Consider the following 119,593-nt stretch of genomic DNA (forward strand, 5'->3'; position numbering starts at 1 on the left):
AAGATTGATTTGAGATGAGTTTTTACTGTGTTGGTTTGGTGTAAATCATATGAAAATATGTGTGAAATTTGATTGGAAGTTGAATAATGATTTATTAGTTTGATTTGATTTTTTTTTTATTGAGTAGAAATGGAAGGGAATTTAGCTCACGGAGGTATTATTCAAGGTGGTGTGGTTCTTTTGGTAGTTCTGATTTGGCAGTAGGATGGATGCGAGTTAATCATCAAGCGCAGCATACAATGAACCAACATCAAGCTCATCCATGTCAAGCTTAATCGGTGCATTCATCAATTCATGATGGTTTTCCTCTTCCGGAACTCTTTCTTAAAGTATTCCGGTAACATCTCTACGACTGTGCATTCCAGATCTCTTTTCTGAAGTATTCCGGTAAAAACTTTTATGTAGAGGAAAAAATATATAGGGGTGAAGTCAGGGAGGGGTAAAATTGGAGAAAAAAATAATTTGTAGGGGTAAAGGTATAATTGTTGGGGTGGAAAAAAAAATCCGGATGTTTAATTCATGTATTTGTTTGGTAGAAACATTTTAATGTATGCGGCAGAGAAATGATTTTGGTAACATTCTATAAACGTGAGTTAATTTTGTTTATAGTTCATCCAAGATGAAGTATGTGTAAACAAAGTACCGATCATTTAGAAGAAGTTGAGTTCGATTTTTGGGTAGAACAAATTTTTTGTCAAATTTTATTTACCTCGTGGTTGAACTTCGAATTACTAGGACCCCTTTCCTTAGGAACGGTAGGGCTAACTAAAAAAAAAATGTGCAGAGGACAACAAAGTAGGTGTCTGAAATGAGTTGAAATATTCTCCGTGTTTTAAGAGAAATTGTGACTTTAATTTAAAAGATAGAAATAGAAATAAAAAGTTGATGTCCCCGTGAGCATAACTCAGTTGGTTGGGACATTGCATGTAAAATGTAGGGATCGGGGTTCGAACCCCGGTACTCCTACTATTTCACTTTAAAAAGTGATATTCTAGCCACTAGGCTACTTGACAAAAATAATAAATAAATAAAAAAGTTTATATATAGTGGTCTTACAATAATTAATTTTTTTTCATTATTAAATTTTTAAAAATGTTTTTATACTTTCTTATGTTTTCAAACTTTTTTAAAAGGAAGATTATTACTTTAATTTTTTTTTTTTTGGGAAAATTTGAAGTGTTGTATATTTGTTGATTTATTTATATTCCTTTTTCCTTTGTTATTAGTATTGTTGTCAAATTAACATCATGATACATTGAATAAAGAAAAAGACCAACAAACAAGTTCCAACACAACTTTGAAAGCGAAATCCTATATCTAAAATTTAACGGTAAATAATGGAAACAGCTTCTCTCAATAATGTTATGAATTCAATGCTAAATTCATATGATAACAATTTTTTTTTCCGGCTTTTCACCACCAGTTGAATCTGGTTCGGGGGTCAGTTCTGGCATCAAGTTGTTCCAGCCCCCTCCCGATCGCAGTTGTGGGGGATCGAACCGCGGTCCTCCCTACCAAGTTCAGCATCAATCACCACTGAACCAACTAACGATTGGTTCATATGATAACAATTTGTAGTACAAAAAACAATGATAGAATTGTCCTTTAAATAAAATAAATAGAATCACCCTATATTTTCCTTAAAAAAAAGAATCATCCTATTTATCTACTATGATTTTAGCTTAGAATTCACAAACCCCTTCAAAATTCAAATCTTCCCTACACACGGCTTTAACTAATATGTTAATTATCTATTAACAAAAATTATTAAAAAGTTGATATTTTAAATATTTATTAAAATAAATCAAACAACATCTTATATATTAATATTCATATTTATGTATTAGTAAAAATATATAGTTAAAGTAGGTTATATATTATAAAAATAAGGTCATATATGCTAACAAGTGTTAAAAAAATTAGGAGAAAAACAAAAAGGAAGTAAAAGTAAAATTTTATGAGAAAAATAGATCACTTTTTTAAAATTTGAATGTATTAAATATTAAATATACTGTAGTACTTTCAATTCTTTTTTGTTTTCTTTCACTTGTTGGCATTTAAAAAAATATAAAGACATGACATGATCCGTTTTTGAGTAAACCTACAACGAAAAAGAACTCATAAATGCACATGGAAGAGGGACAATCCTCACATGTTAGAAACATGGTCCTTCATTGCTTTGCTTCCCCTAGTCAAAGCATTCTTTCTTTGGTTTCTTATGATGCAGCCAATCACATCTCTTCCCCTTATCCTCTTTGCCAAATTATTACTCACTCTCCCTATGTTAAATACTTCTATGTTCACAATTATTCTTAGAATCGAGAATCGAACCTGACTCAACCGTATAAAATCGGTTTATAAAGTTATGATTACCTCTATTTTATAAATATATATTTAGACTATCTCGCAATCGATGTAGAAGTTCTTAACACAATGGCGTCCAACAATATTGGGTTTGGTGCGCGAATATAATGGTGGATGGTCCGATCAGAAACTTGATAGTCGATGGTCCAGCGGATCGTGGGAGGCTCTTATACCTTCTTAGAATTAAGAGTTGAATCTAACTCTACATGTTCAAAACTGGTTTGTAAGGTAAAAATTGTCTCTATTTTATAAACATATATATTCAGACTATATCGCAATCTTCTAAACAATTATAAGTGAAAATCACATTTCTAATCATTGAATAACTTTTTATGAGCCATACTCAACCGTTTTTATAGGCTAATTCATTTGGTCTTTGTCAAACTATTAGTACACTACTTGCAAACATTAATTTAGATATATACATAGAAAAAATTTAGGCAAAAATTTATAGAAAGGTACCCCAAAAAAATTATAGACAAGTTGTTCGATTTGAATATACCCAGAAGAAAATAAAAAAAAAATTAAATTTTTTTTTAGTTGAGAGCAGAAAAACAATGTTCAAGTACTATTTAGCCATATTCGTATCGGATGGGTTGAGTAGTTCAACTAATTTGAATTTAGAGAAGTTCAATGTTTAAAATCTGACAAAAGAAAAAACTAATAAATACTTTCGACCGATAATACATTAATAAAAAAAATGCCTTCGATGGTATATTTTAATATGGATCATGTCCTAGGGGCATTGTTTAGCATTTTCCTTTTAATATATAAGCAGTCGAATTGAGAACCTGTCAACTATTTCTCTAGAAAGTTTCTTTTGCCGTCCTATGAGTTTCTCACACACTCTATTTTTACTCATCCGCTACTTAAATAGCGAAGGATGTTATAAAATGAAAAAATTGAGAAAAGAATATCATCTGTTAGTTAAACAATAGATGTTATAAAATGAAAAAATTGAGAAAAAAATATCGTCTATTACTTAAATCGCGAATGATGTTTGAAAAACTCATAGGCGAGAAAAGAAACCCTCATTTCTATATGCTTTCTTCATCCCCTTACAATAATTTCATGGCTACAAAATGGGCCATGAATTGTAGAACTAAATTGTCTGTTCTGATAAAAGCAAGAAGGGCAATTCAATTCCCTTGCAATCAAGGGACCCTCTTTTAATGGGCAAATAAATCATTATTCACCAAACTAACAATTAACATGAGTGACATTGTAGCTATCCATAGAATGAGTAGGCTTAGTGTGTATTGGAAAGTGCCAAACTAATGACCTACATGTCACATTGTTGTATGATGTATCTCGTTTTTTTTTTTCTCTCAATAATACAAGAAATGTCATAATTGGTTACTCCCAATAATATAGCTTTAATTGCTTATGAACTTGAACAACCTCATTGCTTTGCTTGCCCTCAAAGCTGGGGTACAAATACAATCCATAAGGATAGACTTTTAGTGAAATTTTCATTTTTTTTTTAACCATGTGACAACTTAATTTATTTTTTTATATAAACTTAATTTTACGTATGAAAAATAAAAGTTAAAAATGTATGTCTTTCCCTCTGCTGCTTTTGAATAACTTAACATAAATAACTGCATACTAGTTGTAGTATATATGTGCCAAATAATTTTTATTTAAAAATAATATGTCATTTGTTTATTCAACTCTAGCTTGTAATGTTTACACAAGAATTTCTCATCTACAAGATACAAATAAGTTGGCAACATTTTCTTATAATACATATAGCTAGGTACAATATAGATGCATATTCACACTTCAGAATGAAATATAAGCAAAATTAACTCATAAATAAATTTTAAATAGATTTATTAGTTATAGGGATAATTACATATACATATGTTTCTTTATATATACTCCTATGTAATTTGATGAATTTTTACTTAGAATTCATTGAGGGTGGAGTATAAAGTCAATATCCACATAGGTATAAAAAATACGTAGTAGTTTACTTTATCCCTAGAGAGAGGAGGATTAATTATGTTGATTTCATTTGGGGATTAACATATATCTTAGCCCAAGTAGGAATGTGTTACACGTTTATACCCAAATTTAACATTGATGATATGTGGTTACATTATTTTCTTCAATTATACTCAAAGTGAAGAGCATATATTACAAAAGTTTCAAGATTGCATATTCGATCATAACCACTATTATGATATCTTAGTAAATAATTTAATCATAATTGTACACTCTCAAAAACAATAATGCATATATATATAACCATTATTCAAGTGGTAACTTGTTTGTACGATATTCCTTGCTTAAAAATTACTACAAAAAAAAAATGAAAAGGTTCAAGGAACTTGAGTTGTTAATAATATTAATGAGTAATTCAATTTGTTCCCCAACCATTCCTACCTAAGAAAATGCATGTCCTCAAACTATTAACTAAAACACACCTTCATTTCTTTGCTTTAGTGTTCTTGTTAGTGTAGACACAAACTATATTATTCCCACACGAGTTGTTCTATTGATTTTGACACATTAACTACCTCTTTTGTATTTAATCAATTATTTTCTCCTATTATTTTAAGTCTCCAAAAATACAAAATGAAAATACCACATTGTCATTAAAGCTAATTAATAACAGAATTTTAATTCCATTTTTTAAAGATGTTTAGATGAATTGTGTTCCCAGCTTAGGGAAAATTAGGAGTGGCACAATTGGTCAATGCGTCCCGTTTAGGGAAAATGGATGGTGCGGACCAACTTAGGTAGATTTTAAACTCCGGTTTCTTTTTTACTTCTTGTTGAAATGGTGGGTTAATCAGTAAAAAATATATTAATTTTTATGCGAGTTGGCTTATAAAATAAAAAAATCTTTAAAATTAATCTTCTAAAATAATTCACTGATGATTACACAATAAACATTAAAATCTAAATTTAGTAATTTTTTTATACAAAATTTAAGTTTACTTAGTTTGTAGCGTGAAAGTGGGTCAATAGACTACCAAAAAAAAACTAAAAAAGAAAAAATATATTTTTAAATTGACCCATTTTTTAGCTTATTAAAGGGGCACACCAATTTGAGTATAGTAGGGTATAAAACCTCAAGTCATCTCTCCTAAAATAACGTGTTAAACGGATTAAAGAACCTTTAGAAAGACGCTCTAATATTACACAACAACAAAGTTTTCATACTATGAAGCATCAACACCTTTATGATTAGGCGTGTTACACGGTGTCTGACACTTGTATGATATATTTCGGATAGTTCATATCAGTGTAAAAAAAACACAATTTTTTCTTTACTTTGACACTTCTTTGATCGGTGTCCGACACCTGTAAAACACTCGTACAACACATGTCGGACAAGTGTCCAAAAAAAATATTTTTTCTTTACTTATACTCTCATTAGACACATATCAAACATATCTACAAGTGTTAAAGATGTGTCGAAACAACAATATTGATCGATGAGAGATTGAAGAGATTACATTTTAATTATAATATTTTTAGTTTTTCTTATAGTAGATGGATAAATAAAGGTAAAATATTTTCATATTTTGTTTTAAAACTTTTTTTAAGAAATAACTTGTTAAGCTTATATTTAATGTATATATTTTTTACATTAGCAATGTCGCTGTGTTCGTATTGTGTCGCCGTAACTGCTTCATAGACTAAATGTAAACATACGCCCTTGTACAATGTAAGTTTACATTGTAGAAATAGTGTCATAAGATAAGTATTATGAAATTTCTGGCATGTTCCTAAAGTCTCCTACAAGAAAAACTTCTGGATAAGGTACAAAGGGAAAACTTCGTATTTTAAAACAAACTATAATGACATTGGTTTAACCACTTCACCTAAATAAGACAATAATTTAGAACTATTATATATGGTTTAGTAGTTAGAAACAAATTCACAACCACCAAATAATCATATAAATAATGAAAACCTAAATCACTAATTATATAATCTTATATTCGAGATTCCACTAGTCCAATTGGTGTAGTTAAGATATATGACAATCATATTCATGATTTCTTTCATATTTTTTTCCACGTTTTGTCAATACTAAGATGTTTGTTATTTATTTATGTTTAATTTGATGAATATGCTCAAAAACAACTCCATGCTTGCAAGAAACTTGTGTGACATGACGATACCACTAGGGTCAGTATTTGACTGTGTCAAAGAAGCTTCCAAATAAAACGTAACAAATAGGTTAAGACTAAAAAGAGAGATAATAATTAGTTGTAGAAAAACCTAAAAAAATATAATATTCAAATTGTAATTTAACAACAGAAATAGTGTTATAAAATCCGTTTATAAATTAAGCTTTAGTTATAGAAAATGAAATAAAACTTTTTTTTTGTACACTATGCACCACCTATATGTCCCTTTATACTTACTATAGAATTCACCATTTTTTTTTTAAATATATAAAATAATTATTATAGAAATTAAAAATTATTATAGTATTCACCATTTTTAAAAAGCAAAAAATCATTATAGTATTTATAAAATAAGGAGAGTCATACTAATTAACGAGTGTCCTAAAACTTTGATAAAGTAATAAATTAATTATCTTTTATGTGCAAAATTTATTTCTTTTAATTTTAAATAAACTTTTTAAGAATCTTCTAAAATATATTGATTTTAAGAAAGTTAAGAAAGAAAGCTAAGTACTGATTTCAAAGGGAAAAAAAAAATCGAAAATAAATTTGAAATGAGAATTGACAAAAATAAACACATTTTATGGGATTGACTTTGTGGCTAATTCCCCGTTTTCAAAAGAAATAAATGGAATTTAATCCAAAAAGTTCATCCACTATACTTCACGTTCTTAGATCCTCTCTGACATTAAAATTCAACACGAACAAAACTATGTTGATAATTTTACTATTAGAATTTATTAAGTTCATAACTTCATTATTGAATTTTAATATGAGATGTACCGGTAATTCATTTCAAATATCCTCTCTATATGGTCATAATTATCAACAAAAATTATATTTTTATTCATTAAATAACTGATATATCTAGTCGATAATATAAATTAAATACATAAATTATGAGATTCACCCACTGTTTCGTCTAATTATAAGAAGTTTGAGTAGTATAGTATGCTAGAAGTCCTGAATTCGATACTCAGTTTCATTGGAAACCAAAAAATATAAAATAAGCTAAATAATAAATTATTTAATAAAAATTTATAAAAATGGAGGAATGCTATCTTCTTCACAAACCAAAAACTAAATATCTGTGTGCACTGTAGAATAATCCTATACACACAAAAAAGATGCGAAGTTGTACAACTGGATTATAGTGTTTGACTGTAGCTTATGATTATTGGATAGAGAAGAAGCAGAGACAAATACAAACTACAACTAAAAAAGTGTCATTCTCAATTCTCATCCTTTACTATAAGGTGTCATTCTCAATTATCAACCTTATTATAAGTTATATAATTGTCATTCCACTTAATTCATTATCAACCTTATTATAAGTTATATAATAATTTGGCATTCCACTTATTAACTCATGAGATAGTTGGCGATTATTAATTTTTTTGGTTAGTAGGGATGATATTAATTTATTATGACTTTATATACATATAATTTTTTTGGTACACATGACTTGGTATTTTTTTTAACTCACTTGAATTGGTCTGGTGGTATTAGTTTGGAAATAATTGTAATACGACAAAATAAAAAAATATTAAAATATACTAATATTTTGATAAGGGTAGAATGAGTATTTTGAAAAATATGTTGGGGTAGAGTGAAAATTGTTGGGGTAAAAAAAAAATTCTCAGATTTGATTATCTCTGGTGCCAATTTGGGTGGGCTAAATTAATTTCTTCAAAAAAAAAAGAGAAAAAGAAAGGCCAAGCAAACAAGAAAAAACAAACTATTTCCGGATAAAAACAAACAAGATGTAGTAATTTTCACTAACGACAAGTGAGAGACTTGACCAACACATTATCGCATACATTACTCTCTCGGAGCATATGATCCACTACCACTTTCCAATCTCTACCGAGAAGTTGGTAGATAATAAAAATTTCATTCGCAAACCAGTGATGAGTTGAAATTCCTTCACGAATTAATTAAACTAACTGTCTGAAGTGAGTCTGAGAAACAAATGATTCTTCTGAGCCCATTCTCCCAACAAATTTGTAAGTCATGTAACACAGCCATAAGCTCGGCTAATAAAATGTTTTGAACTGCTGCAACCCTGTAAAAAGCCAAAATATAACTCAAATATTTAGTATGAGAGGACCTAAATGGATAAGTAGCTTATTTACAACTTATAACACAAATATTTATTATGATGAATGTTTATGTATAAACTATTTTTATAACAAAAAATAAAATAAAGATAAATGATTTTTATATGTACTATGAGCTGTTTTCATATAGTTATATTGAATAATTTATAGAAATAAGTTAAAAAAAATGATAAAAATTGTTATAAGTTCTGCTAAATATTGTCACAAAATTTATGTCAGTAGATAAATTCAAATAAGTCAATCTAAACAAATTATATATTTAATAAAAATAAAATTTAATAATTAATAATTTTTATTTTTGTAAAATATCAACCCACTCTCTAAAATTGTAGGATTTGAACATTTACTCATGAAATTTGCAATTAAACTAGCTAAAACGAGCCATAATATTCATTGGAATTTACTATTAGTACTATTTGTTTAGAAAAAACAAAGTAAATCTAAAAAATAGGTAAGTTGGTAAAATATAACTAAATTATTAATTAATTAATATCGATATTATTAAAATTAACATATTATCAAAATCAACATCTTCATCAAAATTTAAACTCAAAATACATCAAAATTGTATGTAAAATTTTTTAAAACTCAAAAAAATTACCTATAAAAAAATAAAAAAATAGAGGAAGTATTACTATTTTCAAAAAAGAAAAGAGAGGGAGTACAGGAAAAAACAAATAAAAAACCGTTCCTAAGGATTAACGCCCTCGGAAGAAGGGAAAGCCATGGCACCAGTTGATGTGTCACAATCGTTTGCGTGGCATGAAGAGGGTCCAGCTGGCATATCACCGCCGGAGCAGAGAGAATAGTACATACTGATTACTTTTGAATCCGATACTCCAAAAATGACGAAGTATCGTGTCCGATACGTACTCGATACCGATACTCGTTCGATACTCTCCGATACACGTATTAGATAAGTATCGGAAATCAATATTTTTTTATATAAAAAAAATATAACTGATACGTGTCAGATATTTCTCCGATACGCGTATCAGAAAAGTATTGGGCAATTAATGTTCTTTGATTATGGAAACGTAGAAATGAGACTGATACAATTCGTGTTTCCTCTTAAGTGTTGATGTTAGAGTATGATGTTATCAAATATGTCTTTTTTGGATAGTACTTTTTTTTTTATAAGCAAATTGTTAGTATATTATATCGTTATGTTAGTCTTTCTCTTTGTCAGGACTTGAACCATGAATCTCGAACTTCTTAACCCTTAGCTCAACTAGTTAATCAGTTGAGTTATCATCTCACTTATCTTTTTGGGTAGTACTTAACTTAAAGATATTTAATTGTCACTTTTTTACTCAATTTGAGTAATTTGAATGTTAATTTTTTATCATTATCGATTTCAGGTATTACTAATAACTAAAAAATATCTCGATCAAGCACAAGATGTATCTCAAGGTCAAGGATAGAACAAATTTCACTAGACGCCTCTTGTTCTTTTTGCGAGTGGAGGTGCAACCTCTCTTGTGCTAGTCTCATAAAGCTAGGTGAGAATGCAATGTCTGGATGCTACTGGTTCCTGTTGAGTGGTATCTCGTGAAGTGTCCGCTCTTTGTTGGTTTTTCTCCTTACCCTTTTTGGTGGCTGCTTTAAGTGGTTTTGATAGTTTGTTGTTTTCCAGGAGTCCTTTCTGATGTTTCTTTTATAAATCTTTATTTTGTTTTTGAGTATTTCTAGTACTCATGCTCTGTATTTTGACTGTTTTATCTGTTATATATATTTATTTATTTGTCATTCAAAAACAAAAATGCCACTAGAAGCTAAACAACTCGCCCTCTAAAAAATTACATTAAAAAATACAAAAAAAATAAAATTAAATACATTTTCGAGTCTCTTTATTGAATAGATAGTTACTACCAAATTGCAAAGTATGATATTGCATATCGATTAAAAATCATCACCAACTCCCAACTAATTTGCACTCGCCCGCCAAAGAGAAGAAAAAATACCACATTAAAAAAAAAATCTATTATAAGAGTTCAAAAATAAAAATAAAATCAAATTAAATAGAAGACAATATATGTCTCATAAGAGTGGTTCAGTTGGTAGTGACTACAAACATTATTAGCGGGATCGATATTCGAAGTCTGAATTCTCTATTTTTTCACATGTATAAGTCTAATCATTAGATTACTGGACAATAAAAATAGACAATGTAAAAATATAAATTTGAATCTCGTCAAAAATATTGTTCATATTTAATATCTTTATCCGAATCTCGAATAATTTTTTAGTTTTACGATAACAAATTTAATTCAATAAAATAGTCTCAAAATTGTACTTAAAACAATGACGCTCGTGCTAACTTACGAACACATTGTTGGCTTTTCGTCATAAAAAAATTATCTTAAAATTTAATAGAATCTTTACGAATATAAATAATAATAGCTCCTTAGTCTAATTGAGAATTGGACTCTCCGATAATTCTACCAACTAGCATTTGGGTACTTCGTGTGTGTTTTGTGGGATCTTGATGGAACCTATTAACCATCTTTTTGTTATTTGTGATTTTGCTTCTAGAATATGGTATACAGGTAGGTTGTTAGGTTGGGAGCTAGTTATACCTCCAGACCGATATGACCGGTTTATTTTCGATCTTTGTAGATTTAGGGGGTTAGAGTTATGATTAGGTTAAGTTTGGTTTTGGTTTGGCATGTTGTTGTCTGGTCCATTTGGAAGACTCAAAATGATCTTATTTTTTCCAGTAAGATAGTGGATATGGAGCAATTGATGAATATGATTCAATTCTCTTCTTGGAAATGATTTTATGCTAAGAGTTTTGGCAATCCTTTGTTGATGATGGAGCCCGTCCTTTGTTGGTGTCCCTAGAGTTTTGTATGGTTGGCATGCCTTATTAGAATTTGTGAGGCTTATACTCAACCACAAAAGCTAGCTTGGGAGTTGAGGTTTGCACTACACTTATAAATGCTATCTTTACCATATCTCTAGCCAATGTGGGACTTCTAACACACCCTCTCACGTCCAGAACTGAACAAGCTGGAACGTGAAATCAACAACAACGGGTGGCCCAAATATGGGAGGTCTCCACAACAAACAACAAATGGATCTAGGATAGGCTTTAATACCATATTAGAATTTGTGAGGCCTATACTCAACCACAAAAGCTAGCTTGTAAGGTGAAGATTGCCTCTAGTTTATAAACACTTAGTCAGGTCATCTCTCAACCGACGTTGGACTCTTAACACACACCCTCACGCCCAGCACTATTGAGCTTGGTGTGTGGATATAAACGGTAGGTGGTCTAATAGCGGAAACCTCATAACAGGTGGCCCAACGGATCGTGGAGAGGCTCGGATACCATCTTAGAAATGAGTATTGGACCTAACTCATCCTTACAAAACCGGCTTGTAAGGTGAGGATTGCCTCTAGTATATAAACACTTAGTCAGGCCATCTCTCAACCGATGTGGGACTCTTAACACACCCCCTCACGCCCAGCACTATTGGGCTTGGTGCGTGGATATAAACGGTAGGTGGCCCGATAGCGGAAACCTCATAACAGGTGGTTCAATGGATCGTGGAGAGGCTCTGATACCATCTTAGAAATGGGTATTGAGCCTAACTCATCCTTACAAAACCGGCTTGTAAGGTGAGGATTGCCTCTAGTTTATAAACACTTAGTCAGGCCATCTCTCAACCGATGTGGGACTCTTAACACACCCTCTCACGCCAGCACTATTGAGCTTGGTGCGTGGATATAAACGGTAGGTGACCCGATAGCCGAAACCTCATAACAGGTGGCCCAACGAATCGTGGAGAGGCTCTGATACCATCTTAGAAATGAGTATTGGACCTAACTCATCCTTACAAAACCGGCTTGTAAGATGAGGATTGCCTCTAGTATATAAACACTTAGTCAGGTCATCTCTCAACCGATGTGGGACTCTTAACATGTCTTGATGTCTCTCTATATATGGTCTTGGTGGTGGCCTGTCCTTTGCAACCCCTTGCTTGTGGAGGGGTGCCCCTACAATCTCAGTTTGGAGTTGGTTGTTTTGTATTGTACTGATAGCTTTGTGTTGCTTTCTAGCTCTGCTCATTATTTTCTATTTGTTGCTTTGTTTTTTTCTTCCTAAAGACTATTTTTTTATTTGTTCTGAGTATCTTTAGTACACATTGTTTTTTTGGTTTTTGTAGAGGATATCTGAAAAAATACTACAAAAATTAGATACAAGTAAAAAATGCACAATTAACTTACAATATGCCCTTTTAGCTCCAAAATGTTTTTTGGTCAAGCCATTTTTTTTTTAAGCAGCTCCAAATAAAGATTGGATTGATGACTAATCAATCTCTATCTCTCACATTTTTGTTTCGGATATATATATATGTGGCCTCTTAGCCAGCCCTATAATATGTTTTCCTCTCACTAAAAACCTAGGATAATAATATAAGGTTTACATGGATATCGATATCGATATCGATTAAAATGATATCGATTAAAAGATAAGATTATCTTGATGAAAATAGATGTAGCACCTACTAATCATAATAATATGGTTATCTTTTAAAAATTCGAATTCCACACAAAAATAATCCACATTATCTTAATGAAATAGATGTAACACCTACTAATGACAATATCAATTTAAACTTTATTATTCTATTGATCATTTTAAAATTAAAAGGATTAGCATTCTTTATAAATGATACTAGTCCTTTAAATTATAAGTCACTTTAAGAATTTTACATAAATTAAAAATATAGTTAATTTTGTATGGAATAGAGAAAATGCGAGTGACCAACAATATATTAGTCCAAGTGGTAAGAGTTTTGATCTCCTTAAACATGTGGTCAGATATTTGATTTCTGTTGGAGGAGGAGAACCCACCTTTTGTGCCCACAGGTTCCCCAACTGAAACTAGTCATCACTAATGACGGTGAAAACTTCGTACCAATATCATCGTAACCCAAAAAAATGCAAGTGTATTTACAAATATCTTTCATTTATGACATATATAGGAAATAATAATTAAAATAAGTGAAAAGAAGAAAATAATAAATGGTATAATAGAAAAAGAAACTTTAATGTTTTATTTATATTGTAAAGTATTTTTTTTTTTATAAAATAAGTGAACGTACAACTCAAATAATAAAATATTAAAGAAATATTTGATAAGCCGAAACGTGAATTCGAATCACAATACTCATATTCACAATTCATGCATGTGAGTTTCTCTTTCAGACTACTTAAAATTGAAAAATAAATATTTTATTTTGTGGCGAGCTTATGGTGGATCACTTTTATTTTATGGCAAGGCAATACAGTAGACCAATACTTCAAATTATAAAAAATTATAAACTGTCAATAATATACCCTTTAAAAATTAAAAAGAAAATCACAACTCTCGTTATCTTATAGCTAAAACAATGATATGATTGACGTCATGACTCAAATTCAATACGAGTTACATCTTTATTTTTTCATTGTTTTAATAAAAACGGTATTTATGAAATTATTATTTTAATCGTAAAATATAAAAATGATTAACGTATATCCTCCAAATAATTAATAATACATGATGTCGTTGTCAAATTTTAAATATTTGTCAAATAATAGTCCATGATGAATTTTTTTTAGAGATGGTCGTATCCTTTATTTATTTTTTATTTTTTTATGAATGTACGTATCCTTTATTTGTTGTAAGAAAATTTAAGGAAGCCAAATAGTTTATTTTATTTTTTCAAAGGAGAAAAGAAAAAAAAAAATTATGACAGAAGCCTTGAAATTGAATGCTACCTTTCTTAGTTTCTTTATTGGTTTATTCATAATTGGCAGCTGGCCTTTACCATAAAACAATACACTTATCTGTTTTTATGCGTTTATTATAAAATATATAATATAAATATAAATGAAAATAATACAATTATTACATGTATATAAAAAAGACTGTTGCCTAACAAGATTCCATATTGCCATACCATCCAATATCCATCCCTTTCGTTACCTTTTTTCACACTCCAAGAACAAGAATATGCTACGTAGTACTATTTTAACATGTGTTTTAAAATTCAAATTCTATTGTTTTTTTCTCTCTATGTTTACCATTTTATCTTAACTATGAGCTGTACAAAGCTTGCTGCTCGGGAATGTTTCATAGGAATTGATATCCCTTATTGTAAAAATAAAAAATTATTGTCGGTAAAATTTAACTCAAGAAAAAATAAGAAGCGCAATTTGGTTAGTTAATATAGTTTTTTTTTGTCAAGTAGCTTAGTGGCTAGAAAATTCACCTTAAAGATAAATAAATTTAGTGTTCCCGATTCGAACTCGAGCTACTACACATATAGTACTATGTCCTACCAACTGAGCTAAGCTCATGGAGACGGTTAATCATAGTTTTACTCATAACTCTTTTGATGTAATGATACTCAAGACTCCTCCTAAAGAGCTCCAAAACATCATCTTTGATGACATTTCTGAATCTTATATGCTTAATACTGTGAGCATAGTATCGTAGTTAGTTTTTTTTTTTTTTTTTTTTTTTTCGATTTGCCTTCCCTAAAAACATATTTATATTGACGGTTAATGGTATGTATGAATTAAATTCTTAGATTTATCTATCAATTTTGCCTGGTACAATTGATGATTACTAAGAATAGTATGGCCTAATTTAGGTATAAAGTTCTACCTAAATACGTGGTTATTTATTGAAGATATACAAGGAAAGAAAAGAAAAAGGAACTGAGATATATAATTATGTTTACTATACTTTTCTTTTATGGTAATAATTTAACTACAAAATTTAAGAGTGAAACTATGCTCTATTTAAATAAAAATATCAAAATGAAAAAAAAGAAAAAGAATTATTTTTCTTATCTCAAATAGAAAATAATAGTTCAATTAACACTGATATCACATTATATATGCGGGAGCTGAGGTTCGAACCCTACACACCGTATTTATTCACCTTTAAGATACACAAATAGTCCATCCAATTTATAAAAAGCGTCTCGTTTTATTATAATTTTTTTTGTCTCATTTTCAATATTTTTCCATGTCAAAATAATGATCATTTTAAAATACCATTGATTAATTACTTTTTTCCATTAATATATTATTATTTATTATATTTCAACTCATCTAACAATACCATAAATTACAGTTAAGAGTATTTTAAAAAAAGTTCTTTTTTTTTTTGGTAGAAAAGAAAAAGTTCATTTTATTATTAAAATGACACAAATAATTATATTTTAAAAAACTGTGCACAACTTTAATAGGACATATTTTATGAAACAAGTAGTACTAAATATATGAAAAAATTGACAAGAGATTAATCCTCCATTGATTAATTAATTAATTAATCAACAAGAGAGTAAACATTTTCAAATGGCACTTAAAAAAATTCTTGTCTCCAAGCTCTCTTTGTTCATCATAGAGGGGTGATTTTGGGTCACTTTTGGCCTAGAATCACCCCCTCTACACCTTTTTTTCTTTTCTTTTAATTTAAATAAGTGATTTTCACATAGATTAAGTTTTTCTTTTGTGTTTTTTTGTGATTTCGTAGTCTAAGTGCGGCGTTGTGCTGATCGTCGTCTTGTGCGGCGTTATTTAATTTCCCGTTTTGTTGCGGTGTTCTTTGATTCTTCTCGAAAGATTATCTTCGGTCAATTACAGATTCAATCAATCATTTGGGCATCAACGTTGCAGATCCGGAAGCATGGATATTCCGGTGATTTTAATTTTATCATATTATTTGTTGTAGGCATTATGCCGTTGTATGCTATTAACTCGGATGCTGTGAGTTTGTTCGCAGATTCATCCTTTACGTTTTTAGCGAAGTTGAATATGTGGTTGTATTTGATGTATCTGTCGATTTGAATGAATGAATATCATTTTGTTTGTGTCAAAAAAAAAAAAAAAACAGTGTCAAACCGCAGTTCCATTTTTCGATTGACGCGTATATGTCTTACTTTGTTTTCCCGCCGCCCCTTCTCTCTCTCTTTTTTTATTCCTTTTTTCCATTTTTCTATTTTCTTTTATTAAAAAAATAAAAAAAAATTTAACAACTCAGACTCAGACACAACACATCAAGGCATTGATGTAAAGAAAGACACTTTCTTTCTCATTCTACATATAAAACACCAAAAACCAAACCATTCTTTCTTGTTCTTTGAGAACAAAATTCAATACTCTCTCTCTCTCTCTCTCTCTCTCTCTCTCTCTCTCTCTCTCTCTCATTTCAATGGCTAAGTCAAAAAACAATGCAAAAAAACTCTCATACATCTCAGTTCCTTCTCATATAATCAATTCCATTTCATCTTCTTCTATTCAATCACTACTTGATGAAACACCAAAGAAATCATCATATAGAACTTCCTCACAGTTCTTCATCACCACCTTATCAAAATGGAAAAATCCAAGATTGTTTTTCTATTTCACTCTCTTTTTTATTGGTTTATTTGCCTTGTTTAAGTTTGGTTTCAATCTTGAAACACCATTTCCTTCCTACCCATGTGCTACAAAGCTTCAAAAACCCTTAATCTCAAATGGGTTTGACTCAAAATCTAAACTTGGTGTTGTTTCAATGAATAAAGATAAGATTTTTAGTAGTGCTGTTTTGTCAAAATCTGAACTTGGGGTTGATTCAATGAAGAAAGATGAGATTTTGAAGGATGAAACTTTGTCAAAGTCACTTCCTTTGATTTCTAATGTGATGTTGCAAGCAAAGGGTCCTAGTGGAGTTGACTTGGTGGATCAGGAAAAGAGTGTGGAAGTTGATAAGGGTGAGTTTTGGAAGCAACCAGATGGGTTAGGGTATAAGCCTTGTTTGGATTTCAGTAGAGATTATAGAAGAGATAGTGATGGGGTTGTTAAGAATAGGAAAAGGTATCTTATGGTGGTTGTTTCTGGTGGGTTGAATCAGCAGAGGAATCAAATTGTTGATGCTGTGGTCATTGCTAGGATTCTTGGTGCTGCTTTGGTTGTTCCTATTTTGCAGGTTAATGTTATTTGGGGAGATGAAAGGTAAACTATACTGTTCTTGTTTCATGGTTTGTGAAGTAATGATTTTAATTTTGTGAAATAATGATTTTAATAAATGAAGAGTTATCTAAGGTTTAGTTGTTTTAGATTTGGACTTAAATCTTCTTAAAAACCATTATTGGAACCTAATCTAAGCCTAAGCATAAATTTAACTTGTTTTAATATTGTTCTTGATAAAGACCAAATTTGGAGCTCAAGCTTAAGCATAGTTCTAGCTATAGTTTCCATCTTTTTGTTATTGATACTGGTTATGTTTCTCTGTTAATGTTGATTAGATTTTGTTCCTTATATGTGAATGCTACAAGAGAATTTTCTGTTATTTATAATGTTTTTGCTTATTGGATACTGGTTTTGTTTTGCAGTGAATTTGCTGATATATTTGATTTTGAGCACTTTAAGAATGTCCTTGCCAATGATGTGAGGGTGGTTTCATCTTTGCCATCAACACACTTGATGACAAAGCCAGTGGAGGGAAGCCCTCCCCTTCATGTCACTCCAAGTTGGATCCGCGGGCGCTATCTCAGAAAAGTAAGAATTTGTCAATTATTCTTTGTATGGTTTAGCTTCTTTAAGTTTGAGTCCTAAGTTGTTGCTAAGATTTTGTCTACTTCTGTGTTGATTAATTTCACAATATGTTAGTTTCATTGGATGGAAAATGTATCAACTTGTGTAGAAATAAGAAATTGGTGAATGTTGTTCTTGTTGAACAAGAGTTTAACATGATTCTTGTTGTCCTTTGCAGTTCAGCAGAGAAGGCGTTTTGCTTTTACGCGGCTTGGATTCAAGACTAACCAAGGATCTTCCTTCAGATCTTCAGAAGCTTCGATGCAAGGTATTGCACAGTCTCTATAGTCTATTCTTACAGGAAATAGGGAATTCAAAATAATAAAAGAAATACATAACATTCACCTAATGTAACTTCATTTATATGACAATTGATAGCATATCCTAAATTGTTTCATTTCACCTATTTTCAGGTTGCGTTTAGTGCATTGAGGTTTGCAAAACCAGTTCAAGAACTTGGAAACAAGATTGCCGAGAGAATGAAAACCAAGGGACCCTACCTTGCCCTTCATCTAAGAATGGAAAAGGATGTGTGGGTGAGGACTGGTTGTCTACCTGGTTTGAGTGCCGAGTTTGACGAGATTGTAAAGAACGAGAGGATACAACGGCCAGAGCTCTTGACAGGAAGATCAAACATGACTTACCATGAAAGAAAGATGGCTGGCCTTTGCCCCTTGAGTGCTATGGATGTTACCAGGTAAATATTAAATCCTTCTACTTTTCAGTGGTTTTCAAAGTATAAGAGTCTGTTTGGATAAACAACTTAATTCAACGCTTATCACATAAGTGTTTGTTTATAAACTTAATTCAACTCTTATGGGCATATCATAAACTGTTTTGATAAACTCTTCCAAACAGTCACAAGTACTTATGTTAGTAGATAAGCTCAAATGAGGCAATCCAAACAAGTCCGACTATTCTGATTGTGTTTTTTTAATTTTCATTTATAGGTTGCTTAAAGCTTTAGGAGCTCAAAAAGATGCAAGAATTTATTGGGCTGGTGGACAACCATTTGGTGGAAAAGAAGCATTGAATCCATTAATGCAGGAGTTTCCACATCTTTACAATAAGGAAGATCTTGCATTGCCCGGAGAACTAGAACCATTTGAAAAGAAAGCTTCTCTAATGGCTGCCATAGATTACATAGTTTCTGAGAAGAGTGATGTTTTCATGCCATCTCATGGAGGAAATATGGGCCATGCACTTCAGGTATGACTATATAAGTTTAATAATTGTCAAAACTGAAAGAGTACTTTGCAATTAAGATACTCACATAAACATTGATGATTGTTGCATAAATATTTTGTAAATGTAAACATAAGATACACATTTAATGCAGATTCTTCATTTGACAATTTCTAATATCTGAACCTAAATGTTATTCCAGGGTCACAGGGCCTATGCAGGACACAAGAAATATATAACACCAAACAAAAGACAGATGCTTCCCTATTTTCTGAATCCTTCGCTCCCTGAAGCAGAGTTTAACAGCATTGTCAGGGAATTGCATCAGAATTCATTAGGACAGCCGGAACTCAGGACAAGCAAGATCGGGAGGGATGTAACCAAGTATCCTGTCCCGGAGTGCATGTGCAATGACTCACATTATGATTCGTAATTGAAGATTTCATGCCAAAGCTTTTGGTATAAAACAGATTACCTGGAAACCGATTCTCAAACATGGAAGCAAGTGGTAATTATGGCAACCTGTACAATTTTGAAAACTACTCGAGGCAACTTTTACGGAAACCACAGTTCTCAAGAGCAACATTTTGAAGAATTATTATGTCAAGCATTCCACTCGGCACAGATGGTGTGTTCACATTATTCATTTATATTCTTAATATGTATGCAATGTAGGTTTCCATGATACGTTAAAGTGATGATACATACACCATAGATAATTCTTTGATTCTTTATATAGAGTTTGTATAGGATACATGTTACTTTTGTTTGTTATGTAATTCTTTGTAGTTCATAAAAGCCTTGTACATATATCTGAATAAATAATCAGTTTTGTATTCAATTTATTTGATCTTGAATATCATGTTATGCCACCACTAGCAGTAGGAATTTTATTTAACACAAGTTGCAAAGAAGAAACTGAACATGTAACTGGAATAAGTTTAAAAAATTCATAATGTAGAACAATATTGTAAACATTGAGTGCAAGTATGCAGTAAGTGCACCACATGGGATTGCAATACCAGTGGCCAAACCAGATGATGAAGACCACCAACATTTGGATGCAGAGAAGCATGCTGCCATTTAGGACTCCCAACTAATTTGACATAAAATTACTATATGGTTAACACAATTTGAATATGTGGTTAATTAAGCACATTCCATGTCTAATTTGTGTATCAAAGACATGATTTATCTTATGTTATGGATTCTTTCAATTTTAATATACAACAATAGCACTGCCATCACAACTTTTCAAAGGCACGCACATTTAGATTTTGTAGAATCCTCAATGCTACATGCAGAAACAAAAGCAAATACTTCTATCCACCATGTCTTCACAATCCAGTCATGTATATTCAGTTACCTTTGTCATACCTGTGCAATAATCAGGAAAAGAGGATTTTACATGCAACCAAAATCAACATTAACTTGTACCTGTGCAACAAAAGATATATTAAAATTGTTTCTGTGCAACGTTACCAAATTAATTTGACAGCAGGATGCAAGAAATGAGAATGAGAGTGTTTTCAAGTTAAAGGATCAAGATCATACCTGAATGCAATACAACACAAATCCTCTCCCTGTGCCAACTATTGCAGTTTGTAGACAAAGATGCAAACCCTTATGGACAAAGCTATGAACCTTCTACCAACTTAACTTTTATGGACAAATTTACAAACCTTCTGTCACTATTGCACTATAATTCCTTCTCTTTTACTCTCTTACTGATCGTGCCAAATCCTCTGCATAATTTTTTACAAGACAAAAACATTTGCTTGACAAGCCACCAACCCCACACTAATAACTTCCTTATTATTGGTATCCTATCAAAATAAGGACACACACACAAAATGAAATAAAATAACCATATAATTAGAGCAATAAGAGCATAGCACAAACCCCAGAAACATTTGCTCGGTATGCGAAAAGGTTCATCCTCCGCCCTCATTTTCCCATAAGGCGTGATCTTGAACTTCGTAGCTGATCCAAACATTGTCAAATTTCCCGAGGTCATTAGTCTCATGCAGATTAATGTTTCCAATAGATAACTTTCAGAGATTGGCTCAACAGTTTTAACAATAGATGCCTTCATTTTCCCACAAGATTTATTGAATCTCATAGCATCTTGCTCTATCATCGTCAGTAACTCTTCCAATTCAGGATCGTAGTTTACATCCTCCAAGGATTCTTCAAGGGAAGAGCTTGGAGCTTCCTCTTCACCTGCAGTCTGGCATTTCAATTCAACAATGATTACCCTCAGGTCAGAGATCCCAAGTTCAAAAGAAAGTTGGTTTTGCCTCTTGAACACTGGTTTGTAAAAGCGTCGATGTGTAGCTCCCGGTGCATATGTATACTCTAGAATAATAGGCATACCGATGTCCAAGCTATTTTCCTCCATTAATTCTACCTGTGCCCTCAATATTCTTTCGGCAGCCAAGCTTGCAATTTGAAGATCTTCAGGAGATAAATCAATAAAATGTTCTAAAAAATTCTCTTTTATCATCTCTACTACTTGAATCACATCCTCTGCAGAATCTTCATGGTCTTGCTTTAGACTAGCCCCACAACAAATTTATAAAAATAGCCTCTCTCTTTTACTTCCCCGAACACTAATGCTAAAGCAAAAACGGGAAACTTCCGGCGAGCCCATAAAACCGGAATCTCTTGAGTACTAGCACAGTCAAACCATTCTAGAATTTCCCTTTTCGGCATCGGCATAACTACTTTTGTTCGTTGGATCTCTTGTGATACCTGTGATAGTAAAAGTCATTATTGCGTGTGCATACGACTTTTAGATTCACAGTATCTTGTATTATGTAAATAATGGAGAAAGAAGTTAAACCTTGGACCAGAGCACCCTTGATGCCTCTAAAGTTAAGGATGGACAGTGTGTTGCATCTATTTTATGAATACTAAATGGAAGTTCTGGAATTCCAGTAAGATTCATGCAAAAGCTCACATCAAGGCTTTTCAAGTGCACAGATCCTTTGATGCACTCTGGGAGGGCTACAAACCCATTGTGCGAAACTTTCAAGTCTTTCAATTTTGGGAATTTTTCAATAATGGCATTAACATCTTCATACGATAGATTAGCCTCACTAAATTGAAGTGTTTCTAAATTTGAATAGCTGTTTGCAACTGAATGGCACTCTTTCAACCGTTGAAATGATTCTCCAATTTGAGAGCATCCATCAATTTTCATAGTGATCAGTTTTGGAAGCAATAAGAAGTTATTTGATAGATCTTTCAGCCCTTTGCAAAATGACATGTCTATAAACTCAAGCCCTGTAAGGTTGCCAATAGAATTTGGAAACTTCTTAATGGCGGTATTTATCATGTGAATCTTTAATGGTGTATCCATCTTTTTCATTACATGGGGGAAGTGTTCAAACTTTTTGCAGTAATTAAATGAAAGCACTTGAAGGGAGGAAAGATACATTTTTGGCACAAAACCTTTGAGCTCATTGCATCCAGAAGCACTTAAATAAACCAGATTAGGCATAAATCCAATGGATATATCAAACCTTACCAGTTTATGGCATTTATCAACTGCTAACACTCTTAAGTTTTTAGCTCCAGACAAATCAGGAATTTGAGTTATGGATTGACTATGAGAGAGATTGATAAATGTTAAATCCATGAAAATCTGCAAAGCATAATATAATTGGACTGATCAGAGCATAGTCAATTACATTATTTTTTAAATCTTTCGTGTTATTGTGACCTAAAAGGGAAAGTTGATGAATGTTACAACCTTAAAAAAAGATAAATTCGAAGCAAATGTGTGTATCTGAAAGGGATTTTTTAATATCATAGAGCTATGAGGTAACTTGAAGTCAACAATTCTGTATGGATAAAAAGTTAGCGGAAAATCCTTTGACGGGTAACACTTCCAATCAAGTAGCCGTAAAGTATTCGGCAAATAACTAGGTCCTAATGAAAATAATGTATTCCTAACAATCAAAATTCTGAGGTTTTTCATCTTCGCAAAGGAAGTATAATCCCAATGATCTACTTTTTCTTGTTTTGGCGGTTGAAGCATTATTCCTTCAACTGCAGTACTTCCCTATCGAAATACATGAAAAACCGAGATAATTGAGAACTAGATAGTAGAAATATTTGCCAAGTTCAAAACAGAAAGGTATCTTATGGAAATAAAGAGGACATGAACCTTACCAAGTTTCCTTTCAGTACATTAAGAACATCTTTATGAGACCATAATCTGCTACGTTCACCAGGGTTTGATGCTGATTCCTTTCGAACAATCTCTCTACCCATATCTTGTATTAGATCATGCATTTCTAAACAGTCATTTTCATCAACAGTTATGAGACATTTACTATCAACAGTTATGACAAGCATCTAGTATCCTTTTAACATAATCCCATCTTTCCCCTTTGAGAAAACAAGCAATGTCCAGAAAAATCTTTTGGTCCAAGTCAGATAGACATTTGTAGCTTATTTCTAGTACACCTTGAATTTCAGCATCGGGAACCATTCTATATCTTTGAATTTCAATATCCCATTCCTCGATGCTCTTACCTTTCAAATTGGATCCTATTACTCTTAAAGCCAATGGAATACCCTTTGCATAACTTATTACCTGGATAGAGATTTTTGCAAAGTGTTCTACAGGTTCTCTCATATTAAAGGCATGCCAACAAAAGAGTTCAATGGATTCATGATGATTTAGCTCTTCGAGTTTATATGTTTTAATTTTAACATCATGTGTTTCTGTAAAACATCTATATCTCTTGTTGTTACAATGATTCTGCTACCAGAACCAAACCAATCATGTCCCCCAGCTAGTCACTCCAACTGTTTTACCAAATCAACATCGTCGAGTATGAGAAGAACTCTTTTTTGGGCAAGCCTATGTTTTATTTCAGAACTTCCTCTAAATGTGCTTCCGAACATAGTCTGTGTTTCCTCACCCATCTCACATATAGAAGTGTTTTCTGGAGATCTTCCAGGCCCCTCGTTCTTTCCTTTGATTTTTCTCTAACATTAGCTAGAAAACTAGCAGCTTCAAATCGATGTCTGATCTTGTTATATATGTCCAAGGCAAATGTTGTTTTGCCTATTCCGCCAGCTCCATAAATTCCAAAAAAGTAAACAGTGTCATCAGAATCAATATCAATTAGAGATTTCACCTGTTCAAAACGAGAATCGAGTCCGACTAAGTGTTTGATTCGTAAAGGCATGGGAGGTAGTTTAGCTGAGGTGTCTCTGACAATCTTTTCAATAAACTCAGATTCATAACTGTACAAAAGTACAATGTAATGAGAAATCAAAAGAAATCAACATATAAGTGACGATCCTATATGTATAGTAATTAAACTTAAGAGAATAACTACCTCTAAATATCATCAAACCAGTAATATGATAGAAGTGATAATTACAAGTATTAATCCTATGTATAGAAATTCTTCTATTCTTGTAGACTTTGGTGACAAAACTAATACCTGGTTCCTATTCAAGTCCTACCTTCCTTACTGCTCAAATTCTTTGTCACATTACAATATCAATACTATATTTGTTAAGTTTATTCTAGTAATACTCTCATTTAATCAAACAATTCCCTTACTACTTCAGTACTACTACTTCTAACAACTTCAAATATAGAAATCAAAATATGTGACGATTTTTTCAATAAGTATGCTTGCTGATTAGACGTGGAAGTTTAATTTTAGAAAAACGTTGAACATCTAATCATTAGTCATTTTTGGTAAAACATAGCTGATAAACTAACGGATTGAATCTAGTGTTTGAATGGATGAAATAAAAGGTTAAACCCATATGCAATCTACTAGTTGCATTTATTGTTACTTTTCCACACATACCTCTTATTAATACTACTAATTTATCTTGGAAGATACACTAATATACAAAACATATTTTAGGAAAATCTACGTACAACAAGGTGTTGGGTTTCAAGTGTGAGTGTTTAAGTCCCACATCGACTATGTGCGGCAAGAATGTTGGATTTATAAGAGAGGTGACCCATTAACTTAACACCTTAAGGTTTTGGATTGGGATGTGGCGTCTTCCTCTATTGTGTGGTCTGGAGCATTGACCCATTGTCTCTCCTGAGCTTCTTAATATGAGTGAAAAAAAAAGTAAGAGTGCTTATAATCAAGGTTTTAAATTGCGGCCGCGGTCAAAATCACGGTTGCATTAAGCATTTTGCGTTACGAGATGTTGTAGTTGCAGTGTGAACTGATCACTACATCACACAAATTTAATTAAAAATTATTTATACTATCATATATGTATAATAACTTAAATGAGCTCCCCTAGAATGTTTGGAAGATCCTGAGTTCGATTCCTGGTGGGAACAACTCTTATACGCTAGTTATCTCCCAACCGAACTCTGAATTACTAGACCCTTTTTCCGGAAATGGGTTAATACCAAAAAAAAAAAAAAACTTTGCTTATAAGGTATGGGAACTTACACATCGTCCTTGCAATGAAGTCCACATCTCTTTCCATGTTTAATCATAGCTTCTTCATAACTATTTCTGTGATACCTAACATCACAAGGTTCAATTTTATAAAAAATAACAAAAACTGAGTTTTCGATCGTCTCGGAAAACATTGATTCCGTGACGGAGAAGTGAATGGTAGAGATGATCGGTAAAGGAGTAGCGTGTTCCGCATCTGAAACTTAGAAAAACGTCGTGTGTGAAATCATTGTTATTCGCCATTGATGAATTTGTGTGAGTTGAGATTGAGGTATAAATGATGGGTTAGAGTTAGAGGTAGTTACAAAGAAAACGCGGGGATTACAAAGAAACTAACTGACTACATGCTGCTTGTTTCTAGTTGTAGCTTCAAACTTCCAATGTCATGGATTTTGACCTTCACATTATTTATACAAGCACAAAGTATAGTGTAGCTAACAAATCTTTTGATGCGTGTTCAAGACGTGTCTATATGTCCGAACTAAAAAAAGTATATTTTAAATTTTGACATCGTTAAGAGTTGTGTGACACGTACCAGGTGCATTTGAGAAGTGACCGCATTTGAAGCGTGTTTGTATCCCAAACGTGTCTGACACAACACTTAGGAGATGTGATTGTGCATCATAGGGAGCAATTGACAATTTCTGTGAAGAATCAGATGTAACCCTCAAAAGATGAGGATAAACTTACCTTTGAATCTCTTTGAGAAGATGCTAGGCCATAGACAAGTTCATTCTCGGCGGTTTAACCTTGATAAATATGGTTTGGTTTGTGCCAGAAGATGAGGATACCATGTTTTAGATGCATACTGTGTTGCGAAATATGGTAAAAAATGGATCAGAACAAACTTTTAATTCCAAATGGAAATGGGCAATAGTGCAATACACATGGGAGGTTTATGATCCTGGCACTGTCATAACATTAGGTGTTTTGAAAATTGCCATTTAGGTGCATTATTTACAACTTCACAGTTAATCAAATCGACAACTAAGGTGCCAAGCAATGAATATTGTAGCAATGAGTTTGGTAGAGTGAACCGTCTCTTAAGAAGTAGTACTGGTACATGCTCGATTATGGAGCATAAGAATAAGTAAAGCTAACTTCTTACTCGGGAATCATGATGCCGCTTTTCTCCGGTTTGATCACAATAGGGAGATGGTTCAGTTATGTTTGTCATTGGAAGAATCATGCACATTATATCAACCCTAGTTCACATCCTGTTTTTGATACTTTTATGGTATCCAAAATTGACATAGTAGCAAAATGAACGAGAAACCTCCTTTATATTATGAATCCTTCGATTTTTAATATACAACATGGCACTTATTTGAAAACCATCATAAATTCACAAGGACTTATATTTAATAAACAAGGGTACTTTACAAGGACTTTATCGGTATGTCAGACTTACAAAGCCATCAAAATATTGAAATTGTTAGTTTAGCCATCAATGGTACATACAGAAACAAAAGCAAATACTTCTATCCATAATGTCCAGTCAAACAAAATACACACCAGCAGTCATCTTCATCCATTATCATGTATAGTCATACCTGTGCATGATCCAAATATGCATTCAGGTAAAGGGGATTGCATTCAAGTAAAGAACCAAAATCAACATTAGTTTGACCAAATTAATTTGATCGTAGGATACAGATAATAAGAATGAAAATGCAATGATGTTAAAGGATCAAGATCATACCTGAATGCAATTCAAGATAAATCCTCTCCAGGTGAAACTATTGAAGTTTGTAGACAAAGATGCAAACCCTTATGGACAAAGCTATGGACCTTCTTTCAACATAACTTTTATAGACAAATTTACAAACCTTCTGCCATTATTGCACTACAATTCCTTCACTTTTATTCTCTTAATAATCTTGTCAATTCCCCTGTATAATTTTTTACAAGACAAAAAAATTTGCTTTGGAAGCCCCCAACCCCACACTAATAACTTCCTTATTATTGGTAACCTATAAAAATAAAGGCACACACGTACAAAGCGATCAAATGACCATATAATTAAGAGAAGAAGAACAAGGAACACACATACAAAGAAATAAAATGACCATTTAATTAAGACAACAAGAACAAGACTTAAACCCCAGAAACATGTCCTCAGAATGCGGAAAGGGTCGTCTTCGACCCTCATCTTGCCATAAGGTGTGATCATGAACTTGATTACTGATCCAAACATTGTCAATTTTCCTAAACTAAATAGTCTTTTGAGGAGTAATGCTTCCCAAAGATAATTATCCGAAAATGACTCATCAGCTTGAACAATAGATGCCTTCATTTTCCCATAAGATTTATTGAATCTCATAGCATCTTGCTCTATCATCTTCATCAACTCTTCCAATTCAGGATTGTAGTTTCCTTCCTCCAAGGATTCTTCAAGGCGAGAACTTGAAATTTCCTCTTCATCTGCAGGCTGGCATTTCAATTCAACAATGATTATCCTCAGGTCCGACGTCCCAAGTCCCCAAGAAAGTTGGCTTTGCCACTTCAACAACGGTTTATAAAATGGATCTCCCAATTTTATCTCCACAGTTCCCCAAAAGCGTCTATTTGTAGCGCCCGATGTATCAGTATACTCAAGAATAATAGGCATACCAGTGGTCATGCTATTTTCCTTTATTAATTCTACCCGTGCCCTCAATATCCTTTCCACGACTCCGATTGCAATTTGAAGATCTTCGGGAGATGATTCAGCAAAATGTTCTGAAAGATTCTCTTTTATAATATCTAATACCTGAACCACATCCTCTACAGAATCTTCATTGTCTTGCTTCAGACTTGCCCCATATGTAGAGGAGGAAGTCTCCCCTATAATTTCAGCCTTGGCATTCCTAAAAGACCTCAATAGCACTTTTAAAGACCTGACTTCAACTTCTTCTGATTCTAGTAAAGGCAACCACTCATTAAACATATCTCTTGGATTGAAACTTTCAAGGATATGTTTCATTTTTTGCTCTGGAGATCCCTTTGGAACCAAACATGACGATGACATGTAGGAAAAGGAGTTGCATTTGGGAGGTATGAATTGGATATCATCCATGCTTGTCTCTTGCTTGTACACATGAACTCCCCACTTATTCAGAATCAAGTCTGAATTATACTGAACCTGAATGGCCTTCCAGTCATCTCCAAGACTTGCATCGATGTCCTGCCACTCTTCATCGCTGAACAAAACACGTAGATCGCACAATAGCACATGATTTCCCCCAACATTAAAATAATGGCAATTCTTGCTACAAATTTCTTGACCATCAATAAACAAATGGAGGCTAACAGTGTGCCAGCCCTTGACTCCATTCAATAATTTTATAGCATCAACAAATTTAGAAACATCATCTGTATTTTTTACTTCCTCGAACACTAATGCTAAAGCAACAACGGGAAACTTCCGGCGAGCCCATAAAAGCGGAACCTCTTGAGTGCAGACGCAGTCAAACCATTCTGGAATATCCCTTTTCGGCATTGGCATGATTACTTGTATTCTTTGGACCTCTCGTGAAACCTGGATTGCCAAAAGACATTAGTGAGTTTGCATTAACATACTACTTACAAATTCATAGTATGTTCTATTATGTAAATAATGGAGAAATAAGTAAAACCTTGGACCAGAGCACACTTGATGCCTCTAAAGATAAGGATTGACAGTGTCTTGCATCTATCTTCTGAATACTTAATGGAAGTTCTGGAACTTCTATAAGATTCGTGCAAAAGCTCACATCAAGACTTTTTAAGTGCATAGATCTTCTAATGCAATTTGGGAGGACTACAAACCCATTGTGCGATACTTTGAAGTCTTTCAGTTTTGGAAATGTTTCAATAATGGCATTAACATCTTCATTTGATAGATTAGCCTCGCTAAAATGAAGTGCTTCTAAATTTGGATAGTTGTTTGCCACTGAATGGCTCTCTTTGAACCGTTGAAATGATTCTCCAAGTCGAGAGCAACCATCAATTTTCAAAGTTACCAGTTTTGGAAGCAATAAGAAGCTACTTGATAAATCTTTAAGCCCTTTACAAATCGACATGTCTATATAATCAAGGCCTGTAAGATTTCCAATAGACTTTGGAAATTCCTTAATGGCGGTGTTTATCATGTAAATCTTTAAAGGCTTATCCATCTTTTTCATTACATGTGGGAAGTGTTCAAACCTTTCGCAGTGATTAAATGAAAGCACTTGAAGGGAGGGCAAATACATTTTTGGCACAAAACTTTGGAGCTCAGTGCACCCTGAAGCACTTAAATACACCAGATTAGGCATAAATCCAATGGATATATCAAACCTTACCAGTTTACGACATCTATCAAGTGTAAACACTCTTAAGTTATTAGCTCCAGATAGATCAGGAATCTGAGTTATGGATTGACTATGGGAGAGGTTGATGAATGTTAAATCCTCAAAATTCTGCAAAACAACATCTCCCATTAGTTAATTACATTAATTTTTAAATCTAGCTAGTTATTGTCACAAGTGCACAACATGTTAAAATGAAATAGGAAATTTAAAGCTTGTGTGTACCTGAAAGGGATTTTTCAATATGATAGAGCTATGAGGTAACTTGAAGTCAACAATTTTATGTGGATAAAAATTAGCCGGGAAATTCTTCGATGGGAAGAACTTCCAATCTAGTAGCCGTAAACTATTCGGCAAATAACTAGGCCCTGATGAAAACAATGTATTCCTAACAATCAAAATTCTGAGGTTTTTCATCTTCTGAAAGGCATTATATGCCCAATGATCTACTTTCTCCTGTTTTGGGGGATCAAGCATTATTCCTTCAACTTTAGTACTTCCCTATTGAAATACAAGAAAATTGAAGAGAGTTTAGACTGGATAGACGATATATGTGGTAATAAAAAACATAAATGTATCTTTTGAAAGTAAAAAGGACATGATTCTTACCAAGTTTCCTTTCAATACATTAAGAACATCTTTATGAGAGCATAATCTGCTGCGTTCACCAGGGTTTGATGTCGATTCCTTGCGAACAATCTCTCTACCCATGTCTTGTATTAAATCATGCATTTCTAAACAGCCATTTTCATCAACAGTTATGAGACATTTACTAACAAATACTCGAATAACTGGGAAGAAATCACAAGCATCTAGTATTCTTTTAACATAATCCCATCTTTCCCCTTTGAAAAAACAAGCAATGTCTAGAAAAATTTTCCGGTCCAAGTCAGATAGACATTTGTAGCTTATTTCTAGTACACCTTGAATCTCAGCATCTGGAACCTTTTTGTATTTCTGCAGTTCAATTTCCCATTCCTCTAGGGTCTTACCTTTCAAATTGGATCCTATTACTCTTAAAACCAATGGAATACCCTTTGCATGACTGATTGCATGGGAAGAGATTTTTGCAAAGTTTTCTTTAGGTCTGCTCATATTAAAAGCGTACCAACAAAAGAGTTCAATGGATTCTTGATGATTTAGCTCTTCGAGTTTATATGTTTTAATTTTATCATCATGCTTCTGTAGAACATCTTTATCTCTTGTTGTTACAATGATTCTACTACCTGGACCAAACCAATCATGTCCTCCAGCTAGTGATTCCAATTGTTTTACCGAATCAACATCATCGAGTATGAGAAGAACTTTTCTTTGGGCAAGCCTATGTTTTATTTCAGAGCTTCCTCTAAATGTGCTTCCGAACATAGTCTGGGTTTCCTCACCCATCTCATATAGAAGAGTTTTTTGGAGATCTTCCAGGCCCCTCGTTCTTTCCTTTGATTTTTCTCTAACATTTGCAAGAAAACTTGCAGCTTCAAATTGATGTCTGATCTTGTTATATATATCCATGGCAAATGTTGTTTTGCCTATTCCACCACCTCCAAAAATTCCCAACATGCAAACAGAATCATTAGAATCAATATCAATAAGAGACTTCACTTGTTCGAAACGAGAATCGAGTCCAACTAGGTGTTTGATTTGTAAAGGCATGGGAGGTAGTTTAGCTGAGATGTCTCTGACAATCTTATCAATAAACTCAGATTCATAGCTGCATAGAAATAGAATTTGAAGAATAAGAAATCAAAAGAGAGTGGGCAGAAAATTACTCAAAATACGAGATAAATGGTAATTTACAAGTCATTCGTTCTATAGATATGTACAACATTTTAACTTAACATGAAATATACTTCTAACTTTACAAGTATTGATCGTATAATTTACAAGGAAACATCATTATTCTCTTGAAATTGCATGTACCTTTTTGATACATGTTAATGCACCTATGAGGTTTTGGGATAAAGCTGTTCCTACTGTTGGTTACTTGATTAATAGCATGTCGTCTTCATCTTTGGACAATAAAGTACCACATTTTTTGCTATTTCGTAAGGAACCTCACCTCAAACTTCTCTCCATGTCTTTGGTTCTACTTATTTTATTCGCGATCTCAGTCAAGGTATTGATAAGTTGAATTCTAGTGCAATCAAGGGCATCTTCATTGGTTATCCTCGAATTCAAAACATATATCGATGTTACTTCCCTTCAACTCATCATTCATACACATCCACTAATGTCACTTTCTTTAAGGATACCCCATTTTTCACTTCATGAATAACAGACGAGTCTGTTCCTCAAGTATTACCAGTTTGTCCTTCTATTCCATTTGTTTACCATATTCATCTAGTTAATTCCAAAGCTACTCAAAGATTTGAACTCATTCATTTCAATATATGGGGCCCCACTAGTTCTATACACATGGACACACTCACACACATATTTTCTAACTGTTTTAGATTATACTACTATAATGGATATGTTATAGTTTACCCAATGGCCTTGAATTCTTTCTTACCCCCTCTTATGCCTCTAAGGGCATCATCCATCTACGATCATGAGTAGAATCACCCCAACAAAATAAGAGAGTTGAGAGAAAACATCAACACCTCTTAAACCTTATGGTGATATATATATTTTCCTACGTAAGACTTATTGGTCATCTAGTGAGAGAAAAACTCATTCGAGTTATAAAGCTTCTCCCAATATCATCCCAAAATCAGTCGGCTGATTTCTTCAACAAAGCTTTATTATCGAAGCTCTTTTCATTCCTAATGTTCAAGTTCCACATGTTTGTTATGAAACATGGCATCCATGGGAGAAGGAGAGAAAATAACTCAAAAGTGTATAATATTGATGAAGGAAAAATATTACAAATGAGAAAAGTTGGATACAAATGACTATAGCAAAACCTATTTATAGGCTAACTAACTAGACTAACTAACTAGTAACTAGAGTAACTAACTATATCTCAATAGCCTCCCGCAAGCTGGAACGTGTTCACAACACTTCCGGCTTGGGATAACTAATATACAAAGGTACATCAAAATAAAGGAAAATACAATGAGATTTGCCGGAATACATCGGCTAGAAAGACAACTCAAATACAACTAGTTGTGCTTATCCATCATAAGGAAGAAACACAACCCATCAAAGCCAATTAAGGGCAAATGCTTAACCATCAAGTAGAAACCACAACTCAAGGATAAACTACTCGGAGGAATCAACAAATCAAAGCTTAACCACCATAGGTAGAAGCAAATCAACAAAGAAAACTTATGGAGGGATATTGCACAAGTCAGAACAAGATGAAGTTAACTCATCTAAATCCGCTGAAGAGATTAAGGTAATGGTTACAGTTGTCGACAAGTAGTTAAAGTTAGTCAGGATCAGTTACCATTGCATGGAAAGTTAGTCAAAATTCGTTACTTGCATTGTAAGCAGTTATACACTAAGGGTCTGTTTGAATTGCCTTGTTTGAGCTTATCTCTGAGATAAAGTTATGTCATACTGGTCTGGGAAACTAATGAAAACAACTTATGACTTTTTTTCTTTTTGTTCTACTTACTTACATTAGTTCTCCAATATAGCTTACGAAAATAATAACTCCTAATAACATATGTAAAAATAATTTATCTTTTCTTTTTTTGCGAAAGAGGCCCAAATAGTCTAGAGTTCGACCGCGAGGTAAGTAAAGTCTGGCCAATAATTTATCTTTATTTCATCTTATGAATAATAATACTATCTCCGTCCCTAATTATAAGGATCTTTTCTGTTTGACCATCGCACCTACGCCAATGTACAATTTTAATCACTAATATTTTTAATTGTTTACTAGTAAAAATTATAAATATTTAATATTTTGAAAACACTCATCAAAACAAATTTAACAAGATGTTATATATTAATATTTATATTTATATAATATTAAAAAAATACCGTCAAAGTAAATGAATAATTAGGATTTAAATTAAATTAAATGAAGAGAAACCTTTGAGAAACTTACATATCGTCTTTGTAATGTAATCCACTGAGAGCACAAACTCTGTTCAAAGCTGCCCTCCATGCTTTAACCTTCTCAGATTCACTTCCAAATCTGTTCTGATGTTCAATCATAGCAATTTCATAACTATTTCTCTGATGCCTAACATCAGAAGGTTCCACCTTATAAAATATAACAAAAACCGATTTTCCATTATTTTCATAACAGTCAACGATTTTAACAAGTTCGTCAAGACACCAACTGGAAGAAGCATAGTCTTTACAGAGAACAACAATTGAGATTCTAGAAGCTTCGATTGCTTGTAGAAGAGAAGGACCGATTTCTTCGCCGATTTTGAGTTTTCGATCGTCTCTGAAAACATTGATTCCACGACGGAGAAGTGAATGATAGAGATGATCGGTGAAGGAGTAGCGTGTTCCGCCTCTGAAACTGAGAAAAACGTCGTGAGTGAAATCATTGTGATTCGCCATTGATGAATTTGTGAGTGGGAATGGTTTGAGTGATGAATGAAACGTTTGAGGTACAAAGTCAGAACGCGGGGAATAAGAAGAAACCGTCGTCTACTACATTGCTTGCTGCTGGTTAGTTTGAAAGTCATGGTTTTTGACTTCCACGCACTTTATACAATATTAAAAACAAATTACATTTTTTTAAGAGAAAAAGGAATGTGTTGCGACGGTGTAATATAATTTTACACCGTCAACCAATGACAACCGTGTATTCCGTCACATCACCCCACTTCACAAGATTGGTGGTTTCTTATTGGATGACCGTGTAAAAAAATTACACTGTCCGGGCATTACCATTAAACTCTTTTTTTAAATACAGTAGTTTTCATAGTTTTTTTTTTGTGTGTGTTGGTTCTTAGGGAAGGATCCTGGTTATTCAGAGTTTGGCCGCGATGTAAATAAAACCTGGCTAAGAAATTGTTCCATCAGGAATCGAACTCGGTTCTCCGGAACAATTCGTCCTTTTCATTGAACTTATTTAATGGAAATAAAAAGTTGATGAAGTTGTCATGTAAGCTAGCAACATTATTGGAGGGGCCCGAGTTTGCATATTCCATTTGTTTCTACTTATAGTGTGTGTGAGTCTAACCCATATGTTACTAGACTACAAGAAAAAAATTTTGATAAAGTCTTAACTTTAAATTACCCTCCTTATTTAAATATAGGCAAATAAGTTGATTTAGTTAGTTATATATAAGGTAGAATGTAGACTCGTTTGTAAACAACTGTAGATTCAATATTTTTGTTCTTGATACCGGTTATGTTTCTTTGTTAATGTTGATTAGATGCATTTCCTTACTAGCTAATGTCAGAAGAGAGTTTTCTGTAATTTTATCATGTTGATGTTGATTTTGGTTTTGTTTTGTAGTGAATTTGCTGATATATTTGATTTTGAGCACTTCAAGAATGTTCTTGCCAATGATGTGAGCGTCGTTTCATTATTGCCACTTACACACCTGATGACAAGGCCAGTGGAGGGAAGCCCTTCCCTTCATGTCACTCCAAGTTGGATCCATTCGCGCTATCTCAGAGGAGTAAGATTTTTTGTTAATCACTCTTATATTTTACTCCTATGTGCATTATCAAATTTAGCAGTAGGCTTTAGCTTCTTTAAGATTGAGTCCTAAGCTTGACACATCATCAAAAGTAAAGATTCTAAGGTCTAGGTGTCCATTGGGGGGGTAAATGATGGAATATTGATATTACAAGGGGGTAATCACAATTTTTTTTTGCAGGGGGTAAAACCCTATTTACCCTTATTTAAATATCACTCTCACACGTATTTGTATGCAATATTTAAATTTAAATATAAACTTTCTTTTGAAAAGGTCTATAAACATATTAAGAATTGGCCATCAAATTGTTAATTCTTTTAAGCATTGTCCATCAAGTTGTTGTTGCTGATGTTATATACTTGATATACTAAAATCATAGTGTCATAAAAATACTACAACTAGTAGTTAAAAAAAGTGAAATCCATTGACCTTCCAATAAAATCGGCATCATGCTGAGTCATTTCTGACCATTTCATTGTAATCTCATGTTCTTCTGACTTTGAAGCTCTCCAAGCTTCATTTCAAACTCAAACAACGAATGCTTTTACAATTCCACTCACACAAACCTCAAACACCAAATCAAAACTCTCCATAATTATCATCAATGATGAATCACGTTGAGTTCACACACGACGTTTTTCTAAGTTTCAGAGGCAGAACACGCTACTCCTTCACCGATCATCTCTTCCGTTCTCTTCTCCGTCACGGAATCGATGTTTTCAGAGATGATAAAAACATCAAGATCGGCGACGAAATTGGTCCTTCACTTCTACAAGCAATCGAAGCTTCTAGAATCTCGATTGTTGTTCTTTGTAAAGACTACGCTTCTTCCAGTTGGTGCCTTGACGAGCTTGTTAAGATCGTTGACTGTTATGAAAATAATGGAAAATTGGTTTTTGTTATATTTTATAAGGTTGAACCTTCTGATGTTAGACATCAGAGAAATAGTTATGAAATTGCTATGATTGAACATGAGAACAGATTTGGAAGGGAATCGGAGAAGGTTAAAGCATGGAGGGCAGCTTTGAATAGAGTTTGTGCTCTTAGTGGACTTCATTACAGAGATGATATGTAAGTTTTCCAAATGTTTCATTATATTTAATTTTAATATTATTATTTAACATGAATAGAGATAGAGTCTCGTAAGTCTAGCTGAATTGGTGGTTTGTGACTAGGGAGATTATTGGAGAGCCGAGGTTCGAATTCTGGATTCTTGACTTCTTCACACATAAAGTGTGAGTTTACCACTAGACTACTTCACCAAAAAAAAGAGATCAGAGGGGGTTGGGAAACTCAACTAGTTTGAGTTAAAAGTTAAATGAGTTAAAGAGTAAAATAACCCGATTTAAGTCCTTACAAAGAAGAAAAATACTAATATTAACAATTAATTACTAAATTTGACCGTTAAATTAACATGAATAGAGATCCAATAGATTAGTTTTGTCATCTAAATCTACAAGAATATATGATCAATGACTTGTGAACTGTCATCTCTGGCATTTTAGTTAAGCAATCTATTCTCATTCGATGCAGCTATGAATCTGAGTTTATTGATAAGATTGTCAGAGACATCTCAGCTAAACTACCTCCCATGCCTTTACAAATCAAACACTTAGTTGGACTTGATTCTCGTTTTGAACAATTGAAGTCTCTCATTGATATCGATTCTGATGATTCTGTTTGCATGTTGGGAATTTGTGGAGGTGGTGGATTAGGCAAAACCACATTTGCCATGGATATATATAACAAGATCAGACATCGATTTGAAGCTGGAAGTTTTCTTTCTAATGTCAGAGAAAAATCAAATGGAAGCACTAGTGGCCTGGGAGATCTGCAAAGGACACTTCTGTCTGAAATGGGTGTGGAGACACAAACCATGATGGGAAGCACATTTAGAGGAAGTTCAGAAATAAAACGCAGGCTATCCCACAAAAGAGTTCTTTTGGTACTAGATGATGTTGATTCAGTAAAACAATTGGAAACATTAGCTGGAGGACATGATTGGTTTGGTTTTGGTAGCAGAATCATCATAACAACAAGAGATGCAGATGTTCTACATAAGCATGATGTGAAAACATATAAACTGGAAGAGTTAAATTATCATGAATCCATTGAACTCTTTTGTTGGTATGCCTTTAATATGAGCAAACCTGCAGAAAACTTTGGAAATATCTCGTCTCGTGCAATAAATTATGCAAAGGGTATTCCATTGGTTTTAAAAGTAATAGGATCGAATTTAAAAGGTAAGAGCATAGAGGACTGGGATATTGAACTGCAGAAATATAAAAAGGTTCCAGATGTTGAGATTCAAGGTGTACTGGAAATAAGCTACAAAAGCCTATCTGACTTGGACCAAAAAGTTTTTCTTGACATTGCTTGCTTTTTCAAAGGGGAAAGATGGGATTATGTTAAAAGGGTACTAGATGCTTGTGATTTCTACCCAATTATACGAGTATTTGTTAGTAAATGTCTCATAACTGTTGATGAAAATGGTTGTTTAGAAATGCATGATCTAATACAAGACATGGGTAGAGAGATTGTTCGGAAGGAATCTGTATCAAACCCTGGTGAACGCAGCAGATTATGGTCTCATAAAGATGTTCTTGATGTACTAAAAGGAAACATGGTATGAATCATTTTTTTTTCCATACGATTACCGGTTTTGAACTTTGGCAAATATATTTAGTCTCAATTCTCTATTTTTCATCTTCTATAGGGAAGTTCTACAGTTGAAGGAATAAAGCTTCATCCCCCAAAACAAGAAAAAGTAGATCAGTGGGCTCATACTGCCTTCGAGAAGATGAAAAACCTCAGAATTTTGATTCTTAGGAATACATTATTTTTATCAGGTCCTAATTATCTGCCAAATAGTTTACGTCTACTCGATTGGAAGAGCTTCCCATCAAAGAATTTCCCGCCAGATTTTTATCCATATAGAATTGTTGACTTCAAGTTACCTCATTGCTCTATGATATTGAAAAAGCCCTTCCAGGTATATGCAGTTGCTTCAAATTTATGCATTTATTTTAATATGTGGTAACAATCAAATTTGACTATGCTCTAGTCATTTAAACTATAGTTTGTTTTGCAGATTTTTGAGGATTTAACATTCATCAATCTCTCGCATAGTCAATCCATAACTCAAATTCCTGATCTGTCTGGAGCTAAAAACTTAAGAATGTTTACACTTGATAAATGTCGTAAACTGGTAAGGTTTGATATATCAATTGGGTTTTTGCCTAATCTGGTGTATTTAAGTGCTTCTGGGTGCACTGAGCTCAAATGTTTTGTGCCAAAAATGTATTTGCCATCCCTTCAAGAGCTTTCATTTAATTTCTGCGAAAAGTTGGAATACTTCCCACATGTAATACAAAAGATGGATAAGCCGTTAAAGATTTACATGATAAATACTGCCGTTAAGGAGTTTCCAAAGTCTATTGGTAACCTTACGGGGCTTCAATATATAGACATGTCACAATGTAAAGGGGTCAAAGATCTATCGAGTAGCTTCTTACTGCTTCCAAAACTGCTCACTTTGAAAATTGATGGATGCTCTCAACTTGGGGCATCATTTCAAAAGTTCAAAGATCGCCATTCAGGGGCAAATGGTTATCCAAATTTAGAAACACTTCATTTTAGCGAGGCTAATCTATCATATGAAGATGTTGATGCCATTATTGAATGTTTTCCAAAACTCACAGACTTGAAAGTATCACACAGTGAGTTTATAGCCCTTCCAAAATGCATCAGAGGTTCTTTGCACTTGAAAAGTCTTGATGTGAGCTTTTGCAATAATCTCACAGAAATTCCAGAACTTCCATTAAGTATTCAGAAAATAGATGCAGGACATTGTCAATCCTTAACATCAGAGGCATCAAGTTTGCTGTGGTCTAAGGTTTTACTTCTTTCTCCATTATTTACATAATACGGGATACTGTCAATCCGTAAGTAGTATGTCGATGCAAACACACTAATGTCTTTTGTTTTGGCAACACAGGTTCCCCAAGAGATCCAAAGAATACAAGTTGTGATGCCGATGCTGAAAAGGGAGATTCCAGAATGGTTTGACTGTATTTACTCTCAAGGGATTCCGATTTTTCGGGCTCGCAGGAAGTTTCCCATTGTTGCTTTAGCATTAGTTTTCCAGGAAGTAAAAAAAACAACAGACAATCTTCCTTCATTTATGGATAATATAAGATTGTTGTCTGGAATTAAGAAATTTTACATTATTAGCCTCCATTTGTTTATTGATGGCCAAGAAATTTGTGGCAGGGATTTCCATTTTTTCAATGTTGGGGAAGATCATGTGATATTGTGTGATCTACGAGTTTTGTTTAGTGATGAAGAGTGTCAGAACCTTAATGCAAGTCTTGGAGATGACTGGAAGACAATTCAGGTTCAAATTCAATGTGTTCCTAACTTGAAGCAAGACTTGATTCTGACTAATTGGGGAGTTTATGTGTACAAGCAAGAAACAAGCATGAATAATATACAATTCATACCTCCCAATCTGATCAACTCTTTTTCCTATATGCTATTATCATGGTTGGATCTACATAGATCTTATGAGCAGTACAAGAAACATATTTTGAACAGTTTCAAATTTACTGACATATTGAATACGGATTCCATTTGGCGACAATCAGATGTTGCAGACATTTTTTCCAAAGTGATTTTCCGCTGGTTGAGAAATACCAAGGCTGAAATTGCAGACGAGGCTTCCTCCTCACTGTGTGGGGCAAGTTTAAAGCAAGGCCATGAAGATTCTGTAGCAGATGTGGTTCAGGTATTAGAGATGCTAAAAGAGAATGTACCAAAACATATTGCTGAACATGAATGTTATCAATTGGAAGACAGATTTGTGGAAAGCTTATTGACGGCATATGTAGAATTGGAAAACACCTTGAACATAAGAATGCCTATTGTTCTAGTGTACATTGATATACAGGGAACGAACCAACGCTATTGGGGAAACATGGAGATAAAATTGGGAGATCCAGTTTTCAAATCAGTGTTGAGTAGGTTTAACGATTTTCCATTTCGAGTTGGGACAACCACTGAAACCTCAGCCACTATCCTTGAGTTGAAATGCCAGCCTGACTTTGAGGAGGAAGCTTCGAGCTCTAGCATTGAAGAATCCTTTGAGGAAGATGCTGTATATGAGGAGTTAATGAGGAGGATAGGGCAAGATGCTATGAGCTTGAATAAACATTATGGCAAGATAAAGGCATCTATTGTTCAAATTGATGGGCCATTTTCTGAAATGTATGAAACAGAAGCTTCCCTCTTCCAAATGCTTATGAGAAATCGTTTTACGAGATTGTATATGTTTGGATCACCATACAAGATTACGATCACATCTTATGGGATGATTAGGTCAGAGGACGAATATATACCCATTGTCAGGACATGTTTCTGGTTATTGTACGCGGTTCTTCTTGTTCTAATCTTGCTGTCATTTTGTTTTACTCATATGATATTAGTGTGGGGTTGGTTGCTTGTCAAGAAATTTTTTGTTGTGTCTTGTAAAAAAGTATACAGGATAATTGACAAGAGTATTATGAGAGTAAAGAAGAAGGAATTGTAGTGGAATAGTGGCAGAAGTTTTGTAAATTTGTTCATAAAAGTTATGTTTGTAGAATGTCTATAGCTTTGTTCATAAGGTTTGCATCTTTGTCTACAATATTCAAGATCAAATAACTGATCTTTGCAACTTGTGTTACATGATATTCAAGATCAAATAACTGATTATTTATTCAGATTATGTACAAGGCTTTTTAATTTGCTACAATGAATTACATTACAAAAGTAAAATGAATCTTATGCAAGCTCTATATAAAGATTCAAAGAATTATATATTGTGTATGGATCAATTTAACGTATCATGTAAACCTAATCAATACCTTTCTGATTCTTGAATCTTGGATTGAACTTCCACTAGGAGCTTTTTCAACTAAATTGCAATTGTCAAAAACACCTAATGTTATTAGTGCAAGGATCATAAACCTCCAATGTGTATTGTTCCTGTTCTGATCCTTTTTTTTTTTAACCATAATTAGTAACAATATGCATAGCTGTCTTGCTGTTGGTCTTGATCATGAAATTCATTAATTAACTACTATTTGTGTTCAAATATAAACTTAAAAATCACAGTAATGACGTTCAAAAGTGTGTGGTTACTTGTGTTCAATGGATTGTTAATAAGTTGCAATTCAAGACAGATGTTTTACACTAAAATTCCTTGTCTTTTACTCTGTTAATAATCTTGCCAAGTCCCCTGTATAATTTTTTACAAGACAGGAATATTGTGTTTACAAGCCACCAACCACACACTAGTAACTTCCTTATTATTGGTATCCTATAAAAATTAAGGCACACACCTACAACGAAATAAAATGACAGAATAACTAGGCTAATAAGAACCAAAATCAAACCCCATAAACATATCCTCAGAAAGCGGAAAGGTCCATCCTCAGTTCTCATCTTTCCGTAAGGTGTGATCTTGAACTTGGTCACTGATCCAAACATTGTCAATTTTCCTAACATCATAAATCTTCCTAAGATTAATGATTCCAATTGATAATTTTCAGAAAAGGGATCATCAGTTTGAATAATAGATGCCTTCATTTTCCCATAAGATTTATTAAAGCTCATAGCATTTTGCTCTATCATTCTCATTAACTCTTCCAATTCAGGATTGTAGTTTCCTTCCAAGGATTCTTCTATGAGAGAGCTTGAAGCTTCCTCTTCACCTGCAGGTTGGCATTTCAATTCAAGAAAGGTTTCCCTCAAGTCAACCATCGAACGGTCCAAGGAAAGTTGGATTAGCCTCTTCATCACTGGTTTGTAAAATGGATCTCCCAATTTTACCTCCATGGTTCCCCAAAAGCGTCGGTTAGTAGCTCCCAATGTATCAGTATACTCTAGAATAATAGGCATACCAATGTCCATGCAATTTTCTTCGAATAACTCTACCCGTGCCCTCAGCATTCTTTCTACAACTCCGCATGCAATTTGAAGATCATCAGGAGATGAATCAGCAAAATGTTCTGAATAACTCTCTTTTAGCATCTCTAATACTTGAATAACATCCTCTACAGAATCTTCATGGTCTTGCTTTACACTCTCGCCATACACAGAGGAAGAAGTCATTTCTATAACTTCATCCTTGGCATTCCTCAAAGACCGCAAAAGCACTTTTAAGGACCAGAATGAACCTTCTTCTGATTCTATTTGAGGCATAAGTTCATTAAACATGTCTCTTGGATTGAAACTTTCGAGGAAATGTTTGATTTGCATGTCTGGATATCTCTTTGGAACCAAATGAGATGATGGAATGTAGGAAAAGAAATTGTGATTAGGAGGTATGAATTGAATATCATCCGTGCTTTTTTCTTGCTTGTACACATAAACTCCCCAATTAGTGAGAATCAAGTCTGAATCATATTGAACCTGAACGGCCTTCCATTCATTTCCAAGACTTGCATCAAGGTTCTTCCACTCTTCATCATTGAACAAAACTCGTAGATCACAAATTAGCACATGATCTTCCCCAACGTTGAAATAATGGCAATCCTTGCTACAAATCTCTTGGCCATCAATAAACAAATGGAGACTAACAGTGCTCCAGTCATTGGCTCCACTAAACAACTTTATAGCATCAACAAATTCAGAAATAACGTCAGCCCTTTTTACTTCCCCGAACACTAACGCTATAGCAATAATGGGAAATTTCCGACGAGCCCATAAAAGTGGAATCTCATGAGTGCTGCGGTAAAACCATTCTGGAATTTCCCTTTTCAGCGTCGGCATAACAACTTGTACTCGTTGGATCTCTTGTGAAACCTGTGATACCAAAAGACGTCGGTGTGTTTGCATAAACATTTTTTTTTTTTTGCATAAACATAATATATTGCATTATGTAAATAATGGAGAAAGAAGTAAAACCTTGGTCCAGAGCAAACTTGATGCCTCCGAGGTTAAGGATTGACAGTGCCTTGCATCTATTTTGTGAATGCTTAATGGAAGTTCTGGAATTTCTGTAAGATCCATGCAAAAGCTCACATCAAGACTTTTCAAGTGCATAGAACTCCCAATGCAATTTGGGAGGGCTACAAAACCATTGTGCGAAACTTTCAAGTCTTCCAGATTTGGAAAACATTCAATAATGGCATTAACATCTTCATATGATAGATTAGCCTCGCTAAAATGAAGTGTTTCTAAATTTGGATACCCGTTGGCCACTGAATGGCGCTCTTTGAACCTTTGAAATGATTCTCCAAGTTGAGTGCATCCATCAATTTTTAAAGTGTGCAGTTTAGGAAGCAATAAGAAGCTACTTGATATCTCTTTAAGCCCTTTACAAATTGACATGTCTATATACTCAAGGCCTGTAAGGTTACCAACAGACTTTCGAAACTCTTTAATGGCAGTGCTTATCATGTTAATCTTTAATGGTTTTTCCATCTTTTGCATCACTTGTGGGAAGTGTTCAAATTTTTTGCAGAAATTAAATGAAAGCACTTGAAGGGAGGGCAAATACATTTTTGGCACAAAACTTTCGAGCTCAGTGCACCCTGAAGCACTTAAATACACCAAATTAGGCATAAATCCAACAGAGATATTAAACTTTACTAGTTTATGGCATTTATCGACCGTAAACACTCTTAAGCTTTTAGCTCCAGACAGATCAGGAATTTGAGTTATCGATTTATTATGGGAGAGATTAATGAATGTTAAATCCTCGAAAATCTGCAAAACATATATATTTAATTGAATTGATCAGAGCTTAGTTAATTACATTCATTTTTAAATTTGCTAGTTATTGTGACAGTTTCCAAACATGGAAGATACGGATCAAGAAATTGAATTTCAGTTATTTGTGGAAACATATCAATTGGTAGAACCCTCGATAAAAGAAAAAGATTGTATCACATATTAAAATAAAAACAAAAAGTTGAAGCAAATTTGTGTACCTGAAAAGGATTTTTCAATATCATCGAGCTATGAGGTAACTTGAAGTCAACAATTTTGTATGGATAAAAATTTGGCGGAAAATTCTTTGATGGGTACCACTTCCAATCAATTAGCCGTAAACTATTTGGCAAATAACTAGGTCCTGATGAAAACAATGTATTCCTAACAATCAAAATTCTGAGGTTTTTCATCTTCTCAAAGGCATTACAAGCCCATTGATCTACTTTCTCACGTTTTGGGGGATGAAGTATTATTCCTTCAATTGTAGTACTTCCCTATAGAAAATAAATGAAAAATCTAGATAATTTGAGACTACAAAACATATTTGCCAATGATAAAAAATAGAAAGGTATCTTTTGAAAATAAAAACAGGACATAATTCATACCAAGTTTCCTTTCAGTACGTTAAGAACATCTTTATGAGACCATAATCTGCTACGTTCACCAGGGTTTGATGCTGATTCCTTTCGAACAATCTCTCTACCCATGTCTTGTATTAGATCATGCATTTCTAAACAACCATTTTCATCAATAGTTATGAGACATTTACTAACAAATACTCGTATATCTGGGTAGAAATCACAAGCATCTAGTATCCTTTTAACATAATCCCATCTTTCCCCTTTGAAAAAACAAGCAATGTCTAGAAAAACTTTCTGTTGCAAGTCAGATAGACATTTGTAGCTTATTTCAAGTACACCTTGAATCTCAGCATCTGGAACCATTCTATATCTTTGAATTTCAATATCCCATTCCTCGATGCTCTTACCTTTCAAATTGGATCCTATTACTCTTAAAGCCAATGGAATACCCTTTGCATAACTTATTGCATGAGAAGATATATTTGCAAAATTATCTACCGGTCTGCTCATATTAAAGGCATGCCAACAAAAGAGTTCCATGGATTCATGATGATTTAGCTCTTCGAGTTTATATGTTTTAATTTTAACATCATGCTTTTTTAGAACATCTTTATCTCTTGTGGTTACAATGATTCTACTCCCCGAACCAAACCAATCATGTCCTCCAGCTAATGATTTCAATTGTTTTACTGAATCAACATCATCGAGTATGAGAAGAACTCTTTTTTGGGCAAGCCTGCCTTTTATTTCAGAGCTTCCTCTAAATGTGCTTCCGAACATAGTCTGTGTTTCCTCACCCATCTCAGACAAAAGTGTTTTTTGGAGATCTTCCATGCCACTAGTTCTTTCATTTGATTTTTCTCTAATATTCGCAAGAAAACTTGCAGCTTCAAATTGACGTCTGATCTTGTTATATATGTCCAAGGCAAATGTTGTTTTTCCTATTCCACCAGCTCCATATATCCCCAAAATGCGTACTTCATCGGCTTCAATATCAAAAAAAGATTTCACCTGTTCGAAACGAGAATCGAGTCCAACTAGGTGTTTGATTTGTAAAGGCATGGGAGGTAGTTTATCTGAGATTTTTTTGACAATTTTATCGATAAACTCAGATTCATAGCTGCATAAGAATACATAAGAAGAATGAGAAATCAAAAAAAGAGTGTAATACTCCCACACTGAACCCTAAACCTAACCGTAATACTGATTACAACTTTTATGCGTATTAGACTCCGGTCATCAGAACTCTAAAGTCAATTAGCACCGATGAGGAGTCTACACATAAAAATTTACTGATTTAACCAATATGAAACTTATGTTTAGGGAGGTTCTCAATGGTGTGACATGAACTTGGACAAACCACAGTGTCACTTAATGTAACTTAAGCACCTTTAACCGGTGGCAGATTTATACATAGTGAAATGGAAGCTCTTGGCCCCCACAAAGATATAAAAACTACTTGAAATTTTTTATTATATGTTTATTTTATTTATTTTTTTCCATAAAAAAAATGTTGAAATTTCTAATAGATAGATTAAATAGAATATATCAATATTAGTTTGAATCATTTACCATTCCAATTTTTATCACATTTAATTTAACACTATGCACATACAATGATATAAATAAAATACATTATTATATTTCAAAAAGTAATCACAGTCCTATATAGTATTATATTATACAATTTAAGAACTCAAAAAAGGTTTGGGAACTTACATATCGTCCGTGCAATGTAGTCCACTAAGAGCACACACTCTGTTCAGAGCAAACTTCCATGCTTTCACCTTCTCTGATTTCTTTCCAAATCTCTTCTCATGTTTCATCATAGCTTCTCTATAACTCTTTTTCTGATGCCTAACATCAGAAGGTTCAACCTTATAAAATATAACAATAACCAATTTTCCATTATTTTCATAACAGTCAACTATCTTAACCAGTTCATCAAGACACCAGCTGGAAGAAGCATAGTCTTTACACAAAATAACAATTGAGATTCTAGAATCTTCAATTGCTTGTAGAAGTGAAGGACCGATTTCATCTCCGATTTTGAGTTTTTGGTCGTCTCTGAAAACATTTATTCCGCGACGGAGAAGTGAATGATAGAGATGATCGGTGAAGGAGTAGCGAGTTGCGCCTCTGAAACTGAGAAAAACGTCGTGAGTGAAATGATCGTGATTCGCCATTGATGAATTAGTGACTTTTTTTTGTGGTTTGTGTGTGTGGAATTTCGAAGTGTTTGAGTTGTGAATTTAAAAGCTTTTGAGGTGCAAAAGTCAGAATCCGGGCGGAGATTACAAAGAAACCATGGCTGCTTGCTATTTGGAAGAACTTCCAATGTCATGCATGGATTTTGACATTTGCATTATTTAATTTAATAATTACAGTATTTATTTGATAGGATAAGGAAAGTAAACAATTACATGGGCGTTCCAATGTCATGGCTGCTTGCTAATTGGAACAATTTATTTACATTATTTAATTTCTGATTTGGCTGCTTGCTAATTGGAACTTCCAATGTCATGGATTTTGACATTCACATTGTTTTATTTAATTTAGTAATTATTTGTTTGATATGATGAAAAAAAAAAAAACTTTTATTCAATTTATTAGTATATGTTTGTAATTTCGATGCCTAACACGGTACTTTGGAAGATAATCTTACCGTTAACCCTCTTTGAGAAGACTAGAACATAGACAAGCTGATTAAAAAAAAAAAAAACATAGAAAAGTTCATATTAAAGTTGGTTTTGCCATGAGAAGTTTGGTTTTGGTGTGCATGAAGGTGATCGAGGAAATGATCTTAAATTTTTAAGTAGGATTGACCTTAGAGTCTGTTTGGAGGGAGTAATTAAAAATTTTAGAGGATTTGAAATTTTAAGCAATTCAAATGATTGAATTTGAATAACTTTCATTTTTAAATATGCATGTTTGAATAGAGTAATAGGAAATTTCATTGTGAACATTTTGGACCACTTTTATAAATTTGAAAAGTTTTAGATCTAATTTAAAGTATGAAAAATAAGGACCAATTTGTGTTGGTACAATTTGCAATTTTCCAAATTTTAAAGGACCAATTTGCAAATTTTTAGGGACCAGTTTGCAAATTTTGAAAAAAAATTAGGGGTCAATTTGAAATTTTAAAAATATTATAGGGATCAAATCCCATCATTTTAAAAAATTTCCAAATCAATCATCCAAACAATGGAATTTAGACGAAAGAATTTAAGTTCCTTAAAGCATTACTTTACCTCAAAACATTCCTCCATCCAAACACACCGAGTGGAGGAAGCCTGAAAACCGACATCTGCTGCAGAATCTTCATGGTCTTCCTTTAAACTACCCACACGGAGAGAAGGAAGCCTCATCTGTAATATCAGCCTTGGTAGTTTTCAAACAGCAGAAAATCACTTTGGAAAAAATGTCTGCAACATTTGATTGTCGCCAAATGGAATCCACATTCAACATCTCTGTAAATTTGAAACTGTTCAGAATATGTTTCATGTACTGCTCATAAGATCTATGTAGAACCAACCAGGATGACAGCATATGGGAAAACGGCTCGATCAGATTGGGAGGTATGAATCGTACATAAACTCCCCAATTAGTCAGAATCCAGTCATCTCCAAGATTTGCATCAAGGTTCTGCTACTCTTCAATTCTAAACAAAACTGGTAGATCACACAATATCACATGATCTCCCCCAGCATTGAAATAATTGAACTCCCTGCTACAAATTTCTTGGCCATCGATAAACAAATGGAGGCTAATAATGTAAAATTTCTTGATTCCAGTCAACAATATTATTTAGTCTTGGTCGATTAGAGTATTTCTAGAAAGCATCTCATCTTGTTTTACTCTTATAATAGACCTCTAGCAATCATTTCACAAAGAAGTTTCTCCACCATATCTATCTTGCCTTTTTCGAATAGAGCACAGATAACTATTTCATAAGTTATGGCATCGGGAATGCAACCATTGTCTTCCATTTTTGAAAGCAAAGTGAATACTTCATCAAACAAGCCCTTTTTACAAAGGCCACTGATCATAATACGTCAAGACATCTAGATGGTAACCTTTCCTTAATTAGAAGTATCCTGAAAACCTCTAGTGCATTCTTAAGTCTTCCACCTTTGCACAATCCGTCAATTAGTACTGTGTATGTGTACACATATGCCTGAATACCCCGATCCTTAATTTTCATAAACAATGCAATCGCCATGTCAAGATTATGGCTTTTGCACAAAGCATTTATTAAGGAAGTGTAGGTGATCACATTAGCGGGTTGACCTCTATCGCGCATGTCATCAATAAGATCCAACACATATGAGATTCTTCCAGATTTGCAAAATCCATAAATAAGAGAATTATATGTCACCTTATTAGGAATCATATTTCGTGAATACATTTCCGTAAAGTGATTCACAGCTTCATCATCCCCCCCACACTTTTCGCTTTGTTCGACTCATTGACGAGAAAATACCCATTCATTAAAGTACTATAAGTAACAACATTAAGTTTCACTCCACTTTTTATCGTCACATCTAACAACATTAAGTACTATAACATCATTACAAAAAAAGCAATACTTTCTTAACCTCACCGTTAATACAAAGACTATTCATAAACAGAAAATGCAAAATTGAGTTGATGAATGTGACAAAAACAATTAATCAAGATGCTTAAAGTAACAATGTGTGGTAATGATTAAGCTTAACAAGGGAACCTAAAATTTTGACAAATTCGAAAATTGGTGGGGTAGGGTTGATATTGAGCATGTGATTGAATGAGGAAACAGCGTCGGCGAGATTGGGAATGAATGAGGGAAGAGGGGGAGAGTATAATCGAAGAAGGAATGTGGAGATTGGAAGAAAATTGAGAGTGGGAACAGAGAGTGCATACCTTATTGGTATCATGCCTGGGCTTCATAGCTTGGGAGTAATTGATTGATTTGTTCTTTTTTTTTCTTCATATTAGGGATGATAGGTAAGGCTGAGCCCGCGGGGCCCACCCAAACCCGAACTCGAGTCAACGGACAATAATCCAAGTTAATTGGGTTCGGGTTCGGGTTCGTGTGACACCCGATACCATGAGTTCACGTTTGGGATCACTCAAACCCGCACTCGATACCATGAGTTCGGGTTTGGGATCACTCACCTGAATCCCGAAATCACACCCGGTTAGATGTTAAATTACCTAATTTCCCCTTATAATCGTGTTTTAGGTTCCCTGTTTCGATATCATACTTTATGTTATTTCCTTTTGAACTAAACTCATTCATTAGTCTACCCTATATACTTTGTGTTCCTGCTTTTGCATTGTTATAATTTAACATGTGGATTATATATTCCACTTTAGACCAGCAACTAGCAGTTTATTTAGCTCTTTTCTTGTAGCTTGAGAGTTTTCTGTTTTTTATGCATGTGATTTGAAATCCGGAAAATCATCGATCCAACTCAACTAATTAATTAATCAGGGAATTTTGTAGATAGTTGTGGATATGGTCGTCTTTTTTGGTTGGAATCAGAAAGAATACCATAGAAAAGTTCATTAAAGTTGGTTTAGCCATGAGAAATCTCAGAGAAATCTTTCTCAGATGCAAGATTCATGTTTCTTTTGTAATGTAATTCATTGTAGTACCTTAAAAAGCCTGGTACATACATATGAATAAATAACCAGTTATTTGATCTTGTAACACAAGTTGCAAAGAAGAAACTGAACATGTAACTTGAACAAGTTTAAAAGGTCAGAGGGATACACTGCTGAATGATTATCATTAGCAATAAAACATTGGTTGCTTGTACAATTTAATGAAACCATGGCCATTAACAATCAACAAAAACTACAATTGGAAGTTATTCTACTATGTGTTAAACTCCTATTTCACCATTTACAAACAATGGATTAATAAAATCATCATCCAAAAGATAATATGATAAGATGAAACAAAATTAATTAGGACTCCAACTAACTCATTACCAAGTCTTAGCAGCGTCAAAATACACACCATCCCATCACAACCCAATCAAACAAAGTACACACCAGCAGTGAAATTTACCTGCTTTACAATATTCCAAAATGAATCCTTCCCTTATCCATCGTCATGTATAGTCAGTCACCTTAATCATACCTGGTGTGCATGATCAAAATTGGACAATTTCATTCAGGAAAAGAACAAGAAAAATCAAAATTGGGAATCAGAATCAGAATGCAGTGATGTTAAAGGGATCAAGATCATACCTGAATGCAATTCAAGACGAATCCCCTTCTAGTGCAACTATTGTAGACAAAGATGCCAACCTTATGAACAAAGCTATAGACATTCTACAAACATAGCTTTAATGAACAACTTTACAAAACTTCTGCCACACTATTCCACTACAATTCCTTCTTCTTTACTCTCATAATACTTTTGTCAACTATCCTGTATACTTTTTTACAGGAAACAACAAAAAATTTCTTGACAAGCAACCAACCCCACACTAATGTCATACGAGTAAACCAAAATGACAGCAAGATTAGAACAAGAAGAACCATGTACAATAACCAGAAACATGTCCTGACCATGGGTATATATTCGTCCTCTGACCTAATCATCCCATAAGATGTGATCTTAATCTTGAATGGTGATCCAAACATATACAATCTCGTAAAACGATTTCTCATAAGTGTTTGGAAGAGGAAAGCTTCTGTTTCATAAATTTCAGAAAATGGCCCATCAATTTGAACAATAGATGCCTTTATCTTGCCATAATGTTTATTCAAGCTCATAGCATCCTGCTCTATCCTCCTCATTAACTCTTCAAATTCAGGATCATGGTATCCTTCCTCTAAGGATTCTTCAATGCTAGAGCTCGAAGCTTCCTCCTCAAATTGAGGCTGGCATTTCAATTCAAGGATAGTGGCTGAGGTTTCAGTGGTTGTCCCAACTCGAAACGGAAAATCGTTAAACCTACTCAACACTGATTTGAAAACTGGATCTCCCAATTTTATCTCCATGTTTCCCCAATAGCGTTGGTACGTTCCCAGTATATTACTAGTATACACCAAAACAATAGGCATTCTGATGTTCAAGGTGTTTTCCAATTCTACATGTGCCGTCAATAAGCTTTCCACAGATCCTTCTTCAATTTGATAATATTCATGTTCAGCAAAATGTTTTGGGGCTTTTTCTTTCAGCATCTCTAATACCTGAACCACGTCTGCTACAGAATCTTCATGATCCTGTTTTAGACTTGCCCCACACAGAGAGGAGGAAGCCTCATCTATAATTTCAGCCTTGGCATTTCTGAAAGACCGGAGAAGCACTTTTAAAGAAATGTCTGAAACTTCTGACTGTCGCCAAATGGAATCCACATTAAACAAATCTGTAAATTTGAGACTGTTCAGAACATGTTTCATGTACTGCTCTGTCTGCTCACGAGATCTTTGTGGAACCAAAAATGGTGTTAGCATATTGGACAACGGCTCGATCAGATTGGGAGGTATGAATCGTATATTATTCATGCTTGTTTCTTGCTTGTACACATAAACTCCCCAACTAGTCAGAATCAAGTCTTGCTTCAAGTTTGGAACACATTGAATCTGAATTGTCTTACAGTCATCTCCGAGACTTGCATCAAGGTTCTGCCACTCTTCATCACTAAACAAAACTCGAAGATCACACAATAGCACATGATCTGCCCCAATATCGAAATAATGGAAATCCCTGCAACAAATTTCTTGGCCATCAATAAACAAATGGAGGCTAATAGTGTACCATCTCTTGATTCCAATCAACAATCTTATTTTATCACTAAATGTAGGAACATTGTCTGTCTTTTTTTTTACTTCCTGGAAAACTAATGCTAAAGCAACAATGGGAAACTTCCTGCGAGCCCAAAATATAGGAATCCCTTGAGAGTAAATACAGTCAAACCATTCTGGAATCTCCCTTTTCAACATCGGCATCACAACTTGTATTCTTTCGATTTCTTGTGAAACCTGTAATGCCAAAACAAAAGACATTAGTGTGTTTGCATCAACATACTACTTACATATTGACAGTATCTAGTATTATGTAAATAATGGAGAAAGAAGTAAACCTTTGACCAGAGCAAACTTGATGCCTCTGATCTTAAGGATGGACAATGTCTTGCATCTATTTTCTGAATACTTAATGGAAGTTCTGGAATTTCTGTGAGATTATTGCAGAAGCTCACATCAAGACTTTTCAAGTGCAAAGAACCTCTGATGCATTTTGGAAGGGCTATAAAGTCACTGTGTGATACTTTCAAGTCCGTGAGTTTTGGAAAACATTCAATAATGGCATCAACATCTTCATATGATAGATTAGCCATGCTAAAATGAAGTGTTTCTAAATTTGGATAACCATTTGCCCTTGAATGGTGATCTTTGAACCTTTGAAATGATGCCCCAAGTTGCGAGCATCCATCAATTTTCAAAGTGAGCAGTTTTGGAAGCAGTAAGAAGCTACTCGATAGATCTTTGACCCCTTTACATTGTGACATGTCTATATATTGAAGCCCCGTAAGGTTACCAATAGACTTTGGAAACTCCTTAACGGCAGTATTTATCATGTAAATCTTTAACGGCTTATCCATCTTTTGTATTACATGTGGGAAGTATTCCAACTTTTCGCAGAAGTTAAATGAAAGCTCTTGAAGGGATGGCAAATACATTTTTGGCACAAAACATTTGAGCTCAGTGCACCCAGAAGCACTTAAATACACCAGATTAGGCAAAAACCCAATTGATATATCAAACCTTACCAGTTTACGACATTTATCAAGTGTAAACATTCTTAAGTTTTTAGCTCCAGACAGATCAGGAATTTGAGTTATGGATTGACTATGCGAGAGATTGATGAATGTTAAATCCTCAAAAATCTGCAAAATAAACTATAGTTTAAATGACAGGAGCATAGTCAAATTTGATTGTTACCACATATTAAAATAAATACATAAATTTGAAGCAACTGCATATACCTGGAAGGGCTTTTTCAATATCATAGAGCAATGAGGTAACTTGAAGTCAACAATTCTATATGGATAAAAATCTGGTGGGAAATTCTTTGATGGGAAGCACTTCCAATCGAGTAGACGCAAACTATTTGGAAGATAAGTAGGTCCTGATAAAAATAATGTATTCCTAACAATCAAAATTCTGAGGTTTTTCATCTTCTCAAAGGCAGTATGAGCCCACTGATCTACTTTTTCTTGTTTTGGGGGATGAAGCTTTATTCCTTCAACTGTAGAACTTCCCTATAGAAGATGAAAAATATAGAATTGAGACTAAACATATTTGCAAAGTTCAAAAACAGTTATCGTATGAAAAAAAAATGATTCATACCATGTTTCCTTTTAGTACATCAAGAACATCTTTATGAGACCATAATCGGCTGCGTTCACCAGGGTTTGATGCTGATTCCTTTCGAACAATCTCTCTACCCATGTCTTGTATTAGATCATGCATTTCTAAACAACCATTTTCATCAACAGTTATGAGACATTTGCTAACAAATACTCGTATAATTGGGTAGAAATCACAAGCATCTAGTACCCTTTTAACATAATCCCATCTTTCCCCTTTGAAAAAGCAAGCCATGTCAAGAAAAACTTTTTGGTCCAAGTCAGATAGGCTTTTGTAGCTTATTTCCAGTACACCTTGAATCTCAACATCTGGAACCTTTTTATATTTCTGCAGTTCAATAACCCACTCCTCTATGCTCTTACCTTTCAAATTTGATCCTATTACTTTTAAAGCCAATGGTATACCCTTTGCATAATTTATTGCACGAGAAGAGATATTTCCAAAGTTTTCTGCAGGTTTGCTCATATTAAAGGCATACCTACAAAAGAGTTCAATGGATTCATGATAATTTAACTCTTCGAGTTTATATGTTTTCACATCATGCTTATGTAGAACATCTGCATCTCTTGTTGTTATGATGATTCTGCTACCAGAACCAAACCAATCATGTCCTCCAGCTAATGTTTCCAATTGTTTTACTGAATCAACATCATCTAGTACCAGAAGAACTCTTTTGTGGGATAGTCTGCGTTTTATTTCCGAGCATCCTCTAAATGTGCTTCCCATCATGGTTTGTGTCTCCACACCCATTTCAGACAGAAGTGTCCTTTGGAGATCTCCCAGGCCACTAGTGCTTGCATTTGATTTTTCTCTTACATTAGCAAGAAAACTTCCAGCTTCAAATCGATGTCTGATCTTGTTATATATATCCATGGCAAATGTGGTTTTGCCTATTCCACCACCTCCACAAATTCCCAACATGCAAACAGAATCATCAGAATCGAAATCAATGAGAGACTTCACTTGTTCGAAACGAGAATCAAGTCCAACTAAGTGTTTGATTTGTAAAGGCATGGGAGGTAGTTTAGCTGAGATGTCTCTGACAATCTTATCAATAAACTCTGATTCATAGCTGCATAGAAATACAATATGAAGAATGAGAAATTAAAAGAGAGTGGGGGGGAAAATGTTACTGTGTAATAGATTGCTCAGCTAAAACAAAAAAGAATATGCCACAAGTGCTTCCACTGTCCACAGTGCAATAGATTGCTGACATGACATGTGAACCAGTGTCCACGCATGCATGGTCTTGGTCAGAACTTGTGGGGGGTCAACCTTTTGCAAAAAGGGCTCAAGTTAGGAGGCCATAAATGCTATTATGAAAGTTAGGAGGACAAAATCGCAAATTTATGAAAGTTAAAGGCCAAAAGTACAATTTAACCAATCTTGTAATACTAAAAAATCCACCAAACATAATAAATGCAATTTAACATACTCAAAAATGTTAAATACAACTAAATTTCAACTAAATACACACTCCCTCTGATCTTAAATATAAACAAAAGTCAAAACGTATTTGGCTTAAATTTAAACTAAATACGTTTTGACCGAGTATTAATTTACAAATTTGATGCAAGGCTTGAAATGGCCTAGTGGTTAGGATTGTGAATAGGACATGCATGTATTGAGTTCAAGAGTAATGCTATGGTCAAAACTAATCGACCAGATCTCTATTCATGCTTTATTTAACGGTCAAATTTAGTAATTAATTATTAATATTAATATTTTTTTTGTCAAGTAGCCTATGGTGGCATGAAATTCCATTTTAAGGTGAATAAGTGGAGTATCCGAATTCGAACACAACTCATGCATCGACGGAGCTAAGTTTACGGAGAGGGGAGACTATCTCTATTCATGTTAAATAATAATATTAAAATTAAATAATAAAGAAGCATTTGGGAAACTTACATATCATCTTTGTAATGAATTCCACTAAGAGCACAAACTCTATTCAAAGCCAATCTCCATGCTTTAACCTTCTTCGATTCACTTCCAAATCTGTTCTCATGTTCAACCATAGCAATTTCATAACTATTTCTCTGATGTCTAACATCTGAAGGTTCAACCTTATAAAATATAACAAAAACCGATTTTCCATTATTTTCATAACAGTCAACAATCTTAACAAGTTCATCAAGGCACCAACTAGAAGAAGCGTAGTCTTTACAGAGAACAACAATTGAGATTCTAGAAGCTTCGATTGCTTGTAGAAGTGAAGGACCGATTTCGTCGCCGATTTTGAGGTTTTGATCGTCTCTGAAAACGTTGATTCCGTGACGGAGAAGAGAACGGAAGAGATGATCGGTGAAGGAGTAGCGTGTTCCGCCTCTGAAACTTAGAAAAACGTCGTGTGCGAATTCATTGTGATTCGCCATTGATGATTATGATGATGATAATGATAATGATAATGATAATGATAATGGAGTTGAGTTTGTGGTTGGTGTGAGTGTGATTGTAAAATCGTTGAGTTTTAATTTTTAAATGAAGCTTGGAGCTATATTAAAAAAGTAATAAATAAAAAAAGCTTGGAGCTTCAAAAGTCAGAAGAGAACGCGGGATTGGATGACCATGGACTTCCTTTTCTTTATTTTCGATCATTGACTTTTAAAATGGCCTATAATTAACTATGAACTCAATCTCCAATTAAGATATTTGTCTCTCAGTGTAAATATTTTTAAAAGAATCTTTGTTAAATTTAACTCATATTAATGCTTCAAAGAATATTTATTAAGGACTAACTTCAATCGAGACGGGACATGAATCACTTGATAATAGAACTGACTCCCAAAATAGAATAATGCTAGCAACACACTCTTTAACAAACACACTCCAACACACTCTTTTTTATTGGTTGAAATTCACATGGGTCCTACAAAAAAATGTGGACCCATATAACTTTTATGGGACTCATATAAATTTTAACCAATAGAAGAGAGTGTGTTAGAGTGTGTTTGTTAAAGAGTGTGTTGCTAGCACTCCTCCCAAAATAAATTAAGTTGTTGGTGACAACAAAAAATATAGAGAATAAATAAACTAAAATATTCAACTAAAGTGGATAATAAATTTTCTCTAGAATGAATTATTCAAAAAAACTTGAATTCGATATTTGATGAAAACAATTTTTGACTAGGTTTTCTAATCTCGCAACTGAACTCTGAACCACTGTGGCCCCTTTCCCCGAAACAAGAGGGCTTACGCCAAAAAAACAAATTGAGAATAAGTAAATAAACTTAAGAAACAAAGTATAGCAACTTGAAACAATATTTGGTCTCAAGTGGTTAAGGAACTTTACTACGAATCGTTCGGAAGAATCCAAGTTCGATTCATAGATTAATTTCTTGTTCAGACTTTACTTACTTTGTGGCTGAACTCCAAATTACTATGGTCATTTTCCCTTAGAATTGGTGGGTTAACGCAAAAAAAAAAGTATATATAGTAAATTATAAAATATAAAAACTTAATTGATAGTAACTATTTAAATTTAAGAATCAACTTGACATTTTAATAGAACTAGTATAATATATGCATGGGTCGCAGCGTTGCCGCGATTATTAATGTTATTACATTATTTAATTTTAATTTATAATGTAAATTATAATAGGTCGAATATTGTATAGTGCGAAAATAGTCCCGTTAAAAATTTACTCGTCAGTGCAAAATTGTTGTCATGTGTATGATAGTTATAGTTGTAATATTTATCAGTAAGAACTTGTTCATATATAAAAATATAGTTCCACGTATAAATTAAAAAAAAATAGGCACGCATATTAATATATGAGTAGAAATATAGGTCCCCATAAAAATTATACAAAAAAGGACACGAGTATTAATATATGAGTAGAAATATAGGTCCACTATAGAAATTATCAAAAAAAAAATGGCATTTGTATTTATATATAAGTAGAAATATAGGTCACCGTAAAAATTATAAATAAAATAAAATAAGCACGTGCATCAATATATGAAAAGAAATATTGGTCTTTGTAATTGTTATGAAATTATAAAAAAAAATAGGCACACATATTAATATATGAGTATAAATATAGGTCCCACGTAAAAATTATACAAAAGAAGACACACATATTAATATATGAGCAGAAATATATGTTCTGTATATAAATTATTAGAAGAAAAAAACACAGGCATTTTTATTTATATATAAGTAGAAATGTAGGTCACCGTAAAAAAAAAAATAAATAAATAAACATGCGCATTAATATATGAGAAGAAATATTGGTCTTTGTAACCGTTATGAAAAAAGTAGGCACACACATTTATTACTATCGTAGCCTTTCTAGAAGTAACCTCCAACCGAAAACCGTAACTTTGGACGGGACGTGATTCCTCTGTAGCTTTGGATACCACTCAATTATTTTTAAAATAATCATTCAAAAAATATAAAAAAAAAATTTAATTAAAAAATATAAATTAATTATTATAATAATAATAATAATAATAATAATAATAATAATAATAATAATAAAGAAGACATATCCCGTATACTTGGTTTCCGACATGTTTTAGGAATAGGTATATATCTTGGTCTACCGTCTATAATAGGAAGGAGTAAGAAAACAATATTCTCTTACATCAAGGATCATATTTGGAAGAAAATGAATTCTTGGAGGGGGAGAGCATTGTTTAAGGCCGGTAAGGATGTTATAATAAAATCTGTGCTTCAAGCCATCCCATCATATGTTATGAGTATGTTTATCCTTCATTCCTCACTCATTGACGATATTGAGAAAATGTTGAATGTCTTTTGGTGGGGAGGCGGAGGTAACAACAATAAAGGGATCCACTGGTTAGCTTGAGACAGACTTGCATGCCCTAAGGCGAAGGTTGGTTTAGGCTTTCGTAATTTTGAAGCGTTCAATATGACTATGGTGGCAAAACAAGTATGGAACATCATTCAAAATCCAGACTCGTTGGCGGCTAAACTAGTTAAAGCAAGGTATTTCCCGCGCTCATCGTTACTCGAAGCATCTTTGGAGTATAATCCTAGTTTTGCGTGGCGTAGTATTTGGAAGGCTAGACAAATTCTTTTACGTGGGTGTATGTGGAGGATTGGTAGTGGCGACAGAATCCGTGTTATGTATGACCCATGGCTGCATGGAAAGGGTGATCGCTAGGTGTCCTCACATAAAGTGGAAGGTGTGTATCATTTAGTTGTTAAAGACTTGTTACTTGATAATTATAAAGCGTGGGATATAGTTAAGATTCGTAACTTGTTTACAGGTCAGGTAGTGGAAGAGATTATTGCAACTCCTCTTATTAGTTCGGTTAAAGAGGATAACGTGGTTTGGGAGGAGGAAAGGAATTATGTTATTCAGTTAAATGTGGTTACAATCTAGCCACGCGATGTATTGTTCGAAGCGATAGGCACCACGTAGAGGGTAATTGGAATGATATTTGGAAAGATCAATCTCCTCACAAAATGCGTCACTTACTCTGGAGGTTGTGTAGGGTGTGTCTGCCGACGCAGGTTCGCTTGACACAACGTTATGTAGAATGTGAACTAAGCTGTCCTGTGTGCAATGTTGAAGTAGAAGATGACATTCATGTGTTTTTTGGATGCGTAGCAGCCCGCGAATGTTGGTCGGTCGCAGGTTTGTCACAGTTGCTACAGAATGCATCTTACCAGCATGAGACAGAGGGTGTTTCGAATGTGCAGAAACGAGGATAGTGCAACGATAGGACGGGTTACATCGTTATTTTGGTGCATTTGACAGAATCGAAACGACAAGATCTGGAATGAAAATATTCAGTCCCCGAGCCAAGTTGGAAGCATGACGTTCGTCGTCTGGGATGAGTAGTTTACCGTCCACCAACTGCAGCGTCATAACGTTGTTCCTCTTGAGGTTCCTAGGCCGGTTCGGTGGGAGAAACCAGAAGTGGGATGAATAAAATGTAATGTTGATGCTGCGTTTGTAGTTGGGTCCGGTGTTACTTCTATGAGTCTTTGCTTTCGTGATACTAATGAGCATTTTGTGGCTATCTTGACTCAATGACAACAACCTTTTTATTCCATAGTGGAAGGCGAAACATGGGCACTATTACATGCTATGAAAAAGGCTATCCATCGTGGATTTGAGCGAGTTCAATTTAAAAGTGACTCAAAGTTGTTGGTTGACGCTATTCATTCGAGAAGACGGAGCAATTAAGAATTTAGTTTAATTGTTAACGACATTATTCTTCTTATATCATCTTCTTATGTGAACTTTGAGGTTAAGTTTGTTAGGAGACAAGCGAATTTGGTTGCTCATACTCTTGCTAGGGCAACCAATATTTGGGCTAGTTTTCATAGATTTAAGATTATTCTCTTATGTATGTATTGAACATTTATTAGTTAATGATATGAATTAAGTTTGTTTAGTTCAAAAAAAAATTTAAGTAAAAAAAAATTTGTAAAAAAATTAAAAAAAATAAAGGTTAAAACTTCGTATCAAAACATGTCATTTTCGAGTTGGGATCTTCTCTATTTTCTATTGTTTCCATTTCTTCCATTACCAAAGTTTTTAAATGTTTTTGGATGTATAAATAATATTTGGACTCACTTAATATTACATTTTTACATTTATATTCCCAAAATTATATTATAATGGAGGAAATATAAAGAATCGAAAACAAAGTTCGATACTTTTCTATGAACTAACTAGTATGAATACCCGTGCGATGCACGGGATCAATCATTATATATAATCACGAAAAATATGTAGAAAAATAATAACTTGAAAGTTTAGATAAAATTATTATTTAAAATATGTTTATTAATTAATGAAGTTGATATACATACATTAATCAGTCACGTTGTGATATACTCCCTTCGTCCTAAAATATAAACAAATTAAAAGTTGGTAAACAAAAGTGAATATATTTGATCTGAGGGAGTACTTCTTCAGTCCTAAAATATATATAAAAAAAGTGTCAATAAAAATTAATGTATTTGATGTAAAATCTAGACTATATATATATATATATATATATATATATATATATATATATATATATATATATATATATATATATATATATATATATATATATATATTAACTTTTGTTGATCATTTTTGTTTATATCTTAGAGAAAGATGTTTCTTTCCAAAACATGTACAACAATGGCATAATATATTTGATTATGTACATAACTTGTTGCTTACTTAAAGATGTTACAATTTTTATTTGGTATTACGATAAATTTGTTAGAATCACATACTCACAAATGAACTACCATGATGGTGCAAACTTTTCGTGATATAAACATGTATAAAGTTTAGCTTTTGTAAGAATTATCATGACTATGTAATTTTATCACAAAAATACTTAAATAGTCACAATTTTTTGGTCACAATATTTAATCACACATACATCAAAATATATATCATTTAATTAATTAAAAAATATATATTATTTAACTATTTTCTCTCTTTACCTTTTTCTAAATATGTGAGAGTGACCAAATATGTGGTCTGGTAGTGACCACACAAGTTTTTCTCATTTTATCAACCTTATTGTCAAACTCACTATCAATCTAAATATACAATAAATAATTAAGTCTTTTTATTTATGTTACAACTCACAATCTGTATCGATGTTCTTATTTATACTTTGTGGGTTCAAACCCATGTAGATAATAAACTTACATTCAAATTAATATTTACAATCAATTTTGAAAAAGATCTAACAATTACAAATATAATGGGAATAAACTGAAATCATGCAACTCATGCATAAACTTGCTGGCTAAGACCAAAAAACTCGTCAACTGAAAGGATGAAATTCTTCTACTGAATTGCACATCTAAATTCCATTTTTGCTATTTTATTAATGCACACATTTGAGAATGTGATGTTGAAAAAGTTGTCACCTGCCACCATATTTGGAAGTCATACCTAATATGAGAACCAACACCATTCTTGTTAGCAATCGAGTAGCAAGAAGAATACATAGAGATACCAAAATGAATATTCCTCTAGAATTCAAAGGTATGATCCCAATTAGAAGTCAAATACCACATCTAAGTTTTACTTAGAGGTACCGCCATATGCTAAAAACCCCATAACTCACATATTTGCATTACATTGTTTGACTATCTTAAAAATAAAAAATAGGTGAGGCTATTTGTTTCGTATTTTCTCCACAACATAACACAACAAAGCCATGTGTGTGTTTATAAGGTCATTAGCAAATTAGGAAATAAAATTAAAATATTGTACCTTTTGAAATATCATATCAATAATAAAGCATTAAATCTAACACACCAATTGTAACTTTGTCAAAAAAAAAAAAAAATTATTATTAGGTTGGAGTTGTATTAGAATGTTGCAAATAAAGTCCAGCATCATCAGGATGACACTATACTCCACCTGATCAATCACATGACATCCTACAATTGTAATACAAATTTAAGCAACCATTTCATATCCATCACATGGAAAGAAAACATGTAAAAATATATAAATTTTAAAACAATATTTACAAATTTACTACTTTCAAAATGCTATACTGCAGCCACTAAGAAATTTGCAAAAATAAACTATATAAAATTATGAACAAACTAAAAAACCATTTTGAAATAGTTAGTACACACAATATGGTCCTGTTCAAGGTTAATCTTTGTGGACTATGGCAGAAGGCAATATGGTGAAAATGTTATTGAATTGTCAAAACCTTGAACTCCCGCACAAAACAAATAGAAACTTGAGTTATTTTAAAATAATGCCACAGTTTTTAGACACTCAAATATTACATTGACAGAATGTAAACTAAAAGGAAACTTATATATGAATTCAGATAATGGAAAGGAAATGAACCAATGAAAAAACAATCACATGGCATGTGGTCTCAGAGAAGCATGCTATGATGAATGTTGCAGAGAAGAAGACACATAGTGGATGAAACACATAATTTTCTGCATAGAAGAGACATAAAACGTTTTTTTTATAAGCATGACAAAAAAAATGGTTTTATTTGTGGGTTCTTGCAAAGGATTTGAAGAAGTGAATGAATTTTTTTTTCTAGAGAAGTGAATCACAATTAATTGTGTAGTTAAGAATACAAAAGGTTCTCGTAAAACAAAAAGCAGAAGAAATGAAGAGATTTATTTTATTTAAAAAAATTAAAAGGAATATGAATGGTTTAAGAGGCTAATAGTCATTGAGCAGGATTTTGTAGAAGTTTAGGCGCTAAACTATGTTTGCACATGTATTCTGTCTTAATATATTAAGGATAACGTATTTAATCAAGTCGTAAATAAAAAGAGTCGTTAGCCTTCTCCTTACTTCTTTATGCTTTTTCAGTTGACTCACCCATGTCTTCTTCTTCTTCTTCCATAAGCTCTTCTTCAAGAAGCCACAAATCTGATGTGTTTTTGAGTTACCATGACAAAGACGCCTGTATATCTTTTGCATCGGATCTCTATTCAGCTCTCACACAGGCTGGATTTGTTGTTTACATCAACCATAACAATCTTACAAGCGGAGATCAGACAAATTTCTCAGCAATCGAAGCTTCTAGAACTTCTATCATCATTTTCTCAAGTAATTTTGACGCTTCAAAATGGTTTCTGGAAGAACTGGAGCAGATATTGGAGTCTGGTAGAACCATAGGGCAGGTGATTCTGCCTGTGTTCTATGTTGTAGATCCCTCGGATGTACGTCGTCAGATTGGAGATTTTGGAAAAGATTTTGAAGATCTTATTGGACAAAGGATCTTGACGAACAATGAGTCAATGCGTTATAAGGAAGCGCTCATTGAAGCTTCTAGCATTTCTGGATTTCTCGTGATGAGTTCCAGGTAATGATTTTTTTTTTTTCATGTTAGTTTCTGTTTTACAAGAAATTGAAGTGCATAGGAGGGATAGTTGTGAATTTCTGGGAGATGCGAACCTATGATGCTAAGAAATTAAAATAATAAAGACTCAATTTGGCCTCACAATCTATTTGCCGCAAACATAGTATCGAAATTAGTATATGAGAGTAGAGAATGTGACTTTTATTAAAGGGTCATTGTCACGACCCAACTCCAATCGTGACCGGCGCACGAACTAATACTAGTCCGGCAAGCCTAATGACCAAATTTAACAAACAATAAATATAATATCTCCAAATGACTATTAACTTTAGAACAATATTTACCAAAATTTCGACTAAATCTCATCTATATTTTCAATGTTTCCAAATCAAAATAAATCCTGTTTGCAGCATATACATCCTTCAGTCAGAAGTTTCAAAATATACATAATTAAATTTATACATTTCAAAACAAGATATTCCTAGACTCAAAATAGCTGCAGATACTCGATCGACTCAAAATATACATATACAAAATAGTTTTTCATCAAGAAGGCCTACCAAAGAGTGACATTGACAGATCTTTAACTCTGTTAGAAACCCCTACTCAGCTGACTTTGAATCTGAAAAAAAAAATAGAAGATGAAGGGGTAAGTCACAAGGACTTAGTGAGAGATAACAACCACTACCAACTAGATGGGAAACACACAAGGGCACGAGCATTTGATTTTTAGAAAGCTTGTAACAATTCTTGTAAAGTAGTAACTATGTAATATAAATAATACTCGATTCAAACCATTATAGAGTTTGAAATTGAAATAAGAAAAATATAGAAATCAAATCAAATAAAAAGAATTCATTACGAGCGAATCGAGAGACGGCTCCATCTCGTTGATAGCCCTTTCCTCCTAAGAGTGGCCTTTCACTTAGGGGCGGCTCCATCTAACGGATAGCCCTTTTCTCCACGATATCATATAACTAGGTGCACCTAGGTCGTCGTCGTTATAATCGCAATTCTAAAAATACATCTTTTAAAACCATGTTTCACCACGTTTCTAAACTTATTGGAAATACATAAAATCCAAATGAAATTGGAAATATTCCACTTTATAAACCATAAGTAAAGTCAAATCCAATTGAAGAATATTAACATTTTCCAAAAACAAATATCACAGAACCGTATTTCTCCATATCTCAAAACTCATGTCATAGTATATGCAACCAAACCTCAATTTCAATTCATTTGTTCAATAAGTCATGGATAAATCCAAATAGAGTATAGTTAAATTTGATGACTTTGAAATCATGTAACAATGATGAGAAAATGTTCAAAGGGTGTGTTCCCCAATTTTTATAAATACTTTAACATAGAAAATAAGTAACATAAAATTGATAATAGTAGTTAAAATAAGTAGTAATGATCATCATCAACTCACAGTTATGACGAATCAACTTAGTTTTCTCTCCTACCACTCCTGAAAAGCATGTGAAGCTTCCAACGTCATTTCTGAGTATCAAAAATGTTTATCAAGATTTGGAAGGTCATTCTAAAGTTTGACTAAGCATATGTAACCATAAAATCCTCCAATATCTACTCTAATCTCTAATATTAAATTTCTAAACCAAACTACATATACCCAAAGATAAATTGTTGAGTTATAAGTGATATATTTACCTCAAAGAGTCTCAATAAGTAACTTTCAAAGAGTGGGTATGCATCTCCTTTCTTAGAGCACTAACCCTAATCCCAAAATCATCTCCACTAGTACTTGTAAGACTGTAAGGTAGCTTTGCTTAGATGTGTAGTTTTGTTTTCACTCAAGAGTATATGGTTTATGGAAGAAATTTGGTTATTTGGAAGAAGGAGAAGAAGACAATTGACAGTGGGGGTGATGAAGAAATGGTGAAGCTTCTAGTAGAAAGAAAAAGATGGAAACGTGAAAGAAAATAATTGAGTGGGGGTTTCGTGTTTATCTTTTAAATTGGGTTTTATGTCTTTTATTTTTTTTAAATATATGTATAAATGAAACGGTGCGTTTCAGTCATGTTAACATGTTAATGTTAAGGTATCTAAAATTAGAAATTTGCATTTAATAATGCAAAAGGATTTAATGTTTGAAAATTATAATGCACAAATTTCAAGATAATATTACTACATTTGCATCCTTAACATGTTCCTCAAGGATATTAACATTTTCCTTTATTTAACTGTTAAGTATTGATGATTTATTTGAAAGTCGTGAAAGTAGTAGTGATTAGAGGCATATTTTTTACTTCTTACCCTCTAATCATGACTAGAATAAAAAGGCATAATTTTTACTTCTCTAAAGAAAGGCATAATAATAGACATGTAATTAGTTGTTAGTTGCTTAATAGACTGTTATTTCCTAATTACTAGTTAATGGCTTTTTACTCTCTAATAAGAAATGTAATTAGTTGTTAGTTTGTTAATATCTTAATATAATCACCATTTTATTTATTCAACCAAATACTAAAGTTACATTTCTGTCAACTTTCTCTCCTCCTTCTGAGTCATATAATAAAAATACACGGACACAATAGTAACCATCTATTTTATTGTGTTCCTAATTTTGCACTAAACACTGTCTGCTTGCATGTGGAAGAATAATTTATTACTTGTATCGATATGTGACATGATACTTGTCATTTCTATGCAAAGATTCTATTTGGCTCACATAGAATAAAAGTATAATGATCTATGGTTGATGGTGTTTGTACATCACATTGTTTTCTTTGTAAGAAACTAATGGAGAACACTTCATTGTCCATATTCAATGCATCCTTTTAAAGTAGTTGAGATTTTGCACATAGATGCCATTAATATTTGTTCACTAAAATCATATGACGGAGGGTGTTTTTGTTGCGGCTTATGCATATTATCTTGGGCTCATATTTTATAGGGACAAAAGTGAAGTTATTAATGACATAGTGCAACATTTGACTCATTTGATAGAAGACAAATTATTTTCCGTTGCTACACACCCAGTGGGAATAGAACCTCGGATGCAAGATGTTATTCAACTATTGACCAATGAACAACCAGAAAAAACCATAATCATAGGGATATGGGGGATAAATGGGGTTGGCAAAACAACAATTGCAAAAGCCACTTATAATCAAATGGGTTGCAGTTTTGAGGGCAAGAGCTTCCTCCTAAATGTTAATGAAATTTGGGAGCAGAGTAATGGCCAAGTTTCTTTACAGCAACAACTTCTTTCAGACATCTACAAAACAACAAATATACAAATAGATAACATTGATACAGGAAAAATGGTATTACGTGAAAGGCTTTGCCGTAAGAAGATATTTCTTGTACTTGACAATGTGAATAAATTGGAACAGTTGAATGTTTTGTGTGGTAGTCGTGAATGGTTTGGTCATGGAAGTAGAATAATTATCACAACAAGTGATAAACATATACTGTGTAGCTTTCAAGTTGACCATGTATATAGAATGAAATATATGGACACTACTGAATCTCTCGAGCTTTTTAGTTGGCACACATTCAAAATTCCGAGTCCTATAGAAAGTTACGCTGACCTTTGTAGAGATGTTGTTGAGTACTGTGGGGGATTGCCACAAGCTCTTGAAGAAATTGGGTCTTTTTTGTTTGGTAAATCTTTAGCGGAGTCAAAGTTTTTGCTGGAGAAACTCAAAACCAATCCCAACGATATGATAATCAGAAAGCTAAGAACAAATTTTGATGATTTACATGTTTATGACAAAAAAATCTTCCTTGATTTAGCTACCCTATTTATTGAGATGGACAAAGATGATTTAATTCAGACATTAAATTACTTTGTGCGTTTCCCGGAAGATGGAATAACAATCCTCGAAGATAAATGCCTTGTAACTATAGATAGCAATAACAGGATTGGAATGCATACTTTGGTACGAGCAATGGGAAAAGAAATCATAAGGCAACAGGGTATGGCTGAGGTGAGTCAAAAGTTAGTATCGAAGTTGATATCAGTTGCATGAAAAGTTTATAGCTATGGTATCTTTAGTAATTTGGTTTTTATTTCAGACAAAGATGTACGATGTATTCTTGAGTTTCAAAGGGGAAGACAGTCGAGCAAAATTCATTTCACATCTCTATTCCTCTCTTCAAAATGCTGGGATTTATGTTTTCAAAGACGATGATGGTATTCAACGAGGAGATCGGATCTCAGTTTCATTGTTGCAAGCAATCAATCAGTCTAGAATTTCCATTGTTGTTTTGTCTAGAAATTTTGCTAATTCAAAATGGTGTATGATGGAGTTGGAGAGAATTGTGGAAATAAGTAGAACCAAGGATATGGTGGTTGTGCCTGTGTTCTATGAGGTAGATCCCTCAGAAGTACGTCATCAGACAGGAGAGTTTGGAAAAGCTTTTGAATGTCTTATATCAGCCATATCAGTGGATGAATACACAAAGAGGAACTGGAAAACAGCTCTCAATGAAGTTGGTGGAAGAGCAGGGGTTGTCATCATAAATTCAAGGTAATTTGATGACTAATTAATTTATTTATATTTTATAGTATTGTTAGATTATGATGCTTTGGCTTTTTTCCCTTTTAATTATTGCTGTAAATATAGTTCTCTGTGTATAATATTTTTACCGATTAAATTATATTTCCTACTTCCTAATCCATTTGGTTTTTCTTATAGTCTAATTATACAGCACAAGATTAAATTATCATAAAGTAATATTTTGATACTGTGCAATATGGTAAAAATATAATTTTAATTGACTCCATTATTTGATATATAGTACTATCTCTCATCCTTAATACAAGATATTTTTGAAGATTTGTTTGGTCCTATTTATAAGAAAAAGTTGCAACTGTTAAGATGTATTTATTGTTTGAAAGACATTTTCCCTCTATTTTAAAATATTTGTGTTTTTAATGTCTCACAATATTCCATGAGGGTATATTTGGAAAAATATTCAAAAAGTTACAATTAATAATTCCATTGGTTTTTGATGTTTTTTTGGTTTTTCTTCTTATAATAAGGACTAGAGAGATCATTGTCAAAAAAAAAAAAAGGACTAGAGAGAGTATTATAACTTATTTATAAATTATAAATTATAACTACCTGGTAGTTGTTCACATGATCGTTTGTATTTTTTTTTTTGACACATGAAAGTTTGTATTGGGACCCGTGCTTTCCTTTCTTCGAGTTTCTTTATTTTTACTCTCTTCAGACAGACAATGTGTGAAAGTCCCATTAGTAAACCCATATTTGAAAATTTGAAGCGAACGGACAATGTAGTACCTCAATTTAAATATACTTAGTTCACAATCTTAATCATTAATTTTTTTAATCAATCATCTGTTATGGTTACACGTTATATTCTAAAATGCACTCTCTCACTTTAGAGGAGTCTAAATTTGTTTTGCGCTCAACTGCTCAGAAAAGTATTTCACTTGCACCTGGTAAAACCAATTACATAGTTTCATTCACTTTTATCATGATATATTTCAAAACATTTTGCGGTAACAATTCAGATTTCATTGGATTGCATATGCTATTTATCTTGACTGGGATGAAAAATCATCATTTGGCTGAAAATGATCACACAAGACAAAAAGAAAAAGTACATGTTGTACAATGCTTATATAACTGTTTGTTTATGCACTTACTCGGGCACATATTCTATAGGAATGAAAGTGAGGATATCAAGAAAATAGTTAAACTTGTTACTCATTTGCTAGACAAGACAGAATTATTTGTTGCTGACCATCCAGTAGGAGTAGAATCACGTGTACAAGACGTTATTCAATTACTGAACAGCCAAAAATCAAAAGTTCCTCTAATGCTAGGGATATGGGGCATGGGAGGGATCGGAAAAACAACCATTGCTAAAGCCGTTTATGTTGCAAATTGCCTTGAAAACGTGAAGAAAACAACTCTAGTCTGCTGTTTTCCGCCCCGGGCGGAAAAACCTGTGTTCCGGGCGGAATTTTGAAGCAGAAAAATGGATGCTTACTGTTTTGCCGCCCCAGGCGGAAAACTTGGTGTTTCAGGCGGAAGTTTCCGCCCCAGGCGGAAAAAGCTGTGTTTCAGGCGGAAATCGATGCAGAGTATTTAAAGGGTCACGTTTTCTGTTTTTTTAGAACAAGTTTTTAGGGTTTCTGAGGCCAACATACAAACTAGGGTTAGAAGAGTAACATCTTGGGAACACTCTAGGGTTGGGTAATCATTCTATCACCTTGGGAAACACTTTCATTGAAATCTCTTGGTCACGGGAAGAGATTTGGGAAAAGGGTAGAAATAGGATAACTCTATTTTCTTGTAACTCTTTTGAGAATCTCATTGTAATCAAGGAACAAAGTTTGATAGTGGAACGGAGAGCTGCTCTCTCCCCCAGAGTAGGTCACATTGACTGAACTGGGTAAACAATTTATTGTGTCCTTTTCTTTTCTCGCCGTTTATCATTACTTGTGATTATTATTGCCGTTCGCTTATTTTGATTGCTTAATCGTATTTGCTCCACACATCAAGATTATTATTGGTGTGATTTTTATCGAATTCACAACAATTGGCGCCCACCGTGGGGCAAAGGATCAAACGAATTAAGTATCATGGGTTCTAAGTGGGACATCGAGAAGTTCACCGGGAGTAACGACTTTGGGTTGTGGAAGGTGAAGATGAGGGCAATATTAACTCAACAGAAGTGTGATGAGGCGCTTCTAGGAGAGGCACACATGCCTGCTACTTTGACACCAGCAGAAAAGACCGAGATGAATAATAAAGCACTGAGTGCGATTATTTTGTGCCTTGGGGATAAGGTGTTGAGAGAAGTAGCGAAAGAAAAAACAGCTGTGGCTATGTGGACCAAGCTTGATGCGTTGTATATGACGAAGTCTTTGGCACATAAGCAGTGTTTGAAAGAACGGTTGTTTTTCTTTCGTATGGTGGAGAATAAGTCAGTAATGGAACAACTATCGGAGTTCAATAAAATTATTGACGATTTGGCGAACATTGATGTGAACCTGGAAGATGAGGACAAAGCGTTTCACCTGTTGTGTGCTTTTCCCAAGTCCCTTGACAATCTCAAGGATGCATTGCTATATGGCAAAGAAGGCACTATCACCTTGGATGAAGTCCAATCGGCCTTGAGAACCAAGGAGTTGACTAAACTCAGAGATATGAAAATTGATGATAGTGGAGAAGGCTTGAATATTGCAAGGGGGAGAAGTGAAAACAAAGGGAGAGGAAAAGGGAAGAAACACAGGTCCAAGTCTAGGGCAAAGGGTGATGGTGGTGGCAAGTTCAAATGTTACCATTGTCATGAACCAGGTCACTTCAAGAAGGACTGTCCCGAGAGAAGGGGTGGTGGTAGTTCGTCAGTTCAAATTGCCGCTAGTGAGGAGGAAGGTTATGAGAGTGCAGGAGCACTAACAGTTACAAGTTGGGAACCTGAGAAAAGCTGGGTCATGGACTCAGGGTGCTCATATCACATTTGTCCAAGAAAGGAGTACTTTGAAACCTTGGAATTCAAAGAAGGTGGAGTTGTTCGTCTCGGTAACAATAAGGCGTGCAAGGTTCAAGGTATGGGTACTATCCGTCTCAAAATGTTTGATGACCGTGATTTCCTTTTGAAGAATGTGAGGTATATTCCCGAACTTAAGAGAAATTTGATTTCCATAAGCATGTTTGATAGTCTAGGGTATTGTACTAGAATTGAACGTGGGGTAATGAGAATTTCAAATGGTGCATTAGTAATTGCTAAAGGGTCTAAAATTAATGGTCTTTATATTTTAGAAGGTTCCACCGTTATTTCTAATGCATTAGTAACTAGTGTAGAGGCTGCAGATATAACCAAACTATGGCATTTGAGGTTAGGGCATGTCAGTGAGAGGGGTTTAGTTGAACTAGCTAAACAAGGTTTGCTAGGACAAGAAAAATTGAACAAACTAGAATTTTGTGATAACTGCACATTAGGCAAACAACACAAGGTGAAGTTTGGGGTGGGAGTGCATAATTCTAGTAGACCATTTGAGTATGTTCACTCGGACCTTTGGGGTCCAGCATCTGTTTCCACTCATGGGGGAGGTTCATATTTTCTTACTATGATTGATGATTATTCTAGAAGGGTATGGGTTCACATAATAAAGAACAAAAGTGACACCTTTGAAAAATTTAAGGAATGGCATACCTTAATAGAAAATCAAACAGGAACTAAACTGAAAGTGTTGAGAACTGACAATGGCCTGGAGTTTGTTTCAGAGCAATTTAATGAGTTTTGCAGGAAACTAGGTATAAAGAGGCATAGAACCGTTGCATACACACCGCAGCAGAATGGTCTGGCTGAAAGGATGAACAGGACCTTGTTGGAGCGCGTGAGATGTATGCTGTTGGGAGCTGGATTACCCAAAAGTTTCTGGGGAGAGGCAGTTAACACTGCTGCATATTTGATCAACAGATGTCCATCAACAGGAATCGATCTAAAGACACCTATGGAGGTTTGGAGTGGCAAGCCGGCAGACTACTCTAACTTGAAAGTCTTTGGAGCTTTAGCATTTGCACATGTCAGGCAAGATAAGCTTGATGCTAGAGCTGTGAAGTGTGTTTTCATTGGTTATCCCGAGGGTGTGAAAGGTTACAAGCTGTGGAAGATGGAGCCTGGAGGATCAAAGTTTATCATAAGCAGGGATGTCACTTTTGATGAGACCCGGATGGGGATGAAGTGCAAAGACCTGGAGAAAAGACCAGAAACGGGGATGGAGAGAATTCAGTTTGAGGTGGAGCCTTCCATTGATGAGAGGGAAAAGGAGGATGAGACTCAAGTACCTGATGAGAGTGGAAGTGATGAAACAACTGTTCCTGACTATCAGCTAGCAAGAGATAGGGAGAGGAGAGTTATTCGTCCACCTAATAGACTCGGTTATGCTGACCTTATTTGTTATGCTTTGAATGCAGCTGAAGAAGTGCAAGACTCTGAACCAAAGAACTTCAGGGAAGCATCAGAAAGCATATATAGTAAAGACTGGCTGGAGGCAATGAATGAGGAAATGCTTTCATTGGAGAAAAACCAGACTTGGAAGCTTGTGCCATTACCTAAAAATAAAAGGGTAGTTGGTAGCAAGTGGGTGTTCAAAAGGAAAGAAGGTATACCAGGGGTCGAAGCACCAAGGTATAAGGCGAGACTTGTAGCAAAGGGTTTTACTCAGGTAGAGGGGATTGATTACAATGAAATCTTCTCACCGGTGGTGAAACATTGTTCTATAAGGGTACTTATGGCTATTGTCAACATGTATGATCTTGAGTTAGAACAGATGGATGTGAAGACCGCATTCTTACATGGAGAGTTAGAAGAAACTATCTACATGCAACAACCTGAAGGTTTTGTGGAAGACAATTCTAAAGTATGTCTGTTGAAGAAATCTTTGTATGGGTTGAAGCAGAGTCCGAGGCAGTGGTATCGTCGGTTTGATGATTTCTTATTGAAGACTGGATTTGTGAGAAGCAACTATGACAGTTGTGTGTACATGATGAAGAGGAATGAGAAAGTCATTCTCTACCTCCTTCTTTATGTAGATGATATCCTTATGGCAAGCTCTGACAAGCATGAGATTCAAAAGCTCAAGGAGAAATTAAATGGTGAATTTGAGATGAAGGATCTTGGAAATGCGAAGAGGATACTTGGTATGGATATCTTGAGAGACCGGAGTAAAGGTGAGTTGTTCTTATCTCAGCATGATTATTTGAAGAAAGTGGTGGAGCGGTTTAGAATGACAGATTCTAAGGTAGTGAATACACCACTTGGTCACCATTCAAAGTTGTCGATAAAACAGTGTCCTCAATCCGAGGATGAGAGAAAGGAGATGGAGAGTACTCCCTATGCAAGTGGGGTTGGAAGCATCATGTATGGCATGGTTTGTAGTAGACCTGATTTATCATATGCAATAAGTGTGGTAAGTCGGTTTATGGCAAATCCGGGCCAAGTTCATTGGCAAGCTTTGAAGTGGGTTCTGAGGTATTTGAATGGTTCTTTGAAGGGTGGTCTGAAGTACACAAGAACTGATCCAGGAAGAGATGCTTTGGAGGGATATGTGGATGCGGACTATGCAGGTAATATTGACACTAGAAAATCCTTATCGGGTTTTGTGTTTACATTGTTCGGTACAGCGGTAACGTGGAAGGCAAATCAACAATCTGTTGTAGCCTTGTCAACAACTCAAGCAGAATACATAGCTCTTGTTGAAGGGGTCAAGGAAGCCATATGGTTGAAGGGTATGATTGGAGAAATGGGGATTAGTCAAGGGTGTGTGAAGATACATTGTGACAGTCAGAGTGCCATTCATTTGGCAAATCACCAGGTGTATCATGAAAGGACAAAGCACATTGACATCCGGTTGCACTTTGTAAGAGACATGATTGAAACAAAAGAGATCATGGTACAGAAAATTGCATCAGAGGAGAATCCAGCTGACATGTTCACCAAATCGTTACCTAGAGCTAAGTTCAAGCATTGCTTGGACTTAATTAACTTCGTTGAAGAGTAGACGGAGGTTGGAGAGAGCAGCACGGTGGTTGATGGGAAGTTGACATCACCATCGTTTTAAAGGCAAGGTGGAGATTTGTTGCAAATTGCCTTGAAAACGTGAAGAAAACAACTCTAGTCTGCTGTTTTCCGCCCCGGGCGGAAAAACCTGTGTTCCGGGCGGAATTTTGAAGCAGAAAAATGGATGCTTACTGTTTTGCCGCCCCAGGCGGAAAACTTGGTGTTTCAGGCGGAAGTTTCCGCCCCAGGCGGAAAAAGCTGTGTTTCAGGCGGAAATCGATGCAGAGTATTTAAAGGGTCACGTTTTCTGTTTTTTTAGAACAAGTTTTTAGGGTTTCTGAGGCCAACATACAAACTAGGGTTAGAAGAGTAACATCTTGGGAACACTCTAGGGTTGGGTAATCATTCTATCACCTTGGGAAACACTTTCATTGAAATCTCTTGGTCACGGGAAGAGATTTGGGAAAAGGGTAGAAATAGGATAACTCTATTTTCTTGTAACTCTTTTGAGAATCTCATTGTAATCAAGGAACAAAGTTTGATAGTGGAACGGAGAGCTGCTCTCTCCCCCAGAGTAGGTCACATTGACTGAACTGGGTAAACAATTTATTGTGTCCTTTTCTTTTCTCGCCGTTTATCATTACTTGTGATTATTATTGCCGTTCGCTTATTTTGATTGCTTAATCGTATTTGCTCCACACATCAAGATTATTATTGGTGTGATTTTTATCGAATTCACAACAGTTTATAATAAAATTCGTCATGATTTTGAGGCAAAGAGTTTCCTATTGAATGTCAGGGAAGTTTGGAATCTCGATAATGACAAAGTTTCTCTACAGCAACGACTTCTTACTGACATCTACAAAACTACAAAGATAAAGATAGATACAGTTGAATCAGGAAAGATTATATTACAGGAAAGACTTTGTGAGAAAAGGATATTTCTTGTAATCGATGATGTGAGTAATGTGGATCAATTGAATGCTTTGTGTGGAAATCGAAAATGGTTTGCTGAGGGAAGTAGAATAATCATCACAACAAGAGATGATGATTTACTTAGTAGGCTTGAAGTTGACCAAGTATACAGAATGAAGGAAATGGATGACAGTGAATCTCTCGAGCTTTTCAATTGGCATGCATTCAAGCAACCAATTTCTGGAGAAGGTTTTACTAACCTTTCTAGAGATGTTGTTAAGTACTCTCGAGGACTGCCGCTAGCTCTTCAAGTCATTGGGTCCTTTTTGTTGACTAGGAGAAGGGAAGCGGAGTGGAAGAGTGTACTGGGGAAACTCAAAATGATTCCCAATGATGAAGTGTCAGAGAAGCTCAGAATAAGTTTTGATGGTTTAAGTGATGATGATGTGAAAGATATATTCCTTGATATTGCTTTTTTCTTTATTGGTATGGATCGGGAAGACGTAACTGAGATATTAAAAGACTGTGGGCATTTTCCAGAAATTGGAATAAGCATTCTGGTACAACAAAGCCTTGTAACTGTTGATAGGAAAAACAAGATTGGAATGCACGATTTGCTACGAGATATGGGAAGAGAGATTGTCCGCAAGAAATCTAAAGAGAGGGGCAAGGAGCCTAGTAGAATATGGCGTTTTGAGGATGTGCATGAGTTGTCAAAAGATACTGTAAGATCTCCATGTATAGTTTTATTTTTTTTATATTGCTTGTGTTGTGTTTTGCCTTTGAGCACTGTATGAGGTACCACAAAGACAGAAATATCTCAGCGCCGAGCACAAATTATACGAGTGGTTTTATATTATATCTCTAACATCTGATCTTTAATGTAGAAGGACGCAAAATGAAAATGGTTATTGATAAATCTAATGTTAGTTGTTACAATTACAATTATTTCGTAGAAAAAATAGGGTGAATGCTGTTATGACATTTGTTTTATTTTTCTTGTTATTAAAATTTGATTCACTGTGAATCATTTTTTTGCTACTTCTTTCCTTGTTACGGATCATGGGCTTCAAACCTTACTATTGTATCTAGCTATACTAAAAGATTTTTAACTACCACTTACCTATGCTGTGTGTTTTATTTTTCTTACCATTTTGTTTCAGTGTACTTTAGATGTTAAGGGATTGACTTTAACGATGTCAAGAATGGACTCAACAACTTTGGAAACCAAAGCATTTGAGAAGATGGACAAGCTTAGATTGCTTCAACTTTCTGGCGTACAACTTGATGGAGATTACAAATATCTTTCAAGACATCTTAGGTGGCTTAGTTGGCATGGATTCCCCTTCAAATTTACACCCGCAGACTTTCATCAAGATAGTCTAGTTGCTATCGAGTTGAAATATTCCAATCTGGAACGAGTGTGGAGGAAGTCTCAGGTATAAATTCAATTTTTTTAGTGACCTTGTTAACTAACATAATTTCAACACTAATCTTCAATTTGGAAACAATAAACTTGAATTTAGTGTCTCACAGTCCTTATTTTGTATTTTCCATATGGAAATAAATTTAATTAAAAAGGGAGTACAAAACATCCTCGTCTAACATATATATGTATATCGATGTATCCAGAAGAAGGGGAGGAAAAAACAAAGTTACTGATAGCACTGCATAATAATTGACTACAATAGACACAAAAACCAGCCGGAAAAAGAATAGGAAAAATCTGTTGTAGTCTCTGATATATACTTGGATATTAGAAAAAATCTTATTGGTTAATGTTAAGAAGTCCCACATCGGTTGCCATATGGCCTGACTAAGTGTTTATAAACTAGAGGCAATTCTCACTTTACAAGCCGGTTTTGTAAGGATGAGTTAGGCCCGATACTAAATTTTAAGAGTTAAGAATAATTGTAACATTTGAATCCATGAAAATATCTACTGGTAATTCACCACTCCATTTTTTTTTATAAAAGTAGAAATCGAGTGCAGAGGCACACATCCTTTTAGAGATAGCAATTCTAGAGTCTAGACTTTGACTACTCAATCTCAATTTTAAGAAAATATCTTAATTGACCCAATTATTTTGTTTCAAAATGGTGAAATAGGTGTTTGATATTGCTGAATTTCAATATGCTAACTTGCTGTTATGACAATATCATCTAACATAAACCATAAGACAGACACAAACTAGATGAATACTTATAAATTACCGAGTAATCCATATTCCAAATTTCATTAAGATAAAGTTGAATAGCTTAAGTCAAACCTACAATTATTTTTTATGCATAGAAATCAATCCTAACACTTCCTGGGCAACAAATCCAAGAGTTTTCTCCATATATATATGTCTTCATTTAAGTCCCCATGCAAGAAAATATTTTTTTGTCTAATTGATGTAAATGCCTCTGATATATGGCATCCATTTATAGAACTTAGATGAATACTTTTTTTTTTTGACAAAACTTAGATGAATACTTAAAAATTACCGAGTAATACATATCATTCCAAATTTCATCAAGATAAAGTTGAATAGCTTAAGTCAAACCTACAATGATTTTTATGCATAGAAATCAATCCTGACACTTACTGGGCAACAAATCCAAGAGTTTTCTCCATATATATGTCTTCATTTAAGACTCGATGCAGGAAAACATTTTTTTTGTTTAATTGATGTAAATGCCTCTGATATATGGCATCCATTTATAGAACTTAGAAGGACTCGGAGTGAAACCTTTTTTTTTTTTTGTAACAGGACTCGGAATTTCTTCTCTGATATATGCCTTCACATTTTATTTTCTTGCAGTTGTTGGTGAAGCTGAAAATTCTTAATCTTAGTCATTCTCACAACTTGAGACATACACCAGACTTTTCGAACTTGCCAAATCTTGAAAAGTTAATACTTAAGGATTGTCCAAGTTTGTCTTCAGTTTCTTCTAGTATAGGACATCTCAAAAAAATCCTGTTAATAAATTTGAAAGATTGTACAGGCCTTTGTGAACTTCCAAGGAGCATCTATAAGTTAGACTCGGTGAAAACTCTCATTCTATCTGGATGTACAAACATTGTCAAGTTGGAAGAGGATATAGAACAAATGAAATCTTTAACCACACTGGTTGCGGATAACACTGCTATAACAAGAGTTCCCTTTGCAGTAGTAAGATTAAAAAGCATCGCATATATTTCCCTTTGTGGCTATGAGGGATTCACACGTGAAGTGTTTCCTTCTATTATCCAGTCTTGGTTGTCTCCAACAAATAGTATCCTATCCTTAGTTCAAACATTTGCAGGAACTTCATGTCTTGATATCACTGATGAACAGAATAATAGTTTCTATTGTCTATCATCCATTTTTGAAGACCTTCAGAATCTTCAACGTCTTTGGTTGAAATGTGATTCAGAAGCTCAATTAAATCAAACTGTAGCAAGTATTTTGGGTAGCTCCAACACACGAAATTGTGAGGGATTCTCAAACATCGGGACTTCAGCATCAATTCATTCCCGTAGTCAATTTAGTATGTCAAGCTCTAAAAATTCTTTGACATCCGTTTTGATTCAAATGGGAGTGAGCTGCAATGTCGCCAACATTCTTAGAGAAAATATTTTGCAGGTTCTCTCTTTCTCCTTCCCTTACACAACCCTCTCTATATTTGTTTTATATATCACACACTTACACACACACACTCAAAGTTCAATGCACATGTCAAAGTTGGCATACATTGAATGAATCATGTATATAAAATTTAAATAATTTGTAGGTAAGTACCTCGATAGTATATATTTCCTCCCAACCGCACTCCGGATTATCAGAGCCCGTTTCCCCTGTAAAATGTATGGCTAAGACCAAAGAGTCACAATAATTTTGATATTCTTTATGTTGGATTACATATTTAATCACCCTTGTTTAGATTATTTTTATTTTCCTCCCTCAAGTGTTTATGGTCAATCAAATCCCACTATAAATTACTTGACTCAAACCCTTTTTTATCCAAAAGCAAGAAATTCAATGAAAATTTGATAGTGTGCAAGATTTTGTATAAGTAACATTAGAGTTTAAAGATTTTGTAAAGTGTATTCTTGATAATTATTTTTTTTTTAGAGTCTTGACCTTGTTTCTTCACATACGTGAATTGTACAGAAAATTCCTCCCATTGGGTCTGGTTTACTCCCGGGGAACAACTATCCCGATTGGCTAACCTTCAATAGCAACGGTTCTTCTGTAACTTTCGAAGTACCTCAAGTGGAAGGGCGTTCTTTGAAGACAATCATGTGCATTGCCCATTCTTCTTCCCCAGACAATACAACGACAGAAGGTTTCAAAGTTGTGTTGGTAATAAATTGCACAAAGAACACCATTCAGGTCTACAAAATAGGCGCATTATTAGCATCTTTTGGTGAGGATGAGTGGAAGAGAGTAATATCAAATATAGAACCCGGCAACAAAATTAAGGTGATTGTTGTTTTTACAAATGAATTCATTGTGAAGAAAACAACAATTTATCTTGTATATGATGAACCAAGTGAGGAAAAGACGAATCACTGCCATGAGTTAGATGAGAATGGAATTGTTTCTAGTGGTGATGAAAATGTAAGTATAATAGTCTAAATGCATACCCTTTTTTGTAGATTTGCTCTTTTTTCATATTGTTAGCATGCTAGATTTATGAATTGAATTGACATGTGAATCAGTTGTGTCGCACATATATGATTGCTCGTGATTAAACAATTTACAGACGTTGCTTTTTGTATCAATCCTCTTAAAATATTCACACTTGGAATCTTTATGATCTTGTAATTTAATTTTATGATGTTACTTTATACGGTTCACTTATCACAACTTTCATTATGTTTATGGGTTTAGATATTTGGTAGACTCTTCTTCGCTATTCCTTCCCTTTCTCGGACTGTTCTGACTTCACGGCCTTTCTGGTTCTGTTTGGCTGGTATTATGGTTTGGTCGTCTCGCCGCCGTTCTGAAAAACGAAGAAGAGACAACCCTATTCTAAGGTACAAAACTATATTTTTTGCTTCTGTAGAACACTTTTTAACAAACACTACTTTTTGTTTTGTCAACTATTTAAGCTTTCCCATAAAGCTATCATTAGTAAAAGGCCATCATCCATTTAATTTGTCCTGGACATTTTCTTTAGTTCCCTCTAAACAGTAACTTTGAATTTAGATCGCGAATAATATATTTCTCCTTGTGAATCAAAATTTCATCACACTACAACAATTGTTGTGTTTGGCAACAATGTTTTATGCAACGTGTAAAAATTGTTACCTAAAAGTGGTTTAGTCAACACATTATGACTGTTGCCAGTTCTTTATAGGAAACGCTAAATAATTGTTCCCTTAAACTGAAAAGGGAACAGTTACGGACTGTTATTATGATATTTCTTTTGCAATAGTTAACAACCGTGACCCTAGATATTTGTGGGAACAATTTTTAGCTGTTACATTATTTATGAGAAAAGGCTACATTTATGCACTGTTACTTTTAATATTCAACATTACAAAGTTTTTTATTTAAGTTTATTTTTTGAAAGATAAATATTTGACTATGTTATTATAAGAGAAATTTTTAGGTGAGTCATCACCTAAGCACTAATGATTAAGCACAAAACCAATCACATAATTACAACTCATTAATATATTACATAATTACAAATAATTAATAGAGAAACAACTAAAATCAAATCTCTAAACATGTGTTGTGCACTTTATTAATTTTTTTTCTTCTAAGCTCTCTCTTTTTGTTTTTAATTTCCATGTTTCAATTATTTTTATGTGAACACTTCAATGATTAATACATTGTCATGTTAAGTATAATGTCTTATCATATTTTGATACTATAATTTATATTTACATAATTTATATTTTAAAGAATTTTTCGTATGGAATAGCGGTGTCCAATAAATAATAATACAAATTCGGTACTAATAAAGAATATACCTTATTTTTATCCATTATTATTTTTGTACATTTAAAAAACTTATGGACCGTCCAAAACTCCAAACTATTATGAATTTGTTGGATAAAAAAATAGTGAATAATTGATAAACAAACTTAGTAAAATTAACGGTTGAATTATCTTATTAATACAGTGCCATAAAAAATATTTAATTTTAGTAAAAAAAAATATTTAATTATTTTCAAGTAAGTAAAAAAAATAAAAAGAAAGCTTAGTATGTAAAGAAGGAAAAAAAATAATGAGTGTGAAAATAAATTATAGATATTTAGTTTTGTTAATTATTTTTTTTGGTTATAGAGATTTGATTTTATTAATTACTACACTATTAATTATTTATCTAATTATTTAATGAGTTGTAAATTATTTGATTAGTTGTGCTTAATCATTAATGATTAGGTGAGGATTCACTTAACAATTTCTCTAATTATAAAAATAATAATAATAATAATTTTACTTCGGTACAAAACACTAGTCCAATTCCCTCAAAAAAAAAAAAAAAACACTAGTCCAATCTAAACACAAAACTCCACCGTGTGCCTTCCTTCTCCTTCGTCTCCTACTCTTCAAATCAAACACCACCGCAAAATCGAAAATCTACCTCAATCTGTAGCTCTCTAAATTACCTCTCACTGTTCAATCCCTAGATTTTTAGGGTTTCAGATCTATATTCCCTTTCACCATTCAATCCCTAGCTTTTTAGGGTTTTCGATCTATTCCTCTTCCTCGTGTTTTTTCTTTGACCAAAATTAATGGCTTCAATCCGAAAGACCCTATCTCCCCGACCTTCTTAGTGGTGTTATAGTTTCAGAGATTATCTAGCGGCGTTGGTGGCTACGATAAGGGTTTCATGGTTGATCATGTAAGCTTTAGCTTAAGCATGAACAATGAGAAGGAATTAACATATTGTAGATCTGAATTTGTTGAAGGATTTTTCTGGTTTGTGGTTCTAGGTTTGTCTGTTCTTTTTTCTTCTAGTTTGTTTTTCTGGGTTTGTTTGTTTTTGTTGTTGTGGCTGAATTTTTTAGGTTAATTTGGTTATGAGATATCGATTGTTTGGCTATGAGATTCTGGTTGAATTTTTGTGGCTCAATTTAATGTTAGGAAGAAGCATTTTAATATTTTAACTCACTGTTATGCAGGTATTTTGGTGGGGTTTTTGAAATCAAGCCATGTGTGAATCCACTGAGATAAGGGAAAACATCTTCTAGAGTTCTAGCAAACTATATTTTGTCAATCTCAAGTCGTTTTGCAACACCAAAGTAAGCTTAGTTCTCGTGGTTAAATAATGTACATTCCTTTTGTTTGTTTTTTCAAAGAAGGTGCTTGATGAAATATCTACTTATAAAACTTTGTTTAGGCTAAGCTATGTTTATTCTCCATGAATTCGAACTTCTATGTATCATGTATGTAGTGGTAAAGTATTTCTTTTAATGTTAAATTAAATTAAATTAAACTATGCCTCAATATTTTATTCCTTTGTTGATATTGTTATTTCTCTGCCATGAGTTCCAACAATATATCTGCCTCACGACCTTCTTGAGAAATAGCAAAAAGAGCACTAAGATTGCATATGTTATATGTTACCTATGAGAATTCAGACAGAGCAGACACAACACTCTCAAAAGAAAGAAATAATTTTAGTTGGTTATCATATACTTATATTATTCCTAATTCCTAATGTTATGGTGCTGCTATCCGTGTTTTAGCTTGTGGGGAGATGAGAACTGTGAGTGTGCCTTTCTAGCTTCGGAAGGCAGTAGCGGTGGGATTCTTTCTTTGCGAAACAAGTTTTTTATTGCTTCAGTCGCAGCAGATTGCTACTTTCTTTGGATGTGGTTTTGCTGTCCAGTTTCAATTAGGTGCTGCTGTGATCTGTTGTGTGTTTTGGTGTTGCTATCCGGGTTGGTTTGTCGAGTAATTGGATGTCTATGACAGTATTCTTGGATGCTCTGCTATTTTGTGTTTGAGTTCAAGTTTCCCTTGGTTTAATTTGGTTTTATGCTATTTTGTATTTTGTGTGGATGCCATTAGCTTATGTTTCTCTCTGGTGTGCGCCCTTTGTGGCCTTGTGTGGGTGTTGGTAGGTATAATGGGATTGGTTTTAGCGATGTGCTCCCTTCCCCCTTACAATGCTATACAACCTTGGTTTTAGCGATCAATAAAATTTATAGTTTAAAGAAAAAATGGTAGATTGGCAATTATATTTTAGCATATACTAGTTTATTGTTCTTGTGAATATGATCGTTTGTTGTTCTTGTATAGTTAAGAATAAGAGCAAATGCATCAATTATTGGAGAACTCAATTCAATTGGGTTTGAAACGTTCAAAAATAGTTTATAAGTAGGTTTGTGGTAGTATGCTATCTTTGATTGATGTAGTTTTGGGTCCTCATTATGTTTTTGTTCAGCTATTGATTAATTAAGTTGGTGTAGCAGGTTTTGCATTGGAGAAATACGATGAAAAGGAATTACGATCAAAGAAAGGTTGGAATTGATAATGATCATTTAAAGAAAGTAACATAAGGCATGTTGTAGGTGATTCTTCGTATGATTAAGTAGCCAGATTGTGGGGGTATTGAAAGGAAATTTACTATTTTACAGTTTTCTCAATTTTAGTTGTATTTTTAGTTTTGAGAAAATATTGTCTTAGTTTGTATTAAAAAGTCATGGGAGCATTAACCATGACTTTAGGTGTTTTATAGTTTTTTATTTGAATAAGTCTTCAGGTGTTTTATAGTAGCAGTACATGTTTGCTACTTTTTAGTACTCATACCATAGAGTGGAGGTACTCCACTATGCATTTATGTAATACTATACAAATATTTGAATAAAGGAGTTCGTTTATTTTTGCCTCATTTTTATTTCAAATGTATAATTTGAATATTAAATTTGGTCAAAATATTTTTAAAATTATTGTCTATATTAATGCATATTTAAAAATATGTTGCGTTTGTACCCAAAAAAAAAAATTAATTAAAAAAAAAAAATGTTGCCTATATGTAACAGGGACACTTGAAAATTGTTCCCTTTGCTTAATCTTTTGGTAACAGTTGTGAAGTGTAAATAGAATCGGCAACGGGTAAAAACTGTTGCCTAAAGTTTGCTGAACAATTGTTCCCTATTTCCGATAGCTTTGGCGACGGTTTCTAAAAGTGTGCCCAAAACGCGAAAAAACTGTAACCATAGATAATAGGTAACGCTCGCTTATAAAACGGGTGGAAATTGTTCCCTATACTTTTAGGCAACAATTTTCATGGTTTAGGCTACAATTTTGAACTGTTGTCTAAAAGCGTAAATGTTGTAGTGTCATATTGTACATGTCTCACACTAAATAGGGAACAATATCGATATGATTTAGTTGGATCCACATGAATTTCATCCAATGGTAAAATGTGTGTTGGTAGTAAAATGAAGCCTTGTTTGAATTATGATTTTGTGGCTAATATATATTAATTTGCGATACTTTCTGCCATTGCACTGATTTGTGCGAAATAGGGAAGTAGCATCCATGAGCTCTCAAGGACTCAATATTCCAGAATCTTTGGAGAAAAACCCTTTGGTTGATGTCAAGTAGTGAAGAGACAAGGTTAAAAGAGGTACTTGATTCCGGTCAACATGAATTGGTTCCAATATATAATTTCAAATTCCTGAATCCATAGGACGAGGATGCAAAACCAGAGGAGAAAGCAGAAATGACCGAAGTCAAGGATCAACAATAAAGGGATGAGAAGTTAAAAGGGTAATGTTCTCCCAAGCCAAATCAATCCTAGATGCGTGTCTTTCTTTTATCTTGATTTCATTTGTGTTGAAAGGCAAAAAGGTTGTTATCTGTAGTTCATTGTATATATGGTTGTTGAAAAATATCATATCATTTGAAGAGTATGGCATATTGGATTCTTCATTAGTTCATCTCAAGATGTAACACCTTTCCATGCCACCAGCATGTAATTGTAAGGCAAAGAGAAACCTCAAATCTCAACTCATTTAGTGAATGAATAATGCATACCAAAATTCTGTATCAATCTGAATCTCAAGCAAAGGGGAACTTCAAGAATTTGAGATTAAACTTTGTTCCTAAACCATCAAACAATGTTCAGAAATTAGACCATATATAAGTTTCAATCATATATTATTTTTTGTTTCCTTAACTAGTGCTCTCAGAGCTTGTATTTTCCATATATACAAGTCTTTGAATCTCTATATAGAGCTTGTATAGGATTAATGTTACTTGTAATGTAATTCATTGCAAAGCCTTGTACATATATTTTTATCTTCATCTTGATCTTGAATATAATCGTATGCTTCCACTTAGTCAAGCAGTTTTTTTTTTTTGGGTACATAAGCAGTAGAAGTTTTATTTAACACAAGTTGTAAAGGAGAAACTAAGTGTGTGTTTGGTTATGAGGTAGAAATAATTGATTTTGGTAGAATTGAGTTTGAAAGAATTGATTTTGGTTAAAAGTGAGTTGAGCAGAATTGATTTGTGTTTGGATACGTTAACGTAAACGTGATTCTCAACATTTGATATTGTTTGGATAATTTGAACTAAAATTGCTTTTGAATGTTTAATTACCAAAATGGATATTAATTTTTAATTTATTTCAAACTAGATTTCAAATTGAATTTATTTTCTTTCTTACATTATTTTATCAACGGAAAATTATATTCAGGTTAATTCATGATCCTTAAAAACAAAAATCTTAATTCAAAGATGCTGTAATTCAAGGTAAACATGTTTCTAGTTTTTTAAAATAAAATAAAAGTAATTATAAAAAATTAAATAAAATAAAAGTAGCAATTGGGTCAGACCGTCAGAGTAATTTAAATGGTCATTACCCAATAAAAAAGACCAAATAAAAAACACACAAATAATTTAAATGGGCCGGGTCAAAGTAAGAGAGTCCAATTATTTTCTTCCTCTTCTTCTTCAACCTACCAGCCGCAGCAGAATGGTTACTGTAGTTTGCTTGCAAAAAAAAATGTTTTTGTAGTTGTATTGCAGGAAAAAACGTAGGAGAAAGAAATGGAAAAAGAAAAAACTGCTACAAGAAGAACAATGAAGCAGGAAGAAGCGCAATAAAGGAATATTTGTATGTATTTAATGACACACCAACCAGAATCGATTTACCATAACGCATAAGCTAGGAATATTAGCTTCACTTTGAATCGCGTTTGGGTCCTTAAAATTGATTTTACACCAATCACCCAAACACCATTGAAAAAGAAAAAACTCACGTTTGGACTGCTAAACGCGCGTTTACAATTTTCCAACGCCTAACCAAACATATACTAAACATGTAACTTGAATATGTTTAAAAGGTCACAGGGCTACCACTAAAATTGAAAGTTATTCTAATCTTTGTGTCTACTTCTATTTCAGCATTTACAAACAATGGATTAATAAAATCATTATCCAAAAGATAATATGATAAGGTGAAACAAAATTAATTAGGACTCCATCTTCACTATCTACAAACTATAGTATAATATTGATATATGGAATAGTTCACATGGTATAAAAGAAAAACAGAGAAACCTCCTTTATATTGTGAATTCTTTCATTTTTAATATACAAAATTGCACTTATTTGAAAAACAACATCACAACTTCACTAGGACTTTTATTTGATGAATTAGGTACTTCCCAAAGACTTCTACCAATTACCACTATGTCAGACTTACAAAGCAATCAAATATGCAGAATCAAAAGCATATACTCTACTTCTATCCATAATGTTTTCACAATCCAGTCAAACAAATTACACACCAGCGTTGAACTTTGTCTTCTTTACAATATTCCAAAATGAATCCTTCCCACATCCATCATCATCATCATCATCATCATCATCATCATCATGTATAGTCGGTCACCTTAATCGTACCTTGTGTGCATGATAAAAATTGTACAATTTCATTCAGGAAAAGAACAAGAAAAATAAAAAGAATCAGGATGCAGTGATGTTAAAGGGATCAAGATCATACCTGAATGCAATTCAAGACGAATCCCCTTCGGTGGAACTATTGTAGACAAAGATGCAAACCTTATGAACAAAACTGTAGACATTCTACAAACATAACTTTTATGAACAAATTTACAAAACTTCTACCACTATTCCACTACAATTTCTTCTTCTTTATTCTCATAATATTCTTGTCAATTATCCTGTATACTTTTTTACAAGACACAACAAAATATTGCTTGACAAGACCCCAACCCCACACTAATATCATATGAGTATAACAAAATGACAGTATGATTAGAACAAGAAGACCCGAGTACAAAAACCAGAATTGTGTCCTGAGCATAGGTAAAGATTCGTCCTCTGTCCTAATTGTCCCATAAGGTGTGATCTTAACCTTGAATGGTGATCCGACCATTGCCAATCTCATAAAACGATTTCTCATAAGTGTGAAGATGAGTGCTTCTGTTTCATAAAATCCAGAAAATAATGGCCCATCAATTTGAACAATAGATGCCTTCAATTTCCCATAATGTTTATTCAAGCTCATAGCATCTTGCTCTATCCTCCTCATTAACTCTTCAAATTCAGGCTCATGGTATCCTTCCTCCAAGGATTCTTCAATGCTAGAGCTCGAAGCTTCCTCCTCAAATTCAGGATGGCATTTCAATACAAGGATAGTGGCTGAGGTTTCAGTGGTTGTGCCAACTCGAAATGGAAAATCATTAAACCTACTCAACACTGATTCGAAAACTGGATCTCCCAATTTTATGTCTATGTTTCCCCAGTAGCGATGGCTTGTTCCCAGCATAATACTAGTGTACACTAAAACAATAGGCATTCTGATGTTCAAGGTGTTTTCCAATTCTACATATGCTGTCAATAAGTTTTCCACAAATCTGTCTTCCAATTGATAACATTCATGTTCAGCAATATGTTTTGGTACATTCTCTTTTAGCATCTCTAATACCTGAACCACATCTGCTACAGAATCTTCATGGTCTTGCTTTAAACTTGCCCCACACAGAGAGGAGGAAGCCTCATCTGTAATTTCAGCCTTGGTATTTCTCAAACAGCGGCGAATCACTTTGAAAAAAATGTCTTCAACGTCTGATTGTCGCCCAATGGAATCTGCATTCAAAATTTCAAAATGTCTGTAAATTTGAAACTGTTCAAAATATGTTTCATGTACAGCTCATAAGATCTATGTTGAACTGAATATGATGATAGCATATGGGAAAACGAGTTGATCAGATTGGGAGGTATGAATTGTATATTATCCATGCTTGTTTCTTGCTTGTACACATAAACTCCCCAATTAGTCAGAATCAATTCTTGCTTCATGTTTGGAACACATTGAACCTGAATTGTCTTCCAGTCATCTCCAAGACTTGCATCAAGGTTCTGCCACTCTTCATCACTAAACAAAACTCGTAGATCACACAATATCACATGATCTTCCCCGATATTGAAATAATGGAAATCCCTGCTACAAATTTCTTTGCCATCAATAAACAAATGGAGGCTAACAATGTAAAATTTCTTGATTCCAGTCGACAATCTTATTTAATCACTAAATGAAGGAAAATTGTCTGTCGTATTTTTTACTTCCTGAAAAACTAATGCTAAAGCAACAATGGGAAACTTCCTGCGAGCCCAAAAAATCGGAATTCCTTGAGAGTAACTACAGTCAAACCATTCTGGAATCTCCCTTTTCAGCATTGGCATGACAACTTGAATTCTTTGGATCTCTAGTGGAACCTGTAATGCATAAACAAAAGACATTAGTGTGTTTGCGTCAAAATACTACTTACAGATCGACAAAATCTTGTATTATGTAAATAATGGAGAAAGAAGTAAACCTTTGACCAGAGCAAACTTGATGCCTCTGATGTTAAGGATGGACAATGTCTTGCATCTATTTTCTGAATACTTAATGGAAGTTCTGGAATTTCTGTGAGATTATTGCAAAAGCTCACATCAAGACTTTTCAAGTGCAAAGAACCTCTGATGCACTTTGGAAGGGCTATTAACTCACTGTGTGATACTTTCAAGTCTGTTAGTTTTGGAAAACATTCAATAATGGCATCAACATCGTCATATGATAGATTTGCCTCGCTAAAATGAAGTGTTTCTAAATTTGGATAACCATTTGCCCTTGAATGGTGATCTTTGAACCTTTGAAATGATGCCCCAAGTTGCGAGCATCCATCACATTTCAAAGAGAGCAGTTTTGGAAGCAGTAAGAAGCTACTCGATATATCTTTGATCTTTTTGCAATGTGACATGTCTATATATTGAAGCCCTGTAAGGTTACCAATAGACTTTGGAAACTCCTTAACGGCAATATTTATCATGTGAATCTTTAACGGCTTATCCATCTTTTGCATTACATGTGGGAAGTATTCCAACTTTTCGCAGAAATTAAATGAAAGCTCTTGAAGGGAAGGCAGACACATTTTTGGCACAAAACATTTGAGCTCAGTACACCAAGAAGCACTTAAATACACCAGATTAGGCATAAATCCAATGGATATATCAAACCTTACCAGTTTACGACATTTATCAACTGTAAACATTCTTAAGTTTTTAGCTCCGGACAGATCAGGAATTTGAGTTATGGATTGACTATGCGAGAGGTTGATGAATGTTAAATCCTCAAAAATCTGCAAAATAAACTATAGTTTAAATGACTAGAGCATAGTCAAATTTGAAAGTTACCACCACATATTAAAATAAATACATAAATTTTAAGCAACAGCATATACCTGGAAGGGCTTTTTCAATATCATAGAGCAATGAGGTAACTTGAAGTCAACAATTCTATATGGATAAAAATTTGGTGGGAAATTCTTCGATGGGAAGCACTTCCAATCAAGTAGACGTAAACTATTTGGCAGATAATTAGGTCCTGATAAAAATAATGTATTCCTAACAATCAAAATTCTGAGGTTTTTCATCTTCTTGAAGGCAGTATAAGCCCACTTATCTACTTTTTCTAGTTTCGGGGGATGAAGCTTTATTCCTTCAACCATAGAACTTCCCTATAGAAGCACATGAAAAATAGAGAGAATTTAGACTAAACATATTTTTCAAAGTTCAAAAAAGAGTTATCATATGAAAAATGATTGATACCATGTTTCCTTTTAGTACATCAAGAACATCTTTATGAGACGATAATCTGCTGCGTTCACCAGGGTTTGATACAGCTTCCTTCCGAACAATCTCTCTACCCATATCTTGTATTAGATCATGCATTTCTAAACAACCAATTTCATCAACAGTTATGAGACATTTGCTAACAAATACTCGTATAATTGGGTAGAAATCACAAGCATCTAGTACCCTTTTAACATAATCCCATCTTTCCCCTTTGAAAAAGTTAGCAATGTCTAGAAAAACTTTTTGGTCCAAGTCAGTTAGGCTTTTGTAGCTTATTTCCAATACACCTTGAATCTCAGCATCTGGAACCTTTTTATATTTCTGCAGTTCAATATCCCATTCCTCTATGCTCTTACCTTTCAAATTCGATCCTATTACTTTTAAGGCCAATGGAATACCCTTTGCATAATTTATTGCACGAGAAGAGATATTTCCAAAGTTTTCTGCAGGTTTGCTCATATTAAAGGCATACCAACAAAAGAGTTCAATGGATTCATGATAATTTAACTCTTTGATTTTATATGTTTTCACATCATGCTTATGTAGAACATCTGCATCTCTTGTTGTTATGATGATTCTGCTACCAGAACCAAACCAATCATGTCCTCCAGCTAATGTGTCCAATTGTTTTACTGAATCAACATCATCCAGTACCAGAAGAACTCTTTTGTGGTATAGCCTGCGTTTTATTTCCGAGCATCCTCTAAATGTGCTTCCCATCATGGTTTGTGTCTCTGCGCCCATTTCAGACAGAAGTGTCCTTTGCAGATCTCCCAGGCCACTAGTGCTTCCATTTGATTTTTCTCTAACATTAGCAAGAAAACTTGCAGCTTCGAATCGATGTCTGATCTTGTTATATATATCCATGGCAAATGTAGTTTTGCCTATTCCACCACCTCCACAAATTCCCAGCATGCAAACAGAATCATCAGAATCGATATCAATGAGAGACTTCACTTGTTCGAAACGAGAATCAAGTCCAACTAAGTGTTTGATTTGTAAAGGCATGGGTGGTAGTTTAGCTGAGATGTCTTTGACAATCTTATCAATAAACTCAGATTCATAGCTGTTTAGAAATACAATACGAAGAATGAGAAATTAAAAGAGAGTGGGGGAAAAAATGCTACAATGTAATAGATTGTTCAACTAAAATGCCAGATATGACAGTTTACAAGTCATTGATCATATATATGCAGTGAATTATTCGAATCTTAAAAATTGGACCCCTAATCAATAACATAAAAAATTCAAAAAGTTACCAACTGAAGCACCATTTTTCAGTATTTTCATTATCAAATGAATTATTCAAATTAACAACATTTTGATTATCCAAATTATTATTTTCAAAGGCCACATCGCCTCCATTTTCAGGATCAACAATTTCATTCTCCATATTTTCAATAATAACAACATTCAACAAATAACAATAAAAAGTGTATTATATTTTAAGATTTATGCAAACTTTGTAGGCTAAATTGCACTTTTGGCCCCCTAACTTTCATAAACTTGTAATTTTGACCCCTTAATTTTCATAATAACATTTTTGGTCCCTTTTGCAAAAGGTTGGCCCCGCACTAATTTTGGCTAAGTCAGCACACACATGGACAATGACCCACATGCCACGTCAGCAAGTCAACGCACGCGTGGACAGTGACACTGTCCACGCGCGCGTTGACTTGGTCAAAATTTGTAGAGGACCAATATTTTACAAAATGGGCTAAAGTTAGGAGGACAAAATCGTATGTTTGTGAAAATTAGGAGACCAAAATTGCAATTTAGCCAAGTTTGTAATACTCAAAATTCCATCAAACATAAAAAATGCATTTTAAGTTCTATCTCATTGTTTGTGTAAAAAAAAAAGTTGTATCTCATTGTAACAACTAACAAGTAAAAAATTGCAAATATTTAACAAGTCAAAATCAAACAAAAAGAGTCGATAGTCTCCCTAATAGCAAGCCACCTACTGAGCTACAATTACGATCTAGAATAATGCTAGCAACACACTCTTTACCAAACACACTCCAATACACTCTCTTTTGAGTTTGGGATGAACTTTTCAATATACCTATTTTACCCTTGACTTAATTTCATAACTTCCATTAACTAATCAATTTAAAAAAATAAAAAATAAATTCAAATCATAAAAATGTGAATAAGTGGCAAATGGGTTGCCTATCCATGAATGATTATCAACTTAATACTACATCTATACTATATTAAAAGAGAATACAAATATTTTTTGTGTCGATTTTTCATAATACCAACAATATCTTTATTGTTTTAGCAATAAAAATCTTTTATTAATAAATTCATCATAACATAAAACATTTTTTTAAACATAAGTTAGATAGAGACAGGTTGGCCAGCTAGTAAAATATAAATAAGGTAGTTGGGAAACTTACATGTCATCTTTGTAATGAATTCCACTAAGAGCACAAACTCTATTCAAAGCGAATGTCCATGCTTTCACCTTCTCCGATTCACTTCCAAATCTGTTCTCATGTTTAATCATAGCAATTTCATAACTATTTCTCTGATGTCTAACATCTGAAGGTTCAACCTTATAAAATATAACAAAAACCGATTTTCCATTATTTTCATAACAGTCAACGATTTTAACAAGTTCATCAAGACACCAACTGGAAGAAGCATAGTCTTTACAGAGAACAACAATTGAGATTCTAGAAGCTTCGATTGCTTGTAGAAGTGAAGGTCCAATTTCATCGCCGATTTTGAGATTTTGATCGTCTCTGAAAACGTTGATTCCGTGACGGAGAAGAGAACGGAAGAGATGATCGGTGAAGGAGTAACGTGTTCCGCCTCTGAAACTTAGAAAAACGTCGTGTGTGAAATCAACGTGGTAATTCGCCATTGATGATGATAATAGAGTTTATGGTTTGTAGAATCGTTGAGTTTTAAATGAAGCTTGGAGCTTCAAAAGTCAGAAGATAGCGTGGGATTGGAAGACCATGGACTTTCATTTTATTTACAGTATTATGAATCATTGACTTTTTTGTTTTTTTTTGTTATCGTTCGAACCCGATTCCTCCATTTTAGTATAATGTTTTTCCATTTTCAATTATTCTCATTTCTTTTGTTGTTCAAGTTTTTAAATATTTTGAGGTGTATAAATAGAGTATGGATCTCTCCATTATTCATAATTTTCATTTCTTTCATTATCAAAATTTTTAAATATTTTTGGATGTACTCCCTTTGGTCCTAATTATAAGAAAATATTTACTTTTTAAATACATTCAAAATTTGATGTATCTAGACAATAATATAGACTAGATACATCAAATTTTCAATGTATTTAAAAAGTAAATCTCTTCTTATAATTAGGACCGAAGGGAGTATAAAAGATATTTTGACTAATTTAATGTTACAATTTTGCATTTCTATTTCCACAACTACCGATATCTCCTTATTGTCCATGTAAACCCGTTAGTAACAAGTGGTGATTTTGGCAAGCTTTACATGCTGACAAGTGACACATCCACAAGCTTACACCTTTAGGCTATATTTGGATTGATGGAACATAATGGAGCGGAATGGAATGAAACATAATGGAATGGAGTGGAATGGAGCGGAATGAAATATAAATTTCATTCCATTGTTTGGGTATTTTATGATGCAACGGAATAACATTTTCACTCCATTGTTTGGAAACGGACGGGACGGAACAAGTTATAATTTTTTTATTCCAGTTTACCCTTAGTTAAAAACTATTATTATTTATAAAGCCTCTTAATTTGATTTACGATGGCAATCAATTTTTTACCAAACTGTTATTTCAAAACTCTATATTAAAAAACAGTATATATAGGCCAACCTCTCAGTTTGTTATTATAGCTCAGTTGTATATACATTAGCAAAAATTAAATTGAAGATTATACATATATAAACATAAGCAAAAGTTTCACAACATGGAATAAAAATTATTGACGATAGCAAGAAACATGCTGACAATAGCATACGCCATAGCAAGACTCATGCTGGCAATGAAGAAACGAAAGAGAATTTATTGACCATGAGGAAGCAACAAGCAATGAACAATGAACGACGAGCAGAAGAAAAGGTATATAGAAGGAAGAGGTAGTTGGTAAACAGGGATATAAAGGTAAAATTTTAATTATAAAATTCCATTCCATTGGATACACCCCAAATTGGGAGGAATGGAAAATTGAAAGATTGGATGGTAAGGGATGGAATGTGTTCCATTATGTTTCATTCCACTCCATCCATTATTTACACATCCAAACAATGGAACTTAATTACTTACCATTCTATTCCATTCCATTTCATCACATACCACCAATCCAAACATAGCCTTATTAATTTTCCACACTTATTTAAATTTCAATTTTGAATTCAAATTTTATAAACTAAAGTTTCATTCCCTCATTTTTTCTCTTTTTATATACCACTTTTTACTTTATCATCTTTCATTATAAAACTTTCATTCACATTCTTTTCTCTTAACATTTTTATGTTCATCTTTTCTAATCTTCATTTTTTTGTTTTCTAATCTTTATTTTTATTTCTTATTTTGTAGGATAAATTCAAAGGTAAATAAATAAATTATAGATCTTTTACTTTTCTTATTCTTATTTTTTGTACATATTTTTCTGATTTGGTCTTGTCTTTCAAATAATTCTGTATCATGATGTATTTGGAATAATAGTTATTAGTGAAACAAAAATACTTGTACAAACTATCAAAGTAATTCCATCCCTAACGGTCCAAAGATGAAAATCTTGGTAATATTCGCAACTATATGAACATCACAACAAATATGATTAAAATGTTAATAGCTCCCACGTAAATAAGTAGCTGTGATGCAGCTACAAAATGCGAATTTGATAAAATATATAATAAAGATATACAAACAAGAACCGGTCCCAATGAAAAAGCAGAAAAAATGGGGTTGGTAAGTAATACTACCTCTAGACTTCCTAATATAAGACCCGATCCCAGAAAGACTAAAAGAAAATCGTGTAGCATTTCGGGAAAATCCATTATACGTAAAAGAGACAAAGAAATCGAAATTTCATGACCTTATTGATATGACCTGGAAAAAAATTGAATATACTAAAATTTTTCTTTAAAATCCTAAGGAGTTTGAATTGATATAGTTACAGGTATATTTCTTTCTAACTTTTTTTTGACAATTTTTCTTTAGCAAATCTTAAAGCTAATTTTTTGAACATAGCAAAAGATAGAAGGTTTTTCTATTCTCAACGTATAAAAGTAATTTGACCTCATTTCTTATCGAGTTATGATCCTCTTCATTTCCTATTCTTTCAGTTTCCTCCATTATTATATAGTTTTGGAAATATAATTGCAAACGTGTGACGTTAAGTTAGGTATTTGCTTTGGAGAGTGTGGGTGTACTGGGGGCCAATGGAAGGTTGAGGGTAGCACTTTAAGCTTATATCTGATTTTTTTATTTTTCTCTTGTACTCTTGTATTAGAGGGTTGAGAGATGTAGTTAGGTATTTGTTTTGGAGAGTGTAGGTGTACTGGGGGGTCAAGGGAAGGTTGAGTGTAGTCTATGTGTTGTAACAAGTTTCACATAGTGTTTATTCTCTGGTTGTCGATTTAGACAACTGCCATGGTTTTTCTCCGGTTTTGAAGTTTCCACGTTATAATCTTTTTTATAAACTAGATTCACTGTTTTTTTTATAAACTAGATTCGAACGGGTCCATTCTATTTTATAATATTAGAACTAGATATTGTTTAATCTTTATTGGTTTTTCTTTCCTTCCTATTTTTATGTGTATAGAATTGTTCCGTTTCTATTTATAATTTGTTTTTATTCCTATTTCTATAATTTATTTTTATTCCTATTTTTAAGCATGTCATCTTTTTATTGTGTCGGACAAATGTCCCAAAAAAATTATTTTAAAACTTTTTTTTATAAATAACTTCTCACCTAGGAAAAAGTCTGTGCTTCATAGCAAACGGATATGTGCAAATGCATGGTCTTTTAATAATCTAATCATAATCCAAATCCTAATCATGCGCATCATATAACCTCTTTTCTTCACAGTTTTACTTTATTTCTTCTTTTCTTCTTTGCAGGCGATTCAAATTTACACAAGTCCTTTTCAGCCTGTTTAACGGGTTTTCCAGTTAAAATTAGGGTTACTCAAGCATGGAGAAGAAGACGTTGCTGTATCTGCCACATGAACTGATAATTAAAATACTTCTAAGATTGCCAGGAAAATCTCTTATATGTTTCAAGTGTGTTTGTAAGTTATGGTATTCTCTTATCTCTAATCCCCACTTTGCAAATTTACATTTTCAACTTGCCACACACACACGTAGAATTATGTGTGTATCAAATTCTCCTACTGAATTTTGTTCTATAGATTTTGAAGCATTTCTTAACTATGATCCTCATCCTGTTTCATTCAACATCAATTTTTCACTTCCCCGATTTCGTTTTCCTGTTGAAATTAATGGGTCTTGTAGAGGGTTTATATGTTTGTACAGTCGTCCAAACATCTTCATATGGAATCCATCAACTGGATTTAAAAAACAAATACCTTTGTCTCCCTTTGTTTCCAAAGTAGTAACAAATCATATATACGGTTTCGGTTATGACCGGTCAAGAGATGATTACTTGGTTGTTGTGTTGTCCAATGATCCAACTGTTGCTAATAATGTTGTTTCATCACATTTGGAGTTTTTCTCAATTAGAGATAATAGGTGGAAAGAAATTGAGGGTCCTCACTCTCCTTATGATGGTTATAACGGTAAAGGGTTGCTCTTTAATGGGGCTATTCATTGGTTGGCTGGTCGTCTTAATATTAAAATAGATGTTATTGTTGCCTTTGATTTAATGGATAGGAAATTGTTTGAGATACCTTTGCCAGATTATTTTCACCAAGTTTCTGTTTTTGATATGTGGGTATTTGGAGAATTTTTCAGTCTATGGGCTAGGGATTGTAGGAAGGGTACAATTGAAGTTTGGGTGATGAAAGAATACAAATTGAATTCGTCTTGGACTAAGACGCTTGTTCTTCCTCTGTCCAATTTCTCTATCTTTAACCCTATATGCTCTAACAATAATGGTGATATTATAGGAACAAGCCAATGGAGTAGATTGGTGAAATCTAACAATAAAGGACAATCTTTGGAGTTTCGCTCCTTTCGTAACGGTCCACATGACATTGTCATGTATACAGAGTCGCTGCTTTCACTCCCTGGTGACAATGAGCAATATTATAAAGTAGAAGATTGAGGTTGTGAATTATCCTCCTCCATTGTTTTATATGATTATTTATAAGGCAAGTTCTAATTAACATGAACAAGTGCACCATATTGTGGATTATCCTCCTCCATTGTTATATTGTATTATTGTCATTCCTTGATTATTGATTACTCATGAGTCTTGGAACCTTTTATGAGATAAACTTGATTCAGATTCAGAGCATTTTGGGTCCTGAGTTCTATTCAGAGCATTTTGGGTCATGAGTCCTGAGTTTAAAAAGAAAAAAAAAAAGGCCCGAAATGATACAAAAGAGGGAGGGAAATTTCAAATGTTCAAAAAGGTTGAGGGAAGGTGGGTATAGTACTCATTAATTAAGTAGTATTTTTTATTTTTTTTTACAAATTAACTAGTATTTTTATTCAATATATACACTTAAAAAGGAAAACAGATTTCCTGCTGTTACAAAGAGCCGTCCGATCAGAATCATGTGGCTGTGATCATTTCTAGTAAATTTATACATGAGTTAATTTGATTCGTTCGATCTGATAATCAACGGCTGAGATGCAAAACAGCGTGAAACTGTGTGCTTTTGTGTAATTACTTGTGTTCAATAGACGATTAATAAGTTGTGGCACATTGTTATATTAATTAGTCATCAACTGAACATAATTAACCCTATATATGATTTCTCTTATATTATGGATTCTTTCAATTTTAATATACAACATAGCACTTGTCTGAAAACAGCCATCACAACTTCACAAGAACTTAATCAGAATGGCATACTTTCAAAGGCATCACACATTTAGATTGTTTAGCATCCTCATGCTGCATGCAATAAGGAAAAGGGGATTTTACATGCAACAAAAGATATATTAAAATTGTTCCTGTGCAACTTGACCAAACTAATTTGACAGCAGGATTCCTGAAATGAGAATGTATTCATGTTAAAGGATCATACCTTAATGCAATTTAACACAAATCATCTGCCTGTGCAACTATTTCAGTCTGTTGACAGATACAAACCCTTATGGACAAAGCTATGGACCTTCTACCACTATTGCACTACAATTCCTTCACTTTTATTCTCTCAATAATCTTGCCATTTCCCCCGTATAATTTTTTACAAGACAGAAAAATTTGCTGTGCAAGCCACCAACCCCACACTAATAACTTCCTTATTATTGGTATCCTATAAAAATAAAGGCACACACGTGCAAATAAATTAAATGACCATATACATAAGACAAGCATAACAAAAATCAAACCCCAGAAACATGTCCTCAGAATGCGGAAAGGTTCGTCTGCAGCTCTCATCTTACCATAAGGTGTGACCTTGAACTTGGTCGCTGATCCAAACATTGTCAATTTTCCTAGAATCAGTAATGGTTCCGTTAGATAATTATCAAAAAATGACTCATCAGCTTGAACAATAGATGCCTTCATTTTCCCATAAGATTTATTGAATTTCATAGCATCTTGCTCTATCATCTTCATCAACTCTTCCAATTCAGGATTGTAGTTTCCGTCCTCCAAGGATTCTTCAAGGCGAGAGCTTGAAGCTTCCTCTTCACTTGCGGGCTGACATTTCAATTTAACAATGATTACCCTCTGGTCAGAGTCAGACGTCCCAAGTCCCCCGGAAATTTGGTTTTGCCTCTTAAACAATGGTTTGTAAAATGGATCTCCCACTTTTATCTCCACAGTTCCCCAAAAGTGTCTATTTGTTGCGCCCGATGTACCAATATACTCTAGAATAATAGGCATACCAGTGTCCATGCTATTTTCCTTCATTAATTCTACCCGTGCCCTCAATATTCTTTTTGCAACTCCGAATGCAATTTGACGATCTTCAAAAGAAGAATCTGCAATTCCCCTGTGTAATTTTTTACAAGACAAACAAATTTGCTTGACAAGCCACCAACCACCCCACACTAACTTTCTTATTACACGTACAAAGAAATTAAATGACCATATACTCGGAACAAAAATTTGCTTGACAAGCCACCAACCCCACACTAATAACTTCCTTATTGTTGGTATCCTATAAAAATAAAGGCACGCACGTGCAAAGAAATTAAATGACCATATACTCGGAACAAAAATTTGCTTGACAAGCCACCAACCCCACACTAATAACTTCCTTATTGTTGGTATCCTATAAAAATAAAGGCACGCACGTGCAAAGAAATTAAATGACCATATACTGGGAACAAAAATTTTCTTGACAAGCCACCAACCCAACAGTAATAACTTCCTTAGTGTTGGTATCCTGTAAAAATCAAGGCACACACATACAAAGAAACAAAATGGCCACTCGACAAGCCACCAACCCCACACTAATAACTTCCTTATTATTGGTATCCTATAAAAATAAGGGCACACATATACTATGAAATAAAATGACCATTTACTTAGAACATCACACAAACCCCAAAAACATTTCCTCCACAGTATGCGAAAAGGTTCATCCTCCACCCTTAACTTCCCATAATGTGTCTTCTTGAAATTTGATCCCATCCTTCCCAATCCTGAAATCCCAGATCCTAAAGTTTCCAATCCCGATCCTGAAACCCCAGATCCCAAAATTCCCAATCCAAACAATCCCATTTCCCAATATCCCCATCCTGGATTTCCTTCTGCCAAATTTTCTTGTCCTCTAAGAAATAAAGATTCCAACAAATTTTTGTCAGAAACTATTTCAGCAGTATTTGTTAGAACAATAGATGCTTTCAACTTCCCAAAGGATTTATTAAACCGCATAGCATCCTCCTCTATCATGCTCATCAACTCTTCCAAAGCAGGATCATAGGACTCTTCCTCAAAGTATTCTTCCTCATAGCTAGAGCTTGAATTTGAAGCTATCTCTGTCGATGGTTTCTGGCATTTCAATAGAACAATGTTCATCCTAAGACCTGCTCTTCACTAGTGCAGAAAGGGGATTCCACTACCGGCCAAATAGGGATTCCACTACTGGCCGCGGCCGGTAGTAAACACACTCGTCGTTGTAAGTCAATACTTTCCACGACGGGTCTTTTTATACCCGTCGTGGTATGTCAGGTTTCTACTGTATTATTAATTAAATTTATGAGGATTCCACGACGGTTTTTACAAATACCGGTAGTGGTATGTATGAGATTCCACTACGGGTATTTTCAATATCCGTAGTGGTATGTATGGTTTTCATTTTTTTTTTTTTAGAGTCTGGGATTCCACTACCGGTATTTGTAAATACCGGTAGTGGTATGTATAGTTTTCATTTTTTTTTTTTTAGAGTCTGGGATTCCACTACCGGTATTTACAAATACCGGTAGTGGTATGTATGGTTTTCATTTTTTTTTTTTAGAATCTGGGATTCCACTACCGGTATTTGTAAATACCGGTAGTGGTATGTATGCTATTCCATTTTTTTTTTTAGAATTGAGGATTCCACTACGGGTAATTACAAATACCCGTAGTGGTATGTTAGTTTTCACTACTGATTGTTATAAATATCAGTAGTGGTATGTTAGTTTTATTTTTTTTTTTCGTTTTTTTGTAGCATCCTGTGCCTGCATATTAGTAGTGGTGTACATGACCAAATTTCATCACAGACCCCAAAGAATGAGCCATTGCTGCTAGTGCTAAAGCTATATGTTAAAAATCAGTTGCACTAGCAACCAATAACCACACAACAATTGCCTTTAAATTTCCAACATCTTGATGCAAATTAGATAAGAAAGTAGCAAGATCATTTCCATCAAACAATTCATGTGCAGTTAAACTATGCTTCTCAGCAACAGCATCATAAAATTCCATCACCTGATAAACAGTCCTAAAATACCAATTCCTAAAATACCAATCCTAAAATACCAATTCCTAAAATACCAATTCTAAAATACCAATCATTCATAAAATACCAATTCCATCACAAAAATACCAATTCTAATACCAATTCCTTCATAAAACCATCCTAAAATAGTCCAAAATAAACAGTCCAAAACAGTGAGATGCACATCACGCATCATGTCTTCCAGTCGATCATCGATATCCACACTACCACTTTCTCTATGGGACACACTTGGCGTTGCAACTACTTCACCGTGCCATATCCATTGTGTATAATTTTGACAAATCCCGTCACAAATTAGATGATTCATGATTTCTTTCTTAGTACGTTTTGGTTCTTTATTTGCACAATTTATACACGGACATAGAAAAAGTGGAGGAAATTCAGGAGGAGGACGTTCTAGTTCAGCATTACTTTCCGCAAACTGTAGAAATTCCATCACTCCATGTCTGTACTCAGTACTTAATCGATTAGCTCTCATCCAACTACGGTCCATACCTACGTTTCGAAATTTATGCATTCTAAGTTAAAGGAATGACTAGGTTGTTACTATTGCGAAACATTCTCTCGCCCTATTTTAATAAAAATTCATAGCCTATAACAGAATGACTAGATTATGCATTCTATTTTAATAAAAATTCATAGCCTATAGCTTCTATGTTTTGAAATAGAATCGGTACCTGTAGATGAGACCGTGATTGAACCTTCTAACTTCAAACAAAGATGACAACACCAAAAAAGAGCAACACCAGCCCCTGCACAGCACAAGCAACACGCAGGAGCAGCAATCACCGCCTAACGCAGGAGCAGCAATCACCGCCTAACACAGCAACCCCTGCACAGCACAAGCATTACATATCATCTATGAAGTAAAAAATAATCAAAATAGCAGCAAAATAAATATCATAAACAGAAATGACCATATATCTTTTTACTTTTCATTAAATCTCATGCTAAAGTGACCTACACAGACCTACACAGACTTCCAAATCTCATGCAAATTTGTATTTTTATATTGACATTCTCATCATCAAGCCATCAAGCAGAAGAAGAATGAAAACCCACACAAAAAAACACAGACCCACACAGAAATGAACATCACAGACCCACGAAAACGACGTGAATGAAAACGAATGAAAACCCAAGCGAATGAAAACGAATGAACAAGAATGAAAATGAATGAAAACGAAAACGAATGAAATTTGGAGGAAGTTTGATTTATTCATACCTTTACCGAATAAAAACGAAGAAATTTGGAGGCGAATCAAGCATTCTAGGGTTTGGAGAATGAAACCGAATGAAATTGGAGAGATTGGAGAATGGAGAATGGAGAATGGAGAGATTGGAGAATGATTGGGAAATTGGAGTGTTTGATTTGAAGAACTTGGGACGATTTGGAAGAACTTGGGACGATTGAGAATGGAGAGTTTGCAGTGGGAGGGAGATTGAACGCGTATGAAAATTGGGAATGAAAATGACAATATGAAAAATATAATAACACTATTAGGATTCCACTACCGGTGAATCCTAGATCGGTAGTGAAAAGTGGGAATATGAAAAAAATAATAACACTATTAGGATTCCACTACCGGTGAATCCTAGATCGGTAGTGGAAGATAATTAAAACAAATTTGTACGTAATTACGACATTGCCACCGTGTCTACTTTCCACTACGGATTTAGCAAAGCCGGTAGTGAAATCCCTTGTCTCTGAACTTTCCACTACCGTTTTAAAAATATCAGTAGTGGAATCCTTTGGTCAAATGTATTTCACTACTGGTATTCACATACCGGTAGTGGTATCTCCAAACCAAAAGTCATTTTTCTACTAGTGCTTTTTGCATTCGAGAATTTCAATGCAAGTTGGCATATCTTGTTTAACACAACTTTGAAATTTTGATCTCCGTTTTTTATTTGCAACCTCCCCCAATAGCGACGACTCTTAGCTTCCCCAAAATGACACGCTTCAAGGATAATAGGTATATCCAAATCCAACCCATCACGACCTTTTTCCCTCATAAATTCTACCCTTGCCATCAACACTTCTTCCAGAATTTGTGTCGGAATTTGTATGTCATTGTTATCTAATTTTAAACCATGCATATCACCAAGCTGTTTTAAAGTCTTATCCTTCATCATCAACTCTACATATCGCACAACATCCCAATTAGATTCTTCATGCTGTTGCTTTAAACTTCCCCCAAAGGCAATGGCTGAAGTTTCCCCTTTATTATCAACCTTAGCAATCATCCACGACCTAAACAGTGACATTGTAAAACACGGAGTTTCTTCAACAAACTCTAAAAGAGGAAAATACTCGCCAAATATTTCTCTTGGATTCGTATTTTCCAATGTGTGTCTCATTATTTGGCCAGACATCTGAGGAGAACTTTTTGGAACCAAACATGATGCCGGCACTAGCAATTTCACATAGTCCGCACCAGAGGAATTAAGATTGGGAAGCTTGAATGAGATATCAATATCATGAGTGAATGTTTTCTGTTTGAAAACATAAACTCCCCAATAACTCAAAGTCAACTGTGATTCACATTGAACCTGAACAGCCTTCCAATCATCTCCAACGCATGCATCTAGACCCTTCCATTCTTCTTCGGTGAACAAAGTCCTAAGGTCACACATTAACATGTGATTTTCCCCAACACTACAGTAATGGTAATTCTTACGAGATACTTCATGACCATCAATAAATATATGCAGACCAACAGTGTAGGACACATCTGACATCAGTTTAGGAAAGAAGTCGGAGATGAAGGTGTCCTTCTCTATCTCAATATTCTCTTCAGATTCCGCAAACACCAATGCTAAAGCAACCACAGGGAACTTCCGGCGAGCCCAGAAAAGAGGAATATCTTCATTGCCAACACAGTCAAACCAATTTGGAATTTTAGTTTTTGGCATCACAACTTGTATTCTTTTCTTCTCTTTGCAAACCTGTGACATCAACAAGGCAGCAAACTGAGTAATATAAAAATAGGTGTGTGAACGCGCAGAAGTTACAAAAACCAAAAGACTATATATATATATATATATATATATATATATATATATATATATATATATATATATATATATATATATATATATATATATTATATATATATATAAAGTTAAGCATTTTATGCTCTTATTTTCTTCTTTATTAAATATCACATCAGTTATAGCATTTCTCACACATCACATTTTTTACATCTCCCTATCCCCTTTGCATTTTATCCTCCAAAACGAGGTGTACAAAGACATAGAAATGTTAAGGAATCATTATGTAAACAATTGAATATATATCTTAAAAGAACTAAGTATTGTAGTTTTTTATATTTCACTTTCAGTTAATCTAGAATAACAAGGTTTTGAAAAGAGATAATATTTTTATAATTACAATCTGAAATATATCATAAAAATATAATGTTATCAAAATACAAAACCTCGCTTATTCCTTCAGCCCAAAAAATAACCTAATGATTAGATCTGTTACCAAAAATGATACCAAGAGATACAAAATACACAAGATATCCAAATATCATGATCCTTCAGACTAAAAACTGTCATTGTACTCTCCAAATAACTGTTTGTAAAAGCTTCCTAAGGAGGAATAAAAAGTTGCAGAAGTACCTCTATATGAAAAAGGAAACACAAGATATCCTAATTAGAGACTAAGGAGGGTGTATTGGATTGAGATTTTATGAGACAATTTTGGCAAAAACAGTTTTGATGATTTGTTGGACTATATTGATTTTGTGAGATTTTAAAGACTTTTTTTACAAAACTTTTTTACAATCAAGATTTTTAACACATGATTTGAATGGATTTTGAGAGATTTTTTTCAAAAGACTTTTTACAATCAAGATTTCATAATACTTTATATATTAGGAAACTTCTGTATATTTGGAAAATTTTAAAAGAATCAATAAATTTTAATAAAAGAAATTATATTTTTTTGGGAATGCAAATATTTAAACAAAAAAATAAAAAACCCTTACTTATTTTTTTACGTATATGTTTCTAATCACCAATAAAAAGGTCATCACCACCACCACTATTGATGGGAAACAGAAGCAGATGAATGTGACGAAAAAGAAGAAGAAGAAGAAGAAGAAGAAGAAGAAGAAGAAGAACTGGTACAATGATTATGAAAGTAAAAAGTTTTGAAGAGTTTGAAAAAGTCTCAAGGCTTTTAGTGAGATTGTTGAAAAAGTGAACAAAAAGAAAAGAAAAAGAAAACCAGTGATGATGAACTGAGAAAGTAATAAAGAAGAAGAAGAAATTTGATACAGTAATGATGAAAGTAAAAAGTCTTGGAGAGTTCAAAAAAGTCTGAAGGCTTTTGGTGAGATTGTTGAAAAAGTCTATCAAGTGTATTTTCAACTAAAAAGTCTCTCAAAATCCATTTCATAGAAGAATCCATCAAAATCGGTAGACTTTTGAATACCAATAGACATTTTAAAAGTAGTAACAAATCTCAATTGAATACCAACAAGATTTATTGAACTTTTGTAAAAGTCTTGATTGAATACCACAAGATTTTTTTGTCATAAAAAAGTCTTTTAAAATCCCATGAAATCTCAATCCAATACACCCCTAAGACATCACCTTAGAACTTCGTTACATCGCATATGCACATGCACGTCAGTTAAAAACTTATTTGACATTATTCATATACTAACTAATAAAATAACAATATCATATGAATAGTAGAGAAAGTAGTGAAACCTTAGACCATAGCACGCTTGATGCCTTTGAAGTTAAGCTTCCGCAATATCTTGCATCTACTTTTTGAATGCTCAATGGAAGTTCTGGAATTTCTATAAGATTCCTGCAATAACTCACATCAAGACTTTTCAAATGCACAGATCCTTTGATTGATTTTGGGAGAGATGCAAATTTATTGTGCGACACATTCAAGTCTTCCAATTTTGGAAAACTTTCAAGAATTATGTGAAGATCTTCATCTGATAGATTAGCATCACTTAAGTACAGTCTCACCAAATTCGAGCTGCCATTCGCTACTGAGTGGATATCTTTGAACCTTTTAAATGATTTTCTAAGTTCAGAACAACCATCAATTCTTAAGGTGGCAAGTTTTGGCAATAAGAAGAAGGTGCTGGATAGATCATCAAGTCCTCTGCAAAATGACATGTCTATGTATTCAAGCCCCGTAAGATTACCAATGGAATTAGGAAGCCTCTTAACAGCAGTACCTATCATCCAAATCTTTAATGGCTTATCCATGTTTTGCATTACATCTGGGAAGTGTTTAAGTCTTTTGCACAAATTAAAGGAGAGAACCTCGAGAGATGGCAAGTGCATTCTTGGGACAAAACTTTTGAGTATTGTACACTCTGAAGCACTTAAACATGCAAGTTTTGGCATAAATCCGACGGATTCAGCAAATCTTTTCACTTTATGACATCTATCAAGTGTCAATACTCTTAAATTTATGGCTCTTGAGATATCAGGTATTTGAGTTATGGATTGACACTGAGAGAGATTCATGAATGTCAAATCGTCAAATATCTGTGAAGAATAATACAGTTAAAATGATAAGAAACATATTCAATTATATCATGCTAGTAACCATACCAATTTTTTTTTTCTTTCCAAATTCCATAACTAAATAGTAAATGTTGGTACCTGAAATGGCCTTTTCAGCATCAGAGAGCTATGAGGTAACTTAAAATCAACAATTCTTTCGGGATAAAAATCAGCTGGAAAAGACTTTGATGGGTACCCCTTCCAATCAAGTAACCGTAAACTATTTGGCAAACAACTAGGAGCTGATTGAAATGATGTATTCCGAATAATTAGAATTCTAAGATTTTCCATCTTCTTGAAGGCATTATCACTCCAATTACACACTTCTTCATGAGCAGGGGGGTCAAGCATTATTCCTTCAATTTTTATACTTCCCGGTATCTAAAAACATATAAACAGAGTTAACACTAGATACATTTAGAATGTATAGTACCAAAACACACACACTAGCAAAACTAAAAAGTAAAAGTAAAAAAGTGAAGGTTTTTACCGTGTTGTCTTTGAGTACTTCAAGAACTTCCTCATGAGACCATAATCTGCTACGGTCACCAAGGTTTAGCGGAGACTCCTTTCTGATAACCTCTTTGCCCATGTTTTGGATTAGATCATGCATATCCAAGCAGCCATTTTCATCAATATTTATGAGACATTTTGTAACAAATGGTCGAATACTTGGGAAGAAACCACAAGCCTTTAGTATCCTTTCAACATACTCCCATCTCTCCCCTTTAAAGAAACAAGCAATGTCCAAGAAAGTTTTCTGGTCCAGCTCAAACAAACTAATATAGCTTATTTCGAGTACTCCTTGAATCTCAGCATTTGGAATTTTCTTATATTTGTCCAATTCCCTTTCCCAGTCCATTGGGCTCCCACCCTTCACATTGGAGGCTATTACTTTCAAAGCCAATGGAACGCCCTTTGCATAACTCACAGCAAGACTAGAAACACCTTCAAAGTTTTCTTCAGGATTACTGGTATTAAAGGCATGCCAGCAAAAGAGTTCCAGAGAGTGGTGACCATTCAACTCTTCCATTTTATATTTTTCAACGATAGCACCATCCATCACATGCTTATCTACCAATGATGTGTCCCTTGTTGTTATGATGATCTTGCTACCGGGACCAAACCAGTCACATCCTCCAACTAGTGCTTCTAGTTGGTTTATTGTATCAACGTCGTCAAGAACTAGAAGAACTCTTTTATGGCCAAGCCTGCGCTTGATTTCAAGTCCACCTCCAAAAGTACTTCCCATCATTGTCTCTGTCTCCTCACCCATCTCAGATAGAAGTGTCTTCTGGAGATCTTCCAGGCCTTTGGTGCTTTTGTTTGATTTTTCTCTAACACTAGCAAGAAAACTCGAAGCTTCAAATTGATGCCTGATCTTGTTATAGATATCCACGGCGAATGTAGTTTTGCCTATTCCCCCAGCTCCGTAAATTTCCAGCATTAAAACGGTATCACGAGACTCAAAATGGAAAAGTGTTTTCGCCATTTCAAATCGAGAATCAAGTCCAACTATGTGTTTCATTGGTAAAGGGACGGGAGGTAATTTAGCCGAGGTTTCTTCAACAATCTTCTTGACAAACTCAGGTTCATACCTGCATGAACATATAATACACTTCCTATTTATTTCTATACATGTATTCAATTATGTAACTGATTGTTAGATAATAATTATATTATTATTGTAAGGGTAGTTTAGTCTTTCATAATTACTAGTTTATATACTCTATTGTATCTATTGTTCTATATGACTTTTTGGTTTATTATAATGGAAAACCCTAGCCTCCTTTTTCTCTTTGAATAGTTTAACATGGTATCTAGAGCTTGTTTCGATCCTCTTAGATTGTTTGTGTTGTTCTGTTGCCGAGTTCCCAAAAGTTTGGGAATATTGTACGATTGGTTAGATTGAATTCCTGGGTATTTTGAATTATTTTGTTGGATATTTCTCATGTTGTTTTGAAAGAATCGGCTGAAAAAGAGTGTTGTGGCTTCTTTGATTTTGCAAGCATCAGTATGTTGTAGAAATTTGCGTTTCACTACTTCAGTGGATTTGTTTCGGTAGCTTCAATTACCTTTGTTGGTCAACAAGTCTGTAAGTGTTCATAAGTTTCTATATGCCTCCTATTTGTGATTTTGGGTACATTGCTTAATAGAAGAAAAAGAAAAGGGCCACACGTTTGATTATGAGGAAAATTGGTGGATAACGTGTTGGATTTTTTTTTTAAGGTTAGCATATTGTATTCTTTTGTCCCTGGTAACAAGAATTTTGGCAGAGCAATTTTATGACTATTGTTGAAGGGATCAGATGGAGTTGCGAAACGAGCGGTTCTATTGTTATTAGAATTGAATTGATTCAATTGACTATTCGCCTTTATTTGAATTCTTTGTGATATTTCTATTGAGAAGCAATTTGAATGTTTAATTGGTTGGTTGGTATATTGTTGATTGAATTTCTTATTGGTTGGCTCTATCAAGCATAATTAGTATTTAATTATTATCATTATTATTTTAGGATTTGTATAAAGTCTATAGAGTCAATCACCTTAATTGTTGGAGATATTTGTTCCTTAATTTACTCCAATTAGGTTACTATACTTGTGTATATATACACCTCTTGTAAACTCTCAAAAGTAATGCAATATACAACTTTATTCATTCCCTTATATGGTATCAGTTGGTAACGTTCCAGCCCTACCCTGTTAAACCAGAAAACGCCGTTTTTTCTCCGTTTGCCATAACACTTTGCCTCCCATGGCTTCCGATGGCTCTCGCTCCATAGCTAACCCCTATGAACCCTCCAAACCCTTTGCGTGTATCACCCTCAGCGGTGTCACCAAGCTTCTCCCTACCAATTACCTCAATTGGAAACTCCAGGTAGAAGCCTTCCTTGATGGTTTTGATCTACTCAAATACACTGATGGATCGTTCCCTGCGCCGACAGCAACGATCACCACCACCGCAACGCCTCCGGTAATATCATCAAACCCTGCTTTTCAAACATGGCGTCGCCAGGATCGCCTCATCTATGGTGCCATCCTCACCACTCTTTCCGACGAGGTGGCCTCCTTGGTGTCCCAGACGAAGACCTCGCACGACCTCTGGGAGCTTCTCAAGAACACCTATGCCAAAGCCTCCCGCAGTCACCTTAAACAACTCAAGGAACGTCTTCGGATGGCCTCGAAAGGTACTCAATCCATCACGACCTACATGCACTCTCTGAAGCAAACTGCTGATCTCCTCGCCTCTCTCGGATCTGCTGTCTCCGTCGAGGACATGACCGACCATGTCTTGCAAGGCCTTGATGACGGTTACCGAGCAGTCATTGATGGGGTCAACGCAAGGGACACTCCAATCACCTTTGATGATCTCCTCGAAAAGCTCCTCATCCAGGAACTCTCTCTTGCTGCTGCTCAACGCCAATCACCTGCTCCTGTTACTGCGCTGCACGCTCAGGCAAGGTCGACCAACAACAAGCCTCGACCAAGTCAGGCACCTGCACCGACCAACCAACGCCCAGGTGATCGCAAACCATTCCTTGGTCGATGTCAATGGTGCAACACCAAGGGACACGTCCTCGCTGACTGCCAACTCTTTCGGACCCAACACCCCAGCGTCCCCGCACCTCCTCGTTCTTCTCCGAGCACCACTGGCCAGGCCCAGGCCCACACCGCTACTGCTGGCACATCCTCGCCTGGTTTTCTGCTCGACAGTGGAGCAACACATCATGTGACCAACGACCTTACAAATCTGGCACTTCACCATCCATACACTGGCCCCGACTCCCTCTTCATGGGGAAAGGTTCAGGTTTAAACATCTCTCACTCTGGAACACTTTTAATTAATGATTTATCCTTGTCTAATGCTCTTTATGTTCCCTCCATGAAACAACAAATCATTTCTGTTTCTCAACTCACCAAACAAACTAACTCTGCCGTTGTTTTATTACCAAACTCTTTTTATGTCATGGACTTGCAGACACGCCAAACAACCCATAAAGGCTCATGTGTGAATGGACTTTATCTGTTGCCCACGACCTCACCTTCCGCCCACACCGTCCAAGTGGAATCCTCTGCTTCATGGCATCACAAGCTTGGACACCCTTCAACTTCCATCTTTAAATTTATTCAACATCATTTTTCTTTAGGTTCAAATAAATTTCCGCAATCAGATTGTAATTCATGCCAAATTAATAAAAGTCATAAACTTCCTTTTCATGAATCTACTCTTACATCTACTTATCCATTAGAAATAATTTTTTCTGATGTATGGACTTCCCCTGTTTTATCTATTGATGGTCTTCGTTACTATTGTTTGTTTGTTGATCATTATACTCGCTATATATGGCTATATCCCATGAAACTAAAATCTGATGTGCAATCTATTTTTCCCAAATTTAAAACACTAGTTGAAAACTTCTACCAACACAAAATAAAAGTCCTATACACTGACAATGGTGGCGAATACATTGGTCTTCGTTCCTTTCTAAGTACTCATGGCATAAGTCACCACACCACTCCCCCTCATACACCCGAACACAATGGCATCTCTGAACGGCGGAATCGGCACATTGCCGAAACCGGTCTCTCCCTCCTTCACCACGCTGGCCTTCCCCTCACCTACTGGCCTCACGCCATGACCACTGCAGCCTACCTCATTAACCGTCTCCCTACCCCAATCCTCGGGCACCAATCACCTTACTCTAAACTCATCCGCATTAGTCCGGATTATCATAAATTAAAATGTTTTGGATGTTTGTGTTTTCCCTGGATTAAACCTTATGCTAACCATAAACTTGCTCCAAAGTCTACTATGTGTGTTTTTGTAGGTTACTCAGCTGATCAACATGCATATCTATGCCTCGATCCTTCAACTGGACGGATTTACACCTCTCGCCATGTCAAGTTCGTCGAAACTGAATTCCCCTTCCGTTCACTGGTGGCCCAACCGATCACGTCCACGACCTCACAGACTGGCCCACTCCAACTGCCCGTCTTGCCGACCATCGCTCCACCTACTGCGAGCACCACTCCCACATCCCCGGATACCTCACTTGTTGAGCCTCCCTCCCCGTCTGGCATTTCCTCCCCGACCACATCCCAATCCTCGTCCTCAAATACAACGAGCAATGAAACGACCAGTAATGACCCCCCTTCCTCCTTACAGCCAACATTGCTCCCACAACCACAAACGACCTCTCCCCCCACAACGACCACTGAACCCCATGGCGGTGGGATCATCACCCGGTCCAAAAACAACATCGTCAAACCCATCCACAAACTCAACCTCCATGTCCGTCCCTCATCCCCGATGGAACCTAGTACTATTACCCAAGCCCTTCGTGATCCGGACTGGCGTTCCGCCATGTTGGCTGAATTTGATGCCCTACATCGCAACAACACCTGGGAACTCGTTGGTCGTTCCTCTGCTCAAAATTTGGTTGGCTGTAAGTGGGTCTTTCGCATCAAGAGAAATCCAGATGGGTCCATTGACAGGTACAAGGCTCGATTGGTCGCTAAGGGTTTCCATCAACGCCCTGGTTGTGACTACACAGAAACTTTTAGCCCCGTCGTCAAACCAGTGACAATTCGGATCATCTTCGCCTTGGCAGTTCGACAAGGATGGTCAGTCCGCCAGCTTGATGTTAACAATGCCTTTCTTCAAGGGACGCTCAACGAGGAGGTCTACATGGCTCAACCACCTGGCTTTGTTAACAAAAGCTTCCCTGATCATGTCTGTCGCCTAAAGAAGGCGCTCTACGGGTTAAAGCAAGCTCCTCGCGCTTGGTATATGGAACTTCGTGTATTCCTGCTCTCCATTGGCTTCGTCAATTCCACCGCCGATGCTTCTTTGTTCATTCAGCGGACACCACGCGCGACACTATACTTGCTCGTCTATGTCGACGACATCATTGTTACGGGGAGCTCCTCGACAAAATTGTCTCGTCTCATTGCTACACTTGCTGCCCGTTTCTCATTGAAAGATCTTGGCTATCTCAATTATTTCCTGGGTGTTGAAGTCATTCCTTCCGCTGCGGGCATGTTTCTTTCACAACGGAAATACTTCACTGATCTCCTTCAAAAGTCGGGCATGACAGAAGCTAAACCAGCGTCCACTCCAATAACTGCTACTCCTCCGCTGCTCAAAAACTCTGGTGATCCCTTGCCCTCCCCGACTGAATACCGAGCACTAGTTGGAAGTCTCCAATACTTGAGTCTTACTCGACCAGACATTGCCTTCGCGACCAACAAACTTGCTCAGTTAATGCAGAACCCGAGCACCATGCACTGGTTGGCTCTCAAGCGCCTACTTCGCTATCTGGCCGGCTCTTGCGACAAAGGCATTTTCATCTCCGCGACTGCTCCCCTGAACTTTCATGCGTACTCAGATGCGGACTGGGCGGGTGACAAAGATGATTACATCTCTACCACTGGTTACCTGCTCTATCTTGGCGACACCCCCATCTCTTGGAGTTCCCGCAAGCAACGCTCGGTTGCTCGATCATCCACTGAAGCTGAATATAAAGCCTTGGCCGACACGGCCAGTGAACTCCTTTGGGTACTCTCTTTGTTCACTGAACTTGGTCACACTCCTACAGCTGGTCCTGTCATCTACTGCGACAATCTTGGTGCTACGCATCTGAGTGCTAATCCTGTCTTCCACTCCAGAATGAAGCACATAGCCTTAGCTTATCACTTTGTCCGTGAAAACGTTCAACGTGGTCGTTTTCGTGTTTCCTTCGTCTCTACCAACGACCAGCTTGCTGACATTCTCACCAAGCCTCTGCTTCGCCCCCGGTTCGAGTTTCTACTATCCAAGTTGCATCTTTCTTCCAGGTCGCCCAACTTGCGGGGGGATATCAAGCATAATTAGTATTTAATTATTATCATTATTATTTTAGGATTTGTATAAAGTCTATAGAGTCAATCACCTTAATTGTTGGAGATATTTGTTCCTTAATTTACTCCAATTAGGTTACTATACTTGTGTATATATACACCTCTTGTAAACTCTCAAAAGTAATGCAATATACAACTTTATTCATTCCCTTATAGGCTCTATTGTTTTGGCATTGTTGGTGATTGGTTGGATTTCTACGATTGAAATAATTGTTTGTTGGTCCATTTGATTGTTTGATAATATGGCAATGTCTTTGGCTGCTCCTCTTCCTGTTGGCATTGGTATTGATCATGTATATCCACATAAGACTACTTCAAGAGTGTTTGATCTTGCTGCACAGTTTCAAAAGTTTCTCGCCACCCAGCCACATGCAACGTCTATCTCCTCTATTAAAGGTTTGACCCCTTCTGATTATTCAAGTATTTCCTCGATATGGATCCTTGATTCTGGAGCATCGCATCATATGTCATATGATCGTAAGTCCTTTTTGTCTTTAAATTCTACATCATCCATCTCAGTTATGACTGCCGATGGCACTCCTATGCCATTAGCAGGAATTGGGTCAGTGTCCACATCTAATTTGTCTCTTTCTGATGTTTATTATATTCCTAATCTTACTTTGAGTCTTGTTTCTGTTAGTCAGTTATGTGATTCTGGATATTCTGTTACGTTTTCTTCTACTCATTGTCATGTGCAGGATCAACATTCAGGGAGGTTAATTGGGAAAGGTCGTAGACATGGGGGACTTTATGTTCTGGATGAGCTTAGAGTTCCAGATACTGCAGCCTCAACTTCTACTTCCATTGATTTATCGTCTTTTCATTTGAATTTATCATCTTCTAACTTTTATTTGTGGCATTCTCGTCTTGGTCATGTTTCTGCATCTAGATTAAAATACTTGGCCTCTACTGGAGCTTTGGGAAAATTGCAAATTAGTGAAATTTCTGATTGTTGCGGTTGCAAACTTGCTAAATTTTCTGCTTTGCCGTTTAATAAAAGTACTTCTATGTCCAAAGCACCTTTTGATTTAGTTCATTCTGATGTATGGGGTCCATCACCGGTCCTTACCAAAGGTGGTTCTAGATATTATGTCTCTTTTATTGATGATCATACTCGTTATTGTTGGGTTTATCTAATGAAAAATCGTTTTGAGTTTTTCGGCATATATCAAAAGTTTCGTGCTATGGTTAAAACTCAACATAATGCTGTTATAAAGTGTTTCCGTTGTGATCAAGGTGGTGAGTATACTTCTAATAAATTCTCTGAGTTGCTTGCTTATGATGGTACAATTCACCAGACTTCATGTACTGATACTCCTCAGCAAAATGGCGTTGCCGAAAGAAAACATCGTCATATTGTTGAAACTGCTCGTTCTCTTTTGTTGTCTGCTTCTGTTCCAACTGAGTTTTGGGGTGAAGCAATTCTCACAGCTGTACATGCTATTAACAGGATTCCGTCGTCGGTCACCTCAGGTTTGTCTCCCTTTGAAAAATTGTATGGTTCTAGTCCTGATTATTCTTCTTTGAAGGTATTTGGTTCTACTTGTTTTGTTCTTCTCCCACAAGTAGAACGAAATAAACTGTCTCCTCGTTCTGTGATATGTGTTTTTCTTGGCTACGGGGATGGTCAAAAGGGTTATCGTTGTTATGACCCTTCAAGTAAAAAATTGTATGCTTCTCGTCATGTTGTGTTTCTTGAGCACATACCATTTTTCTCTCTTTCGTCTGATACACATACTCCTAGCTTGTCTGAACTAACGAATATTGATCCTTTCGGTGTCGATAATGATATTTCTGCTGACTGTAATTTTGAAAACTGCAGGGATGATACTAGTGCTACTCCAGATACATATACCCCTTTTGTCCCATCAACTACTCAACAACCTCCTCTGACTGTTGTTCCTACTGCACCACCTCCACCACCAACACCACCACCTCCTCCTCGTTATCCTTCTCGTGATCGTAAGTCTACTCAATTGCCTGATTTTGTTTATTCAATTTATTCTGCTTCTTTTGCTTCTTTTCTTACCTCTGTTCATAGTTTGTCTGAGCCTTCGTCCTATAAAGAAGCTATTCATGATCTTCTTTGGCAAAAGGCTATGGCTGAGGAACTTGCAGCTTTGCACAAGACAAATACTTGGGACATAGTACCTCTTCCGCCAGGAAAACGTGCAATTGGGTCTCGTTGGGTATACAAGATTAAAACCAAGTCTGATGGGTCAGTTGAGCGTTACAAAGCTCGTCTTGTGGCTAAGGGATTCTCTCAACAATATGGTATGAATTATGAAGAAACATTTGCTCCTGTGGCCAAAATGACCACTATTTGCACTCTTATTGCTGTTGCATCTGTTCGTCAGTGGGATATTTCTCAAATGGATGTTAAAAATGCGTTTTTAAATGGTGATCTTCAGGAGGAAGTTTATATGGTACCTCCATCAGGTGTTTCTCATAATCAGGGTGAAGTATGTAAGTTAAAAAAAGCTCTATATGGTTTGAAACAAGCTCCAAGAGCTTGGTATGAGAAGTTCTCTACTGTGATTAGATCTCTTGGATTCTGCTCTAGTGATCACGATTCTGCTTTATTTGTTAGGACAACTTATCATGGTCGTATTATACTCTCTTTATATGTTGATGATATGATTATTACAGGTGATGATGTTGATGGAATTAATGAGTTGAAATTACAGTTAGCTAAAAGATTTGAGATGAAAGATTTAGGCCCTCTTCGCTACTTCTTAGGGATTGAAGTTGCCTATTCTCCTAAGGGTTATCTCTTATCTCAATCCAAGTACATTGCAAACATTCTTGAGCAAGCTCGTCTCTCTGATACTCGAGCAGTAGATAGTCCTTTAGAGTTGAATGTGAAATATGTTCCCTCTGATGGGATTCCTCTACCGGATCCTACTTTGTACCGTACTTTGGTTGGAAGCTTGGTCTACCTTACTATTACTAGACCTGATATTGCTTATGCAGTGCATGTCGTTAGTCAGTTTGTTGTTTCTCCCACTACAATACATTGGGCAGCCGTGCTTCGTATTCTCCGTTATCTTCGGGGAACTCAATTTCAGAGTCTTTTGTTTCCTTCATCCTCTTCCTTAGAGTTACGTGCTTACTCTGATGCTGATTGGGCTGGTAATCCTACTGACCGTAAGTCTACCACAGGCTTTTGTATTTTTCTTGGAGATTCTCTCATCTCTTGGAAGAGTAAGAAACAAGACATTGTTTCCCGCTCTTCTACAGAAGCTGAGTATCGTGCTATGGCATCTACCACTACTGAAATAGTTTGGTTGCGTTGGTTACTTTGTGATATGGGTGTGCCTCTTCCTGAACCAACCCCTATGTACTGTGATAACAAGAGTGCTATTCAAATTGCGCACAACTCTGTATTTCATGAACGTACCAAACACATTGAGATTGATTGTCACTTCACACGTCACCATCTTCAACATGGTACCATTACTTTGCCGTTTATTTCTTCCTCCTTGCAGATTGCTGATTTGTTCACGAAGACGCATTCTACTAAGCTTTTTCGTTTCTTAATCGACAAACTCTCGATGCTTCATGTTAACACATCGTGAGTTTGAGGGGAGATGTTAGATAATAATTATATTATTATTGTAAGGGTAGTTTAGTCTTTCATAATTACTAGTTTATATACTCTATTGTATCTATTGTTCTATATGACTTTTTGGTTTATTATAATGGAAAACCCTAGCCTCCTTTTTCTCTTTGAATAGTTTAACACTGATAACCAAAAATAAATAATTAAATAATAAGGAAGTACAATTATAGTTACAAAAATTACTTGGATCAACACATATTTCCTAATCCTTGTTAGTTATTAACATACTCCTATGTAACTACATTCTAATATGATTGATGTATTGATGGTTCCAGGGTAAGGATCCAAACAAAACTCTCACCCATGGTAGGTAAGGATCCAAAACTTTAAGGCATTAAGCACATAGGTCACCCTCTTATATATCTCATTTGGTTTAGTTCAAAAAATATATATCTTAATTCATTCATAATTGATGTAAAATTAACAACTCGCTTTTTTTTTTGTCAAATAGCCTAGTGGCTAGAAAATCCACCTTAAAGGTGAATAAATGGAGTGTCTGGGGTTCAAACCCCGGCTCCTAAACATATAGTTTGAAATCCCTACCAACTGAGCTAAGCTCAGGGACAATTAACCACTCACTTAAGTCACTTCAAATTACAATAATGAAGAATGTTATTATTTCGACACATTATTGTATAGAAAACAGGTTCATAGTTCAATTTAGTCTATGAATATAGTTTTTCAAAAATTGAGTTTTGCTATACAGAAAGGTTTAGCGGCGCAACTTGTTGTCCGTCTACCTTTTGTTGATATGTAATTAATTTATATATATGCAAAAAATCCCTTATGTATATTACAATGTCTCTATCAATCAACTGAGTTATGGTCAGAGAATAAAAAAATAAAGAAACTTACATTTGGTTGTTGTAGTGTTGACTTGGTAGGTGACGAACAGAGGACAAAGCGTTCCTCCAAGCTTTGACCTTCTCAGAGTCTCTCCCAAATCGATTTTCATGCTCAATCATGGCAGCTTCATAAGAATTTTTCACATTCCAAACATCAGAAGGTTCCACTTTGTAAAATATGATCAAAACCTGATTCCCTTTTTTACCGGAACAGTGAATGATATGAGCAAGTTCATCAAGACACCAAGTGGAAGATGCATAGTTCTGACATAGCACAACCACCAACATTCTTGAATTTTCTATAGCTTTATAAAGTGAAACTCTTATTTCAGCTCCTATTTTGAGTTCTTCATCATCTCTGAAAGTGAAAATTCCTTTTTGACGAAGTGCAGTATAGAGATGATCTGTGAATCCGTAGCGGGTTCCACCATCGCCTCTGAAACTTAGGAAAACATCATAGAACAAGAAATCAATATTGGATGATGTTCCATCATCATTTGTCATGATAATAACAGTAAACGTTGATTGACTTGAAACTGAGTTTTGTAAGTGAATTATAAATGAAGCATTGGCATCTATATATATAGAGAGAGATAAGAAGCCATTGAAATTACCGTTGTACCCTTGTTTATCCGTTTTATTTCTTAACATCTATTAATATGCGGGGTATTATGAGTCATTTTGCATATCATTTTATCTTTTTGGCTTTGTCCATATTTACGCCTACATACTTTGTTACAAAATCGCGGCAACACCATATATACGCACTCATATAATACTAGTTAGTAGTAAATGTGGTGAAATGATGGTTTCGATCGGGGGATTGTGGTTGCCAGCTTGCGGTTTGAAGTTCTCATGGTAATTAATC

General features: G+C 34.4%; 10 protein-coding genes, 2 long non-coding RNA genes and 2 pseudogenes across 20 annotated transcripts; 5 read left to right on the top strand and 9 right to left on the bottom strand.

The window, feature by feature from the left end:
- Positions 1 to 16,559: 16,559 nt before the first annotated feature.
- Positions 16,560 to 20,243, top strand: LOC123920918 (O-fucosyltransferase 20-like). Its single transcript, XM_045973269.1, has 6 exons — positions 16,560 to 17,635; positions 18,016 to 18,181; positions 18,396 to 18,485; positions 18,631 to 18,914; positions 19,168 to 19,426; positions 19,605 to 20,243. The coding sequence occupies exons 1-6, from the start codon at positions 16,854 to 16,856 to the stop codon at positions 19,833 to 19,835; spliced, it is 1,812 nt and encodes a 603-aa protein (XP_045829225.1). The 5' UTR covers positions 16,560 to 16,853; the 3' UTR covers positions 19,836 to 20,243.
- An 858-nt stretch (positions 20,244 to 21,101) lies between these two features.
- LOC123922065 lies at positions 21,102 to 23,045 on the bottom strand. The gene is made up of 3 exons (XM_045974809.1): positions 22,248 to 23,045; positions 22,014 to 22,156; positions 21,102 to 21,960 (listed from the first exon to the last, which is right to left on the bottom strand). Exons 1-3 carry the CDS (start codon positions 23,043 to 23,045, stop codon positions 21,102 to 21,104), a joined length of 1,800 nt encoding a protein of 599 aa, XP_045830765.1.
- Positions 21,954 to 26,430, bottom strand: LOC123922066 (annotated as a pseudogene).
- Positions 26,431 to 27,213: 783 nt separating this feature from the next.
- Positions 27,214 to 34,762, bottom strand: LOC123920914 (TMV resistance protein N-like). Of its 2 annotated transcripts, XR_006813825.1 has the most exons (6): positions 34,177 to 34,762; positions 30,789 to 31,887; positions 30,405 to 30,680; positions 29,487 to 30,290; positions 27,572 to 29,389; positions 27,214 to 27,422 (listed from the first exon to the last, which is right to left on the bottom strand). XR_006813825.1 is itself a non-coding variant. In XM_045973260.1 (5 exons), the coding sequence occupies exons 1-5, from the start codon at positions 34,641 to 34,643 to the stop codon at positions 27,716 to 27,718; spliced, it is 4,320 nt and encodes a 1,439-aa protein (XP_045829216.1). In that variant the 5' UTR covers positions 34,644 to 34,750; the 3' UTR covers positions 27,214 to 27,715. The 2 variants fall into 2 exon arrangements, 1 of the variants encoding a protein (XP_045829216.1); XM_045973260.1 differs by having other exon boundaries at positions 27,214 to 29,389; positions 34,177 to 34,750.
- LOC123920917 (TMV resistance protein N-like) lies at positions 34,624 to 41,378 on the top strand. Of its 4 annotated transcripts, none has more exons than XM_045973267.1 (7): positions 34,624 to 34,754; positions 35,551 to 35,716; positions 36,719 to 36,808; positions 37,271 to 38,363; positions 38,454 to 38,729; positions 38,817 to 39,632; positions 39,735 to 41,378. In XM_045973267.1, the coding sequence occupies exons 2-7, from the start codon at positions 35,676 to 35,678 to the stop codon at positions 41,322 to 41,324; spliced, it is 3,906 nt and encodes a 1,301-aa protein (XP_045829223.1). In that variant the 5' UTR covers positions 34,624 to 34,754; positions 35,551 to 35,675; the 3' UTR covers positions 41,325 to 41,378. The 4 variants fall into 4 exon arrangements, with proteins under 4 accessions (XP_045829223.1, XP_045829224.1, XP_045829221.1 ...); XM_045973268.1 differs by having other exon boundaries at positions 38,829 to 39,632; XM_045973265.1 differs by lacking the exons at positions 34,624 to 34,754; positions 35,551 to 35,716 and having other exon boundaries at positions 35,741 to 36,808.
- A 515-nt stretch (positions 41,379 to 41,893) lies between these two features.
- Positions 41,894 to 47,395, bottom strand: LOC123920915 (TMV resistance protein N-like). The gene is made up of 5 exons (XM_045973262.1): positions 46,795 to 47,395; positions 45,100 to 46,195; positions 44,713 to 44,988; positions 43,685 to 44,488; positions 41,894 to 43,582 (listed from the first exon to the last, which is right to left on the bottom strand). The coding sequence occupies exons 1-5, from the start codon at positions 47,259 to 47,261 to the stop codon at positions 41,969 to 41,971; spliced, it is 4,257 nt and encodes a 1,418-aa protein (XP_045829218.1). The 5' UTR covers positions 47,262 to 47,395; the 3' UTR covers positions 41,894 to 41,968.
- Positions 47,396 to 48,935: 1,540 nt separating this feature from the next.
- LOC123922067 (putative pentatricopeptide repeat-containing protein At1g12700, mitochondrial) lies at positions 48,936 to 49,483 on the bottom strand. The gene is made up of 2 exons (XM_045974810.1): positions 49,181 to 49,483; positions 48,936 to 49,100 (listed from the first exon to the last, which is right to left on the bottom strand). The coding sequence occupies exons 1-2, from the start codon at positions 49,481 to 49,483 to the stop codon at positions 48,936 to 48,938; spliced, it is 468 nt and encodes a 155-aa protein (XP_045830766.1).
- A 1,338-nt stretch (positions 49,484 to 50,821) lies between these two features.
- Positions 50,822 to 57,116, bottom strand: LOC123920916 (TMV resistance protein N-like). Of its 2 annotated transcripts, none has more exons than XM_045973263.1 (6): positions 56,356 to 57,116; positions 54,427 to 55,519; positions 54,063 to 54,338; positions 53,160 to 53,963; positions 51,316 to 53,058; positions 50,822 to 51,205 (listed from the first exon to the last, which is right to left on the bottom strand). In XM_045973263.1, the coding sequence occupies exons 1-5, from the start codon at positions 56,820 to 56,822 to the stop codon at positions 51,454 to 51,456; spliced, it is 4,245 nt and encodes a 1,414-aa protein (XP_045829219.1). In that variant the 5' UTR covers positions 56,823 to 57,116; the 3' UTR covers positions 50,822 to 51,205; positions 51,316 to 51,453. The 2 variants fall into 2 exon arrangements, with proteins under 2 accessions (XP_045829219.1, XP_045829220.1); XM_045973264.1 differs by having other exon boundaries at positions 54,427 to 55,722; positions 56,356 to 56,474.
- A 6,584-nt stretch (positions 57,117 to 63,700) lies between these two features.
- LOC123920925 (disease resistance protein RPS4B-like) lies at positions 63,701 to 85,950 on the top strand. Its single transcript, XM_045973277.1, has 10 exons — positions 63,701 to 64,242; positions 67,160 to 68,198; positions 68,287 to 68,741; positions 69,906 to 70,114; positions 75,499 to 76,394; positions 76,833 to 77,108; positions 78,476 to 79,279; positions 79,808 to 80,257; positions 80,531 to 80,676; positions 85,135 to 85,950. Exons 1-10 carry the CDS (start codon positions 63,758 to 63,760, stop codon positions 85,211 to 85,213), a joined length of 4,839 nt encoding a protein of 1,612 aa, XP_045829233.1. The 5' UTR covers positions 63,701 to 63,757; the 3' UTR covers positions 85,214 to 85,950.
- LOC123920936 lies at positions 64,727 to 66,219 on the bottom strand. The gene is made up of 3 exons (XR_006813830.1): positions 65,914 to 66,219; positions 65,675 to 65,745; positions 64,727 to 64,861 (listed from the first exon to the last, which is right to left on the bottom strand). It is a non-coding gene; the product is annotated as an uncharacterized LOC123920936 (long non-coding RNA).
- On the top strand, positions 82,130 to 84,494 carry LOC123920935. Its single transcript, XR_006813829.1, has 3 exons — positions 82,130 to 82,590; positions 82,780 to 82,899; positions 84,076 to 84,494. It is a non-coding gene; the product is annotated as an uncharacterized LOC123920935 (long non-coding RNA).
- Positions 85,951 to 87,146: 1,196 nt separating the features above from the next.
- On the bottom strand, positions 87,147 to 93,822 carry LOC123920927 (annotated as a pseudogene).
- A 2,903-nt stretch (positions 93,823 to 96,725) lies between these two features.
- Positions 96,726 to 98,238, top strand: LOC123920933 (F-box/kelch-repeat protein At3g06240-like). The gene has a single exon (XM_045973284.1). The coding sequence runs from the start codon at positions 96,919 to 96,921 to the stop codon at positions 98,008 to 98,010; it is 1,092 nt and encodes a 363-aa protein (XP_045829240.1). The 5' UTR covers positions 96,726 to 96,918; the 3' UTR covers positions 98,011 to 98,238.
- Positions 98,239 to 98,902: 664 nt separating this feature from the next.
- On the bottom strand, positions 98,903 to 119,274 carry LOC123920924. Of its 4 annotated transcripts, none has more exons than XM_045973276.1 (7): positions 118,736 to 119,259; positions 107,850 to 108,957; positions 107,459 to 107,740; positions 106,538 to 107,341; positions 103,647 to 104,761; positions 100,134 to 100,903; positions 98,903 to 100,019 (listed from the first exon to the last, which is right to left on the bottom strand). In XM_045973276.1, exons 1-7 carry the CDS (start codon positions 119,227 to 119,229, stop codon positions 99,046 to 99,048), a joined length of 5,547 nt encoding a protein of 1,848 aa, XP_045829232.1. In that variant the 5' UTR covers positions 119,230 to 119,259; the 3' UTR covers positions 98,903 to 99,045. The 4 variants fall into 4 exon arrangements, 2 of the variants coding, with proteins under 2 accessions (XP_045829232.1, XP_045829231.1); XR_006813826.1 differs by lacking the exons at positions 98,903 to 100,019; positions 100,134 to 100,903 and adding exons at positions 101,524 to 102,307; positions 102,490 to 102,644 and having other exon boundaries at positions 103,038 to 104,761; positions 118,736 to 119,274; XM_045973275.1 differs by having other exon boundaries at positions 98,903 to 100,903; positions 118,736 to 119,271.
- Positions 119,275 to 119,593: the final 319 nt, after the last annotated feature.

Source organism: Trifolium pratense, linkage group LG4, assembly GCF_020283565.1.
Source record: "Trifolium pratense cultivar HEN17-A07 linkage group LG4, ARS_RC_1.1, whole genome shotgun sequence".
Lineage (NCBI taxonomy): Eukaryota > Viridiplantae > Streptophyta > Magnoliopsida > Fabales > Fabaceae > Trifolium > Trifolium pratense.

What these genes read in the sequence shown, in the direction of transcription:
- LOC123920917 (XM_045973265.1), top strand. Translation starts at nt 36,342, where the DNA reads ATGATGAATCACGTTGAGTTCACACACGACGTTTTTCTAAGTTTCAGA. An exon ending in CTTCATTACAGAGATGATAT is followed by an intron (nt 36,809 to 37,270) that starts GTAAGTTTTCCA and finishes CATTCGATGCAG; the next exon opens with CTATGAATCTGAGTTTATTG. An exon ending in ATGTACTAAAAGGAAACATG is followed by an intron (nt 38,364 to 38,453) that starts GTATGAATCATT and finishes CATCTTCTATAG; the next exon opens with GGAAGTTCTACAGTTGAAGG.
- LOC123920914 (XM_045973260.1), bottom strand. Translation starts at nt 34,643, where the DNA reads ATGGCGAATCACAATGATTTCACTCACGACGTTTTTCTCAGTTTCAGA. An exon ending in TTACATTACAAAGACGATAT is followed by an intron (nt 31,888 to 34,176) that starts GTAAGTTTCTCA and finishes ATTTCTATGCAG; the next exon opens with CTATGAATCTGAGTTTATTG. An exon ending in ATGTATTGAAAGGAAACTTG is followed by an intron (nt 30,681 to 30,788) that starts GTAAGAATCATG and finishes GTATTTCAATAG; the next exon opens with GGAAGTACTAAAGTTGAAGG.
- LOC123920915 (XM_045973262.1), bottom strand. Translation starts at nt 47,261, where the DNA reads ATGGCGAATCACGATCATTTCACTCACGACGTTTTTCTCAGTTTCAGA. An exon ending in CTACATTGCACGGACGATAT is followed by an intron (nt 46,196 to 46,794) that starts GTAAGTTCCCAA and finishes ATTCTTATGCAG; the next exon opens with CTATGAATCTGAGTTTATCG. An exon ending in CAAGTTTGCTCTGGACCAAG is followed by an intron (nt 43,583 to 43,684) that starts GTTTTACTTCTT and finishes TTGGTATCACAG; the next exon opens with GTTTCACAAGAGATCCAACG.
- LOC123920925 (XM_045973277.1), top strand. Translation starts at nt 63,758, where the DNA reads ATGTCTTCTTCTTCTTCTTCCATAAGCTCTTCTTCAAGAAGCCACAAA. An exon ending in GTTGTCATCATAAATTCAAG is followed by an intron (nt 68,742 to 69,905) that starts GTAATTTGATGA and finishes CATATTCTATAG; the next exon opens with GAATGAAAGTGAGGATATCA. An exon ending in TTTCTAGTGGTGATGAAAAT is followed by an intron (nt 80,258 to 80,530) that starts GTAAGTATAATA and finishes TTATGGGTTTAG; the next exon opens with ATATTTGGTAGACTCTTCTT.
- LOC123922065 (XM_045974809.1), bottom strand. Translation starts at nt 23,045, where the DNA reads ATGGATTTAACATTTATCAATCTCTCTCATAGTCAATCCATAACTCAA. An exon ending in CAAGGGTGCTCTGGTCCAAG is followed by an intron (nt 22,157 to 22,247) that starts GTTTAACTTCTT and finishes TTACTATCACAG; the next exon opens with GTATCACAAGAGATCCAACG. An exon ending in GTTTTTGCTTTAGCATTAGT is followed by an intron (nt 21,961 to 22,013) that starts GTTCGGGGAAGT and finishes TTGTGGGGCTAG; the next exon opens with TCTAAAGCAAGACCATGAAG.
- LOC123920916 (XM_045973263.1), bottom strand. Translation starts at nt 56,822, where the DNA reads ATGGCGAATCACAATGAATTCGCACACGACGTTTTTCTAAGTTTCAGA. An exon ending in ATTCATTACAAAGATGATAT is followed by an intron (nt 55,520 to 56,355) that starts GTAAGTTTCCCA and finishes ATTTCTATGCAG; the next exon opens with CTATGAATCAGAGTTTATTG. An exon ending in TATTGAAAAAGCCCTTCCAG is followed by an intron (nt 53,964 to 54,062) that starts GTATATGCAGTT and finishes TTTATTTTGCAG; the next exon opens with ATTTTTGAGGATTTAACATT.
- LOC123920924 (XM_045973275.1), bottom strand. Translation starts at nt 119,229, where the DNA reads ATGACAAATGATGATGGAACATCATCCAATATTGATTTCTTGTTCTAT. An exon ending in AAGTACTCAAAGACAACACG is followed by an intron (nt 107,741 to 107,849) that starts GTAAAAACCTTC and finishes ATATGTTTTTAG; the next exon opens with ATACCGGGAAGTATAAAAAT. An exon ending in TTGAAATTCTCGAATGCAAA is followed by an intron (nt 100,904 to 103,646) that starts AAGCACTAGTAG and finishes TCTGCACTAGTG; the next exon opens with AAGAGCAGGTCTTAGGATGA.
- LOC123922067 (XM_045974810.1), bottom strand. Translation starts at nt 49,483, where the DNA reads ATGTATTCACGAAATATGATTCCTAATAAGGTGACATATAATTCTCTT. An exon ending in GACTTAAGAATGCACTAGAG is followed by an intron (nt 49,101 to 49,180) that starts GTTTTCAGGATA and finishes CTTTGTAAAAAG; the next exon opens with GGCTTGTTTGATGAAGTATT.
- LOC123920933 (XM_045973284.1), top strand. Translation starts at nt 96,919, where the DNA reads ATGGAGAAGAAGACGTTGCTGTATCTGCCACATGAACTGATAATTAAA.
- LOC123920918 (XM_045973269.1), top strand. Translation starts at nt 16,854, where the DNA reads ATGGCTAAGTCAAAAAACAATGCAAAAAAACTCTCATACATCTCAGTT. An exon ending in AGTGCTATGGATGTTACCAG is followed by an intron (nt 18,915 to 19,167) that starts GTAAATATTAAA and finishes TTTCATTTATAG; the next exon opens with GTTGCTTAAAGCTTTAGGAG. An exon ending in ATATGGGCCATGCACTTCAG is followed by an intron (nt 19,427 to 19,604) that starts GTATGACTATAT and finishes ATGTTATTCCAG; the next exon opens with GGTCACAGGGCCTATGCAGG.